The sequence below is a fragment of the Medicago truncatula genome, chromosome 1 (assembly GCF_003473485.1).
Source record: "Medicago truncatula cultivar Jemalong A17 chromosome 1, MtrunA17r5.0-ANR, whole genome shotgun sequence".
Lineage (NCBI taxonomy): Eukaryota > Viridiplantae > Streptophyta > Magnoliopsida > Fabales > Fabaceae > Medicago > Medicago truncatula.
Window position 1 is genome coordinate 15,010,164 of NC_053042.1, and position 122,000 is coordinate 15,132,163.

A 122,000-nucleotide genomic window follows, 5' to 3' on the forward strand; every position below is an offset into this window, starting at 1 on the left:
CTAAAAATTAAATTCTTATTTTTTTTAATGACACCAACATTCTTTATTATAGAAAAAGTTGTTTAAGTGTATAATTGAGATAATGAAAAAGTAAATATAGATATACTCATTTAGTTTGTTACACTTTTTAAAGGATAAATGAAAAAAAATCTGGACATATATATACTTATATCGTGTTTGTTACACTTTTATTTTAATATTTGAATTTACTCTTATCTATTTAACAAGTGCCCCGTTAGTTTTGTTTTACTGTCAAAAAAAGTGTAACTCTTAAGGATTTTAAGAGTAAGTATTTTTTTTCTTAAAAACAAAAAGAGTAACGGATTTTATTTATTTTTTTTGAGGGAAAAGAGTAACGGATTTTTCAAATTTTAGTTTTGATCGATTAGTATTAATAATGATACCGAATTTGTAACTATTGTTTTTTCTTGTAAAAAAAGAATGTAACTATTTTTTTCTTTTAGGGGAATGTAATTTTGTTTTGTGAAGGAAGAGTAAAAGTAAAATAATATAATAGATATTACAAAGACCAATTTAAAAATGAATAGATTTTACATGGAGTTAAGAGACTAAAACAAAACAAAGATTAATACAAAAGATTATATATTTACATATATTTACACCAAGATTATATATTTCTCACCAAATAAACTCTTGTTTTTATTTTTGACAATTTCAAAATGTAAATGTGTCTTTCTAGCACATCCATTAGTCCAATTTTGCCCATTCCAGTCTTGTTTGTATCTTGGTTCAAACCCTTCCAAACTGCTACAAATCGGCCACCCTTTGGAATTCCAAATGGACCGGCCACCCTTTAGTTGCCGGTGAAAGTCTTTGATTTTGGGGTGGTCGGTTTAGCAGGGAAAAATTTAGTAAGGGAAAATGCTGTGAATGTCGTGTGAAAGATTTAAGTGTCTCTTTTGTTCATATTATGATTAACACATGATTTTGCTTGAAATCATTTGTTCTTGAAATCAGTTTCAAACCCATGACTTGCATGCTGCCATGCATGTAATTTTTCCTGTGAATTCTAATTGTTTGATAACATATTGATGTACTTCACAGTTCAGAAAATCACTTTGCATTATGAACTTCATTACTTAACTAATTCCCAACAGTACACTATAGTGAATATGTTTCAAGTTATCTGTTCATAAAATGTATCAAATTATCATCAATTTAATATAGTATAAATTAATATATCACAACAAATCATTTTAATCTCATTTACTTCCATGTTGTTTTTCCAATCAAGCCTACATCATTATCAACAATCAACAGAAAAGAAATTTACTTAATTAGTCCTATAATATGTAACCAAAGACACATCAAGTATCTGGAGCTAGACTTAACATAGATACATTACTAACATTGTTACATGCAAAAATACATATATCACGAAGAAATCACCAAGGCATCAAATCCATAAGCAAGCATTAGCAATTTATGGAAATTGGAAATCTCCACCACTAGCTTCTCCATCAGTAGCCTTGGGTGGGCTAATGGAAACCCAAAGCAAAGAAAGGATGATTGCAATGAGACCTGACCACACAAATACAATGGTGGGAGTCTTCCCTCTCCTTCCCATCAATCCTTTTGCAAATGGATACAAATGTGCAAGAACCCAAAAGCTAAAGAATGCTCCTCCTATAAACTTACTCCATTGTGGATTCGCGCTATAAATGGTTCTAGAAAATGCAACCACAATGGCAATCACATTTACCATTGCGATAACAATTGGTGGAATCATTAGGGAGCTCCATTTGACTATATACAAATCTGCGAAAATGTCATCGTCATCCTCTCCTCCTGATTTAGATGTCAAAGTAAAAGAAATCTCAATTCCAGCAATCACTTTAAGGAGTCCTTGTATGACAGCAGCCAGATGAGCACTAGTGCCGGATATGAGCCAAAATTGTTCATTCCTCCACCACTGCTCTAACTCTATGCCAGACCATTTAACCTCAAGAATGGCAAGCCCCACCAAGCACACGGTCATGGTGAGCAAGTAGATTAAAAAGGCGATACTTAGGGTTTGCACAATAAAATATCCGGAAAACAATGAGAGTGCTGGGAGGAAGCAATACACAATGAGGAGGATGGAGGTGAAGGGGTAGACACCAACATTGAGGTAAGCGAGACGTTGTAAAAGTTTTAGGCGCTTACTAGCGAGGAATGCATTGTTCTTGGAGAAGAAAATCTCAACAGAACCTGTGGCCCATCTTAGCACCTGGTGTAGTCGATCAGTAAGATTAATTGGTGCAGATCCACGAAATGCATCTCGCTTGGTTACACAATATACAGAACGCCATCCACGATTGTGCATGCGGTACCCTGTAACCACATCCTCTGTCACTGACCCATAAATCCATCCCACTCTTTCTCCCCATTCTGTCTTGTCTTCATACCTACATGAAATAAATATATTTTTAATTAATTATGTAATAAAATTAAATAAGTTAAATGTTGTCTTTTCATATATAATATTGTATATAAGTACAAAAATATTTTTTATGACTTATATGTTTGTGTTTGACAAAGTATACATACCAACAAGAAATGACAGACACAGATTCTGCTACTGTAGGAGCATCGAGTGGTTCACGAGGTTTCCTAAGAACACCTCCTGGACGTCCATACCTGACGTTAGGATGATCTGCAAGAGGGCGACCTTGGAACTCAGCGACTGGTATGCTATCAGCCAACATGGATGAATTACCAAATCGCTTGGGCAACAAGTTTGAATCTAAATCTTGATCAAACTCACTGGCATTCAAGGCCGGTGTAGTTTCACAGACTTCATCCGTACATTCATGTTTAGGATCTTTTGTGTCCCAATCACCTGAGGGAGGGTCAAATCCATACAATGCAAACCGCCTAAACATGCATCCGGTTCCCACATAAAATGGACCTTGAAGACCATCGAGGGCTCTCATGTTTCCGTCAAAGAATACAGTGTTGTGATTGGCATAGCGATCCGAGGGATCAATACCTTCAAATCTTTGGGGGAACTGAATATAGCATATGTCTTCGCCACCTTTGTCCAGCATGAAGCACATACCTTCACGTACTGCCTTACAATTATAGATATAGTGATCACAATCAAGATTGAGAATGAATGGTCCATTTGACAAGATTGCAGATGCTCGAACTAGTGCATTCATGGCACCAGCTTTCTTGTTGTGATCATAACCTGGCCTCTTCTCTCGAGATACATATACTAACATCGGCAAACGTGTATCTACCTCAGAGAAATCTATGATCTTGTCGTCTTCACTTCCCATTAACGGATCAGGGCTGGGCGGCTTCAACATCACCTATTTATATACATGCATGCATTTAAATTATGAAATATATGTGAAACATAAGTTAAAGTTCAGGATTGAATTTATTCTTAGATATATAATATATGAGTAAATACCTGAAGTATTCCGGCATGGTCACCTTTAGCATGTTCGCTAGAAGAAGAACCCCAAGTGCCGGGCCAATGGGTGCCATCAGCCATCCAAGTGGCCTTCAATACTTTAACAGGCTCCAAAGGGTCAGCCCCAGTCTCCTTCAAATGCTTCATCATCTTCATTTCCTCTCTTGCATTAAATGCATCAGATCTTCTCCTAATAGAATCAGGAAGGCCATTTATGCGCACTTTGAACTCATCGTACTCCCTTTTCACCCTTCTTCTGTCCTTCACGAAATCCAGTTTACTCTTGTTCTTGGTTGGATCGATTTTTAACGCAAAGTAAGAATCAGGATTCCTTGGCTCAATATTGTGTTTGCGACAAAAGGGAACCCATAAATCAGCAAAACTTGCGGCCTCAGCCATCGCTTCAAAACTCAAGAGAGCTCCTCCATCATCTGAAACATAACAAGCGAGTTTCTCCACAGGGTAATCAACTGCTAATATGGAAAGAATGGTATTGGCAGTTACAAGAGGCGGCTCCTTTTCAGGATCAGCAGTTGACACAAAGAGGTCACAACCAGGCAGATCAGATCTCCCTGTGGGATTTTCTGGGGATGGAGCATCAAATTTCTCATAAAGGACGGCAAGGTCAGTGCTACGGTTAACCGGTGAAATCTTTGGAATTTGGTCAAGTATCCATGAAAAGCCGAACCATATCTCACAAGTAATTGACATGAGCCATAACCATATTGCATCTTCATTTGGATTGGTCACTCTCCAATGTAAAAAGAAGCACATCACTACCAAGCGAATAGCAATAAGAGCCCTGTCAATAAAATATATATGCACAATCAGGTCCAAGTATAATATATAGTTATATCAATTATAATATATGTGCACAATCCTATAATAATTATACGTAGTTATATACAATTACATATATATTTCTTAGCATATTTTATTCATAAAATATTATACATTACATTTACTAACCTATATGGAGTTATGATGCCATTTGGAATTGGTGTTCTTCTACACAAAGGCTTCCAAGGTTTCTCGGAACCATCAAATACTCCTTCATTTAGACCAGCCTCATCATCTGAATCATCTGGAGGCCAATAAGCATTGCCAACTCCATAGGTACCTTTGGTCTCAAACAACCATTTATTGTGATCAAATTCTCCATTTTGATTTCTTTTGGAACCGTTTGGTCCTTGTAATTGCAATGCTCCATTTGAATAATCCTGGCCATCGTTCTCGTATTCTCCTACTTTGAATGGCTCCTTACATCCGGGACACGTGCCGGTTTCTTTCTGCGCATCTATAAAACAATCTCTACAAATCTTGTACCTGATAAAATTGGTATTATTTTGTAATCTTGTTAGTTTCATTGCACAAGTCATAATAATATTTGCAAGATATGAATGCAAATTATCAATTTCCACACACTCACACATATCTATTAAAAAGTTGAAATAACGACTGGAATTTAGAAATGGATAAATTCAAATTTCATTTCTGATTTTGTCGCACGTCGTTATTTGAACTTAATGCAAAACTTTAACATATGTATACATACCTACACTCACATGGAGTGACATCTTTTCCTCTTTCATCTCTCATAACCTTCCCATCACAAATTGAACAAGAAGATCCTTTAGCCCCTGCCATTTGAGGATGAGTTACTTCAGAATCAATAACCTTGTCCATTAGATGAGCTCTTGTTACACTATTGAATCCTCCGGTAAATAAAGAATTGGAAACATATTGTTCTTCAGCTTTCATTGCAACAGAAGTACCATCCATTGGTTGGTTATCAGGAGTGGGAGGAATATGAACAGTATAATTCATATAATCACCTGATACATCTGAAGACATTTCAATGTCTTCTTTTGACAAACTAACATATCTCCCACTAGATGTTCTTCTTGCAAATTTTATACTTGGTTTTTCGCCGCTAGCATTTCGCGATTTCTTTGAAGGTTGGTTTGTCAATGAATCCATTTCTTTCAATTTATATTGCTAGCTACACTTGTATAATTTGATTTATTTCCTAAGAGTTAAGAAAACCACTGCTATATGATTTGATACATGCATACAATTTCATGCATGTAGCTATATCATAAGAAGAAATACAATATGTTCCTCAATTTACCATCATTGGAACAATTAGACCCTACACAAAGTCATATTTGATACAAATCTACACCTATATAATTTGAATAAAATTTGAAAACCCACCATTTTCCCCCATTGTGTATCTACAAGGAAGACCAAGAATCAAGGTTCAAATTATTCATAGGAAGAAAACAAAAGCGGTTAGAGAAAAAAGAAATTTGATTGAAGATGAAAGAGATTTTGTTTAGAAAACAAATTACTACCAAAGTAGAAGATGGATTTATGGTGAGAGACCAAGTCATTCCCATATTGCTACTTTCATGGTTCTCATTTCCCTCCTTCAAAAAAAAATGGTTCTCATTTCCTTGTTTTTAGGAGTTGTTATAAACATAATCCTGCATCTCCTAAAAAAAACAAGCATAATCTTACATCTACTTTTAGAGTTTTTTTTTTTAAAGATTCTACTTCTGGAGTTAAAGTTCTAATGATGTTTTTTTTTTAAAAAAAAAAATTCAAGAAATTTCATACTAATGAAAGATTTACAAAATTGTTCAGGTAATTCAATTGGTAAGAACATTGCATTATATATGTAGGTAAAAATTCTCCACTTAATTTCTTTAAAGATAAAATTCTAGCCACTAGATTACTTAATAAAAAAATTATTTACAATTATTTTTGCTAAAAAAACATTTCAAATTTTCTAATTTTTAAACATTTTTTAGCCCATAATTATTTATTTAAAGATTGATTTTAATGTAGATAACATGTTTTCACGTTATCATCCGATATGAAATATATAATGTAAGAAATTTATCTTTGGACCGACAAAATATATAGCCTCAAAGGGCGACCAATAAACTATAAACTTGCGATCACCTATCAGATAAGAATAATCAACTCGCCATTGATTTTAAAATTCATATATTAAAAAACATCATGGGATTGATGGTTTTATCATAATGTTTAATCCATTACATTCTCTATCTATTTCTCTATTCTATAATGAAATTTTTCCAAGGACAATGCATTCAATTGGTATTTCTTGTTTCCTCTTATAAATTAGTAGACGATGGATTGAAATGTAAAGACATCATAAAGATAAATGACTAGGAATTGTAACGACATAAAATAAAAGACAAGAATGTAAAGTGCAGAAAAATAAAGAACAAAACTTAAACAAAAAAAATAAGAACTTTGATTTCCACTTTGTAGTAAGATTACAAGTGTGAAAGATGTTCCTTTACCTCATAAATGAGGTCTATTTATAACCTATAGCCTCACACAATGCATTGAAAACGAGTTACAAGCTAATAACTAAAGAATTCTAAGAGTTTGTAACAGTTATTTTTGATTGCAGAGAGTGCAAGGTCGTTCTTGGATAGCGCACGGTCATGCTTGCCTTCAAATCTATTGAACTTTTGCAAACTATGAAGGGCGCACTTTCGTGCTAGGTAGGCACATGGACCATGCTCAACTTTCGACAATTTTACCTCAAATTTCTTTAAACAGGGTGCACAGCCGTGTACTATATAGGCGCATGGGTCGGGCTCATTTTCTAGTCTTGAAGGCCAAAGTTTATTTTTTTTTAATAGGGGGTCAAAATCGCAACATTTTAAAACTTAGGGGGTGAAAAACGCAGTTTAGCCTTATAAAAATGGGCTTGAAGATTAATTCATTAGACTTCTAATATTAATTGTACGATCAATACTTATAAGACAAGATATTTCAATTTTTTACCTGGGAATATAACATTTTGCATTATGAGATATTGATTTGCATTAAGCCAACAAGTTATCATATACAGATCATCCCGTAATTTACAATTTGAAGTTTGGTTTATAAGGCTAATATTTTCTAGGCTTAAATATGGAAATGGTCCCTGCAAATATCTGGCACTTTGGTTTTAGTCCATATAAAAATATTTTTTTAGTTTTAGTCCCTGCAAATATAGAATATTTGGTTTTGATCCTTGGTATTTTGTTTTAATCCTTGTAAAATCATTTCATATTGAAATTGGTCCCTATAATATTCATTTTAGTCCTCATTTTGAGGGACTAAAATCAAATATTCTAAATATTACAAGGACCAAATCCAATATGAATCAATTTTACAAGGACTAAAACAAAATAACAAGGACCAAAACCAATTTTTTTATATTTGCAGGGACTAAAACTAAAAAAAAAATTATAGGGATTAAAACCAAAATGTCAGATATTTGCAGGGACTATTTTCATATTTAAGCCTATTTTCTATATAAGCATTTTTTGGATGTGTTGTGTGTGATTCAGTTGCTCCAATACAATGCGCTTAGAGGAGTTGTAAAAGAATATGGAGAAATATATTTAATATGAATCTCCATCGATCTATTATAAAGTATATTGAGTTAATAATTGGAGACATATTTATAGCCCAGTAGGCTGATTATCAATTGATGAATTTATTTTCCTAATATTATGGGGAAGGATAAACAATCGAATATGTTAAACATAAATTTAAATGAATAATTTGAAATAAATTTTTATTATCTAACCATGATCCTCATATAAATTAATATGAACCAGACGTTAAAAACATTATTTCATTTGCAAAGTTAAGCAAAATAAATATTTTAAAATGCTCATATCAAAATAGAAGTTCGTGTTAGACAATCTAATATTGCAAATGAATCTCAAATTTGTCTGAAGTGTGGTAGAGCAGTCGGTTCCACATACAAAAATCCTTGAAAATGATCTCAAAAGAAAGATGACCCATGCGAGGATATGAAAATTTCAAAAGAGAACTTATACATAATTTATCTTTCAGTTCCAGCAGAACTAATTAGGTACCTGAAACTTACGAATTATAAAGAGATCTCGATAAACTATGTCATGAATGAAATGCCATGGAACCAGAAAGAAAAAAAGTAAACGTTGGTGATGTTTTTATATAAAATATAGCTCTATATGTCAAAAATGATAACGAGGATCATGAATATGAGTCTATTAAGGATTATAGACAATACAATGATTGATTTAATAGATGCATTTTATGCAAAATTAAACTAGCTTTGCAAAGCAAGTGATTTTTGGACCAATAGTCCATGCATCTGAATATGTAAAAATAAAATAAGAATTATGAATTATTTATATATAAAGTTGGGCTTATTGTTCAAGAGTATTGGTGAAAACCTACAATTAATTTCGAAGGGGCGTATTCACCTGAAGTGAATTCAAGTACATTATTATACCTGATTAAGTCTAGCACCACTTGAAAGCCGAAATCTATCTATATATGAAGTACATGTTACAATATACTTATATGACTCGCTTGATACTTTTATATAAGATTCCCCAAAAGAATTATTTTATCGAGGCATACAATTCATATTCTTGATGAGATTACTTAATAACTTAAAATATATAAACATATTGAATAATATTCTTAGTGAATATTTTCTAGAAGAGATATAAAAATGATATAATTTTTCCATTTTGAAATAAACCTAAGAACTTCTGAAGAGTTTTTGAAAGATAAAATATGTTGGAATGATAAATATTTATTTGAGATTACAAGTTGAGTATTTGAAGAATAACAATCTTTTAAATCATGAAACTTATATAGCAAAGTGCTATGCTGGTTATATATGGGAAAATCTCATTTGTTGTACACTTCAATGGTTATAACGTCACTAAATGTAGACAATTATTATCCGAGAACTTGAGTAAATAATGAAAAACTAATTGGTCTTGAAGTACCATATTTTAGTTCGATTGACGGAAAATAATATAACTTGATAATTATTCATGTTATCATATATATTGGTCCCCTCGGATTAGTCGATTCTTGGATCGGATACCGAGTTTTCAAAAAAAATAAATATATATATATATATATATATATATATATATTATTTATATTAGATATGCAGGTTATTTGTTTGTTCTTCAACATTAATGTGTTTGATTGAGTTCTATTATTGAACAAAAAAAAAGAAAGTTGTGGTTTGTCTTCAAGAAGAATGAATGCAACAATCATTTATGAATATAATATTAAGTGCATTCCTCATTTGAAAGGATGGTACATTAAGGGAGATGGAACAAAAGAATATTTTTCAAAGTTCTTTTTCTCATATGATCTTGAGAAGAGTGGTGATCTAAACATTCAACAATTTTGTTCGTGTGGTAATCATGAATACCTTTTACAAAGTAACTTCCAAGTAAAAAAATTTAGCAACTAGTATGAAAGATTGATCTTATCATTTATGAATATAATATTATGTGCATTGCTCATTTGAAAGGATGGTACATTAAGGGAGATGGAACAAAAGAATATTTTTCAAAGTTCTTTTTCTCATATGATCTTGAGAAGAGTGGTGATCTAAACATTCAACAATTTTGTTCGTGTGGTAATCATGAATATCTTTTACAAAGTAACTTCCAAGTAAATTTTTTGAGCAACTAGTATGAAAGATTGATCTTATCATTTATGATTATAATATTATGCGCATTGCTCATTTGAAAGGATCGTACATTAAGGGAGATGGAACAAAATAATATTTTTCAAAGTTCTTTTTCTCATATGATCTTGAGAAGAGTGGTGATCTAAACATTCAACAATTTTGTTCGTGTGGTAATCATGAATACCTTTTACAAAGTAACTTCCATGTAAAAATTTTGAGCAACTAGTATGAAAGATTGATCTTATCATTTATGAATATAATACTATGTGAATTGCTCATTTGAAAGGATGGTACATTAAGGGAGATGGAACAAAAGAATATTTTTCAAAGTCTTTTTTCTCATATGATCTTGAGAAGAGTGGTGATCTAAACATTCAACAATTTTGTTCTTGTGGTAATATGAATACCTTTTACAAAGTAACTTTCAAGTAAATTTTTTTAGCAACTAGTTTGAAAGATTGATCTTATCATTTATGAATGTAATATTATGTGCATTGCTCATTAGAAATGATGGTACATTAAGGGAGATGGAAAAAAAAATATTTTTCAAAGTTCTTTTTCTCATATGATCTTGAGAAGAGTGGTGATCTAAACATTCAACAATTTCGTTTGTGTGGTAATCATGAATACCTTTTATAAAGTAACTTTTAAGTAAATTTTTTGAGCAACTAGTATGAAAGAATGATCTTCATCCTCTCATAAATGGTTGTTTATTTGAGGGGGGGAAAATAAATGAATGTCACTTTTAGTCTTCATCCTCCGTGTCATAAAATGAGTATCACTTTAACAAAAAGAAAATTGTTTTAAAATGAATGTCACTTTTAAAATTGTTTTAAAGCGGCCACATTGGATTGACCCGCCTATCTTTGATGAATTGGTTAAGTATTGGGCGTCTAAGGAGTTCAAGGAAAAATCCAACAAATCAAAGAAGAACCGGACGTCGGAAAAGGGAGGATGCATTCACACTGGTGGTTGCTTAAGCAACGGAGAACACGCTGAGCGTATGGTAAAAATAATATACTTTTATTTATTTTTTCATATCATTTAAATTTGATTGTTTTAAATCAATACTGCTAAATTTATGCAATTGCCCATAAAATTTAATGTTTAATTTATTCATAATTTTATTTCTTGTGACAGATAGGCTAGGAGGTTACGTCGGGATCCGTTTATTAACGAGCTTCACGACGAAACGCACAAAAATAAGTTCGGCCAATACTGTGATGAGCGTGCTAGGAGAGTGCAGGTAATCTTTGATAATTATATGTCACATTTTAGGCCTTAATGTTATTATTCTGCACATGAAATGTTTATGTGTCGCGAGTGCAAGAGCAAATTTGCTTTTTCTTGTTTCACCTGATTAGACTGCTACATGAATATTCAAAGAGCATTCTGCAATGAATATTCATAGAGCATTCAAAGATCAAATTTGCAAGAGTAAAAGAGCATTATGATTACTCTGTTGCTTGTAATGAGAACATGTGGTCTGATTTTGTTGTAAAAGCATTCCGATTATGTAGGCTGCAATCTTTGACTGCATTAATTTGTTTTTATAGGCTAATTGTATAGAATTAATTAGCATAGTTGGCAGAGAATTCTGATTACATGGAATTAATTTGTTTTCTGCATCAGTACACTCTTTGGGCAGAGAAACTACATATGCTCCTGCAATATAAATAGGTATAAGATAAGAGTTATCAAATAGTAAACATGCTTCCATTAATTAATGGAGATTTCACATTCCTCCCTTTTCTTGTCTTGAATTTTCTTTTGAGCAGGGTTTGCATTGGACAAGTTAATTAATGGAGATTCCATTACAGACCTCTTTGTCTTGCTTTATTGTTGATGATGATACTGCTAGTTATTGTTTAATGTTGGTTTACTAGACTATAAAGCATAAACTAGGTGTGAATGATGCATACGCATTGAATACTCTTCAGTTGTGTCCTTAAATATTTTGTTATTATTTGAACAGGAGGAGTATGACCGGCAGCTTGCTGAGGCTATTTCTCAAGGGTCTACTATTGATCACTCTTTGACCTTCAACACTTGGAAAAAAGTTGTTGGCGACAAGAAGAAAGGAAAGCTCTATGGTCTTGGAAACTTAGCCGCTAACTACCGGAAGGATAGTGTTGCATCAACCCTCAGACTAACCCTCAATCATGGTGAAGGATCCTCCCAGCAGCATGAGCTGACACCAGAGATGCGGGAGCTTATTCATAGATTGACACAAGAGCAGTTCACGCAGCAGATGGCAAGTCAAGCGACCCTTGTGGCAGATTTGCTTAACCTCCAAAGATCATACGAGGAGCAGCTGGCTCAGCTTAGGCAAGCACAGGCTCAAGATCCCTCCCACTAGAGCGCCGGTTTTAAGTCCCAATGTTGAGCCTTATCCCGTAGATGAGGAGGATGATGTGGATGATGTTGATGATTGATGTTTTAAGTCCTTTATGATATATTCTCTTATGGCTTTATCTATATAATTTCTAGGTCTGTAATACTTGGGGAAGTTTCTTATACTTCCTGACACAATTTCTACCTATCTGATTGGTGTGTAGTATTTGGTACAATTTTAATTTCAATGCTGCTAGACAATATTTTATATGTGCTATTACTTTAATTTGCTTTGTTAACTACTTTTAAATTGTTTTATAAAATTATTTTAATTGCCAATAATTTTTATTATTAAAACAATTTCTAAAAAAAGAAATAAAAAAACAATTTAAAAACGTTTATTTTAATTATTAAATTTTAATATTTTGATTATTTTAACAAATAAAAAACGTTTTCTATTTTAATAGTCGTACACAACTTGCCAGGGGTTAACCCCTGGTAAAGCGCCTGACATGTTTCTGAGAAGAACTGACACGGTCTGCAAAGGACTGCATTGACCAAGAAAAGTCTGCACTCTATTAGACACAATTTGCCAGGGGTTAAGCCAGGGCCTTTGCCAGGAGCTCATTTGTCGGGAGCTAAAGCCCTGACATGTTCATTTGCGATGGACATATTTGCTGGTGAATCTGCTCCTGGCAAACGTACATTTGCCAAGGATTTCTGAATTTTGCCAGGGCTTCCGCCCCTGGCAAAATGCAACATTTCTTGTAACCCTTCAATTAATATTACACACAACTCCAAAAGTATTACTTTTCTTTATTGAAAAAGAAATCAATAATTAATAAGAATAATTTGGTAAAACAACAATTCTTTCTTTTAATCCATGCATTTCATAATATGTGTGTAAAAATCTTAAACGATATTTATTTTAAAATGAATGGAGTATATGATTTAAATAATTTTTTAAGGATATTTAAATCAATTTTGAAAACTACAATTTGTTCAAAAACACATGATTGTTGATATTATTTGGCTATTAAAACACAGAAGTTATATGTATAAGAAAAAGTCTTTTTTAAATAAATTAAAATTTAAAATTCACACGAACATAATAAAAAAGCTAACTGAACAAAACAAAGTGTAAAAAAAACCTGAACAAAAAAATTCATGATATGAAATAACTCTTTAAAAAAATGATATGAAATAATTGAATTTAAAAATCTATTTTTCCTTTTTTTTCTTCTTTCATATATGCATGTATATTTGCACGAAATATATATATATATAACACTCCTAAAAATCAGGAAATGAGAACCATGAAAGCAACATTGTAGGAAAGGACTTTGTTTATGACCATAAATCTAACAAACTTTGTTTCATTGTCAACCAAAGTTCTTTAATCTAACAGTTTTTGTTCTCCTACCAAGAACAAATTTAGCCATTGTTCTTATTCTTCATGGAATGTAAGAAAATGATGGGTTTTCAAATTGGATTTGGATAGGGTCTAACTGATTCCACAATGGTAATTTAAGAAATCTATATAAATCATATTTCTTCCACATGCATAACATTTGATTCATGCTTGTAGATTTTCTTTTTTGATAAGCCAAAGGTATCCCCAGCTCTAAGCTAGAAACTAATTCTTCGAAGTACGAATATCCATTTAAGGGTGTAGATTTAGCAATATAAATTGAAAGAAATGGCTTCATCAACGAACCAACCGTCAAAGAAATCTTCTTTGCGTAATACTGGAGGATCGGAACAAGGAGGCGGGAAGCCAGGTATAAAATTTGCAAGAAGAACATCAAGTGGAAGATATGTTAATTTGTCAAAAGAAGACATTGAAATGTCTACAGATGTAGCAGGAGATTATATGAATTATACCGTTCATATTCCTCCCACTCCTGATAACCAACCAATGGATGGTAATTCTGTTGCAATGAAAGCTGAAGAACAATATGTTTCCAATTCTTTGTTTACCGGAGGATTCAATAGTGTAACAAGAGCTCATCTAATGGATAGAGTGATTGATTCTGAGGTGACTCATCCTCAAATGGCAGGGGCTAAAGGATCTAAATGTTCAATTTGTGCTGGAAATATTATGAAGGATGAGAGGGGACATGATGTGACTCCATGTGAGTGTAGGTATGCATGTATATATGTGTGTCGAAATTGATATTTTTTATTCTTTTCTTTCAAATATCATTATTAGAAAAGTTGCAAAAGCTACAAAAATTTAGAGACAAAAAATTGTCAAATTCGTCTCTAATTTTATCGTTAAAGGTTAGAGACGTCAAATTTGATGATCAATTTTACTGTCTCAAAATTTTTCGTTAATTCAAATTTTATAATAGTATATATTATTGTGACAATAAAAACTAACTAGAATATATAATAATACCAATTTATCAGGTACAAGATTTGCAGAGATTGTTTTATAGATGCCCAAAGCGATACTGGCATGTGTCCCGGTTGTAGAGAGCCTTACAAAGTAGGAGAATACGAGGATGATAACCAAGATTATGACACTGCAGCACTACCATTACTGGCTCCACCTGGTTCCAAAAACAATATGTCAGTTATGAAGAGAAATCAAAATGGAGAATTTGATCACAATAAATGGTTGTTTGAGACCAAAGGTACCTATGGAGTTGGCAATGCATATTGGCCTCCAGACGATGAAAATGGAGGTGATGGTATGCATCAAGGAGTATTTGATTCTTCTGAGAAGCCTTGGAAGCCTTTGTGCCGAAAAAGATCAGTTCCAAATGGCATCATAAGTCCATATAGGTTGGTTATTATATATGCAATATGTAAATGTTGTATATAACTAAAAATAATTACTATAGGATTAAATGTATATCTTAGCGATTTAGTTATAATTGCATCTGATTGTGCCTATATTTCATTAATTTGCAGGTTGCTTATTGGTGTTCGCTTAGTAGTAATGTGCTTCTTTTTACATTGGAGAGTGACACATCCAAATAAAGAGGCAGTATGGTTGTGGGTTATGTCAATTACTTGTGAGATATGGTTCGGCTTTTCATGGATACTTGACCAAATTCCAAAGCTTTCTCCAGTTAATCGTAGCACTGACCTAGACGTCCTTCATGAGAAATTCCACGTTGTAACCCCGACAAATCCCACAGCAAGATCTGATCTGCCTGGTTGTGACCTCTTTGTGTCGACGGCTGATCCTGATAAAGAGCCGCCTCTTGTAACTGCCAATACCATTCTTTCCATATTAGCAGTTGATTATCCAGTGGAGAAGCTCGCTTGTTATGTTTCAGATGATGGAGGTGCTCTTTTAACATTCGAGGCCATGGCTGAGGCTGCAAGTTTTGCTGATTTATGGGTTCCCTTTTGTCGCAAACACAATATTGAGCCAAGGAATCCTGATTCTTACTTTGCCTCAAATGTCGATCCAACTAAGAACAAGAGCAGATTAGATTTTGTGAAGGATAGAAGAAGGGTGAAGAGGGAGTATGATGAGTTCAAGGTGCGTATAAATGGCCTTCCGGAGTCAATTAGGAGAAGATCTGATGCATTTAACGCAAGGGAGGAAATGAAGAAGATGAAGCAATTCAAGGAGAGTGGGGCTGATCCTTCTAAGCCTATCAAGGTAATAAAGGCTACCTGGATGGCTGATGGCACCCATTGGCCTGGTACGTGGGCTTCTTCTTCTAGCGAACATGCTAAAGGTGACCATTCTGGAATACTTCAGGTATTTTCTTGTGTATTATATCTAAGAATAAATTTGATCATAAACTTACACTTACATTTCATGTGTACGGGGGTGTGCGCGCAAGTGTATATATTATATATCTTAATTTAACTATATGCGTGTATATGAGTAGGTGATGCTAAAGCCTCCAAGTCCTGATCCATTAACGCGAAGTGCAAACAACAACATCATTGATTTCAGTGACGTAGATACACGTTTGCCGATGTTGGTTTATGTATCTCGAGAGAAGAGGCCAGGTTATGATCATAACAAGAAAGCCGGTGCCATGAATGCACTTGTTCGAGCATCTGCAGTCCTATCAAATGGGCCATTCATTCTCAATCTTGATTGTGATCACTATATCTATAATTGCAAGGCAGTAAAAGAAGGAATGTGTTTCATGATGGACAAAGGTGGCGAAGACATATGCTATATTCAGTTCCCTCAAAGATTTGAAGGTATTGATCCCTCAGATCGCTATGCCAATCACAACACCGTGTTCTTTGACGGGAACATGAGAGCCCTTGATGGTCTCCAAGGTCCATTTTATGTGGGAACCGGGTGCATGTTCAGGAGATTTGCATTGTACGGATTTGACCCTCCCACGGGTGATTGGAAAATGACAAAAGCTAAAAAGAAATTTTTCAAAAAAAGGAAAAAATCCAAAAAACGTTCTGCCGAAGAAGATTCTGAGACAACAATGGAATTGAATACTAAAAGGAGTAGTGAGTTTGATTATTATCTAGATGTAGACTTGCTTCCTAAACGCTTCGGTAATTCAGTCGAGTTGGCTAAGAGCATACCTTTGGCTGAGATCCACGGTCGCCCTCTTGCCGATCATCTTTCCATAAAGTATGGACGGGAACCAGGTTTGCTGACATCTCCTCGTGACCCACTCGAAGCTAGTACTGTAGCTGAAGCTGTCTCTGTGATTTCTTGTTGGTGCGTATCTAGCCCAACACGCCCACGTTTAAACAAAATAGAACATATACATAATGCATTTAAATAAAACAATATAAATTTCTTGCTAACTTTCCTATTTTATTAATTATCTAAAGTTACATAATTTTATTAGATCTTATTAAAGATACATCATATTACATGTAGGTACGAAGAGAAGACAGAATGGGGAGACAGAGTGGGATGGATTTATGGATCAGTGACAGAGGACGTCGTTACAGGTTACCGCATGCACAACCGTGGATGGCGTTCTGTATATTGCGTGACCAAGCGAGATGCATTTCGCGGATCAGCACCAATTAACCTTACTGATCGACTACACCAGGTGCTAAGATGGGCCACAGGTTCTGTTGAGATTTTCTTCTCCAAGAACAATGCATTCCTCGCCAGTAAGCGCCTAAAACTTTTACAGCGTCTTGCATACCTCAATGTTGGAATCTACCCCTTCACCTCCCTCTTCCTCATTGTGTATTGCTTTCTCCCGGCACTCTCATTGTTCACTGGATATTTTATTGTGCAAACCCTCAGTGTTGCCTTTTTAATCTACTTGCTCCTCATGACCGTGTGCTTGGTGGCGCTTGCAATTCTCGAGGTTAAGTGGTCCGGTGTAGAGTTGGAGCAATGGTGGAGAAATGAACAGTTTTGGCTCATTTCTGGCACTAGTGCTCATTTGGCAGCTGTGATACAAGGACTGCTAAAAGTTATAGCAGGCATTGAGATTTCTTTTACTTTGACAACCAAATCAGGAGGAGAAGATGATGATGATATTTATGCAGATTTGTATATTGTCAAATGGACCTCTCTAATGATTCCTCCAATTGTCATTGCTATGGTAAATGTGATTGCCATTGGGGTTGCGTTTTCTAGAACAATTTATAGTGCAGTTCCACAATGGAGTAAGTTTATAGGAGGAGCATTCTTTAGTTTTTGGGTTCTTGCACATTTGTATCCATTTGCAAAAGGATTGATGGGAAGGAGAGGGAAGACACCCACCATTGTATATGTGTGGTCAGGTCTCATTGCAATTACACTTTCTTTGCTTTGGATTGCCATTAGCCCGGCCGAGGGTGGTACTGAAAAAAGTGCTAGCGGAAATTTCCAATTTCCATGAAATGATAATGCTTGCTTATGCGTTGATGCATTGGTTATTTCATCGTAATATAGGTTTGTCTTTAACACGACCCCCTTTAATGGGATACGACTTCATTATTGTTGATGTACAGGTCTGTTTGTAACTATATATAGTAATATGTCTTTGTAAATCTAGCTCTATACATATGATCATTGGTTGCATATTGTAATAGGACTTGGCTAATATACATAGTAAATTATTTGTATAAGCTAGAACAACTTATACTTATGGACATGGTTGAGCTATTCTCAAACAAGTTATGCTAAAGATTTAGCAAAACCAGTTCAAAGTATACAATGAAACATGTGCAGTATATTAGCCTACTGTTAACAATACATTAGAATGAATAACAAATCCATCCTAATTATTTTGCAATATGGTCCCCAGTATGTGCTATGTTTTTTTCAAGGTGTATAATTTGTCATTCAACTAGCTTGCAATATAAAATATGTACGAGAAAGAAAAAAATTGACAGGAAAATGGAAGATGTTAATAAGAGATTTACCCGTACTCATAATTCTTGGTTAGAGGAAAACTGTTGCAGCGACACTTCTGATTGAAGGCGTGTCTCCGTATCCGACATATGTCGTGTCCGACACAAGCATGACACTGTCACTTGTGATTATATTAAATCATGTCATTTTCTAAATAAAAAAATGACGTCGATATGTCTGTATCAGTGTCGTAACTTCATGATAATATTATTGTGACGCAAGAAGTGTTTCAATCTATGAGGAATAAAAGAGGTCCAAAAGGTTGGATGTCAAAAGATTGGCCTTTAGAAAATTTATGGTAGGCTTAATTGGGGATTTGTATAAAAAAACTCTTGAGGACATTGACTTTTTTTGGTACGGAGTTGTATCTCAAGTCTTAAAATTTGTATATTGTGGAAAATTTGTATATTGTGGAAAGGTGAGGTGAAGTCATTCAATCATATACTCTTTTTTAGCATCATTTGAGAGCTATTTTCTAGTCTTTTTAGCAAGATATAAATTGTTTTGGCCGAGTTTATGTAAATAATTCAAGAATTTTGCTCTCCCCCAGCACAAAACACTCACGCCCTGCAGCCATGCCTAAATTACCTTTGCGTTAGTTAAATCACGCAACGTGACTTAACTAACGCACGTTGTATTTTATGCGTGACTTAAGTCACGCTGCGTGAGTTAACAACTCACGCTGAGTTATTATTGTACTCCAATGCATTTCCTGCAAAAAAAAGCAACCCAAGTATAAAGAAGTTGGTCACTTTGGTGGCAACCAAAACCATTTTCTCTACCCTTTTTATATCAACACGTGCAATCCAAGATAGTGTGGGTTTTAACAGGTGGTGTTGAAAAGTGGCAGATTATGAGATTTGTGAATGATATTTGTTAAAGTTAAGAATCTTTAGATATCCCTTTAATTGTACAACTTTTTAGATTGATTGTATAACTCCTAGAGTATTCAACTTTCTAGGCTGGTGCTTACTAAATAAGTATTTAGTGTATTTATTGTAAAGCCATTATAAATACAAGCTGTGTGATCTCATTATAGACACACATAGAGTTTACACATACTTCACATATTTTACAATATCAACTAAAACATGCATCAAACTCCAAAAATCAAAAGGCACGTGTAAAAGGCAAAAACTTTCTTCTACAAGCGACAACCTACATTAATATAGTTTTGACTTTTAATGCCTTATAACAATCTCCTACAATGCTAACGTAAAACATTACCAAAGGTTCCTTAAAAAAACATTACCTAAGGATGAGTCTTCAGGCTTAACATAATTATAATCCAACAAAACTTACACAATTATAATCCAATAAACAGAGCTCACCAAGATTATAGCATAAGTGGTACCAAAAGACATGTGTTAGGTGGTACAAAAGACTAGCGTGAGTTAACTCACGCTGGGTTTATAACCTGCGTGAGTTAACTCATACTGCGTGACTTAACTAACGCGAGGGTAATTTAGGCAAGACTGTAGGGTGTAAGTGTTTTGTGCTGGGGGAGAGCAGAATTCATAATTCAATGGATGCACATGGGAAAGTAATCCGAAGCACAAGGCCTTCAGCCATATTGAATCCTCCAAACTAGACAACTATGCGGTTGTGTTAAACTTTTTATAAGAATAATTAAGTGATTTCTTGAGGCATAGTCACTACGGACGTTTCAATGAGGAAAAATAGGACAAAAGATGATGAATTAAGAAAAAAGATAAGGTACTACCTCATGTAAGATGCGTGCTAGCTGGCCCATTCTTGGGCAAGAATAAGGAGCTCTATGGAGTCGGACCTCCAATTGATGGAGGCCTCAAATATTTGTAGGGATAATGGTATAATTGTTGGGGTGTAAGATAGAAAAAAAACACTTTTACCTACATACAAAATTTGTCAATAAATGTCATTTTTTTGTAGGTAAAAGTATGGAAGACAACAATTTTGTCGTCAATTATTCATTATCCATATGTAAGTGTCTAATTGTCTGTAGGTAAAAGTCATGTTCGAGCATATGTTCATATATTTAACTACAATTTAATTATTTATCTCTATAAGCGGGGTTGAATATTTTTTTTCAATTCTTTTTAAATGAAAATTGTCAAAATTACAACTGGACCTCTAAATTGTCGGGAACGACCATGCGTGCTAGCAGATGCGCATCGCGCAGCCATGAAGAAGGATCATATGTGCAACTATTGGACAACATGTGATGTGTGCATTGAGATGCACATCACGCGACATGGAACATAATTGAAGTTGTTCAGTCACTACCTCATGTGTATTGCGCGCAAGGCTGTGCACGTCTGAACATATTGTAATTTGCTCGGCTGTAAATATATAGGTTCTGCCTCACTTGAAAAACACGCTATGATAAGGAGAAACAAGAGAAATCGCAATTCAAGAAGGCTGCCAACAATCGGACGCATACCAGATGCGAGGAATCGACCATCAGTGATCCTAATTCATTTACTTTAACCAAATAAGTAATTAAAGTTCTTCCAAGCTATTTTATGCAATTTGTTGTTTGCGTTGTTTTGTTTGTGATGTTCTGGATAAAAAGTGTGTAGAGATTTTTTGTGCGGAGATTCTGAATAAATTAAATAGCAAAATTAATTAATTAAGTAATTTGACACAAAATAAATATATTATTTTTCATATTATAGAAATATGTATATGCTGGTTGCGGGGTTAGACAATATAGTGTTTTTACCTGCGTCTGTACCCATTTAAATTTGCGGGTAATTACTTTAATCCAAACCCAAACCTATAAAAGTAGGATTTTACCCTACCTGTTGTGGGTATTTTTGCGGATACCTAGATTCAATTGTCATCCGCAAGTAAGCATTTATATAAATTGATATAATAACAAGTAAGTTAATTGAGAGAGGTTAATATGATATTATCAACCTAAACTATTTTGAAGTTTTAAAACAATGATAAACTATTTTTTTTTTTTTGAAGGATGTGATAAACTATTATTGTTACTCATTATATATTTAAAGATCGAAAATGATTATTTGCATATTTTTTAATTAAAAAAAGAAAGATATATTACACATTAAAAAAAATATATATATAAAAAAGGAGGCGAATGAATCGAAAGATTAAACGCTGCAGTTACTAGAGCGAAGAAGAAGAAGAAGAGGATTAAGGTTTGAACCTTCTTTCTTCTTCACATAAACATTCTCAATTTCATTTCCCTCCAAACTATATCCAATGGCTTTCACTTCATCTTCTCTCACTTCTCCCTTCCTCTCTCTCCCTAACAAAACCCCATCCCTAACCCATTTCCAATCTCATCCACCCTTATCATTCCCTAAACTCCACCCAAAACTTTCAATCTCAACCGTCGCTTCAGCATCATCATCCAAAAACTCTTCCAACAATACTAACCCTAATAATCAATCTAAAGAAGAAATTATTGAAGTTGAAGTTGAAGAAGAACTTCCATGGATTCAAGAAAAGGCTCTTGACCTTGTTGAATTCACCGGTTCAGTTACACAGGCAATTCCTGGTCCCAGAGTGGGTCCCACTTCATTGCCGTGGATTCTCGCTGTTCCTCTTGGTTATTTAGGTCTTACGTTCGTTATTGCGTTTGTTAAAACTGTTAAGAAGTTTACTTCTCCCAAAGCGCAGCGCCGAAAATTGGTTAGTTTTATTGTTCTTATTACTTTTGTTGATTGTGATAGCACTCGCACACTTCTGATGGAAGACGTGTCCGGTATCATAATGATGTGACACTGACACATGAGATTATATTCAATTCTTTAATTTCTTTTTAAATTACTACGGTGTCCATGTGTCAGTGCTTTGTAGATTGTGATTAAAGGAATGTGTAATGTTTTGTTTGTTTCTTTGTTGCAGGTTGGTAAAAATGCAATGCTGTGCAAGTCGGTGGATGAGTTGTTGCAAAGAGGAAGAGATGAAATTAAGGTTGATGATCTCAAAGCTATTGAGAATAAGGTGAGGTGTATAATTTAACAAATATTTTGTTTAAACAACAATACACTATGAGGGGTAACCTTGGCGCAACCGGTAAAGTTGTTGTCATGTGACTGAAAGGTCACGAGTTCAAGTCCTGGAAACAGCCTCTTGTGTAAATAACAAGGTAAGGTTGCGTACAATACACCAAATGGTGGGATCCCTTCCCGGACCCTGCATATGCGGGAGCTTTAGTGCACCGGGTTACCCTTTTAAACAACGATACACTATGGTCAATGTTTTAAATTTCTGGTTATGCTGTTGTGTAGTAGACCTCTAAATTGTGGTTTCAGACTGCAATATAGAACTATTTGCCTCGCAAAATATTTTTGAAAAATCTTAGTTAAATGTGGCCCTGAACTGTGTTCACTTTGTAGTCGCAGCGACAAAAAACCCTTAATTTTGCAGGTTTATATTGTAGTCACAGACCTTTTTAAACTTTGAATATGGCATATGGTTGTTGTTTGTTGTTTAATGATGTATGGCTCCTCATTTTGTTTTGGGGGTTATTGATCACTTGTTAAATTTGTGACTAATAATTGTAGTGATTAATCATTCCACTAAAATACCATAAATACAGAACTGGTATTGAATAAAATTACCATCATCAATTCATCTTACAGAACTGGTATTGAATAAAATTACCATCATCAATTCATCGTTTGTAGTCAAGTCTGATTCTCATATATTGCATCTTTTGCCTGTCTAACCTTCGGTGAAATTCTTGTTGTTAATGTGTAGATTTTTTGTTTTCTAATCATATGTTTTTCAGTTCAACGGTTTCTTTAGTGCAATTGAGTAGATAATTATGTAGTCACCTTTGTGGCTTATTAGTAATATAGGTATAGTTATCATGCCATCTGTCTAGATAAAAAAAATAGTTCTTAGCTTTCTTTTTATGGGCTGGGGAAAATCTCATTGAAAATTATGTTTCTGTATGCTAGCTTACTATACTTCTGTCTTCCTGTGCAAATGTGGCCATCTGATTTTAAGTAACAACTGCAAATTCATATCCAGACAGGTTTTGGTTTGGAAGAAATTTTGCGCAAATATATCCGATATGCTCTGAATGAGAAACCATTCAACCCTGATGTTGTAGCTGATTTAATTCAATTAAGGAGAGCTTCTTCGTTAAGTGACTCACAAGCTGCTGAGATTCTAAATGAAATTTCACGAAGAATTGTGCGAGACAAAGGTAATGTCTTATTAATACTGGACACAGTTTTCATTTGTGGAATCCTTGTGCGTGGAAGTTTATTTTGGCTTAGGCTGTGTAGAAAAGTATTCTGATGCGACAAAGGTTTAATATCTGGGTCCATGATGTCAAATTCAAATGGTCTTGTTTTTTTATAAAATTGGGACATATAGCTTCAAACTTATGACTCTACAAGTTACCCAAACAATTCACCACCACTACTCCACTAGCCCACCCAACCTTAATGGTTCAAATCAAATGGTTTTAAAATGCAGGAAATTCAATGAAAAGTCCTATTCATTAGTACCTTCGAGGGAAAAGTAGTTCCTTTGAGTAACATTAAAGGGTCTTGGTCATTTATGCCATTTTTTGGTTATGTTACCTGTCAAGCATGTCAAATAGATCTCCAAACACTTAGGGCCTGTTTGATTTATTTTTTTAAAAACTGTTTTGTAGTTTTTAAAACTTTAAAACTTGTTTGGATGTATGATTTTGTAAAACTGTTTTTAAAAACTATTTTCCATTTTGCTGTTTTTAAAAGTAAAAAACCAAAACAGCAAATATGGGTTTTGCTTTTCAGTTTCTGAAACTCCAAAATTAGAAAAACACGGAGAATTTGCCATTTTCTCATTAATGGCAAAAATGTAATATAAATCAACCTTGACTTTTCTAAAAAATACACAGGATTGGCAAACAAGTTTTTTAGTTTTTCATCTTTAAAACAATTTTTAAATCTAAGATTGCCAAACAGATTTTTTTAATTCTTTTTTTTCTTGAAAATAGTTTTTAAAAATTGATTTGCAAGAGTATTTAAAAACTAAAAAGCAAAACTAAATCAAACAGGCCCTTATTCATCACTTTTGATTGGCCATTGGATTTTAGATGATAAATCAAACTGAATTTGTTTGTTTGTTTTTGATATACAAGGTTGGCTTGGTGGTTGGGGTGGAGGAATTAAGAAGTGGAGTGATTAGGAGGGAGAGGGTTCAATCCCCCCACCCCGTTGTAATGCTACTAACTATACTAACATATGCCATTAAAATAAAACAGAATTTGTTTGGTACCATCTAAGTGAAACAATTTAGTCAAGCATGCCACCTTGCCAAATTCCAAGGCTATTGATGCTGAAAAACCATGCAACTGAACCCCTTCCCCCACTTTGAGAAAAGCCTCTGCTAGATCCGTAGTGGTAAAAGAACAAGATATATAAATAATGTAGGCATATTTTGTTAGTGATTCAACCACCAGCAGAGTTGTATCTTTACCATTTTGGTAACCTGTGAAAGAAATCCATTAAGATCCCACAATATGTTGGTGGAATTGCTAAAGGCTGTAGAATCCCTGCAAGGATAGACTCTGATATATATTTATCGGACCAATGTCACAGGCTGCCTTAAACTATCGAATGTCATGTTTCATCCCTTCCCAGTAAATCAACCCATACATCCTTATGTTTGTAGGTTTGGGAAAAATTGAATAACCACCAATAGTGGCAGTAATAATGAATTTGGATAAAATAGCAGTGGAGAAAAAATGAATTTGGATAAAATAGGAGGGATTTTTAGTCGAATTTGTCGGTACTATGGTGTGCTATTAATAATATGCGTGAAATTGTAACTATGTATGAACAATAATGTTTCTCAATTGGTAGCATATTTGGGTTGTATACTCTGGTTTACCATTACTATTAAGCTGTTTCATAGCTAACACGCATGTAAATAATAGCAAGTTACATGTAAATCAAAAAGGACCGATACAGAATCACGGAACATGAGAAACTAATTCAGTCCATGAAATCATTTTTTTTCTGCTGATATCTAGTTAAATGCAGAAGTTCGGACATTATTACTTCTATTCTCTGACATAAATTTTATTTCAATGATATTTAGGGCCTATTGTAATGAATAAATCAGGTTATACTGAAAAGGGTTTCAAGAGAAAACTAGCTGTTCAGGCCCTCTTTGGAAAGGTCTTCTATCTATCTGAGGTAGGTCGCCTTAAAAAGTTTATTTAACATAATTCTTTTTGTCTTTCATTCTGTATACAATGTCAGTAATTATGTGTAGTGCTCAGAACCACCTGATATGATAATCTTAACTGTGGTTTCCGGATTTGCTCAACAATTATTATGGGCCAATAATACTGAAATTGTTTTAGGGAGATGTGGAAAGCCTGATAATATACCATACCACCAGTCCTATGGCTTTAATATCTTGAATCCATCATACAAAATGAAGAGAAAATAGGGAGAGATGTAAACCATAGAGTTCAAGTAAGGTGAATGAAAACATAATAATACTTCAGTGTAATTTGTTATACAAAAAGACCACACACAAGCTTAACATTAATCGTTTACTGCACAATTATAAGACCTATACTGCTGTGAGAGATTTAATGCTAACCAGTAGAGTCACAAGGCAGAGCCCTATGTTAGTCAAATAGGCACCCACCGGTTTCTTAGTGAAACTCATCAAGGTGAGGTGGGCTAGCTTCTCTGTTGTCAATAGCGGCCGCTACCGGCGCTATTGCGGCGCGGAGTGGCCAAAACTGACAAAAAGCAATGCAGCGCTACAAAGCGGAGCGTTTGGAGAAAGCGGGCGAAACGGGTGCTATTGGTGGAGCGGAGCGGGTCAATAGAAGGTCAAAGCGGGCACAATTTTGGTTATGCGTAAAATACTGGAATGCCCTTCACTTAAAACTATTTGGAGGGTTAATTTAGTAATTTTCGAAACCCTAAAATCACTCTTCTCCCATCAGAAGCAACACACAGCCGCAAAACACAACCTCTTCATTGTACGTACAACAACACAAAAGCAAGCTCTTCATCTCTTCAGCCGTAAAGGCAACCTCTTCATCACTTCATTTTTGTTCTCCTCTCTTCATTTCTGAAACAGGTTCGTTCATGCTTCATCTTAATCATCTTTTTTTTTATCTGCGTTAATTTCTGTTTAGAAACACACCTTCTCTGTTTCTGTTTCTCTTTCACAAATATTTTTCTAATTCCTTTCCAGAAATTGTTTTCCCTTTCAGAAAGGGAGTTTTGTTATTCTGTAATTCTGTTTTGTAATTCATAAAGGGTGTTTTGTTTTGTAATTCAGAGAGGGTGTTTTGTTATGTTGATCTTTGTTCTGTTCCAATTCAATAGGAAATAGCTTTGGCAAGTAGTTCTCGACCATCATCATCCTATGTTGTTGATTCCAGTGCTCAATTTGTTGCTTCCTCTGTTGAGCTATTCAAACCATCCTTTCCTGACATAGGATGGAAATATAACAGTTTAAGGAACAAGATTAATACGAAGAAAGCCACATGTGATTATTGTTTGATAGAGTCTAAGGGTAGAATTTCTAGGGCCAAACAACATCAAATGGGAGTAACAGGAAATGTTGGAGCTTACAAAAAGACACCGGAGGAGGTGAAACTACTCATGAAGAAAGTAGATTGGCAAAGGTGAAATCTGTTTCATGAGGTTCATGAAGATGATGATGAGACAGCACTACTTCAAGAAATATCAAAGATGGGTAAATGGGAAAAGGCCAAAAACTGAAGTGGGGAGTATTCCGGCTGCCAAGAAAGGTACTGTAAAAGGCCCATCGGATATATTGTTGTACAAAAGTCTTAAGGAAACATTGGATAAAGGAAAGCAAACAAATATCGAAGATGATTTTAGTAAGAAAGCAAGAGAAATGGCTAACCAATATATAGCTCGCTTTTTTTTTTTTTTTTTACCTAAATTGAATTTCGTTCAACGTTGCAAAATCAACAAGTTTCAAATTGATAGTTGAAGCAATTGGTCAATATGGTCCTAATTGGTCAATATTGACCAACTGCTTCAACCATAAATTTGAAACTTTTTGATTTTGCAACGTTGAACGCAATTCCATTTAGGTAAAAAAGCGAGCTATATATTGGTTAGCCGTTTCTCTTGTTTTCTTACTAAAACCATCTTTCATATTTGTTTGCTTTCCTTTTCCCAATGTAACCTCAGGACTTTTGTAGAACAATATATCCAATGGACCTTTTGTAGTACCCTGCTTGGCAGCCGGAATACTCCCCACTTCAGTCCTTGGCCTTTTCCCATTTACCGTCCTTGATATTTCTTGAAGTAGTGCTGTCTCATCATCATCTTCATGAACCTCACATGAAACAGATTTCACCTTTGCCAATCTACTTTCTTCATGAGCAGTTAAAATCAATTTCACCTCCTCCGGTGTCTTTTTGCAAGCTCTACCATTTCCTGTTACTTCCATTTGATGTTGTTTGGCCCTAGAAATTCCACCATTAGACTCTATCAAACAATAATCACATGTGATTTTCTTCGTATTAGACTTGTCCCTTAAACTATTATATTTCCATCCTATGTCAGGAAGGGATGATTTAAATAGCTCAACAAATTGAGCATTGGAATCAACAGCATTAGATGATGATGGTTGTGAACTACTTGCCAGATCTATTTCATATTGAATTGGAACAAAAAAGAGATCAACATATAGTCACAGAAACAGAGATCAACAAAACTCCCTTCCTGAAAGGGAATTAGAAAAATATTTGTGAAAGAGAAACAAAGAGGGTGTGTTTCTAAACAGAGATTGAACGCAAAAAAAAAAAGATGAAGTATGAACGAACCTGTTTCAGAAATGAAGAGGTTGCTTTTGCGGAGAGAACAGAGATGAAGAGCTTGCTTTTGTGTTGTTGCACGTACGATGAAGAGGTTCACTAGATCAGGTTACCTTAGGATCATACCATCCTTTCATAGACAACAAATCTATATATAAAAGGGATGAGCTTTGTAAGAGTTGGGCGAGATGCATTTGAGAAGGCCACAAGACGAAATACAATTGGGAATGATTTTTGGTGAGAAATTTCGGATAGCACCTATTATGGAAAACAAGGTAGAGTATCCCGTCTTTGGTGGTTTGGACATGTTGGAAATTCTGCCTTAAATACAGTCCACCCCTAGCCGCCTAATGGTGGCGTTTGGGTTGCCTTCATTGCAGCCTCCAACACCTTCATTGTGTTGGGTGTAAGGGTGTGAATTTTGTCGAGCAATGTCTTGATATATGGCTTAAGTAGTGCTTATAAAGCTTGGGCTGGCCTCACCTTACAAATTTGTTTTTTAGGCCCAATTCATGTTTCAAGAGGACATGTGCGAAGAAGACCTGTAGAGGTGACAATGAAGATGGTAGATAAGATAAAAAAATAATTCAATTGTTAGTGATAGTTATAGGGATTGACCACGTAAAGATATGGTTCAAATCACCAAGAACTATTTGGATTTAAATGATGTCATTAGACATGATTCGTAATAGGACATGATGATGTCTTTTGATCCATATAGCTCATGCCACTTAAAAGGTAAAGGTTATGGTTGTTGCAATGTTTGTTTTGGGAAAATGCTCAAAAGATCACACTTTGTTCTGGATAGGAGGAGTTCTATCTTCTGGTTTTAGGAAGAAGCCTTTTTGTTAACTCTTCGGTACATGTATTAACCTTTTACATTAATAATTTAGTTGCTTGCTGCTCTGAAATTTTCTGATTCTTTATATTTTTTTTAGGCAAAAGGTCGATGTCTATTCTTGTTATTTTGTCTGTTATGTTTTATTGTATGAGTTGATTATAATTTCTACCGTTATTCTGATTCCAGCTGCCAGAGTTCTGTTCAAAAGATAGCTCCTTAGTTGTCAAGGAAATATTCGGGGTTACAGAGTACGCTCTCTATTCTTGGTTTTTATTGTTGTTCTGCTTCATACTAGTTAAATTGACTGGGAAAAAAGTGAGAAGAATCAACGCTTAACATTTTACTTCTAACTATTGCTTCCTCTCTTTGAAGTTTCTTAAAGAACTTGATATCTCTCTCAGCATTCACACATAAATATAGATCTCGTTAAAGATAGACAGAAGATACTATGAATGTACAGCATGCTAGAAATCCATTTGAACTTTTTTCTCAATAGTACTGTCTCTGGTCAGAATACTAAAGTAGCATGCTCAGATAGAAATGTTTCTTTGTTTTCTTTTTCCTCAGCGATGATGCTGAGCAACTCAGAATACACACAACTTCTGAAGCTGGCAACCTAGATTCGCTTGAGAAGATGGCTGATATTTCAGATTCAGAAGATTCTAGTGAGGCTTCATGATGCTTGGTGCAAGTATAGACTGTTTTGAATTCAAAAAGGTTAAGGAAGTGCTTCTTCAAACAATCTTCGCATGACTTGGTGCTGCAAATTCGACATTACCATCATCTCGAATCCAAAACATGGAAGTAAAACAATCCCAATGTGTAGCGCATGGTTTTTTCTTCATTTCTTTATGGTATAACTTGCGTACTTCAGCTTTCTCTTGGATTAAATTTTGTTCTTGACATTTTCATTAGTGTCCCATAGGCCAGTCTTTAACAGCATTGATGTTACTGTGGAGAAATTGAATTTACATGTGCTGTAGAGACAAATTTTGGTATAGTTATAGAAGGATATTATGTGTTCGTTTCGTTTGGCATATCACGTACATAATAGGAGGCATTTTCTCCCCATTTTATATTCAATTTTTATGTTTGGGCAGTGATTTGGCTATCTCAGTTTCTTTTGGAAACAACTTTGCCCACCCTCCACATTTTCAAAAATCTCTGAAAGGCAAGACAAAACTATATTTTTGTTCGAAAGTACACATTGGAAAGTTACATACTAGAACCGATTTGCGGGCTTCTGGGTTGATGACTAAACCATTCTTTCAAGGGTTATTTATGATTTTGGCCATTGTAAAAAAAAACAAATTAAAAATAGGCTTTCTCCCTAAGACCATCTACAATGGTGGGTGCTTCACCTATTTAGCACCACATTAAAGAGGCACTCCTATTGTGGAGAATAATATATGGGTGGCTATGGAAGCTCCCTATCTCTCTTTCATTTAAATGAGTTTCATTTAATAAATCTAATAAAATAAATAAATGTTGTTAAAGTGTAATGATATAAAATTATTTGTGGGACCTATTTAATAATTTATTTTGAGGTGCTGGATTGGAGAAAAATGGTGTTTATTAAGTATTATCAGTAAGTGATGTGGACATATGAAATAAATGTAAACAAAAATTTCAATACAGAAATTTCAATAGACACTCTTTACTTCAATATTCTTGAAATCAAAAGGCTTATACAAAACAAAAAATAAATACAAACTTGTTCAGGTAGATTTTTTAAAGGGTTAATAGGTCTTTACCCCCTGTAATATAGGACACTTTTGGTTTTGCCCCCTGTAAATTTTTTTTTTTAGATTCCGTCCTTGTAAAATGAAGATTCTTCAAGATTGCCCTCTGAGCCCTGTGACTCAGCAGAATCTATGATGTGGCGCCTACATGGCTTTTTCTTTTTATTTTTTATTTTTTTTTGCTTGCCACGTGTAAAACGTCATTTTTATTTAAAAAACCAAAAATCATATTTTAAAAAATCTGAAAATTAATTTCCAAAATTTTAAAAAATCTGAAAAAATTCAAACTATTTTTTTAAATCGAAAAAAAATTAAATTTTTTTTCCAAAAATTAAAAAACATTTAGATTTTTTTTTCTGAAATAGAAAATTGTCTTATCTTTTTCGAAATAAAAATGTTTTTTTAATTTTTTCTACAAAGAATGAAAATTCTGGAAAATATTTTAATTTTTAAAAATTTGGATATAAATGTTTTTAAATTCCAACTATTTAATCTGAAAAAAAAATTGATTTTATTTAAATTTTTAAAATCTTAACTTCAGATATTTTCGAAAATTTTAAATTTAGAAAAAATTCTGATTTGTTTTTGAAATTTTTTATAAAATTCAGTTTTTTTTTAAAAAAATACTTCCTAATTTCAGAAAAAAAAATGATTTTTTTTAAATAAAAAATAAATTCGTAAAAATTCAGGAATTTTTTTCTAAATGCTAACTTAATATATTTCCCATCAATGACAGGAAAATCCATATGGTATACCGTTTCCATTCTCGAACTTAATATATTTCCAAATTTTCCAAAAAAATTATCCTAAATTTAAAAAACAATCCGAATTAAATTAAAATGATTCAATTTGGAAAAAAAAAAGTATTATCTAATTTTTTTGAATTTGTAAAAAATATTTGAATTTTTTTCTAATTATTTAATTTCAAAAAAGAATTTATAAAATTTCTGGATAAAGATTTTGAAATATAAAATATTTTTTTTATTTTAAAAATTAAATTAAAAAAATCTGAATGTTTTTTCTGATTTTAACAAAAATCCGGAACTTAATTTTTTTTAAAAATCTGAATTTTTAAATTTTTTTCGATTTTTTAAAAAGAATTAGGAAGTATTTTAAAAAAAATCTGGAACTTTATTTTTAAAAAAAAAATTCAATTTTTTAAATTTTTGAAAAAAAATTTCTATTTTTTTTCTGATTTTTAAATTATTTTTCGTTTTTTAAAAAAAAATAGATTTTTTTTATTTTTTTTAAATTTAAATGACATGTAAATTATTTTTTACACTTGGCATCCAAAAAAAAATGTCATGTAGGTGCCATATCATAGATTCTGCTGAGTCACGGGGCTCAGGGGGCAATCTTGAAGAATCTTCATTTTACAAGGACGGAATCTAAAAAAAAAAATTTACAGGAGGCAAAACCAAAAGTGCCCTATATTACAGGGGAGTAAAGACCTATTAACCCTTTTTTAAATAAAGACGAATTATATAGAATCTAACACTTGTACACCATTCTAAGAAAATTTTGTAAATAAATTACATAAGTTATCATTATCATTTAAGCCAAAACTATTGCAAGATTATTGTTGATACATACAAAGATAAATAAAAATAAAAAGAGACTTCAATTGACGTCAACACATCCCCTATTGGCCCAATCATAAAATAAATATGGTTTAATTACAGTTTTAGTCTCCGTATTTCCACTTATTTACGAAATTAATTCTCCTATTTTAAAATCATTAAATTTTGGTACCTCTGTCTTGTTTTGTGCCCTTAAAAAAATGACGATTTGACATTTTAAGAGGAAATGACACAATATCAAATTAATGAAATTACAATTTAAGTTTCACCATTTTATTAGTAGTTTTATTTTAAAATAGAAAAATTAATTTGATAAATGAGTGAAAACAAAACAGTGGTATCAAAATTGTAATTTAAATAAATAAAAAAGAAATTGAAGTGATGAACTAACGTTGTTTGTTGGTGTTGAGTACAGACACCTCTGACTAAGATGTCTTTACTGTCGCAAATTGGATTTGCACAATTCACTCCACCACCTTCTACTTCCTACACACGTTTGCACCACAAACCTTGTTCTTCTTCAATGTCTTCTTCTTCTTGGACACCATTGGAGGATAGTGGTAATAAAAAATCAAAGAAAGTATGGATATGGACAAAGAACAAGCAGGTTATGACTGCAGCTGTTGAAAGAGGATGGAATACTTTCATTTTCCCATCTAACCTTCCTCATCTTGCCAATGATTGGTCATGTATTTTACATACACTCTCTCTCTCTCTAACCTTTTTCATTATTTTTCAAATCAAATTGTTTTATTATTAGTATAACAAAGTGAATCACTAATTTAGGAGGGGAGGAACAATCTGGTTATGAAATTAACCAAATTCTTAAATGGTTTGTGAAATTGAAAGTCTTCAATTACATTAGTCTTGGTCATGTATAGCAATTTGATTACTCCGAACCATACTTTATTTAATTTTTTCGTAAACAAATTGAAGAAAATTTTATTCGAATTGCCCTGTTGTTTTTCATTTTAATCTTTTTTTAGTACAACTTTGTTCCAATGTGTTTGAATGAAATTAAAAAAGGTAGGTATTTTGGTGATAGAAAAATGTCTGGTTTAATTTGTTGATTATACATGATTGGAAATAAGCGAAAAGGAAATGTTTTGCACATTTAGGTTTTTAGTGATGATCAAAATGGAGTTTGAGTTATGTCGGTGGTTTTGAATTTTGGCTGAGTTCATTAAAATAAAAGTGGACAAGTACATTTTTAATGATTTCTATATTTTGATATTAATTTATTACAGAATTATAATTTTATGATATTTGGAATTTTGGCCATGACGGAGTACAGCCATTGCAGTCATCTGTCCTCTTTTTGCTAGTGAGAAGGAGATTTTGGATGCACAAAATAAAAAGGTAGCAACAATTTTCGACGTTTCGACACCGGAGGAACTAGAACGACTTAGACCTGAGGATGAGCAAGCAGAAAACATTGTAGTTAATTTACTAGATTGGCAGGTATATTTCAGACTGCTGTGTGAATCATTTAGAGTCGTTTCTAGTATGAAGAATTGTCTCATATAGTCTGTACGGTGGACCAATGCTTGAAAGTCGTTTGAAACTCTAATAATGTGCCGCGTTTCGTAATTAAAGTTTCTGATATTATTTGTACTTACAACTGAAACATCAACCCAATCAGTGCAGGTTCGGCTAATAACAAGGAAAATGAATATCAGTGCCTCAAAACTTACCTTATATTAGTTTTTCTTGTTTTTGTTGAATCAACATTAATCAAGTCATTTTCTCACCCGTAAGGATGTGGTGGACCCTGGACTTCTACTTAAAAGTGGTGAGGTCGGTATTCGTCAAAGTTTTGAGTAATTTTCAAGTATTGGTCCACCGTACCACATGTGACACTTCCCCACCCCAGCATTTGCCACCGAGTAGATAATGGCACACCTGTCATCCATTGATTATTCTGTGTCTAGATAATGAATTATGCTATTTAATATGATATAAATTGCATGAATGTTGTAATAAAATAAATTGCATGAATGTTTGAGAATCGTGAAAAATTCTTTTGAAATTTAATGATTATCTCAAAGTCAAGAATTTCTTTTCATACTGTTATGCATAGTTTATTATTACGAATTTTCTGAGGGAAGACGAGACCAACTTACTTTCTACTTGAAGAAATGTGGTTATTTATATTTGCTGGAAAAAAAAAACTTGTTCCATTTTCAATTTCAATAATGTATAAAATGTTAACTTTCTTTGTACACAATTGCTCACTCAGGTAATTCCTGCAGAAAATATAATTGCTGCATTCCAAAACAGCCAAAAGACTGTGTTTGCCATCTCTGATAATGCATCCGAAGCTCAGACATTTCTTGAGGTATATAAATATGAGTAGGGGTGTAACAGGTTGGTTTGGTTAAATTTTGTCTCAGTTTTAACTCTCCTTACAGTAGCAACCTTTGAATTTTATAGGCACTTGAGCATGGTTTAGATGGCATAGTTTTGAAAGTAGAAGATGTTGAGCCTATGCTTGAGCTAAAGGTAATTCGCCCTCCATCTGAAGCTTCTTGAATGTTGAGGCTCGACATCTTACTTTCAGTTTTAAATCTTTTAGGAATATTTCGACCGAAGAACAGAAGAAAGCAATGTATTGAACTTGACCAAAGCCACTGTGACACAAATTCAAGTGGCTGGAATGGGGGATCGTGTTTGTGTCGATCTCTGCAGTCTTATGAGACCTGGTGAAGGACTTCTCGTAAGTATTCATTTTTATGGTCGTTGTTTAATCTAGCAAAGCTGCCATTCTTAACGGTCAAAATCTTTCTTTAGGTTGGATCCTTTGCTAGAGGATTATTTCTTGTTCATTCGGAATGCTTGGAGTCAAATTACATTGCAAGCAGACCTTTTCGGGTGAATGCGGTAAGTCGTGCCTTCAGTTCTCTGGCTCAAACTTAAAAAAACTTATTCAAGAAAAAGTGTTTGTGTTGATGAGTGTAGTTGTCATCTTCAATATGACTTATTTGAGCTTATCTACTTACATAGCACCTATGATATGTTCATAAGTTGTTTTCAGCTTATTTCCATAAAGTCTCCAAGATAGCTTATGAAAATAGCTTATAGCTTATATATGTAAACAGTGTAACTTTATTTTATCTTTTGTTATAGAGATAGTTTATGTACAAGTCCTTATATGATAAGCGCTTAATTAATCTGTTTAACCAAACTAGTCCTTCATGGCTCAGATTTTTAGTTTAGTCCACTCTCTCTACTTCCTTGGAAGATGAATGTTTGATGTTATGGAATTTCTGCCAAGATAAACTCTATGATGAATCCTTTTCACCAGTTACTTGTAATAACAGGGACCAGTTCACGCCTACATTGCTGTTCCAGGCGGTAGAACATCCTACCTGTCAGAATTAAAATCAGGAAAAGAAGTGATTGTGGTCGATCAACAGGGTCGGCAAAGAATTGCAATTGTTGGCCGTGTAAAGATCGAAAGTAGACCACTAATCCTTGTAGAGGCAAAGGTTTGTGTATGCATTAATTATTGGAAAATATTTGAAATGTTAATGGAGAAGTTGAATCCACAATCCCTTATCTATCTAACCCTTATGTTCCTCCCTTCAAAAATCAAACTTCCTTATCACTCTCATTAGTGGAAAAGTTGATTGGAAAAATATTTCCTTACAATTTTTTACACCATTTATGAATTTGTTGTGCTACATGCTACTTTATAAAAAAAAAAATCTTAAAACTGTCAACAGCTCGACTATATACTCTGTGAGATTAGAAGGTCTCTTGAGGCATTTTAAAAAACATTTAAAAACAAGATGTCTAGACATGTTTTTTAATATAAGATGTTTTAGAACTACCTAAATTTTTAAAAAATGGTTCTTCAGAAAATCACTCAATGGCCAATAGGGGTGTAACTTTTTATGTTAAGAACTGATTTAAAACAAATCGTAACTTATTTCAAAACTAGCTAGTTACAAAATAACCTGAATCTGTATCACTTGTTTTTCTTGCAAAGTTCTAAAATAGTGCGAGATATGCCAAACAAACCCTTGTAGTTTTTCATATTTAACACTTGTAGTGAAACCAAGACCCTATATTGTAGTATTTCAGGGTATCACATCTTAATCTTTTACTTCAAAACTAACTGCCATATAAATTAAACGTATGCATTGGTACCATGAGTTTCTCAGTATGAAAAAGCCTTGAGGATTGTATATTCAGATTGAATTTTCAACGTGAATCTTTCATTTATTGTTGTCCTTATTTTGAAAATATACAGCCTTAATCATCAACATCTGGTTGATCTACCCTAGCTTTGAAAGTTTAGAATATTCGACAATCATTGTGAGTGAATTTGAAATTTGAAACATTGTTTGTCTTATCAATTGGTCTGAAGTTTTATTTTGGAAACACAATTCGTGCTTTCTTGATTACAAATGTCTTCATGGTTATAAAACTTCTTCAATATAGACTAACATTAGAATAAGGGGCCAGTTAATCTTAAAAATAGGATCTTATGAAGAGCAACACATTTATTTCAATTCATACTATGGATTTCAATTTCTAATATTTCTGTTTTCTGTTACCAATGCTAAACTTTGATTTAGTCATACTAATTGTCATTTCAGACAGACTCAGACAATCAAACAATCAGCATACTTTTGCAGAATGCAGAAACAGTTGCTTTAGTTTGTCCCGTACAAGGTAATTCAATTAATTTCTTTATTTTCTGTTAATTTCTTCAATTTCACCAAGTGTTGTCTGTTTCCCTATTCAGGAAATAAACTGTTAAAAACGGCTTTTCCAGTGACATCACTGAAAGTTGGAGATGAAGTTCTATTGAGAGTACAAGGAGGGGCTCGACATACTGGAATAGAGATTCAAGAATTTATAGTTGAGAAATGAAAAAGTAGTAATAAATAATAATGTATATTCAAATTGTAATTTTCATTCAATCTTTTGTGTACTGATCTTCTCCTTTGCAACTTTGATGCTAGAGTGGTTTACGAGTTTTTCGCTAAAGGAAAGGAGCAGCTTATATTTGTGTACTGATCTTCTCCTTTGCAACTTTGCATTATTTTCATTTCAATTTTGTATGTTTTTATTTAGCATCTCCTTCTTTTAGGAATTGTGTAAAGTCCACTTGGCAAAGGATGCTTTGCCTTAGGTAAATAAGTTTCTTGATATGTATGTAAACAGATATAATGGAGTTGGTAGAGAAGAATTCCAAATTTTTCTTAATCTTTTTCTTCTGGAGTTTGAACCCTATTCAGAAAGAATCACAATACTAATATTGGTGCTTTCATTAAGAAAATTAACTTCCTAGAAAGGGTTACCTATGAAGAGTTCTTAGTGGTGGTGGATTTTGACCAGAAAAGCTGAGTGAAATTTTGTGGAGTGAAAGTGATCGTGGACATTGGCATTTGAACGTGGTGCACTGTTAGGAGTCCCATCTCGAAGATTCTTATCTAACATGTGAAACTTATAATAAGTGTAGAGATTCTCTCACCTTCTTTTGGTCAAGGAGATTCTCTAATCATATTCATATTTTCTCAAATCAAACAATAATTAGATTTTCAAGATAGTTATTTCATGCACTCAAAAACAAGAATTAAAAGACATAACAGAAAACCAATTAAGAAACTGAAACACTTCATAGCATTGAGTTCGTATGAAAAAAGTTTAAAAATGTGTCCTATGATCCATAATTTACACATATTAGCTCATAAACGAAGAGAGAATCCACTCTTTAACTTTCAAATGAGAAACTCAAATTTTAAATATTTCAATTCATGATGATACACGAAGGAAGTGACCTCATTTATAGCAATCTTAGAGGTCAGATTGTAGTTGAAATAGTAATAATGATTAATAATACATCAATGAAAAGATACAAATATTATTAATAATAATTAAATAATACAAGTTTTTAAGGAGCAAAAGAAACAAAAACATGGAACATGATGATTTCACATATCATCAATGAATTCACCCTTGATTAGAACACTCTCAAACACAACACAACAACTCCAACAACTACTCTCACAATGCACTACCTTAACCCACCTTCAACAAACCCACACTTTCATCCTAAAACACGCTCTCTTCCAAAACGACATCAACCTCTCCCGTTTCATTCACAAAACCGCTTCCCTCAATTACCCATCCTACTCCTACTCAATCTTCACCTTCAATCACAACCGTCCATTTCCCATCTTCGTCTACAACAACATCATCTACGCACTTTACTCATCAAACGCTAAACTCGCTGTTTCGATATTCCGCTCCGTTCGACGTCTCGGACTCTCGTTTGATTCTTACTCTTTGCCTTATGTTTTGAAATCTGTTGTTTGTTTAAATGATTTTGGTTTGGGGAAACAAATTCATTGTGTTGGTGTTGTTACTGGTTTGGATAAGAATGTTAGTGTTTGTAGTTCGTTGATTCAAATGTATTCTTGTTATGATGTTTGTTCTGCAAGGAAGCTGTTTGATGAGTTTGGAGGAAATGGTTGTGTTTTGAATGCTATGATTGTTGCTTATGTTAAAGTTGGTGATGTTTCTAATGCAAGGAAGCTGTTTGATTCTATGCTTGAAAGAGATAAGGATGTTTTTTCGTGGACCGCCATGATTTCGGGTTACACGCAGGTAATGTTTTAAGGGAATAGGAAATGGATTTCGTATAGTTGGGATATTTTGCATTCACGCAACCGGTTCATTCGACTGGAATGGCCGACCACTCATGTGTTGACTTTGTGAATGCAGAGTCTCCTGACTACATGGAATTCATATTGCAACATATTTTGTGGACCCAGATTTCTTATTGTCGGGAAAACTACACAGTCGTACCGTCAAGGAGTCTTGACCGTTAGATGATTATAAGATGACATGTATTTTGACTTTTAAGATACATTTGGAATTTGAAATGTCTGATTTTTATCTAACGGCGGGTGAGATCCTCAACCGTGTGAGTGCATGACTAGATAGAAACTAAATCTTGAACTGTCTTAAACTAATGTGTGAAGAAGAGTTTAATGGATATACACTAGCAGTCTAAATTAGTTTTATACTAGCATCAAGTTATTTTCATGGCATTCACTTAATTTAAAATTTAAAATACAGTTACAGAAGTGAGGTGGTGTGGTAAAAGAGTGAATTTTTATTGGATGTCAAACATTGAATTGAATCATATATTCAGTTTTGTACTGTTCTAATATGTTTACCAAATGTCTATGCAGGCTCATAATCCGAATGAGGCAATTAAGCTCTTCCGTAGAATGCAGCTTGAGAATGTGAAGCCAGATGAAATTGCCATTTTGGCTGTGCTATCTGCGTGTGCTGATTTGGGTGCTCTACACTTGGGAGAGTGGATTCACAACTACATTGAAAAACACAAATTGAGCAAGATTGTTCCTCTTTACAACTCACTCATAGACATGTATGCCAAATCAGGAAACATAAGGAAAGCACTAGAATTGTTTGAGAATATGAAGCATAAAACAATTATAACATGGACAACAATGATCGCCGGGCTTGCTTTACATGGTCTAGGAAAGGAAGCCCTTCGTGTATTTTCCTGCATGGAGAAAGAGGATCGAGTCAAGCCAAATGAAGTCACTTTTATCGCTATCCTTTCTGCTTGTAGCCATGTTGGGTTGGTTGAACTAGGCCGCGATTATTTCACATCTATGAGGTCTAGATATGGAATTGAACCTAAAATTGAGCATTATGGCTGCATGATTGATTTGCTTGGGCGTGCTGGTCATCTTCAAGAAGCAAAAGAAATGGTTTTGCGGATGCCCTTTGAAGCAAATGCAGCTATATGGGGATCACTTCTTGCTGCCTCTACTAGGTGCGGTGATGCTGAGCTAGCCGAGGAAGCTTTGCGTCATCTCACAGTGTTGGAGCCTGGCCATTGCGGAAATTATTCACTCTTGTCCAATACCTATGCTTCACTTGGTAGATGGAATGAATCCCGGATGGTAAGGAAGGTTATGCAGGATGCAGGTGTGGAAAAGGTCCCGGGTGTCAGTTTTATTGAGGTGAACAACATAGTATATGAATTCATTGCTGGAGACAAATTAAGCATCTACTTTGTTGACATATATGATGTCTTGCACAGCTTAGACGGGCAAATAAAGATAGAGATCCACTAGATATTTATGGGATTTAGTTTACGTTGAGATATTGAAAAGTTGCAACTATTTTGTTTTATCTTCACTATTTATTGTATTGATTAATCTTCCCTATTAATTGGGGATTAACTAGGAGACCCCTGCCTATATAAATGTACATTCTCCCCCTCATAATATAAAATAGTAAACATGTTTTCAGTCTTGAGAGTTTCCTTGCTTGTTTTCGGGGAATTCGAAGTCACCTGACCAGCTCATGAAGTGCACATATTGAATTTGCTTTTAAGATTTGAGTTTTCGTGTTTAAGATAGGCGGATTCATCTGATATTTGATTTAAGGGTTCCGATTAGTGTGACTGTGTGGATTCCTTACTAGAGTTTTGTAATACCATTTTGTCCCCTTACATATCCCAGCTCTTCATTTTTTTTTAGGCAAATATTTTTATAAATAAAAGTAAAATGATACAGAGACTGGGGGGACATTAGACTTGACCCAGGTACAACCAAAACGGGGATACAACGAGATAAAACAGACCATGCGATCAACCCTAGTCAACCCTAACAAAACAAACACTCACACACGGACGCAATCTAGCAAACCCGCGTACGGGCGCGAAATCAGATTACAAAAAAAAGATGTGGAGTGAACATTCGTAAGAATCAAAAAAGGGTTTAAAGTAGGCGAATGGATCGACCGTCAACACGGTAACAAATCCACGTACCAGACCCCCCTGAACAAAGCAGCAGGCATAGGAGCTCTTTCGAGCAAAACATTTCGAGATCAATCACAGGAACTGAGACGGAAAATAAGACAGCACTGATGCGGAGGTAGGCCTGACGACTTGAGACCTGCAGATATCATCATACTTGAAACAACATCAGAGAATCAAGCACAAGACCACCAACTCAACCAGTTTCAGACGTGTTTGAACCCAGATCAAGGGATGAGTTCAACACGTTAGTTACCAACAGCCCTTTCGGGTTTATAGAACCAAACCCCTTCCGGGTTTTCGAAACAAATCACCACAAAACAGTCCACGTCTGATACCACCCACAATCTCCGATCAGAAACAACAAAAAACAAAAAAACAATAAAAAACAGAAAAGCCACCGCCGCTACACCACGAGCAAGAACCGACGCAACACCAACAGAGAGCAAACTAACCGCAAGCATACCCAAAACCACAACTGAACGTGGACACTGACCGCCGATCTGGATGTAGCAAACCACCACCATATCTTGCACAGAGAAAACGAACAGAGAGGAAGGAACGCTCAAGGAGAGCTTGACGGCGGCACACCAAACAGACAGCGACGGCGGCGCAAAACACCTCAAAAAACGAGATCTCGTCGTGACATCCCAGCTCTTTTTAGAAAGCTGAATTTGTTGATTTCTTGAATATACCTGAAAATATACATCTCTCCATATCCTGATACTGGCACTGGCATTTCCATAACTGTATGTATCAGGTATTAATTTGTGGCCTTTTATCATCACACAACTTTATTCTAATATTATTGTTTTTATCGTGTATTACAGTTTACAAGATTTTCTGTGACTTTTGCAAGTAGTTACGTGACCCTCAAGTAACCCCTAACACACATGCATATTGCAATTTTGAAAATAAACTTCTTTTAGCTCTTGACCCTCCCACTTCCGCATTTGACATGTCTTGTATTATAAACTTCTTTTACCATTGAATGTAAGGCACTTACAGCAAAATCACACATAAATGAAAATCAAAAGCAATCCATCAATCCTCAAGATCATGAAGACATAGGGTATCTCAAACCTGCTTTATTTTCTTTACTATTGCTTGAACTTTTTCTGCCTTAGTAACACCTTTTGAACTACCTACTAATGAAAGTGGAACTAAAGGCGACATAACAGGTGCTCCTCAGATGTTTTATTGAGAAACTTGGTATGGTAGAACTTGAAATTCCCTGAAATATAATTATGCCACTAATAAAATACAAAACATGAAATTAAGATATTTTCAGTAGCAAAATAAATCTTTGCAGATCGATATATAATAATTTTAACACAACCTCAGTGTGCCCCAAGACTGAGATTTGGTTAGCTGGAAGATAAATTTGAACAAGAAAACGGTATGATCATTTAGTCCAAGAAAACAGGTTGACACAGCCTACAATGGAAATCTAATCTAAGCAAATCCAAAATGGCAACTAATTAGAATTCATTTTCTGTTTTCACTTTCGATTACAAAACTTTCACCTTATTTTCGATTTGTTTCATGTCTTCAAAGATTTGTACATGAAACGGAGAGTAAATAGAACAGTGGTTAAACTAATTGGTTTATTGTGATCCATACCGCACAACTGGAAACGAACTCAAAAAGATCAAATCAGTTTTGGCATACATGAGAATATAATATATCATCCATTCTAACTAAACCTAAGCACCAAACTTCTAAACCAACCAGTGTTGTCAATCGCAGATCGCGGAAAACAACAGTTTATTCGACAGCATTTTGTACTAAATTGCATACCATAGAAAATGGCAATTTGTTCAAATTCATCTATACTTTAGTGCCACAATTTGACAACATTTTGTAATTAAAAATAAAACTAACATACTAACATTTGTCATTCAAAAACCGAAACACGATTTTACCTGATAAAAAGGCCTCGAGAGACTTGGCATGCCTGTTGACCATTGCTCCTGACTAGAAACCTAATAAAAATATTGATATGACAACAGTAAAACAAAATTAACCTTGTGAAAGAGAAGTATGAGAGCAATAAGTTACAAGGTTTGTAGCTGAATGATTGGAAGGCTCCACTGCCTTATGAATGCGACGAAGAAATGGTGGAATAAGATGCCTCTACCACGGCTCCATAATTGTGTTCTTTCTTCGTAAAAACACTGCTAAGACTCTTGACCGATCTAATCTCGGAATAGTGATGATTGAATTTTTCAAAAAGAAAACTAGGCTGTTGTTTCTGTTCTAAAAGGAAGCATAAATATCATATGGTAAGTTTAGTTACCTTTGGAATAGGAGGAGGAACAAAAAAGGAAAACCATCATTCCAATCAACAGTGTGTGAGAAGGAATTGTATCAAACAGACCAGGAAGGCTTGTTGGTGGATCTATTTTACTATAAATATCAGATTCATTATCTTTTCTATATATGATTTCTCATTGTTGTATGCACGCCTACGATGGATTGGTAACAAATTTCTTACTTACTTTGGACATGCATACAGGTGAGTCCAGTTTTACTTCGTTTATGAGAGAGTTAGACGCAAATATTACTCATTTTTATTTAGGGGATCTCATTAGGCTGTCACTTGTCTCTTAAAAATGGACAATAAATAGAGTAACCTTGAGCAAGATATATTAAATTAACTGCAACCTGATACATGTTCATTTGCAGCTTGATCTAATCATGTTATGTTCTCTACTTAGGTTTATTTTCAACTGGAGAATTTAATTTAAGCCGCGCTGCCAAGCGTCCATAGCACTGCATGTACATTTTGGAGGTTGAAAATGATTAAAACTATAATCGTAAAATTGACAATCTTTTTTTATGAATTGGTTCGATGTTTGATTTGAGTAAAAACCAGTCTATACTTTTGATTAGTAAAAGACTATTAATAACTAATTAACTAGTGAAAATGTATGATTTATGCAGTAATTGATTAGTGAAAGACAGCGTTTTACTAATTGACCATATAAAACATTTTGGTAGCACTTGATTTATCCAGTAAAGACTATACGGTGAAGATCAAAACAACAATATATAGCAAGGAGATGAGATAAAAAGGTAAATTTCGTCTTCTTCAAAAACAAAAAAAAACGGGGGGGGGGGGGGGGGGGGGGGAAGTTCGTGTGAATGTGATAAAGTTGAGGCAACGAGGTAACGTAAAATTACTTCTGTCTCTATCAAGTTCAAGCTTAGTTTTTGGGTTATTGTTGATTCTACAACTATAGCCTTCAATAGGTTTGCTGATTTCAATCATACACTACACTATGTATTCTGGTTCACTGAATCAAGTCGATGACTATAAGACATGCCATTATTGTAGGAAGTAGGAATAAAACAAAGCTGATAAATGAGAATAATACCGATCATGGTTAAGTACAAAATTTTATTATTTGCAACAAGGAGCAACAAAATTCTAATACATAATCTAGGCATTTGGAACTAGTCTCGGTATGAAACCTTGGTCTGCATATTTCTCAACAATTTCAACATGATGCACAACAATCTATTGCACAAAAATATGCCATAAACATAAATCAAACCATGAAACTTGCAATTAAATAAGGCTCATGCAACTGCAGCACTTGAGTTTTGACGGCTAGATTTGTTTTTTCGGCCCCTACGGATAGATTTGTTTTTTTGGCCCCTAACAGGTGTGGTCTCGTTTTGATGGCTTAGATTTGCTTTTGTTTTGTCCCAAACACGAGTGGTCTTGTGATGGCTAGATTTGTTTTTTCGGTCCCAAACAGGAGTGGTCTCGTTTTGACTGCTAGATTTATTTTTTCGTCCCCAAACAGGAGTGGTCTCAATAAGCTGGTGTGGCACAAGTCTTCCCTCCTTCTTAGTTAGCTTCTTAAAGTTGTGAACCTTCAGCCTAGCAATTTGTGCCTCTTCTTCAGGGGTAATCTCTCTTAGTACAACAGTTAGCCTACATTCTGGTCTGTGCATGATTCCAGATCTTCCTTTGCCATGGATGGAAACTCTCTTCTTAAAATCTCCCTTTCCCACAAATGCTTCAGCTGTAAGAAACATGAATGCTGCATCATCAGTAAAGAGAAAACAAGGAAACGGAACAACTTCATCACTAACAATTTAAAGCATAAAAAATATTACCAACAATTAGGCGATCAGCATTCAACCCATGATTGTGAGAAGCATTTGCTCGGGCTGAATGAATAACCTGTAATTTGAATAAAACTTTAAATAATGCTTTCAATTTTGTTTTTCCTATAAAGAGTAATAGAAGATCTTCAATTGAAATCAAAAAGGCCTCAAATGAAATCTAAAACAATAAAATATATATGGCGGTATATATTGCAATTCCTTAAAACTAACACAGTCCCAACTCGAAGTCAAAAACAAAAAGGAAAAGGGCTAGGAGTGGAAAAAGGATGAGTAAAAACCAATGCCCCAGAAGACCTTAGAAAGCAATTCAAATACATAGCTTTTACTGTCTTGCAAATTAAGTGACAGAACAATAACTAGTGTTGGTACCTGATATACAGTTTTTGAAGCCCGCTTTACTAACACTTGCAACTGCAGCAAAGCATCTTTAACAAGCATACCACGAACCAAAGCAGCAACCAAGTTGACCTTCTTTGGACTCTGAAATACAGTTTTGAAAAATGAACATAAATTAAACCCTTGAAACATAAACCATAAATTTTGAGTTTCCAGAGTAATCAAGATCTACAAGGGAGGCATTTCAGAAGCTAGAAAAGCGAGAAGAGGGAACTGCAGAGAAGGGAATTGGGAATGGGAGAGAAATAGAGGGAATAATGTGAGTGGATATGGCCATTGTGAAGAAGAGAAAGAGAGAGGGGTGAGTGCTAGGATTATATCTATTCTTATTTCTTTCTTCGTTGTATCTCATCTTCATCTCCATTCCTATATTCACAATGATGGTATCAGGTTGAATTAGAGACAGATTTGAAGAAGAATATAAGTTTGCAATTTCCATAAATTATGTATTTAACCTCTGTAACAGTCCCAGGTAACAAATCATACTATAGTTAATTATATTTAATATAATATATTTAATATACAATTTTATCATTCTTTACCTAATTGAATAATTAAATCTTGTTCTAATTTCAAATTTGAATCAAATTTAATCTAATCCTAATTTAATTTTTAATTAAATCTTATCTATTTCTTAAATCAATCATCACAAATCAAATCTAAACTAATGATATTAACAAATAATAGTAAATGGTAGAATTTTGACCAAAACTTCAAGCTAAATATTTGTCATGATAAAAGTCAACAGAGGTTTTCATTTGACAAAAGCGGAAAAACGAGCAAGCTGATGTCCGTCTGCACGCTAGTGTAATTTTAAAGTTAAAGATTGCATAAAGTGGAAACTATTTCTCCATCTAAAACATTAAATGATGATATAATTTCTTTACATTTTACCTATTTATTATATGAAAACCAGGTTTTCATTAATCCACATTTTAGTGATAAATTAAAATCTTTCCATATAAAATACATTCCATTATCAATTTTTCAGGACTAAAATTTATATACTGATGTTTAAAATCTATCAAATATGCCCATAGTGTAAAATTGAATGTAAAGCACTTGCCTCCAATCATGCATACAAGAAAACCAAAATAATCCATCTAGAGCATGAAGAGATAAGGCATTTCAAACCTGCTTTATTTTCTTTAAAATTGCTTGAACTTTATCTGCTTTCTTATTTTGTTCTTGACCTTGTGAACTACCGAATGATGAAACTGGAACTAAAGGCGATGAAATAGGTGCTTCCTCAGATGAATTTTTTAGCAACTGGGTAGAGCTTGAAATTCCCTGAAATAGAATAACACAAATAATAAAATACAAAACATGCAATTAAGAAGACATTTTCAGTAGCAAAATAAATTTTAACAGAGATATAATAACACTAACACAGGCTCAGTGTGACCTAAGATTGTGATTTGGTTAGTTGGAAGATAAACTTGAACAAACTTGTCTATGTAATTCTGAAATAAAAGTAAGATCGTGAAGTCCAAGAAAACAGGTTGACACAGTATAGAATGAAGCAAGAAGAAAAGTATCGGTATTATTCTCATTTATCAGTTTTGTTTTGTTCCTACAATAATAGCATGTCTAGTCCAAAACAGCAACTCCTCCCTTAGAAGTGAATGAGCTAAGCACTAAAAAGAAGCCAACAACCTTAATGTTCCCAAAAACAATTTAACAAACAATGAAACGCCTTGAAAAATCCAAGCATTCCTCTCCAAGACTCCAACCAGATCCACCACAAAACAGCAAGGAAGCTCAGCTCCAAATAATCTTAACCTATTTTACTTGTTCAAACCTTTTAACCCTATGTCCGGAAGGCTCAAGAGACAACCCAAATACAATCCACAAAGTGCTTACTAAAGAAACCAGTGAAATTCTTCAACCTATGAGCATGAAAGATCAACATATTCTAGGAGAGATTGTAAGTATTAGCTTCCTTAGGCCACACTGATAAAGAAAGAACACTCTTAATGGGCAAATGTTCACTAAATTGCATGGGGAAACCCTCAGCACAAATGCACAATCAATTTTAAATGCACAAGATTCATAATTTAATATTCACATCGACCGAAATAAATAAGGAAAACTCAATCATTGGGAACAAAAGCTGTTAGGTACTGGGTTTGGGCATAAGTCCCAAAAAACGTGTTAAATAGGAGAGATGGTTATATTTTATGATGTGGCTAGTTTGTTAGAGAAGAATGGGAGTTATATAAAGGATAGGGATAGCAAGAGAGAGGGATTGATCATTATTCAGATAAAAGCCTTATGGTTTAGGCGGAGAGAGAAATATTTCTTCTTTGAGGAGCTTTTGCTCTGGGGTAACAAGGGTTATCTTCTGATATACATCTATTTTCAATTCAATAATACAGTTGTTTCTTTTCTGTGAATTCAAATTCCTATCAAAAGCACTTCCACTTTTTGTAATAGTGTCAGTAAGAATCTCACTTAATCTATAGGAGATAACTTTAGAGCCCATTTACTTTGAGAAAACATTTTCCATTTTCACTTTTTACAAAATATCACCTTTTTTCAAACATACAGGAAACACCGACAGAAAACAGAACACAATTTCTCAAAGTAAACAGGCCCTTAGTGAATAATTTGTTAAGAAACTTGTTAAGACTGGTTAAAATTAATTGGGTTACTAGTAGTAGATAAATCACAGCTGGAACAAACATGGTAACATCAAATCAATTTTGGTATACATGAGAATATAAGATGCCCTCCCTTCCAACTAAACCAATGCCCCAAACTTGTAAACTAATCAGTGTTGAAAATCATGGGTCGCAGAAAGTAGCAGTTTGTTCAAAATCCACTATGCTGGAACACTACATTGTTATTATATCCGCTATTTGAAAACATCTTCTACTAAATAGCGTATCGCTGAACAATGGCAATTTGTTCAAATTCATCTATGCTATAGCAACTATTTGACAACACTGGAACTAATACATCAATGATGATGGTGCAATTGAAACACAAATTTACCTGATATTGAAAACGATGATCAAAAGGCCTTGAGATACTTGGCACACCTATTGACCATTGCCTCTGTAACTGACCTACAATACCAAAAAAAAGGTCTTTCCTCATAAACCCTTACAAACTTGAATAACTCGTGACTAGAAAACTATAAAAAAATATCAAAATGGGAACAGAAACAGTTTTAACCTTGTGAAAGAGAAGAGCGAGAGTGATAAAGTGCAAGGTTTGTAGCCGAATGATTGGCAGGCTCCAGTCCCTTATGAATGCGACGAAGAATAGGGAAAATATGCCTCTGCCACTGCACCATGATTGTTTTCTTTCTTCTGTAAAAAAAAAAAAAAGCCCTGCAAATTTTAAGAGCTTCTTCACCCACCCCATGATTGATAAAAACCATATCCCTCCAGATTTATCAACCAGGACCCAAAAAAATCTCATTTTTACGAATTTACTCCAAAAAAAAAAAAAAAGTGTTTAGGGTGCAATTTGGAGTGTGTGATGCAATGAAGTATTGTCACTTGAGTTGTACAGAACTCAATATTAGGATTGAGAGAAATTGGCATTGATAAAAAGGAGGTGAATAAATGAGTGAGTTCAGTGGAACATTTCATCAAACACTTTGTGTGCTTGTGTGGAGAAACTTAAATAACGTTAAATCAAATGAGAGAAAAAGAAAGAAGATGAATCTTACTTACTCTGCGTTGGTTTTGTGTTGTTAATGTGATCTCTAATTAGCGTTTGTACTCTTTTATCAAAAGCTTTACTTCCTTTCTCTCCCACAGCTATTCGGCGCTACTTTCTCAGTCAAGTGGAGAACCCACTCTCACCTTCGATCCCAACTTCACTATTTCACCCAATATGTATAAAAAAAAATTCATTTTATAATTGTTTTTTTAAATTGTAAATTTTTTTTCTTACATCAAAATAAAACAACAAAAATATAATTGTTTTTTTAAATTTGTTCTTTTTTAATTGTAACTTTTTTTTTTTTTTTACATTAAAACAACAAAAATAGCACAATGTAAAATTAGTTCTTGACTAAAAAATTAACTTATTTAGTCATACAAAATTAAACAAGCGGTATCCACTTTTTAACATACACATGTTTAAAGATTCAAAACTGATTGACTAAATTGTCTTGATTTGATCTTAAAGAGTGAGTGTATGTTTTTTTTGTGGTATTCGGGATTCAAACCTCAGACTTTGCATATATTATGCATTGTCCTTACAGATAAGCTCACGGGGACGAGTGAGTGTATGTTTGGTTCAACTTTTAAAGGGGACAAAATTGATTATGGAGATGTAAAATTGATTTTGACATAATTGATTTTTTTACAAGTAGAATTAATTTTGCATTTATAATTGATTCTTTTGAGGTTAGAATTTGTAGTTTTTGATCCTATAATCGATTTTTACAAGTAATTTTAAAATTCAACTCACTTTTACATCAATGTATCGACTTTTAATCCATACAAAATTAAACACAAATCACTTTATTACTTTCAACACACTTTTAGTCATAATCAATTCACTTAAAATTAATTCTTGTCACCGCAAAATCAAACATACACTAAATATGATTACTTTCTTTATCAAATACTAATTTCACCCCTACACATTTTGTCGAAGACCAAAATGGGTATTCAATTTTACTATTATATAGTACTATAATGCAGATTAGCACTGACGTGGTCGTTAGTGTTCGCTTTTTCTGCATGTCAATTTTTTATCTCTAATTTATTCGTAGAATAAAGAAGGAAAAATATGTTCATAAGTTTTAACTCAATTGACAAAAAATATCAAAATGCTAAGTTGAATGTCATGATGCGGTTTGAACTCCGACTCCTCCAATTATTTGTAAAGTTTTCAATGGTTGTTGTCATTTCATCGTAAATAAAATACTCTAAACTAAGGTTAAAATCAAAATAAAATATGGTTATATCAAAAGTTTGTATCTTCTTTATATATAACATGTATAGAAAATTCATTTATTTCATCGAATAGAAAATGACAAAATTATGAATAAAATGGTTTAATTGATGAATAAAATTGGAAGAGAAAAAACTATACTAAAAACTGGTATCTCTTTATACATAAGTGTAGATAATATAAAATATTATATTTTCAGATTATTAAATTAATTTTTTTTTTGAGAGGAATGATATTAAACTAGATGATACCCATAAAGGTTTCTTTTGACAAATCCATAAAGTTGTTATATTGTATTATTATTATTATTATTATTATTATTATTATTATTATTATTATTATTATTATTATTATTATTATTAGTATTAGTATTATTATTACTATTATTATTATTTTTTGACAGGATATTGTATTATTATTTTTTGCTAATGATATATTGTATGTTTTATAGAATATTGGATGGAGAGGACTTTATTGGAGATAGCAGGGGCGGTTGATACTTCATTGCTCATTGATCAAGTTACCAAGAACTGCCTGTTTGGTCGCTATGTCAGAATACTAGTTGATTTGGACCTTTCAAAAGATATTTTTTATGAAGTTATGGTGGAAAGAGAGGGGTTTGCGTTCCCAATTGCTATTGAATATGAAGACCTTCTTGATTTTTGCACACACTGCAAGAGTATTGGCCACAATGTTAGTTCTTGCCGTTGGTTACATCTGAGGAAAGAGGACAAGCAAGCAGAAAGTTGATAATGGAAAGAAACCAAGGAACTCCCAAAAACAACGAAATGAATGGAAACCAAAAGATAACCCTGATGGTGTTGGATCCTCGGTTGCCTTTGAAGCTCACAATCCCAAGTAAATTCAACAGAAGAAACTAGAGATTGTTGAAATAGACCATGAAGAGGAGGAAGTAATTATGGACAAGGTACCACAAGCAAAAGAGCTCACGGTCCCCATCATTGAGACACAAGAAACCGAAACTAGTACAAGCACCAATGACAAGGAGGTTATAGTTGTTGATACAAAAATTCATGAAGAGAAACAGACAGGTGATTCCCCACAAATTGCTGCACTTTCTAGCACATCATTCAGTATGCCTCTTCATAATGTTTCAGATGATATAGTCCGCTCTCCGGTTGTTCGAAACGACATGGTACCTATTCTAACCTTGGCATATGATTTTCCGAATGTTCAAAATATTATGCCAAGGGAAGATGACCCGGCAGATCCAGTGTTACAAAAAGAGATGGAGTTGCTGAAAGATTCTTTGCAAAATGCTTCATCGGCAGAGGTCCCGTTTACTCCATATTTATCAAAGTCGCAAAAGAAGAAGGCGGCAAAGGCAACATATGCAACCCGCTCTCAGGGTCCTTTACCTAATTCCAAATGAAGATTATTGACTGGAATATTTGGGTGGAAAGTGATTCATCTGCGGCTGTTCTTGCTTTCAAGGACACAGATCTCATACCTTTCCATCTTCGGAACCGTTGGCTGGCTCCCTCGGACATGACTTGTCTGACATTGCTTGGGTTGACAGATTACCTCCTCTGTTGGCTTTCGACTTCTCTAGGGATAGAAATGGCTTGCCTAATTACCGTAAAAAATATTTATTAACAAATTAAAAAGTAAACATTATAGATTCATCATAACTAATCATGAATTTACTCACTTTACTCTATTCTTTTTAGAGGATTTAAATACAAGAAATATAATACTTCCAGTGTTGTGTACTCCTTCCGTCATATTTATAAGAAACATTTACCTTTTTTGATTCATTGTATAAATGGTGTATTTGGCTTATATTGAGGAACTTTTTTTTTTTTTTTTAAGCCATTGAGGGACTTTGCTACTGATTAAAAATTATATTTTTATTAAAATAATTCATAAATTGTTTTTATAAAAGTTTTAAGAATATACATTTTTTTACAATCTAAAAATATATTTTTTTGACGAGTCAAAATGGAATATAAAAAATTAATTTTATCTTAAAATATCCATCTAATAGCATATTAGAACATATAAAAAATGTTTTTTTAAGGAGAACATATAAAAAATAACTCTTTACTCACTCGTATTCTCAAAGCTAAATATTTCCCTCGTCGGGACTTCTTGGATGCACCTCTTGATCATAATCCAAGCTACATATGGAGGAGTCTTTGGAGTACTCAATCTCTGCTTACCTTGGGTCATAGATGGAAAATTGGAGATGGTTCAAAAATAAATGTATGGTCTATGCCATGGATTCGAAGCCTCCCCTCCAACAAACCCTCTACTCATCCGCCCCCCCATCTTGAAGAGCTTACAGTCAGTCAACTCTTGAATCCAGACTCCCTCTCATGGAATTACACGCTGGTCCAATCTATTCTTAATCCACAAGATGCTGATGCCGTAACTTCTATTCCCTTACATGTCCGCTTAATGGAAGACACTTGTTTGTGGAATGCTTCGTATGACGGAAAGTATACAGTAAAGTCAGCCTACCGCATATGCGTATATCTCCTCCATTCAACCACAAATGCAATAAATCACTATCCATGGATGAACCTGTGGAAACTTAAGATTCCACATCGCGTCTGCTCATTCCTTTGACGTCTTGCTCACCAATGCTTGCCTACACGCACAAATCTCAACACGAGAGGCATTCCATGTGACGATTCGTGTGTTATGTGTGAATCACTAGCTGAAATTCACATGCACCTTTTCTTTGTTTGTTCCAAGGCTATGGAATGTTGGGATCATATTGGGATGGGAAATCAAATTCGTGAGCTGCTCCAACAAGCTAATGATTTCACTTCTATGTTGTTTGATTTTCTTAACAGGTTATCTCTATACCAACAACAAACAGCCGCCATGTTATGTTGGAGTTTGTGGAAGAGACGAAACACAAAACTTTGGGAGGATTCAGACACAACTTCGTCCTTCACCGTCTCGCCAGCAAAAAACACCCTTCACGAATGGAGTTGTATGCAAAGAATAAAACCCCATGTCCCGAATGTGGAGTACCCTACCTTTTGGACAACACCACCAGATGGTGTGATCAAATGTAATGTAGACGTTGCAATATTCCACAATAACACGGTAGGATACGGAATGTGTTTCCGAAAATCTGTGGGCCACTTCTTGATGGGGAAATCTGCACACCTTCACTTCTCAGTATCAGTACTAGAAGCAGAAGCTATTGCATTGCTTGCAGCAATCAACACGGCTATTTCACTTGGTTACCACAATGTTCTGTTTGAAACAGACAGCAAGTCGCTTGCAGATGCCATAAACTCTTCTTCACCCTTCCACAACGAGCTTGGGGACCTGCTAGTTCAGTGTAGGGGCCTTGTAACGCACCGTTTCACTAATGTAAAAAAAAAAAAAAAAAAAAAAAAATTAAAATAATAGTAATTAAATGAAATAGATGTAGACAAAACATGGAAGCTACTAGATTTTTCCCACACACCCTTTTCTCATTCTCTTTCCCGTATTCCTCTTTCCTCTTTGTTCTTTCATGTCACCACTTCTTCCTCTTCCAAATTTTCTACTTTTTCCTTCAAATCATCAATTTTCTTCCTCAAATCGAACACCCAAAATAAATATTATGCATCTAAGCAAGCTATTTCATAGCACAAGCTCTATTTGGTAGAATTTTGGGATATGAGTTTGTGCCTTGGGAAAGAAGAGGAATACCCATATAGTGAAAGTTGTTCATTGAGACTTCTTCGAGGTATATTTATCAACTTACAACTCAATTAGTGCATATTTAGACATGATTAGTTGTTAGAAATTAATTTTTGAGATTAGATTAGATTGTTTGGGGAATTTGTGGTTAACTATAGTTAGAGAAGTAGTAGAATGAGTTTCTAATTCATGAGAGAATATTATTGATGTTCAGATATGACGCCAGACGCTTCACATGCTTCTTCAGGAGTGGTTAGAGCGCAAACATAGTTGATTCGTCGTAACTGTGAGTTGATGACGATCATTATCACTTATTTTAATTATCGCTATTATTGATATTTTGGTGATTTTATAAGTTAAAGTATTTCTCAAAATGGGAAGCACACCCTTTGAACATTTTTTTTTTTTATCGTTGAAATTGATGTTTAAGGTCATGAATATTATTATGGTCTCTGTTTTGAACTTGTCTATGATTTATTGAGCAAATGTTTTGCAATCGAGATTTAGTTACATCTACTATGATGTGAGTTTTGAGATATGGAGAAATACGGTTTTGAGAAATATGTTATTGGTTTGAAAATTATTTTGGTACTATTATACACACTGGATTTGAGTTTTTGATTGACCTATGTCTTATGATTTATGAAGTGGTGGATTTAAGAATTGAAATTTATTTCAGGTATCTTGGCACTAGTTTTCAATGTTGTAAAGCATGGTTTAAAGTATGCGCTTTTGAAAGGAATTGAAATTAATATGTACGCGATTTGGATTTGGATTTACTTATGATGATAAATAGTAGATTTTCGATTGAGTTTGATGAACGTATATTGACATGAGTTTCGTTATGTTCCGAAATATGGTTTTAGACATGTGTTTTAAGAATGGTGTTTTGAAAATTACGGTTATAATGACGACGACCTAGGTGCACCTAGTATGTGATTTCAATTAGGTAGAATTACCCCGTTAGATGGAGCCGCCCCTATGGAAAGGCCGCCATTAGGAGGAGAGGGCTATCAATGAGAGGTAAACTCCTAATTGAAAATGTTTTACACTTTGTTTTGAGTCGAGAGAAAAGAGCTATCCGTTAGATGGAGCCGCCCCATGGAAAGGCCACCATTAGGAGGAGAGGGCTATCAACGAGATGGAGCTAGTTCTCGATTCACCCATTTGATTATTTTCACCAAAGTTAGATTTCTATACTTTATTTAAAGTTGATTATTTTGGTATTATGAAATTGAATATGATTTTATATTTTCTTTGAAGTGATTATTTTGATTCCATTTCATTAAGCCCGATTTTTATATTCTATTTGGATTTGACTATCTCGATTCCTTTTCATTATAATCGATTTATATATTTTCTTTAAAGTTGTGGATTTGGTTTCACTTCTTGACGACATTGAAATTTTGATATAGTCTTATTTGGTTTGATAAAATTAGAAAGTTTTATGAATTTTCATGGTACACTTGATTGTGAATTTATTATATTTTTATACAGTTACTAGCCTTGTAAGTTAAAAATTAGATTTGAAAAAAAAAATAATCGTGCCCTTGTGTGTTTCCCTTCTAGTTGGTGGTGGTTGTTGTCTCCTCACTAAGTCTTTGTGACTTACCCCTTCTTCTTACATTTTTTCAGATTCAAAGTCAAGTGCGTAGAAAGCTTGTAGCAGAGTTAAAGATATATCAATGTCATTCTTTTGGTAGGTCTCCTATGTGTATGAACTGAATGGTCGATGTATCCGCAGCTATTGGTAGTCTAGAAATATTTTGTTTTGAATTGTATAAACATCTAGTTATGTCACTTTGAGATTCTGCTGATAATACAAGTATATAGACAGAATTCATATCTTGGATAGTATTAAAAAATTCAAAGGACACTCTGTCGAAATTTCATTGAATATCATTTTAAGTGAAAGTCAATTTGAAAATTATTTAAATTATAGTTTGTCAAGTGTTGTCATTAGGCTTGCCGGACTAGGATGTTCTAGTTCGTGCGCCGGTCACGATTGTGAATTTTTGGGTCGTGACAAAGTTGGTATCAGAGCTCGGTTGTAGGTCCTAATAGCTGCAGACATAGAACGAAAATAGATTCTTGCTAGTAAATTGTGAACCGCGGCACCATTTACTTGCAAAAATCTATTTGGATTCTATGGTAGTGTCATTTGTTGTCCAATCTTATTATCTCTTTTGGTCTTTGAATTGTTTTATTTTGTTTGTTGTCTCGTCCTATTTTTGGTCAATTTTCTTTCATTCGATGAGGGTGTCACCCAATTCTATTATCACCACTAGAAGGGAAATTAGTTTCTTATGGGTTTACTGCCCAACCTTAAGACCTTAGTCAAAGAGTTCGTGTTTCGGTCCGTACTCGTGGTCAACGTAAATCAAGTGATGGAGAATTTGCGTTCACGTCGACGAACGTGGCTTGACTATAGGAGTAGCTAGTGTCAAAGTGCCAATAGGAAGATGAGGAGCGTAACATGTATTGCAACAACTTCTTGGGGTTTGTTGGTGGGAAGAAGCATGATAATCTAAGACAAACAGATTTTGATGGTGGACAAAAAGTTAATTTGTGTGAGCAGAAGACGACAAGTCAATATAGAAGGATTAAGATTGCTCTAGAAATATTCATGAAATTTAAACCCTTACCTTTCTAATTTTATTGTGCTTGAGGATACACAAAGAGTCATTGTGGTCTAGAGAGGTTACGAAGAGCATTAGGATGCTCAAAGCTAAGAGTGGTGGAGTTGACATCATTTAAGTTGGAAGGTGTATTATATGACAGGTTAGATACACTTTAACACGTGAAGCAAGAAGGTTCATTCCGTTGGAATAAAGTGAGACAACTTGATCGTCTATGACTCGTTTTTTTTTAGAAAGTATTAGAGATGGATTGTAACGAACGGAGATTATATCAATTTTAGAGTACACAACTTGCGTGACAGAACTTCAAAGCGCAATCACCACCCTATCATAGAAGAGATGTGTTTCAAGTGGTTCACTAAATGATTAAGGGAATACTCAATTGGATCATATATATAATCCACTTTCTGTTAGAGTATTTTTGGTTCTGCAATATTTGGTTCCACTCTGGAAATTGTTTCAAAGATAGTAAATTGTGCTTTTAATATGGTCAAGTAGGTAAAAATAAAATAAAATAAGGGGATCGTTCTTGGCAGCTACGACACATCCATTAGCTAGTCTTGTATGAACACCGATAGCTTTAGTATAGATTTTGATAGGATTTGAGTATGAATTAGTTGTCTGTTCGGTAAGCCACCTTGGCCTATTATAACTAGGTAGTGAAAGTTGAGATATTGGGTAATCACTTTTATCCTTTTGAGGAAAATCTGGTTAGGTATCATATCATTTAACCTGAAGTTTAGGATCTAACAAGTCATTGCAAAGAGGTTGTCAAGAATAATTGGTTTTGATTATGGATATTAAAAGTGAACATATATCAAAGACAACTTTTCGCACATGCTACGAGCATTGTAAAATTCTGGTTATACCTTTAAGACTTACTAATGCTCCAACGTCTTTTAGGGATTTGATGAATTGGATTTTTTCAACCTTTCTTAGACCTATGGGTGATATTGTTAGTGATGACATTCTTTTGTATTCCAAGAGTAATGAAAGACATGATCTAAGCTATCCTACACATGAGTGAATATGGCAACATCAATTTTGCTCTTAAGATTTTAAGCATTATCTATATGAAAGGACTTTCTTAGATTTATAACAATCACAAAGGTCTTAGTATAACTTAAATTTAAAAGAAATAAGGTGGATGAAGTCTTGTAAATTTGATCGTAAAGACTTGTGTCACCAGGGAAAGTCAAATGTTGTTGTAAATGTTTTGAGTAGGAAGTACATGGGCAGGCTTACTCATTTAGACAAAAATGAAGGGACCTATAATTAAAGGGTTACAAAAAAAAAAAAAAAAAAACTTGTTTGAAGTGATATTCAATTTTAGCTTAATCATTTAATGGCATCATTGTTCATGTGTAAATTTGTTTTACCATAGTTTACAATATCAGGGAGACTCAATTAAGATTTAGCCTAGGTAAATTGGATCGATAATGGGAGGAATAGTAAAGTTACAAATTTCTTAGTTAATTTCGATGGTGTTTTTGTGGTTAAAGTTTTGATTGTGTATTACAAATGTTGGTGATTTATGGAGAAAAAAATATTAGAGGAGTTTCATCATTCTTGTTATACCATCCATTTAGGTTCTAATAAGATGTACCAAGATTTACGAGAATTATACTGGTGAGAAGGCATGAAGAATAATGTAGCATATTTTGTATTTAGGGGCTTGTTGTGCCAAAAGGTAAATTTTGAGCACCAAAAGTTGGCAAGTTTAATTCAACCTTTTAAAATACTTAAATGAAAGTGGGAAGGTATTGTGATGGATTTCATTACAGGGTTACCACCAACACAAAGAAAGTTAGACTTGGTGTGGGTGAGTATATAGTGGTTGACCAAGTCTGCACATTTCTTACTTGTGAAGATTCTTTATATTGCATTTCAAAATGCTAAGACTTGTTTAAAGGGGAACATTTCTTACAATGGTCTATCGGTCTCTACTATCTATGATAGCAAGGCTTAGTTTACTGCTCTATTTTGGAAGTCTTTCAAATTTGAATTGGAAGCCCATTTGAATCTCAGTACAACCTTCATCCTAAGAATGATTCTTAATTAGTGAAAGTTATACACATCTTAGAGGATATGCTTCGTACTTTTGTTCTTGAACTTCGAGGAATTTAGGATCGATATTTATCTAAGGTGGAAATTTGGATATAACAATAGTCACCAATATAGTGTTTAGATGTTACCCTTGGGAGCTTTGTATTGTAGGCAGTGTAATCCTTATATAGGTAGGTTAGAAGCTTGAGAAAAATTGATTCAAGATGTTATTTCAAAGGTGAAATTGATCAAAGATCATTAAGTAATAACTTAAAGCACACAAAGGACTTAGGTTGACAAGAGATGCTTCCTTTTTATTCAAAGTTTGAGAACATTTATTTTTACGAGTACATTAGTAGAAGGAGTTTGCGATGTAGTAGAACGACAAGATAAGACCAAAGTTCTTTGGGACGTTTAAGGTTGTAGCTTACAGTTGGGTACTTCCACTGGTTCTCTCAACAGTTAGTCCGGTCTTTCATATTTTTGTCTTTGAAAGTACCTTTATGACCCTTCTTATGTGATTAGTCAAGAAGATGTGCAATTGGACGAGAATTCGTCATACACGGAGCATCCGGTAACTATTACAGATAAGCAAGTGAGATGTTTATGATCAAAGGATATCATTTAAGTAAAGATTCTATGACAAGGATTATCCGACGAAGTAATAACATAGAACACAGATAATTCATGTGCACACTTATTTGAAAAATCGAGCTTATTAGTTTAAATTCGAGGACGAATTTTCTTAAGGGAGGAAGAATGTAACGCACCGTTTCACTAATGTAAAAAAAAAATAATAAAAAAAAAAAAAAAAAATTAAAATAATAGTAATTAAATGAAATAGATGTAGACAAAACATGGAAGCTACTAGATTTTTCCCACACACCCTTTTCTCATTCTCTTTCCCGTATTCCTCTTTCCTCTTTGTTCTTTCATGTCACCACTTCTTCCTCTTCCAAATTTTCTACTTTTTCCTTCAAATCATCAATTTTCTTCCTCAAATCGAACACCCAAAATAAATATTATGCATCTAAGCAAGCTATTTCATAGCACAAGCTCTATTTGGTAGAATTTTGGGATATGAGTTTGTGCCTTGGGAAAGAAGAGGAATACCCATATAGTGAAAGTTGTTCATTGAGACTTCTTCGAGGTATATTTATCAACTTACAACTCAATTAGTGCATATTTAGACATGATTAGTTGTTAGAAATTAATTTTTGAGATTAGATTAGATTGTTTGGGGAATTTGTGGTTAACTATAGTTAGAGAAGTAGTAGAATGAGTTTCTAATTCATGAGAGAATATTATTGATGTTCAGATATGACGCCAGACGCTTCACATGCTTCTTCAGGAGTGGTTAGAGCGCAAACATAGTTGATTCGTCGTAACTGTGAGTTGATGACGATCATTATCACTTATTTTAATTATCGCTATTATTGATATTTTGGTGATTTTATAAGTTAAAGTATTTCTCAAAATGGGAAGCACACCCTTTGAACATTTTTTTTTTTTATCGTTGAAATTGATGTTTAAGGTCATGAATATTATTATGGTCTCTGTTTTGAACTTGTCTATGATTTATTGAGCAAATGTTTTGCAATCGAGATTTAGTTACATCTACTATGATGTGAGTTTTGAGATATGGAGAAATACGGTTTTGAGAAATATGTTATTGGTTTGAAAATTATTTTGGTACTATTATACACACTGGATTTGAGTTTTTGATTGACCTATGTCTTATGATTTATGAAGTGGTGGATTTAAGAATTGAAATTTATTTCAGGTATCTTGGCACTAGTTTTCAATGTTGTAAAGCATGGTTTAAAGTATGCGCTTTTGAAAGGAATTGAAATTAATATGTACGCGATTTGGATTTGGATTTACTTATGATGATAAATAGTAGATTTTCGATTGAGTTTGATGAACGTATATTGACATGAGTTTCGTTATGTTCCGAAATATGGTTTTAGACATGTGTTTTAAGAATGGTGTTTTGAAAATTACGGTTATAATGACGACGACCTAGGTGCACCTAGTATGTGATTTCAATTAGGTAGAATTACCCCGTTAGATGGAGCCGCCCCTATGGAAAGGCCGCCATTAGGAGGAGAGGGCTATCAATGAGAGGTAAACTCCTAATTGAAAATGTTTTACACTTTGTTTTGAGTCGAGAGAAAAGAGCTATCCGTTAGATGGAGCCGCCCCATGGAAAGGCCACCATTAGGAGGAGAGGGCTATCAACGAGATGGAGCTAGTTCTCGATTCACCCATTTGATTATTTTCACCAAAGTTAGATTTCTATACTTTATTTAAAGTTGATTATTTTGGTATTATGAAATTGAATATGATTTTATATTTTCTTTGAAGTGATTATTTTGATTCCATTTCATTAAGCCCGATTTTTATATTCTATTTGGATTTGACTATCTCGATTCCTTTTCATTATAATCGATTTATATATTTTCTTTAAAGTTGTGGATTTGGTTTCACTTCTTGACGACATTGAAATTTTGATATAGTCTTATTTGGTTTGATAAAATTAGAAAGTTTTATGAATTTTCATGGTACACTTGATTGTGAATTTATTATATTTTTATACAGTTACTAGCCTTGTAAGTTAAAAATTAGATTTGAAAAAAAAAATAATCGTGCCCTTGTGTGTTTCCCTTCTAGTTGGTGGTGGTTGTTGTCTCCTCACTAAGTCTTTGTGACTTACCCCTTCTTCTTACATTTTTTCAGATTCAAAGTCAAGTGCGTAGAAAGCTTGTAGCAGAGTTAAAGATATATCAATGTCATTCTTTTGGTAGGTCTCCTATGTGTATGAACTGAATGGTCGATGTATCCGCAGCTATTGATAGTCTAGAAATATTTTGTTTTGAATTGTATAAACATCTAGTTATGTCACTTTGAGATTCTGCTGATAATACAAGTATATAGACAGAATTCATATCTTGGATAGTATTAAAAAATTCAAAGGACACTCTGTCGAAATTTCATTGAATATCATTTTAAGTGAAAGTCAATTTGAAAATTATTTAAATTATAGTTTGTCAAGTGTTGTCATTAGGCTTGCCGGACTAGGATGTTCTAGTTCGTGCGCCGGTCACGATTGTGAATTTTTGGGTCGTGACAGGCCTCTTGGCTACTTTCGACTTTGTAGTGTCGTTCATTCGGAGGCAAGCAAATAAGGTTGCACATAGCATAGCTAGAGCATTATCTCATCCTAGCCCCCATATCTTTTATATTATACCACATGATGTGTACTCTATAATTATTAATGAAATGCATTAATTCTGTTTTGCTAAAAAAAAAAAATGTTCTCTAGTTTCAAATTTGAAAGTCAATCACTTTCTCATATTACACTTGTACGGTCACAAAATCAAATATAATCGCTTAAACACACCAAATATTAATTCTACGTTCAATTCTTACAAAATTAATTTTACATTTTTCTTTTTTGTGAATGTGTTAAGTCTTGTGCGCATAATTTTATCGATGGCTTGTGCAAATTCGGAATTTTTTTATTACATGCTTTGTGCAAAACTTATCATCTTGACGAAGCAGTCGTGTTAGTCAAGAAAATTTAAAGACCAAGGCATTCAACCGAAGTTGTACACATATAAATGTTTATTGATGATTTGGTGCAATGGTGGAAGACTTACAGATGCATAACAAGTTTTTTCAAGAACTTTTTGATTAAAGGATACAATCTAAATGTCATAAAGTACACAATTATGATCAGTGTGTTATGTAAAGAGGGTTTGTTTGAAGAAGCGTTTGTTTTGCTGTCAAAAATGGAAGATACAACTCGCTCCCAGTGTCGTAACTTATGAAATAATTCTGCATTCTCTTTTTCAAAGAGGTGAAAATGATAAAGCAGAAAAAAAAATTGGTGAAATGATTGCCAGAGTTCTTCTTAAATCTATTTAAGATGCTTTCTAGATACATCTTGTTTTAGATTTTAATGGCAACCATCGAGTCTCTTTTTCTTTTGATAGTTATACACAACTTAGAAGATGTACCATGTAGTGAGATCACTATGATTTTAGCTTTGATTAAAGCCATTTACTTTTAGGTTCAATTTGATAGTGTAACTATAAAAGTGGTTGATTTTTCATGTCTTTGAAATAATTATTTCTTTTTCTTCCCATTGTTTTGTTATTCTGCTTCATCAACTTTAAAAGATTTATCAGGCTGCGGTTATATTTATTATTTCAAATAATTGATCATGTTGAAACATCTTAGCTCCATATCAGATTTCATTTCTATTGTTATTGAATTTCTCTGCTTTGTTATGAAATTTTGTGTATTGACGACATCCAAGGAGCTGGCTATGCAATGGCCTCATTGTTGCCGATCACAATTCATGTATCAACGTCCAATATTGACTTACAAGTCTTGCCGTTTTAGCCATCAATCTTCCTTTGGTAATTCAACATTTTGGAGAGAAAAAGAGGCCGTGAATATTGGCGGATAGAAAAATCCTCCTTACTCAATTTTGTATCCCCTCCAATATTGGGTCGATTTTGAGGGGGAGATAATATGGGTTTAAAGGATTATACATGTGCTTGGAAATTGCGGTGTTGGCAACACATGCGTACAATGAGAAATAGTCCCACATCGAGCAGTCAAGAAAACAACTGAGAAGATGTCTGATATAAGAGCAGCAGCTGGTCCTTCATTGAAATCATACCTTTCTCGGCCTTTTGGCTAAGATCAAGTGTAGTATCTGTTCTTATCAGTTTAATATCTGATATGTGGACCAATGGTCCACACGATATTAAATTACTTTTTTGAGGGGGAGAAGCCATTTTAGTAGCTTGCTACTAGGCTTCTCGAGTGTTTCCAATGCGTTGCACTATAGCATTGGCGTGGCGCACCCCACCAATTCAAGTTCAAATATTTTATTTTGGTTAGTACTTGACCTGTGTTCATTTCATTAGCTGCTAATGAAATTTGGGAAAATTTTTACAGAGTTATTTGACAGTTCCAAAAAATTTTAAAAAATTGAAAAATATCTTTAATTTAAAAAAAAAAAAAACTTGTTTTACAGAATAATCATTTTTGATTCTCCAAATTAGAAGCCCTTTTATTTCCATTAGAAGCCCAATTGTTCTCCAATATCCGCGTAAAAAACTAGTAGCATGAACAAAATTTCCTTGATCATCTCGAATACATATGTCAGTACCAACCTTGTTGTGAAGCTCCAATAAGGCTGCATACACATTGCATTTGTAGCGTCCTAGATGAGGTTTTATCCACGACAGAATTTGCAGCAGTCCTTGGACGCATTACTGTTTAAGTGCCGGACCAATTAGTGAGTAGAGTAGCACCATGTGCACTCACAGTAGCAGATGCCTCTACTTCATTATACCAAATTTTGTTTTTCCATTATATCCTGATTAAAATTCTGCAACATGCAGGAAAAAATTTCTGTTCCAGTCCGAGAGTGTGAAGTGAAGCATGCTGCTGAATAAAAATTCCAAAGACCAGCTCTACGCCAACAAAGCTCACTGTTATGACATTGAAAAAACACATAATCAATATCTTCGATACCATTTTCGAATAAGGCACAGTTCGGAAGGTAAACTAGCTGTCAATGTAACAAAAATCAACAAGGGAAAAAAAGCTAATGGCAATAGCTTTCCTTAAAATATATGATCATATATCAGTAGTCACTAAAGAATGAACTAGCTTCCCTTATTCACTGAGTTGCCTCTTTGTTCTCCAAGTAATCAGTTTCCTTATATAGGCTATGGCTTTGGTTTCAAAATTATAACTGCACACAAAGAATCTTGTTTTGGTTTTCCAAAGTGATGAGTTAAAGGACAGAGACAACTTGACAATGTGGTAAGAATGATTGACCTTTCATGTAATAAGCTGTTTGGAGATAAATTTTCTCCTGCAATTTTCAGGCTATTTGCTAAGCACATTTTGATCTTGACGAGAAACCATATGTCTAGATAGAAACCATAAGACATGGGAAGCATAAAATTGTTAGAATCCCTTAAAATTCAAAGCGAGCATACCTTTCCAAGTCATGAACTTGGACTCTTGGAGGCATGCTTATTTTCAATTTCTTGTACCACTTATAAGATCTGATCCATGCAACGTTATTAGTCATAAAGGTGAAGACTTATAACCACTATAAAACTAAATAAACAACACTGAAGTTGCGACTTATTTATAGCATACCATATGAATCAAATAAATTTAAGCATCATCTTAACTAACAAGTAATTGCTGTTAGCAACCAATCAAACAAATATAACCCAAATCCTCTTCACAAAGCCAAGCCAATATGAACTACATGCTATGTAGGGATTATTAGGCAGGAAAGGATTATGCTAATGAAATGGACACAACACCCATGTGCCAGATTTAAACCAGAATAAAAATTTAACTTGAATTGGTGGGGTGAGCCAAGCCAATGCTATAGTGCAACATATTGGCGACACACGAGAGGACTCGTAGCAAGCTACTGAAGTGGCCTCTCCCCCTCAAAAAAGTAATTTAATATCGTGTGAACCATTGGTCCACATATCAGATATTAAACTGATAAGAACAGATACTACACTTGATCTTAGCCAAAAGGCCGAGAAAGGTATGAGTTGAAAGATGGACAAGCTGCTGCTTTTATATTAGACATTTTCTCAGTTGCTTTCTTGACTGCTCGATGTGGGACTATTTCTCATTGTACGCATGTGTTGCCAACAAAGAGCAATTACCAAGCAGAGGATATTGCCAACATAGAGGCCACTAAAGCATTTCACCAATTCATCCATTACAACATGCATCAGCTAGAAACAATCAATGATAATGGTAGTGGTCATAGTGGTCATTAATGCATAAGTAAAACTAAAGTTGAGGAATTAAAGATTATCGATAGAACAACAAACAGCTTCGAAAGAGAAAAGAATAATAATCGCAAACAATAGACTAAAGACGTCTAGTAACGAAGTTTGGCCAAGTATCAAACCAAACAACTAAGATCCTTGGAATTTGGAAAGGAGAGGGACTGAGTGATTTCTCTTTTTTCTCACAATTCCGATATTTGTTGGTTCTCTTTCTGATCTGTACATGATGCAACATGCAACTATCCTCATCTATCTGCTATGTTTATCAAAGTGACTTGAAGGTTAATGTTTAATTCACATTAATATTATATATAAATGTATTTTAATTAATGTCCTTTTATTTTAATATTATAATGTAAATTATGAACAGGCACTAAATAATGCATAGTTTGCATATTAGAGTAGAGACATATGATGGTCTGAATATGGAATTTGAGGTTTGAAAGTGAAAGGGAAAACTGTGTGCAGGAATCAAAGTTTTTTTTTATTGTCTTGGTGCATTCACTACGCCCATTAAGCTAATCAACATTAGTCCCACTTTAAAACAATTTCATTGATTTAATCAAACCGCATTCATAAGCAAAATGATCTATTTATTTTTTTATGATAAATAGCATATAGCATTTGATTATAGAATATCGTGAATACACATAAGAATATCATTGAAAATGCAGAAGCTAGCTAAAAATAAGGCCGCCCTTGCTAACACATGAGCAACGTCATTGACTTTTCTCCTTATAAGCTCAATCATAGATTTTACAACGGACAAGATTATATCTTCGGGCTCGGTAACATCACTAAGATCCGACACCTCTAGACTCTTACTGTGGAATTGATCAACCACGCACTTTGAATCCACATTCTCAAGCTGCAAAATCTTTTATATGTCAATAATTGGGGTTAACTTGCTGCTGCGAACTTCTGCCCAGTGTTGCAGCAGTCCTTTGACGCCTTACTGTTTGAGAGCACATGCAGACACAGTAGCAGATGTCTCTACATTATACCAAATCTTGTTGTTCCTTTGTTTCCAAATGCTCGATATAAAAACTGCAAAATTGGCAATTTGTTCTCGATTAAAATTCTGCAACATGCAGAGTTTTGTTTTGTTTCGGATTAGATTTGAAAACCACTATACTACCAACTCATAACCATTTTGTAACCAATAAGTAACGTTGACAGTTATTAAGTTACATAGTAAGAAATTCCTTGCACAAAAAGTTATTGTAACTAGTTTCAAATTTAATACTTTCTAGCTGATAACTCACTTATACTTCAACAATATTAGTTCAAACAAAATCTTTATAGCAAGAGCTTCAGTAGCTAATAAACTGGGGGTTAGGTTTCAACTTTCAATCAATGTTATTGTAGTGATTTACTACAATCAATATATTCTATAAAAGGAACAAATATGGCAATGCATGAAGCTCCTAAGTATACACCTTTTGTTCTAATTTTTTTTACTATACACTATATGTCAGGAATCACTTGCCTCGTTCAATCCCATCGATAATTATTTGGTCGCTTGTGGTTCATCTCATAACATAAAATTTGAGGGTCGAACTTTCATACCTGACATTGAATTAGAACATTCCAACCTTCAAATAATAGCCTTTCACAATTCATCTCGACTCTTCTTTGAAACGGCATCATCGTATACATTCAAAATTCAACAACAAGGGAGACATTGGATCCGTCTCTATTTTCATCTTTTTCCCGGTTCCACCCCCAACATGACCATTGCTACAATAACAGTAAGTAATCGCTGATAGTTTCGTACTTCTCAATAACATCACTTTCATGAACTATATTAGCTCTCTTTTGATGGAGTATGCAATCAAAGAATGAGTGCTTTTAGGTCACTGTTTAAAATACGAAAGTAATGAGTTTGTTCGAAAAAGTGGTGTACTTATTACATTGACAAAAGTAACATCTTATATTTCTAGGATAACATTTGTGTAATAATTTTTTTAATTAATATATTCATAACACTTGTTAGCAAGACTCTGATTTTATAATTGCCTCGTGATATTTCAATTACATTACATGAAATTTCAAAATGTCAAGCGCTTAACACTAAGATAAGTGATCTCAGTGTTTTAGGATCGTTGGAAGAAAATGCACCGTTGAGAGAGGTTAGTTAGAATCCATGAAGAGATATAGACGTCCAATAAAGGGGTCGTACCTACGAACACTCCAATGCCTGAGTAAAGTGTAATGCATGATGAGGTTTATATTCTTGCCTACGTTGGTTGGTGTAAACAAGGAGAAAGATAAAGTTGGGATGAATTATAAAAAATGACTTTAATAGTCATGCATTTATTTGCAAAAATGATTATTTTGTAAAACAACGATTTTTTTTTTTTAATTAAAGTTATATTTTTCAATTTTTTTTTTAATTTTTGGAATTGTCAAATAACCTTTTCAAAAATTTCCCAAATTTCATTAGAAACTAATGAAATGAACACAGGCCAGCCAGCTATGCTAAGCACAGTAGCAAGGGGTCCTGATACCAACAAAAATAAAAAATTTGAGCTTGGATTGGTGGGGTGCGCCAAGCCAATGCTATAGTGCAACACACTGGCAACACTCGAGAAGCCTTGCTACTAAAAATGGCTTCTCCCCCTAGAAAAAGTAATTTAATATCATGTGAACCATTGGTCCACGTATCAGATATTAAACTAATAAGAACAGATACTACACTTGATCTTAGCCAAAAGGCCGAGAAAGGTATGAGTTACAACATGAGATCCTGCTGCTTTTATATCTGACATGTTCTCAGTTGTTTTCTTGACTCCTCGATGTGGGACATTTTTATCATTGAATGCATATGTTACAAAGCCCACCAAAGAGCAACTACCAAGCTATATGCCAACATAGAGCACACTAAATCCTTTCAGCAATTCATCCATTAGACCATTAATATGCAGATTAAGATATTGTCGATTTGAACAATAATATGCAGATTAAATCCTGCAAAACAGTGCACAAAACTTGAAGCAAACATTTTTTTAAAACTCGGTGTCCGACCCAACAACCGAGTAATTAGCCGGGTCCAATCCCACCATCCACTTGCAGAGGCCCCATTTAAAGTCAGAACAAAACTCTGTATAGATATCATAGATCATCCAATATGAACATCATAGATTGGTATAGGCACCATTTGATCAGTATGACATATTTGGTAAATATAGAGGAGCACAAAAACTAGAACTTATTTGCTAGCAGCTTTAATATGCTCATAGGTTATATTATCCAATCCTAGAATTAAGGTAATAGTGGAATCTGATTTCATATGATGCAAACTCATATCAATATATGAATTCCATAAATGCCATAGTAGAACAATGTAAGGAAATATCTCCTTTAACACACTCATATCATTGCAAAGTTATTTGAAGATTAATCTCTGATTCACATTAATCTTGTAGATATTAGACAGTTGTTAATTATTTTTTATTTTAATACTGCATAGTTTTCATGTTAGAGTAGAGACATATGCACATAGAAAGCAAGTCAATTAGGATTGCATTTTAGGTTTCAAAGTGAAAGGGAAAACTATGCGCTGGAGTCAGATTTTTGTATGCTCTTAGTGTATTTACACTGTGCCTTTTAAGCTGGTCAACATTAGTCTCACTTTAACACAATTTCATTAATTTAATCAAACCGAATTCACAAGCTAAATGATCTTTTTTTTTATTTTATTTTTTTATGATAAAAAGCTTATAGCATTTCATCAATTAGAATATGATGAATACAAGCAGGATCAATGGAAATGTGGAAGGCCGCCCTTGCTAACACTTATGAGCAACCCTTTTGACTTGTATCCTAATAAACTCATCTTTAATTTTTACAACGGACAAGAATATCTCTACGGTCTCGGATAATATCACTTAGATCCGACACCCCTAGACTTTTACTGTGGAATTTATCAACCACGCACTTTGAATCCAATTGAACTCAAGCCGCAATTCGTCAATCCATTTGTAGCATCCTATATAAGGTTTTGTCCACGACAGAATTTGCAGCAGTCCTTGGACGCCTTACAGTTTAAGTGCCGGACCAATTAGTGAGTAAAGTAGCAGCATGTGCACTCACAGTAGCAGGCACCACTACTTCATTATACCCAAATATTGTAGTTCCTTTATTTCCTGATTAAAATTCTGCAACACGCAGACAAAAAATTATGCTCCAGTCCGAGAGTGCGAAGTATGCTGTTGAATGAAATTTCGAAGACCAGCTCTACGCCAACAAAGCTCACTGTTATCTTCGATACCATTTTCGCATAAGGCACAATTCGGAAGGTAAAATAGTTGTCAATGTAACAAAAATACAATGAAGTTTAGACATAAATCAACATGGGAAAAAAACCTAATGGCAATAGCTTGATATACTAATACATAACTTAAGAAAAACTAGCTTAAAATATATGATCATATATCAGTATGCAGTAGTCACTAAAGAATGAACTGGCTTGCCTTATTCACTGACTTGTTTCTTTGTTCTCCAAGAAATCAGTATTCACATATGGCTTTGGTTTCAGAATGACAACTACACACAAAGAATCTTGTCTTGGTTTTCCAAAGGTCACGAGTTATAGGACAGTGATAACCTGACAATGTGGTAAGAATGATTGACCTTTCATGTAATAAGCTGTATGGAGCTAAATATCACACTTCACTTTCCCGGCTATCTGATATGCACATTTTGATCTTGTCAAGAAACCATATGTCTAGATAGAAACCATGAGACATGGGAAGCTTAAAATTGTTACAATCCCTTGAAATTGAAAGTGAGCATACCTTTCCAAGTCATGAACTTGGAGGCATGTTTATTTTCAATTTCTTGACCACTTGTAAGATCTGATGCAAGTAAAGTTACTCAACACTGAAGTTGCAACTTATTTATAGCATACCATATGAATCAAATAAATTTAAGCATCATATTAACAAAGGTAATAGCAACCAATCAAACAAATATTACATTTCATATAACTCAAAGCCTCTTCACAAAGCCAAGCCAATACGAACTACATACCATATAGCGATTATTTGGCAGGAAAGGATTATGTTAATGATATGAACACGGTAACCATGTGCCAGATATGAACCAGAATAAAAATTTAAAACTTGAATTGGTGGGGTGCACCAGACCAATGCTATAGTGCAACACATTGGCGACACACAAGAGGATTAGTAGCAAGCTACTAAAGTTGCCTCTCCCCCTCAAAAAAGTAATTTAATATCGTGTGAACCATTGGTCCACATATCAGATATTAAACTGATAAGAACAGATACTACACTTGATCTTAGCCAAAAGGCCGAGAAAGGTATGAGTTGAAAGATGGGCTCGTTGCTGCTTTTATATCAGACATGTTCTCAGTTGCTTTCTTGACTACTCGATGTGGGACTATTTCTCATTGTACGCATGTGTTGCCAACAAAGAGCAATTACCAAGCAGAGGTTATGCCAACATACAGCCCACTAAAGCATTTCACCAATTCATCCATTAGAACTTGCATCACCTAGAAACAATCAATGGTAATGGTAATGGTCATTAAAGCATAAGTAAAACTACACACCAATCCTTAATTTGTTCAGTAACTTTCATTAGGCCAGCTTAAGCATCTTGAAGTTCTTGTCTTGGTTTTGGTTTCAAATATGACAACTACACACAGAGATCAGTCTTGTCTTGGTTCCCAAAGGTGATGTGATGAGTTATAACTACTATTAAACCAAATACACAACACTGAAGTTGCAAACTTATTTATAGCATACCATGTGAAACATCCTCTTCAACTCCTGAACCATAGACAAAGAATTGCTCCATCGGATTAGTCGGTCCTTAGGCTGGAAACATGGTAAACATCCTCTTCAACTCCTGAACACAACCCCCCGTCAATGGCATCCTATCATATACAACACAATTTGGAGAAACAATCTGATAATCTCCCGCCAAACTAAGGAAACTAAATAACCCACCTAATGTCTTAGGGATTTCCTACTTCTACTTCGACTTTAGACAAATTCACTAATATCCCATCTCTATCAGTAATCACATATCTCAAGAATTGAAATTCACTAAAACATATTATAAATATATTTACTCGAAAAACTTTTAGAAAACTATGCTTTGTTGAATTAAGAAACTATATTGACTCTAATTTTTTTTCAATAAATACAATTATGATACCACTAAAATGACCAACTTTAACAAATGAGTTGTTGAATTAGGAGGCTATGGTTAACAACATCTTCAATTTCATCCGTAAATCCACTTCCTACACTGGAGTGAATAGAAGAATCCTCATTCTCATTCGAAACATGTGATGCCAACTCAAGATGGAGAGCCTCTTCTAGTTGACATAATACATACCCCATCGGTGGTCTGTTCTCCCGACGCTCCTCCAAGCACTTCCATGCCAACTCTAAAACCTTGTTTAGAGAATCCATATTCACTTTGCCAATCAAATATGGGTCCATCATTTCATGAAAGGTACCCTTTTTATCGCAACTTAATGCCCACATTGCCAAATTCATCTGTTGCGTTGGAAGGGCATCATCTAAAGCAGGTTTTCCACATATAACTTCAATCAACACCACTCCAAAAGAGAAAACATCTGATTTCTTAGTTAGAAACTTAGTCCTAAAATATTCTGGATCAACGTAGCCAAAACTACCCTTTACATTAGTTGTAACGTGACTCTTATCAAGAATAGGACCCTTTTTCGATATGCCAAAATCAGCAACTTTTGGTACAAGATTTTCGTCCAAGAGAATGTTTGTTGTCTTTATGTCACGGTGAATTATGCTTTCTTTAGCTCCAGTGTGAAGATATAAAAGTCCCTTTGCAGCCCCTAAGCATATCATTAGGCGTTGCTTCCAAGATAGAGGAACAAAGTCTCTCCCATATAGATGACTGCTGAGAGATCCATTTGCCATGTAATTGTACACAAGAATCAGTTCTGAGTCTTCGTTACAACAACCTACAAGTGAGACAAGGTTTGAATGACTAAGACCAGACAACAACTCAATCTCGTTGTGGAATTCATCGAGACCTTGTCTAGATTCAGGATTTGCTACTTTGATAGCTACTACTTCTCCATTTTCAAGCGTTCCTTTATACACTTTTCCAAATCCTCCTTTTCCAATTATTAGCTCAGCGTCAAAACAATTTGTTGCTTGTTGCATCTCAAGTAAAGTAAAATGTCTCGGAAGCTCAAAATTAGTTACCGATTTCTTCTTCCTCCTGCAAGCTTTCAAGTAATAAAATGATAGTCCACCAAATACTAAAAATGCCAAAACACACACACTGCAACCGGTTAAAATGATGATCAACCAAATCCCTAGTTTTCTACTTCTTTGCAAACTTATTTTTGGTGAATGCGGAACACTAGAAGGAAGACTTTGAAAAGAAGAAAACTCATTCAAGCCACTTACGTTGTTGCTAATCTTCAATATCTCAACACCATTCATGATTGCATTTAACGTTTCATTCATTGCATCATGATTAATACTCACACTCACTTTCATAGTGTTTCCTGAGGCGTGCGAGATGAAGTCGTAGTAATATGGCACAGCATGTCCCTTGGCTTTTGATGAAAGAGTGAGATTTCTAACAGCAAATGCTTCATTTATAAATAAATTGAAAGCCATATTGTTGTTTAGTGAATTGCTAATGATGTCACAGAAATGAACCCGAACAAAATACATGAAGTTCGGATCTACAATGAAGTGCCAACTTAAATCGGATCGCTGTGACTGTGATGCAATTTTGAAGGTTCTGGCTGTAGCATAAACCAATGGTGGACCAAAAATAGAGTACTTTATTGTAGCAGGGTTAGTAGAAACAACAAGATCAGAACTAGTGGAGCTGTTTATGGGGTGGTAGAAGTAATATCCGTCATTCTCCCAAGTCCTTCCAAGGTTGTCACTCAAAGATGCACCACCAATACTGACTCTGGACACCGTTTCAACGATAGATTTTGAGAAATGTTCAAAAAAGCCTGATGGATTTAGAGTTACTACTATTTGGTCAGGGAAGAGGTCATCTGGTATAGAGATAACTTCGATGGCATTAATAAAGCCGAGTGAATTGTTTTGAGGGACGAAAGTAAGTGATAACTTGTCTGATGTAATGTTGATTGACTACTCCTTCATCAAATGAGAGCTATTATAGTTCGTGAAATTGAAATTATTGAGAAGCACGATACTATCAGCGGTTACTGTTATTGTGGCAAAGGTCGTGTTAGGGTTGGAATCAGGAAGAGGGTGAAAATAGAGACGGATCCAATGTCTCCCTTGTTGTTGAATTTTGAATGTATATGATGACGTTTCAAAGAAGAGTCGAGCTGAGTTATAGAGTGGTGAAAGGGTATTGTTGAGTTTCGAGGTAACAGACAAAGATTTGTTGGCTATTATTTGAAGATTTGAATGTTCGAATTCAATATCAGGTGTGAAAGTTCGACCATGAAATGTGATATTATGGGATGAACCACAAGCGACCAAATAATTATCAATGGGATTGAACGAGGCAAGTGATTCCTGACATATAGTGTATAGTAAAAGAATTAGAACAAAATGTGTATACTTAGGAACTTCTGGCATTGCCATATTTGTTCCTTTTATAGAATATTTTGATCGAAAGTTGAAACCTAACTCCCAAGTCTACTGAAGCTCTTGTTATATACACTTTGTTTGAACAATTCCTGAAGCTCTGAAGGCATATTAAAGAGTAGTTTATCATGGTAGTAAAGCACTAAAGAGGATGATTCTAAATTGTGATTGAGCCTGAGATTACTATAGTATAATAATTTATTTAAACCACAATTTCCATGTATTTGGAAGATTTGAAAACCAATGCAAACAAAACATTATTATACTATGTACACGTTATATATCTCATTATTTTTTCTTATTTAATTGTGGTTAGTCTTATTGTGACTTTAAACCCCATTTGCAAGTATTTCCAAGATTTGAAAACCTATGCAAACAAAATATATATACACACACACGTTAGTCTTATTTTGACTTTTCTCATTACTAACAGTATAATATATTAAACCCCAACTTTCAAGTATTTGGAAGATTGCTTATGTGAAACAGACATTTTATTTTTTTAAGGGTTAATTAAATTTTTAATCCCTATAAATATTTACAATTTTGTTTTTAGTCCCTACAAAATAAAATTACACTATTTAGTCCTTATAAAATTTTCCATCATCATTTTTAGTCCCTATAAAATTTTCCATCAGCACTTTTGGTCCCTGTAAAAAATTTCCATCAACAATTTTGATCCCTAAAATGCTTAAGGAAAATGTCGCAGGGACTAAAAATTGCGATTTTATTTTGTAGGGACTAAAAACAAAACTGTGTATATTTATAGGGACTAAAAACTTAATTAACCATTTTTTTAATAAAAAAAATTCACAAAATTAGCTAGAAATTGTGTCTGTATTTAGGAAGCATCTTACATAGTTTTAAGCAGAATTCTGGCAATCATTTCACATTATTTTTTCCTTTCTTTTTCTGCTTTATCATTCTCACCTCTTTCCAAAAGAGTGTGTAGAATTATTTCATAAGTTAAGACAGCAAGACAAATGCTTCTTCAAGTTCAAACAAACCCTCTTTATATAATCTACCATGTACTTTATAACATTTTGATTGTATCCTTTAAATCCTCGGATTAGACGATCCTTAGACCGGATACAAGGATTAAAAAAAACATTTGCTTAAAGTTTTCTGCACTGTTTTGAAGGATTTAATCGTCATATTATTGTTTAAATCGGCAATATTTTAATCTACATATTAATTATCTATTGGATGAATTGTTGAAATGATTTAGTGGGCTCTATGTTGACATATACACTGCTTGGTAATTTCTCTTTTGTTGGCCTAGTAGGAACACATGCGTACAATGGGAAATAGTCCCACATCGAGCAGTCAAGAAAGCAACGGAGAAATGTCTGATATAAAAGCAGCACCTAGCCAATCTTCCAACTCATACCTTTCTCGGCCTTTTGGCTAAGATCAAGTGTAGTATCTGTTCTTATCAGTTTAATATCTGATATGTGGACCAATGGTTCACATGATATTAAATTACTTTTTTGAGGGGGAGAAGCCATATTAGTAGCTTGCTACTAGGCTTCTTGAGTGTTGCCAATGCGTTGCACTACAGCATTGGCTTGGCGCACCCGACCAATCTGAGTCTAAATTTTTTTTTTGGTTGGCGTCTTGTGAATCAGAACTTTGCTGCTAAAGCTTAGCATAGCTGGCTTGGGTCATTTCATTAGCTGCTAATGAAATTTTGAAAAAGTTATTTGACATTTCCAAAAAAATTAAAAATTGAAATATTTAATTTTAATTTGATAAAACGTTGTTTTACAAAATAATTGTATTTGGAAAGCAAAAATGTTGGGGTCCATGGACAAACTTGAAGCTCTTTGCGTATGAGCACTTATTATGTATTTGGTCACACACGTAAGAAAAAATTCCTCATACGTGCGATCTAAATATTAGTGAAATCATACTTTCGTGCACACAACCCTGTACCACGCATGCAAACGAAGGGGAATCTAGTTTTGTGTATTATCTTGGATTGAATCAATCTCCATTCTCTTCGGTCTAAATCTGAACCCTCTTCATCTTCATTCTTGAGAAATCAAAGATTCATCTATTGTTCATATTTAACCTTTGATCAGTAAAATCATTTATAACCCAAACACATTATTCATTTATCAACATCAATCTCAAGATTTTATCCACTTTTGTTATCTTTTGTCATTAGCATTCTACACATTTTGATTTTGGACAAGAAAACCAATTTTTCCTTTCTTCAAAAGTAATAAATGCATGTCAATTAAAGTCATTTTGCAAATCATCCCAACTTTCTCTCTCTCCTTGTTTACACCAACCAAGGTAGGCAAGAATATAAACCTCCTCAAGCATTACGCTTACTCAGGCATTGGAGTGTTCGTAGGTACAACCCCTTTATCGGACGGCTATCTCTTCATGAATTCGAACTAAAACCTCCCTCAATGGTGTATTTTCTTCCAACGATCCTAAAACATTGTGAGATCATTTATCTTAGTGTTGAGTCTGTTCATTTTAATTTACATCATAGTATTTAAATAAAAACTAATTAACACCTGTCTAATATCTACAAGACTAATGTGAATCAGACATTAATCTTCAAGTGACTTTGATTTGATATGAGTTTGTTAAAGGAGGTACTACCTTACATTGTTCTACTATGACATTTGTTTATGGAATTCATACTGATCAAATGGTTGAAGGTTGAATAATTCAATCGTGTGTATACTAATCTATAATGTTCAGATCGGATGATCTATGATGTCCATAAAGAGCATTGCAGCTCTGACTTTAAATGGGGACTCCGCAAGTAATGTTTCAGAGATTAGATTCCTCGAAGTAGAGAGTCCTTGGACTGGATATTGGGTTTAAAATAAAACATTTGCTTAAAGTTTTCTTCACTGTTTTGAATGATTGAATCATCATATTATTGTTTAAATCGGCAATATTTTAATCTACATATTAATGATCTATTGGATGAATTGCAGAAATGATTTAGTAGGCTCTATGTTGGCATATAGTGGTAATTTCTCTTTTGTTGGCCTAGTAGGAACACATGCGTACAATGGGAAATAGTCCCACATCGAGCAGTCAAGAAAGCAACGGAGAAATGTCTGATATAAAAGCAGCACCTAGCCCATTTTTCAACTTATACCTTTCTCGGCCTTTTGGCTAAGATCAAGTGTAGTATCTGTTCTTATCAGTTTAATATCTGATATGTGGACCAATGGTTCACACGATATTAAATTACTTTTTTGAGGGGGAGAAGCCATTTTAGTAGCTTGCTACTAGGCTTCTCGGGTGTCAACAATGTATTGCACTATAGCATTGGTTTGGCACACCCCTCAATCTAAGCTCTAAATTTTTTATTTTGGTTGGTACCTTGTGTATTAGGACCATGCAACTGAACTTATAGCTGTCCTCTGTTCCTTTCATTGGCTGCTAATGAAATTTTTGAAAAAATTTAAAAGTTATCTGACAGTTCCAAAAAAATTAAAATTATAACTTTAATTTGAAGATAAAACGATGTTTTACAAAATAATTGTTTTTGGAAAGCAAAAATGTTAAGGTCTATGGACAAACTTTAGCTTTTGAAGATTTTTTGTTCTTGGATTTGTTTTAATGGAAGCTCTTTGCATACGAGCACTTTTTATGTATTGGTCACACACGTAAGAAAAGATTCCTCTTACGCGTGATCAAAATATTAGTGAAATCGTACTTTCGTGCACATGACCTTGTACCCACGCATGCAAACGAAGGGGAATCAAGTTTTGTGTATCATCTTAGATTTAATCAATCTCCATTCTCTTCGGTCTAAATCTGAACCCTCTTTATCTTCATTCCTGAGAAATCAAGGATTCGACTATTGTTCATATTTAGCCTTTGATTAGTAAAATCATTTATAATCCAAACACATTATTCATTCATCAACATCAATCTCAAGATTTTATCCTCTTTTGTTATCTTTTGAACTCTCATTATCACGCATCAACTTTGTTTGTTCATCTTAGTCTTAGAGATGAAATTTTAGACCGACATAAGGCCAATACTACTTCCTTCTATTGGGGTATATTTAACAATATAATTCTTGTATTTTTTTTATTCTTTCAAAATTGGTCATTTGTATATTTAACAATATAAAAAGAAAATGCATCTTATGCATTTTCTTTTTACAAATCCTTTTTTTTCCGAGTAGCCCAATAGCTTGACTCACTCTATAAGCGTGAGGAGATTGAGAATCCGATGTTAGAACCATAACCTTTACATATTAATGTTTATGGTACAGTTACAAATGTTAATAAGCATACTTAATTACTTATAATGTGTAAGCTTTACTAAAAAAAAAATGTGTAAGCTTTACTCATGCATTTGAATCATGAGAATTAAACAATATCTGTTGGTGCTATTTTATTTTATTTTTAACAAAGGGGGTAAATTGGCCAAAGCGAAACTAAAAACCACTATTGAAGCTAATCGCAGCTATTAGAGGAGCAATTAAGAAATCAACAATACATTCCATAATTTGAAAAGAACGAACCTATCTAAGGTCATGCTTAGTCGCTAAGTCTGCCACCAGATTAGCTTTCATTGAATATTGTATTTAGATGCATCTATGCTGCACTTCATGGTTAGCTAATGAGTGAATACAATCGGCAAGAGATTAACCAAAGTGACCCTTAGCACAGCCATCTTTCAGTAGAGAATGACATTTTCTACAATGATGTTTATATAACCTCTCTAACAGGCCATCTGCATAGCATGGTAGATTGCAGACAATGTGCAATTACTTGCTTCTTAAAATGATGCTTAAATTTCTGTTTCATATGGTATGCATAAATAAGGTTGCAACGTCAGTGTTGTGTATTTGGTTTTATAGTAGTTATAACTCATCACCTTTTGGAACCAAGACAAGACTGATCTCTGTGTGTAGTTGTCGTCTTTTGAAACCAAAGCCATATATAAATATTTGAAAGGATCGGTAGAGCTGTTGTTACTGAGGCCAAGAAATTCAAGATGCTTAAGCTGGCCTAATGAAAGTTACTGAACAAATTAAGTTGGATGGGAGTTGAACTGAGATTAGAGAATCATGAAAGGATCATGAGTTTCTTTAATGACCGCTACAATCACCATTGATTGTTTCTAGCTGATGCAAGTTCTAATGGATGAATTGGTGAAATGCTTTAGTGGGCTCTTTGTTGGCAATACATACGTACAATGAGAAATAGTCCCACATCGAGCAGTCAAGAAAGCAACTGAGAAGATGTCTGTTATAAAAGCGGCAGCTAGTCCATATTTCAACTCATACCTTTCTCGGCCTTTTGGCTAAGATCAAGTGTAGTATCTGTTCTTATCAGTTTAATATCTGATATGTGGACCAATGGTTCACACGATATTAAATTACTTTTTTGAGGGGGAGAGGCAACTTTAGTAGCTTGCTACTAGTCCTCTCGTGTGTCACCAATGTGTTGCACTATAGCATTGGCTTGGTGCACCCCACCAATCCAAAGTTAAATTTTTATTCTGGTTCATATCTGGCACATGGTTACCGTTTCCATTTCATTAACTGGATTAAATGGCACATGGTTCGTATTGGCTTGGCTTTGTGAAGAAGCATTGGGTTATGTGAAATGAATTATTTGTGCAAAACTCGTCATCTTGAAAATTTGAAGACCAATGCATTCAACCGAATAATATGTTTATTGGTGGTTGGTGCTGATAGAATATTTGTTAGAATATTCTTGTAATTATGTTATTTAGTCAACACTTTCCTAATCTATTTTCCTAGAATTAATCAAATCATTGATGTATAGATATTAGGCTTCCTAATTGGTCGTACATGACAATTGTATTTATAATTGATATTGATGAATGGAAAAGGACAGCGAAAACAATTGCTTTCAGGTGCAACAGTGGAAGACTTAAGGAAGCATAACAAGTTTTTTCAAGAACTTTTGATTAAAGGATACAACCTAAATGTCATAAAGTACACAGTAGATTATATAAAGAGGGTTTGTTTGAACTTGAAGAAGCATTTGCCTTGCTGTCTTAACTTATGAAATAACCGGTTGCAGTGTGTCTGTTTTTGCGTTTTTAGCATTTAGTGGACTATCATTTTATTACTTGAAAGCTCGCAGGAGGAAGAAGAAATCCGTAACTAATTTTGAGCTTCCGAGACATTTTACTTTACTTGAGAAGCAACAAGCAACGAATTGTTTTGACACCGAGCTAATAATTGGAAAAGGAGGATTTGGCAAAGTGTATAAAGAAACACTTGAAAATGGAAAAGTAGTAGCTATCAAAGTAGCAAATCCTGAATCTAGACAAGGTCTCGGTGAATTCCACAACGAGATTGAGTTTTTGTCTGGTCTTCGTCATTCAAACCTTGTCACTCTTGTAGGTTGTTGTAACCAAGACTCGGAACTGATTCTTGTGTACAATTACATGGCAAATGGATCTCTCAGCAGTTATCTATATGGGAGAGACTTTGTTCCTCTATCTTGGAAGCAACGCCTAATGATATGCTTAGGGGCGCAAAGGGACTTTTATATCTTCACACTGGAGCTAAACAAAGCATAATTCACCGTGATGTGAAGACAGCAAACATTCTCTTGGACGAAAATCTTGTGCCAAAAGTTGCTGATTTTGGCATATCGAAAAAGGGTCCAATTCTTGATAAGAGTCACGTTACAACGAATGTAAAGGGTAGTTTTGGCTATGTTGATCCTGAATATTTTAGGACTACATTTCTAACTAAGAAATCAGATGTTTTCTCTTTTGGAGTGGTGTTGATTGAAGTTATATGTGGAAAACCTGCTTTAGATGATGCCCTTCCAACGCAACAGATGAATTTGGCAATGTGGGCATTAAGTTGCGATAAAAAGGGTACCTTTCATGAAATGATGGACCCATTTTTGATTGGCAAAGTGAATATGGATTCTCTAAACAAGGTTTTAGAGTTGGCTTGGAAGTGCTTGGAGGAGCGTCCGGAGAACAGACCATCAATGGGGTATGTGTTATGTCAACTAGAAGAGGCTCTCCATCTTGAGTTGGCATCACATGTTTCGAATGAGAATGAGGATTCTTCTATTCGCTCCAGTGTATGAAGTGGATTTATGGATGAAATTGAAGATGTTGTTTGAAACCATAGCCTCCTAATTTAACAACTCATTTGTTAAAGTTGGTTATTTTAGTGGTATCATAATTGTATTTATTGAAAAAAAAAATAGAGTCAATGTAGTTTCTTAATTCAACAAACCATAGTTTTCTAAAAAAATTCAAGTAAATCTATTTATAATATGTTTTAGTGAATTTCAATTCTTGGGACATGTGATTACTGATGGTGAATTTGTCTAAAGTCAAAGCAGAAGTAGGAAATCCCTAAGACATTTGTTGGGTTATTTAGTTTCCTTAGTTTGGCGGGAGATTATCAGAGGTTTCAAAAGTGTTTGTCCAAGAGAGGAATTACGCTACCAATGACGTAGAGTTGGCTGCAATTCTTTTTCTTTAAAGATTTGGAAGCATGATCTATATTGTGTCAAGTTCACGGTGTTTAACGATCATAAGAGTTTGAAGCATATAATAATAAAGGGAGTGCTGAGATTTGGTGACAAGATATGTGATCATGAGGAAGGTGAGACTAAAAGGAACACAAATTTAACTTGTGAATTCGCTTAATAGGCACAGTTAAGTACACTAAGAACATACAAAAATCTGACTCTAGCACATAGTTTTCACTTTCACTTTGAAACCTCAAATTCTATGTGCATATGTCTCTACTCTAATATGCAAGCTATGCATTATTTACTACTTAGAGTATGTTCATATTAATTTACATCATAGTATTCAAATAAAAAAACAATAATTAACAATTGCCTTATATATACCAAATTAATGTGAATCAAAGATTAATCTTCAAGTCACTTTGATATGATATGAGTTTGCTAAAGGAGGTACTTGCTTACCCTCAATTCTAGGGTTGGATAATAATAACCTATGAGCATATTAATTAAAGCTGCTAGCAACAAGTTTTAAAATTTATGCAACTTTTACTTTCTTTGTATTAGCGTTTAAACCATCCCTTTTAAGTTCTAGTTTTGTGCTACTCAGTTTTTTGAATGTGTAAAAGACATCATTTGGTTTTCAAATATTTCATACTGGTCAAATGGTGCATATACTGATCTATGATGTTCATATTGAATCAATCTCCATTCTCTTCGGTCTAAATCTGAACCCTCTTCATCTGCATTCTTGAGAAATCAAAGATTCATCTATTGTTCATCTTTAACCTTTGATTAGTAAAATCATTTATAACCCAAACACATTATTCATTTATCAACATCAATCTCAAGATTTTATCCACTTTTGTCATTAGCATTCTACACATTTTGATTTTGGACAAGAAAACCACTTTTTCCTTTCTTCAAAAGTAATAAATGCATGTCTATTAAAGTCATTTTGCAAATCAGCCCAACTTTCTCTCTCTCCTTGTTTACACCAACCAAGGTAGGCAAGAATATAAACCTCCTCAAGCATTGGAGTGTTCGTAGGTACAACCCCTTTAATGGACGGCTATGTCTTCATGGATTCGAACTAAAACCTCCCTCAACGGTGTATTTCCTTCCAACGATCCTAAAACACTGAGATCATTTATCTTAGTGTTGAGTGCTTGACATTTTGAAATTTCAAGTAATGTAATTGAAATTTCATGAGGCAATTATAAAATCAGAGTCTTGCCAACAAGTTATATTAATTAAACAAATTATCACGGAAATGATATCCTAGAAATATAAGATGTTACTTTTGTCAATGTAATAAGTACACCACTTTTTTTAACAAACTTATTACTTTCGTATTTTAAACAGTGACCTAAAAGCACTAATTCGTTGGTTGCATACTCCTTCATCAAATGAGAGCTGATATAGTTCATGAAAGTGATGTTATTGAGAAGCACGAAACTATCAGCGATATATTACTGCTATTGTGGCAATGGTCATGTTGGGGCTGGAATCAAGAAAAAGTTGAAAATAGAGACGAATCCAATATCTCTCTTGTTGTTGAATTAAGAATGTATATGATGATGCCGTTTCAAAGAAGAGTCAAGATGAGTGGTGATTGGTGAAAGGCTATTATTTGAAGGTTGGAATGTTCGAATTCAATGTCAGGTATGAAAGTTCGACCCTGAAATGTGATATTATAAGATGAACCACAAGTGACCAAATAATTATCGATGGGATTGAATGAGGCAAATGATTCCTGGCATGCGGAGTATAGTAAAAGAATTAGAACAAAAGGTGTATACTTAGGAACTTGATGCATTGCCATATTTGTTCCATATTTATTAGCTACCGAAGCTCTTTCTATATAGATTTTGTTTGAAGTTTGAATTAGTATTGTTGAAGTATAAGTGCGTTATCAGCTAGAATGTATTAAATTTGAAACTAGTTACAATAACTTCTTGTGCAAGTAATTTCTTACTATGTAACTTAATAACGCTACAAATGCAATGTGAATGCAGCCTTTTCGGAGCTTCACAACAAGTTTTGGCATTTGTTATCGTGGTTTTTGGGTGCCAAGCCATTAATTGGACTTGAACCTTTTGACCGTTGATATCTCTCTTTTTTCTTGGGAAGGGTAAAAGGAGAAAAACCCTTGATTTTCCGAATTCGGGGGTCGTTTTCGCTAAGGGAAGGTGTTAGGCACCCGGAGCGATTATGGTACTCCATAAGAACCGTTCTCCTAAGTTTATTTCTACGCTTTATTTTTATTGCCTACTTGTAAAAAAATGAAGGTGTGATTAGTGAAGAATGGGGGTGAGAAGAAGTAGAATTTGATTTTATTTCGGCTTGGAGGGGTTAAAGTCCCTTGCCTACGTACCGTTTTACGGGATCAAAACCGGCGTAGTTCTTGCTAAAAAGACTTGTTGTTTTTTTTTGTTTCAATTGTTTGATTTTAAATTTTGAAAATGATTTTGAAGAAGGGGATTGAGAGGCTTCATGAGCATTAGAGTATGAAAAAAGTGGGGGTTTGTTTAGTGATTTTGCAAAAAAGTCTAAATGATTAGATTTATTTGAGAATTTTATTAAGAAAATAAAAGGTGAAAAATTGTTGGAGTTTTGACTCCATTTTTTTATGAAAAATATTTGAAGCGAATTTGTTTGCATATTTTTTGGAAAAAATTGGATTTTCTCTAAGTGTTTAAACCTAAGCATTCATCTAACCATGCAATCCTAGCCATACATCTACACATGCAATCCTAGGCATACATCTAGGGTGAGCGTGTGCGTGCCGGTGCGCCATAGTGTCCATAGTCCATATTACAAAAATTGCCTAAATACATTCTATGGCCTCTTTGCCAAGCTACAAACCAATGATAACAAATTACATCACCGAATGAATTAAAATTTGCAAAAATAAATGCTAAGCTAAAGAAAGTGGAGGAGATAGTGAAATGCTATGAGTGAAGTCACATGAGGAACAAAATGTTAGTGAAACAAGGAAAAATATAATGGGAATGATGAAAAATGCACCAAATGAATATGCAATAAAAAGGGGTAAAAACATGAGAATTTATCAAGCACAATGTGTAGCAAATGGCCTATAATGCAAGAACAAGCACGAACCAAATGAAAACAGTGGCACAATCATTGGATTATCATCACATCTATCATGAAAATGCATTCTAATTAGCCATGCTATGCACCAAAATTCTTAGGACAAGAATCAACCTAAAAAGCATGAAAAAGCTAACTAGAGAAGTAAATCGAACAAGAGACCTATGCACATATTTTTACCAGTTATTTGCAAGCAAAATATCATTAAAAATCATCAAGAAAGTGGTAAAAACATGTAGTAATTTTTTGGAATTTATGGTAAAAAATCAGAGCAATCAGAGGTGCAGACAGTATGCAAGAATGGTGTTAAAAGCAGAAAAACAAAGAAACGCAATAAGAACTAAGCCCAAACCTAAAGCCCAACACACAAAACTCAGATTGCACAGGAGACGTTGGATTGATCCAGGGTAAGAAACCCTAGATCCAACGGCCAGGAATGAAGGAGGTTGGACCGGTCCTGAACCGGTCCGGTTCACTGGCTTATAAAAGCAGGCGCGCCGGTTTTAATTCATTTTTCACTCTTCTTTCTCTCTCTACTCTTACGTGCTCTCTCTCTAAACTCTTCTCTCTCTCTCACCTTCACCGGTTTCTGGCTATGTCGCCGGAGAAGATGAAGGTGACCGGAAACTTCATCTTCTCCGATGAACCTTCTAGGGTTCCGGCGAAGAAATTTCCAGAATTTCAAGATTCTTACATCTTTTAAATCGTCTTCTTCTCCTGGTTACGTTTCTGGTACTTGTTTTCACATGCAAGGTCTAGATCCTTATGGATCTAGATTTGAACTGACGGTTTTGATTTTTTTAGGTTTTGGAAATTCTGGATCTGTTTGTTTTTTCCTTCACTGATTCATGCTTTTTCAAAGAAAATGATGTTGAAGTTGTTTACCTGTGATTTCGATTGGAATTTTTGACGACGACTTTCTTCGGAAAACTTCAAATGTCTTTCTCTGTTGATCTCACTGCTTTGAATCCGAAAATAAATCGGAGCTTGATTTCACTGATTCTTCGTGCTTTTAGCCGGAAACTTCATCTTCTTTCTCTGCTTCTTTCTCGCTGATTCTTCTTCGTGATCGGTGCTGGAGTTTGCTGCTTCTGCAGCGAATTCGTACCTTGAATTGCGGAGAAGATGATTCGATGATGATGATTCCTTAGGAATCTCTGAGAATCAATGGAAAATCCAATGATTTTTGATGATTTTTGGTTGAATCTGAAACGGTTAGGGTTTGTGATTGTTCTGTGTTCTTGAGAATTTTTGATCTTTTGATCCTAACAGAAAGGAGAGAGAAAGCTTGATTGTGTTTGTTGAGTTGGCGTGTGATTAATGGCTTTGTGTGGCACTGTGCACCTTTTATAGCTGACATGTGTGATCTTGGACCAGTGAGGGGGTGACATCTGGATTTGTATGAAGATGGCACGGCCTTGGACTTGGAATGAATTTAGGACCTTTCTGCAAAAACAAAAACTTAAGGACTAAACTGCAATTAACCAAAAAGGACTGAAATGTAAAAAAATAAAAAGAATTCTGGACTGAAAAGCAATTTTGGACTTCTTGGAGGACCAAAATGCAAAATAAAAAAAAAATTGGAATAAAATTGGTAACCTGACAAAACGTAAAGTGAAACCTAAAATAAAATCAACAAAAGGACTAAAATGAACCAGCTACAAAAATGAGGTATTTTAAAATACCTCTCTGCCGAAATTTTGACAGGAAAAGACCAAAATGCCCCTAGGGACTAAACTGACCCAAATTGACTCAGATGCGATTTTGAAATGATTTTTAACAAAGAATCAACGATGATTTGTACAGACAAGTTGAAGAGACTTAGAGACAAATACAGGGACAAAAACGGGTTCCACTGCAGGAAATGACCAAAATACCCTTTTGTATGATTTTTGGAATAAAGTGCAAGAAAAGTAACGCGACATTTCAGAGAGTTCTTAAATGACTTGTAATGCAAGAAAAGACAGACAGAGGCAGTAAAATATGTTTTAAAAAGAGAGTAAAGATTCAAAGAAAAATAACAGAGAATTGACAACATCAATGTTAAAAAAGAAATTTAACGAGTATTTTTAGGTCCAAAATCAGGGTATAACAGCTGCCCCTATTTAAGTTTCTTTGTCTGGAGGGTCAAGAGACGGAGTCTTTGGCTTGACGGGACGAAGATACTTAAATATTAACATTTGCACTGTGTTTGGACGTAAAAATACGCTTGCACGTTTTCAAATATCATGAATGCCATGCAACATTTGGATTATGAGTGCGAGACAAACGAAAGCTGGAATTAACAAAAGATGTCGTATCCTTTGCGGGATTGGTAGACATTGGTAAGTTAACAGATAACAGGGTAGATAGGAGACTAGGAACAAATTGACGGGTACAAGCTGCTCTTGGATTGAGCTGGGCACTCGACCGGGGATAAAAGCAGACAAACAGGTGCGAGTTGTTCTTGGATCCGAACTGGTCACTCGACCGGAGACATAGAAAAGGTAGACAGGTACGAGCTGTTCTTGATTTGAACTAGTCACTCGACTGAAAGCAAGGCAAATAGACAGGTGCGAGCTTGTTCTTGGATGCGAACTGGTTACTCCACCGGAGACAAAGACAAATAGACAGGCGCAAGCTGCTCTTGGATTGAGCTAGCCACTTGACCGAACAGAAACAGATAGACGGGTACAAGCTGTTCTTGGACTTGAACTAGCCACTTGACCAAAATCATAGACACCTAGACAGGTACGAGCTGTTCTGGGATTCGAACTGGTAACTCGACCGATAACATCGAAAAGTAAACGGGTACAAGTCGTTCTTGGATGCGAACTGGTAACTTGACCAAACAGAAACATATTGACAGGTACAAGCTGCTCTTGGATTGAGCTGGGCACTCGACCGATAACATAAGCAAATTGATAGGTACAAGCTGTTCTTGGACTTGAACTAGCCACTTGACCAAACAGAAACATATTCACTGGGGATCTTTTTTGACAAAATATAGATTGAGATTGACTTGACGTCGATTTGATTTGAAAGGTAGGAATTGACCGATATTATTGGCTCACAAGGTTTTGACAGAGAACCCGACATGAGTATTGAGTTGAGACTGATGTTGACATTGGAAATGCAATATGCATGGATGATATAACAGTTTCATTAAATGCATGGGCACGTAATATGCATGATTATGCATGTATGAATGCTTGTAATGCATGGCTGTTGGCAGTTTGTAGACACAGTTTCGCAGAGACAGACAAGACATTGGAGTATTGGGCACGTAGTGGCTCGTGCTATATTACACATTCTTGGAAATCCTCTTTGGAGATGACGTCGTTGGGAGACGTGTCGGAACCATGGCTGAGAGCAGGTAGCTATGCAACTTGCTGGGGATAGAATCTCGGGAGACTCTACTGGGAATACTGCCGGATGTATCGTGGACGTCGCATCTGTGGTCAATGCTTTTTGCATGTTATTTTTTCAATTTTCATTCATTTTGATTTTTTTAGGTTTTGGAAATTCTGGATCTGTTTGTTTTTTCCTTCACTGATTCATGCTTTTTCAAAGAAAATGATGTTGAAGTTGTTTACCTGTGATTTCGATTGGAATTTTTGACGACGACTTTCTTCGGAAAACTTCAAATGTCTTTCTCTGTTGATCTCACTGCTTTGAATCCGAAAATAAATCGGAGCTTGATTTCACTAATTCTTCGTGCTTTTAGCCGGAAACTTCATCTTCTTTCTCTGCTTCTTTCTCGCTGATTCTTCTTCGTGATCGGTGCTGGAGTTTGCTGCTTCTGCAGCGAATTCGTACCTTGAATTGCGGAGAAGATGATTCGATGATGATGATTCCTTAGGAATCTCTGAGAATCAATGGAAAATCCAATGATTTTTGATGATTTTTGGTTGAATCTGAAACGGTTAGGGTTTGTGATTGTTCTGTGTTCTTGAGAATTTTTGATCTTTTGATCCTAACAGAAAGGAGAGAGAAAGCTTGATTGTGTTTGTTGAGTTGGCGTGTGATTAATGGCTTTGTGTGGCACTGTGCACCTTTTATAGCTGACATGTGTGATCTTGGACCAGTGAGGGGGTGACATCTGGATTTGTATGAAGATGGCACGGCCTTGGACTTGGAATGAATTTAGGACCTTTCTGCAAAAACAAAAACTTAAGGACTAAACTGCAATTAACCAAAAAGGACTGAAATGTAAAAAAATAAAAAGAATTCTGGACTGAAAAGCAATTTTGGACTTCTTGGAGGACCAAAATGCAAAATAAAAAAAAAATTGGAATAAAATTGGTAACCTGACAAAACGTAAAGTGAAACCTAAAATAAAATCAACAAAAGGACTAAAATGAACCAGCTACAAAAATGAGGTATTTTAAAATACCTCTCTGCCGAAATTTTGACAGGAAAAGACCAAAATGCCCCTAGGGACTAAACTGACCCAAATTGACTCAGATGCGATTTTGAAATGATTTTTAACAAAGAATCAACGATGATTTGTACAGACAAGTTGAAGAGACTTAGAGACAAATACAGGGACAAAAACGGGTTCCACTGCAGGAAATGACCAAAATACCCTTTTGTATGATTTTTGGAATAAAGTGCAAGAAAAGTAACGCGACATTTCAGAGAGTTCTTAAATGACTTGTAATGCAAGAAAAGACAGACAGAGGCAGTAAAATATGTTTTAAAAAGAGAGTAAAGATTCAGAGAAAAATAACAGAGAATTGACAACATCAATGTTAAAAAAGAAATTTAACGAGTATTTTTAGGTCCAAAATCAGGGTATAACAGCTGCCCCTATTTAAGTTTCTTTGTCTGGAGGGTCAAGAGACGGAGTCTTTGGCTTGACGGGACGAAGATACTTAAATATTAACATTTGCACTGTGTTTGGACGTAAAAATACGCTTGCACGTTTTCAAATATCATGAATGCCATGCAACATTTGGATTATGAGTGCGAGACAAACGAAAGCTGGAATTAACAAAAGATGTCGTATCCTTTGCGGGATTGGTAGACATTGGTAAGTTAACAGATAACAGGGTAGATAGGAGACTAGGAACAAATTGACGGGTACAAGCTGCTCTTGGATTGAGCTGGGCACTCGACCGGGGATAAAAGCAGACAAACAGGTGCGAGTTGTTCTTGGATCCGAACTGGTCACTCGACCGGAGACATAGAAAAGGTAGACAGGTACGAGCTGTTCTTGATTTGAACTAGTCACTCGACTGAAAGCAAGGCAAATAGACAGGTGCGAGCTTGTTCTTGGATGCGAACTGGTTACTCCACCGGAGACAAAGACAAATAGACAGGCGCAAGCTGCTCTTGGATTGAGCTAGCCACTTGACCGAACAGAAACAGATAGACGGGTACAAGCTGTTCTTGGACTTGAACTAGCCACTTGACCAAAATCATAGACACCTAGACAGGTACGAGCTGTTCTGGGATTCGAACTGGTAACTCGACCGATAACATCGAAAAGTAAACGGGTACAAGTCGTTCTTGGATGCGAACTGGTAACTTGACCAAACAGAAACATATTGACAGGTACAAGCTGCTCTTGGATTGAGCTGGGCACTCGACCGATAACATAAGCAAATTGATAGGTACAAGCTGTTCTTGGACTTGAACTAGCCACTTGACCAAACAGAAACATATTCACTGGGGATCTTTTTTGACAAAATATAGATTGAGATTGACTTGACGTCGATTTGATTTGAAAGGTAGGAATTGACCGATATTATTGGCTCACAAGGTTTTGACAGAGAACCCGACATGAGTATTGAGTTGAGACTGATGTTGACATTGGAAATGCAATATGCATGGATGATATAACAGTTTCATTAAATGCATGGGCACGTAATATGCATGATTATGCATGTATGAATGCTTGTAATGCATGGCTGTTGGCAGTTTGTAGACACAGTTTCGCAGAGACAGACAAGACATTGGAGTATTGGGCACGTAGTGGCTCGTGCTATATTACACATTCTTGGAAATCCTCTTTGGAGATGACGTCGTTGGGAGACGTGTCGGAACCATGGCTGAGAGCAGGTAGCTATGCAACTTGCTGGGGATAGAATCTCGGGAGACTCTACTGGGAATAATGCCGGATGTATCGTGGACGTCGCATCTGTGGTCAATGCTTTTTGCATGTTATTTTTTCAATTTTCATTCATTTTGATTTTTTTAGGTTTTGGAAATTCTGGATCTGTTTGTTTTTTCCTTCACTGATTCATGCTTTTTCAAAGAAAATGATGTTGAAGTTGTTTACCTGTGATTTCGATTGGAATTTTTGACGACGACTTTCTTCGGAAAACTTCAAATGTCTTTCTCTGTTGATCTCACTGCTTTGAATCCGAAAATAAATCGGAGCTTGATTTCACTAATTCTTCGTGCTTTTAGCCGGAAACTTCATCTTCTTTCTCTGCTTCTTTCTCGCTGATTCTTCTTCGTGATCGGTGCTGGAGTTTGCTGCTTCTGCAGCGAATTCGTACCTTGAATTGCGGAGAAGATGATTCGATGATGATGATTCCTTAGGAATCTCTGAGAATCAATGGAAAATCCAATGATTTTTGATGATTTTTGGTTGAATCTGAAACGGTTAGGGTTTGTGATTGTTCTGTGTTCTTGAGAATTTTTGATCTTTTGATCCTAACAGAAAGGAGAGAGAAAGCTTGATTGTGTTTGTTGAGTTGGCGTGTGATTAATGGCTTTGTGTGGCACTGTGCACCTTTTATAGCTGACATGTGTGATCTTGGACCAGTGAGGGGGTGACATCTGGATTTGTATGAAGATGGCACGGCCTTGGACTTGGAATGAATTTAGGACCTTTCTGCAAAAACAAAAACTTAAGGACTAAACTGCAATTAACCAAAAAGGACTGAAATGTAAAAAAATAAAAAGAATTCTGGACTGAAAAGCAATTTTGGACTTCTTGGAGGACCAAAATGCAAAATAAAAAAAAAAATTGGAATAAAATTGGTAACCTGACAAAACGTAAAGTGAAACCTAAAATAAAATCAACAAAAGGACTAAAATGAACCAGCTACAAAAATGAGGTATTTTAAAATACCTCTCTGCCGAAATTTTGACAGGAAAAGACCAAAATGCCCCTAGGGACTAAACTGACCCAAATTGACTCAGATGCGATTTTGAAATGATTTTTAACAAAGAATCAACGATGATTTGTACAGACAAGTTGAAGAGACTTAGAGACAAATACAGGGACAAAAACGGGTTCCACTGCAGGAAATGACCAAAATACCCTTTTGTATGATTTTTGGAATAAAGTGCAAGAAAAGTAACGCGACATTTCAGAGAGTTCTTAAATGACTTGTAATGCAAGAAAAGACAGACAGAGGCAGTAAAATATGTTTTAAAAAGAGAGTAAAGATTCAGAGAAAAATAACAGAGAATTGACAACATCAATGTTAAAAAAGAAATTTAACGAGTATTTTTAGGTCCAAAATCAGGGTATAACAGCTGCCCCTATTTAAGTTTCTTTGTCTGGAGGGTCAAGAGACGGAGTCTTTGGCTTGACGGGACGAAGATACTTAAATATTAACATTTGCACTGTGTTTGGACGTAAAAATACGCTTGCACGTTTTCAAATATCATGAATGCCATGCAACATTTGGATTATGAGTGCGAGACAAACGAAAGCTGGAATTAACAAAAGATGTCGTATCCTTTGCGGGATTGGTAGACATTGGTAAGTTAACAGATAACAGGGTAGATAGGAGACTAGGAACAAATTGACGGGTACAAGCTGCTCTTGGATTGAGCTGGGCACTCGACCGGGGATAAAAGCAGACAAACAGGTGCGAGTTGTTCTTGGATCCGAACTGGTCACTCGACCGGAGACATAGAAAAGGTAGACAGGTACGAGCTGTTCTTGATTTGAACTAGTCACTCGACTGAAAGCAAGGCAAATAGACAGGTGCGAGCTTGTTCTTGGATGCGAACTGGTTACTCCACCGGAGACAAAGACAAATAGACAGGCGCAAGCTGCTCTTGGATTGAGCTAGCCACTTGACCGAACAGAAACAGATAGACGGGTACAAGCTGTTCTTGGACTTGAACTAGCCACTTGACCAAAATCATAGACACCTAGACAGGTACGAGCTGTTCTGGGATTCGAACTGGTAACTCGACCGATAACATCGAAAAGTAAACGGGTACAAGTCGTTCTTGGATGCGAACTGGTAACTTGACCAAACAGAAACATATTGACAGGTACAAGCTGCTCTTGGATTGAGCTGGGCACTCGACCGATAACATAAGCAAATTGATAGGTACAAGCTGTTCTTGGACTTGAACTAGCCACTTGACCAAACAGAAACATATTCACTGGGGATCTTTTTTGACAAAATATAGATTGAGATTGACTTGACGTCGATTTGATTTGAAAGGTAGGAATTGACCGATATTATTGGCTCACAAGGTTTTGACAGAGAACCCGACATGAGTATTGAGTTGAGACTGATGTTGACATTGGAAATGCAATATGCATGGATGATATAACAGTTTCATTAAATGCATGGGCACGTAATATGCATGATTATGCATGTATGAATGCTTGTAATGCATGGCTGTTGGCAGTTTGTAGACACAGTTTCGCAGAGACAGACAAGACATTGGAGTATTGGGCACGTAGTGGCTCGTGCTATATTACACATTCTTGGAAATCCTCTTTGGAGATGACGTCGTTGGGAGACGTGTCGGAACCATGGCTGAGAGCAGGTAGCTATGCAACTTGCTGGGGATAGAATCTCGGGAGACTCTACTGGGAATAATGCCGGATGTATCGTGGACGTCGCATCTGTGGTCAATGCTTTTTGCATGTTATTTTTTCAATTTTCATTCATTTTGATTTTTTTAGGTTTTGGAAATTCTGGATCTGTTTGTTTTTTCCTTCACTGATTCATGCTTTTTCAAAGAAAATGATGTTGAAGTTGTTTACCTGTGATTTCGATTGGAATTTTTGACGACGACTTTCTTCGGAAAACTTCAAATGTCTTTCTCTGTTGATCTCACTGCTTTGAATCCGAAAATAAATCGGAGCTTGATTTCACTAATTCTTCGTGCTTTTAGCCGGAAACTTCATCTTCTTTCTCTGCTTCTTTCTCGCTGATTCTTCTTCGTGATCGGTGCTGGAGTTTGCTGCTTCTGCAGCGAATTCGTACCTTGAATTGCGGAGAAGATGATTCGATGATGATGATTCCTTAGGAATCTCTGAGAATCAATGGAAAATCCAATGATTTTTGATGATTTTTGGTTGAATCTGAAACGGTTAGGGTTTGTGATTGTTCTGTGTTCTTGAGAATTTTTGATCTTTTGATCCTAACAGAAAGGAGAGAGAAAGCTTGATTGTGTTTGTTGAGTTGGCGTGTGATTAATGGCTTTGTGTGGCACTGTGCACCTTTTATAGCTGACATGTGTGATCTTGGACCAGTGAGGGGGTGACATCTGGATTTGTATGAAGATGGCACGGCCTTGGACTTGGAATGAATTTAGGACCTTTCTGCAAAAACAAAAACTTAAGGACTAAACTGCAATTAACCAAAAAGGACTGAAATGTAAAAAAATAAAAAGAATTCTGGACTGAAAAGCAATTTTGGACTTCTTGGAGGACCAAAATGCAAAATAAAAAAAAAAATTGGAATAAAATTGGTAACCTGACAAAACGTAAAGTGAAACCTAAAATAAAATCAACAAAAGGACTAAAATGAACCAGCTACAAAAATGAGGTATTTTAAAATACCTCTCTGCCGAAATTTTGACAGGAAAAGACCAAAATGCCCCTAGGGACTAAACTGACCCAAATTGACTCGGATGCGATTTTGAAATGATTTTTAACAAAGAATCAACGATGATTTGTACAGACAAGTTGAAGAGACTTAGAGACAAATACAGGGACAAAAACGGGTTCCACTGCAGGAAATGACCAAAATACCCTTTTGTATGATTTTTGGAATAAAGTGCAAGAAAAGTAACGCGACATTTCAGAGAGTTCTTAAATGACTTGTAATGCAAGAAAAGACAGACAGAGGCAGTAAAATATGTTTTAAAAAGAGAGTAAAGATTCAGAGAAAAATAACAGAGAATTGACAACATCAATGTTAAAAAAGAAATTTAACGAGTATTTTTAGGTCCAAAATCAGGGTATAACAGCTGCCCCTATTTAAGTTTCTTTGTCTGGAGGGTCAAGAGACGGAGTCTTTGGCTTGACGGGACGAAGATACTTAAATATTAACATTTGCACTGTGTTTGGACGTAAAAATACGCTTGCACGTTTTCAAATATCATGAATGCCATGCAACATTTGGATTATGAGTGCGAGACAAACGAAAGCTGGAATTAACAAAAGATGTCGTATCCTTTGCGGGATTGGTAGACATTGGTAAGTTAACAGATAACAGGGTAGATAGGAGACTAGGAACAAATTGACGGGTACAAGCTGCTCTTGGATTGAGCTGGGCACTCGACCGGGGATAAAAGCAGACAAACAGGTGCGAGTTGTTCTTGGATCCGAACTGGTCACTCGACCGGAGACATAGAAAAGGTAGACAGGTACGAGCTGTTCTTGATTTGAACTAGTCACTCGACTGAAAGCAAGGCAAATAGACAGGTGCGAGCTTGTTCTTGGATGCGAACTGGTTACTCCACCGGAGACAAAGACAAATAGACAGGCGCAAGCTGCTCTTGGATTGAGCTAGCCACTTGACCGAACAGAAACAGATAGACGGGTACAAGCTGTTCTTGGACTTGAACTAGCCACTTGACCAAAATCATAGACACCTAGACAGGTACGAGCTGTTCTGGGATTCGAACTGGTAACTCGACCGATAACATCGAAAAGTAAACGGGTACAAGTCGTTCTTGGATGCGAACTGGTAACTTGACCAAACAGAAACATATTGACAGGTACAAGCTGCTCTTGGATTGAGCTGGGCACTCGACCGATAACATAAGCAAATTGATAGGTACAAGCTGTTCTTGGACTTGAACTAGCCACTTGACCAAACAGAAACATATTCACTGGGGATCTTTTTTGACAAAATATAGATTGAGATTGACTTGACGTCGATTTGATTTGAAAGGTAGGAATTGACCGATATTATTGGCTCACAAGGTTTTGACAGAGAACCCGACATGAGTATTGAGTTGAGACTGATGTTGACATTGGAAATGCAATATGCATGGATGATATAACAGTTTCATTAAATGCATGGGCACGTAATATGCATGATTATGCATGTATGAATGCTTGTAATGCATGGCTGTTGGCAGTTTGTAGACACAGTTTCGCAGAGACAGACAAGACATTGGAGTATTGGGCACGTAGTGGCTCGTGCTATATTACACATTCTTGGAAATCCTCTTTGGAGATGACGTCGTTGGGAGACGTGTCGGAACCATGGCTGAGAGCAGGTAGCTATGCAACTTGCTGGGGATAGAATCTCGGGAGACTCTACTGGGAATAATGCCGGATGTATCGTGGACGTCGCATCTGTGGTCAATGCTTTTTGCATGTTATTTTTTCAATTTTCATTCATTTTGATTTTTTTAGGTTTTGGAAATTCTGGATCTGTTTGTTTTTTCCTTCACTGATTCATGCTTTTTCAAAGAAAATGATGTTGAAGTTGTTTACCTGTGATTTCGATTGGAATTTTTGACGACGACTTTCTTCGGAAAACTTCAAATGTCTTTCTCTGTTGATCTCACTGCTTTGAATCCGAAAATAAATCGGAGCTTGATTTCACTAATTCTTCGTGCTTTTAGCCGGAAACTTCATCTTCTTTCTCTGCTTCTTTCTCGCTGATTCTTCTTCGTGATCGGTGCTGGAGTTTGCTGCTTCTGCAGCGAATTCGTACCTTGAATTGCGGAGAAGATGATTCGATGATGATGATTCCTTAGGAATCTCTGAGAATCAATGGAAAATCCAATGATTTTTGGTTGAATCTGAAACGGTTAGGGTTTGTGATTGTTCTGTGTTCTTGAGAATTTTTGATCTTTTGATCCTAACAGAAAGGAGAGAGAAAGCTTGATTGTGTTTGTTGAGTTGGCGTGTGATTAATGGCTTTGTGTGGCACTGTGCACCTTTTATAGCTGACATGTGTGATCTTGGACCAGTGAGGGGGTGACATCTGGATTTGTATGAAGATGGCACGGCCTTGGACTTGGAATGAATTTAGGACCTTTCTGCAAAAACAAAAACTTAAGGACTAAACTGCAATTAACCAAAAAGGACTGAAATGTAAAAAAATAAAAAGAATTCTGGACTGAAAAGCAATTTTGGACTTCTTGGAGGACCAAAATGCAAAATAAAAAATAAAATTGGAATAAAATTGGTAACCTGACAAAACGTAAAGTGAAACCTAAAATAAAATCAACAAAAGGACTAAAATGAACCAGCTACAAAAATGAGGTATTTTAAAATACCTCTCTGCCGAAATTTTGACAGGAAAAGACCAAAATGCCCCTAGGGACTAAACTGACCCAAATTGACTCGGATGCGATTTTGAAATGATTTTTAACAAAGAATCAACGATGATTTGTACAGACAAGTTGAAGAGACTTAGAGACAAATACAGGGACAAAAACGGGTTCCACTGCAGGAAATGACCAAAATACCCTTTTGTATGATTTTTGGAATAAAGTGCAAGAAAAGTAACGCGACATTTCAGAGAGTTCTTAAATGACTTGTAATGCAAGAAAAGACAGACAGAGGCAGTAAAATATGTTTTAAAAAGAGAGTAAAGATTCAGAGAAAAATAACAGAGAATTGACAACATCAATGTTAAAAAAGAAATTTAACGAGTATTTTTAGGTCCAAAATCAGGGTATAACAGCTGCCCCTATTTAAGTTTCTTTGTCTGGAGGGTCAAGAGACGGAGTCTTTGGCTTGACGGGACGAAGATACTTAAATATTAACATTTGCACTGTGTTTGGACGTAAAAATACGCTTGCACGTTTTCAAATATCATGAATGCCATGCAACATTTGGATTATGAGTGCGAGACAAACGAAAGCTGGAATTAACAAAAGATGTCGTATCCTTTGCGGGATTGGTAGACATTGGTAAGTTAACAGATAACAGGGTAGATAGGAGACTAGGAACAAATTGACGGGTACAAGCTGCTCTTGGATTGAGCTGGGCACTCGACCGGGGATAAAAGCAGACAAACAGGTGCGAGTTGTTCTTGGATCCGAACTGGTCACTCGACCGGAGACATAGAAAAGGTAGACAGGTACGAGCTGTTCTTGATTTGAACTAGTCACTCGACTGAAAGCAAGGCAAATAGACAGGTGCGAGCTTGTTCTTGGATGCGAACTGGTTACTCCACCGGAGACAAAGACAAATAGACAGGCGCAAGCTGCTCTTGGATTGAGCTAGCCACTTGACCGAACAGAAACATATAGACGGGTACAAGCTGTTCTTGGACTTGAACTAGCCACTTGACCAAAATCATAGACACCTAGACAGGTACGAGCTGTTCTGGGATTCGAACTGGTAACTCGACCGATAACATCGAAAAGTAAACGGGTACAAGTCGTTCTTGGATGCGAACTGGTAACTTGACCAAGCAGAAACATATTGACAGGTACAAGCTGCTCTTGGATTGACATATGTATTTGAGATTATCAAGGAAGTTTTGCTCTAGCTAATGACAATCAAATGTATTAACGCATTGCAGCTTGAGAATGTGGATTTTGAATTGGATTCAAAGTGTGCGGTTGATAAACTCCACAGTAAGAGTCTAGGGGTGTCGGATCATAGTGATATTATCCAAGACTGATGATATAATCTAGTCCGTTGTAAAAATCATAGTGATACAATTAGAAATAGTCTCACATCTAGAGTAAAGAAAAAGAAATTTGAGAACAAGTTAGACATAAAAGCAGCACCAACACATCGTTCAACTCAACACTAGTTTGGATGAGCCGTGAGATTGATAGAATCAAGGCGAGTCGTTATGATTTTGTCAAAAACTACACTTTGTAGCTTCACATAATCTTGTTGCTCACCTTGCTTGACGATCTCACAGATGATCCAAACACACATCAATACCTTTCTGTCTCTTGGCTAAGTTTAATATTTGATATGTGGACCAATAGTCCACACGATATTAAATTAAATTTTTTAGGGGAAAAAGTCACTTTAGTAGATTTCTTTTGGGGTTGGCCTTCTCGTGTGTTGTGTCGCCAATATGTTACAAATCAGCATTGGCATGGTGCAAACCACAAATCCAAGTTTTAATTTTTATATTTTGGTTCCTATCTTGCATACGGGTACCGTGATGTAGGGCATTGCATAATCCCTTCCAAAATTTAAATCCTTACTTATTAATCCTCTATTAAATCTTTGATTCTTTTGGTTCTTACATAGGTTTGACAAACTGATCCTGGAGATGCCAGATGTAGATATAAATGTGCCAGTCAACAATCAGAAAAGGAATGTGTGTTGGTGTAGTTTGGTTGAATTCAAATTAGTTCAGTTGTGGTTTTTTGACCTTCAACGATTACGGTCCTGCTTTGATATTCTTTTGTTATTTTATTCGGTGTAATGTCTTCTTACTCATCAGCATGTCTTCCAGGCTGCAGCAGCAAGTTATGTTTGCATTATTGTTTTGCTTTCGAGTTTAAATTCTTTAGATTCAAAACTATATCGTAAGTGTATAGCTAGATAATTATAAAGAGTTTTTCTAACGTCTACAATCTTGCACACAATAAGGGTCATTAATTTCCAACTAAAAAAAAAAAGGAAAATCAACAAAACTTATTATGTGCAAGGTTTCACACGTTAGCCAGACCTATTATACATCGAAAATTACACATGTAAATAACAAAGATGGATGTATGACTTAATTGTATATGGTTGCAATGAATAATAGTTACGTTTGTAATATTTATTTCAGCATAGGAATAGAATCAAAGTGTTATTTTATCATTGTTTTTCATGCTGTTTGTATGTCCAGCCTATTTATTATAAAAGAGCCATAAATATGATGTTTTTTGTTGTTGAAAGAATTGGAATATAATGTTGTCTGTGGTAAAATTTGCTTAAAAAAATATTCTAAAACACTACTCCTATGATAAAAAGTAAAAATAAAAAATGAATCTATTTTGAATATTTTCACACGTGATTCATTCATACTATGCATTAAGTAATTAGCACACACCGGCCACAAAATTCGTTGGTAAATTAACATCAGAAATGAGAACAATTGACCACACTTGAAAATTGAAGTTACAGTCATTTAAGAGAGTTAGGAGTTGAGATCAGCTTCAACACAATAATGTTCTATATAAAGCCATAACTAGCTGCTCAATTTCTTATCCATACCCTCCCTTGAAAAACAAACCTTTTCTTTTTATTGATCTTATTATATATTTCTGTGAACATTTTGAACTATGGACGGCAAAGGAAATAATAGCAATGTTGGTGGTGCAGCAGCAAACAATCCCAAAGACAATGTTGGTACTACTACTAAAGGTGATACAATGAAAGCTCCTGGTGGAGATGGATCAAACATTTCAAGGGAGCAATTTGAGAAAAGTCCTAAGGGCTATTTTGCTGATTTGCATGCTGCTCAGAAGGATAACAATAAGAATTAGCTAGCTAGTTAATTTCTTTTTCTAATAATGTTCTTGCTATGGTATTATATGTTCTGTAGAATATATATTGTCATGTGATAAGGAAGGAATAAGAATTAATCTCTATATTTGCTTGCTCATCTATAATAATGCCCTTTTCTTTGTTGGTCTCTCTTCTATTTTTGTTTTGTCTCATAAACTATTAATCTTTATGTTCAATTGATACTTTGCATGCAAGTAAAGTTTCTAACTAAGAAATCAGATGTTTTCTCTTATGGAGTGGTGTTGATTGAAGTTATATGTGGAAAACCTGCTTTAGATGATGCCCTTCCAACGCAACAGATGAATTTGGCATTGTGGGCATTAAGTTGCGATAAAAAGGGTACCTTTCATGAAATGATGGACCCATATTTGATTGGCAAAGTGAATATGGATTCTCTAAACAAGGTTTTAGAGTTGGCATGGAAGTGCTTGGAGGAGCGTCGGGAGAACAGACCACCGATGGGGTATGTATTATGTCAACTAGAAGAGGCTCTCCATCTTGAGTTGGCATCACATGTTTCGAATGAGAATGAGGATTCTTCTATTCACTCCAGTGTAGGAAGTGGATTTACGGATGAAATTGAAGATGTTGTTTGAAACCATAGCCTCCTAATTTAACAACTCATTTGTTAAAGTTGGTCATTTTAGTGGTATCATAATTGTATTTATTGAAAAAAATTTAGAGTCAATATAGTTTCTTAATTCAACAAAGCATAGTTTTCTAAAAGTTTTTTGAGTAAATCTATTTATAATATGTTTTAGTGAATTTCAATTCTTGAGGTATGTGATTACTGATAGAGATGGGATATTAGTGAATTTGTCTAAAGTGGAAGCAGAAGTAGGAAATCCCTAAGACATTAGGTGGGATGTATTTCCTTAGTTTGGCGGGAGATTATCAGAGTTTTCAAGAGTGTTTCTCCAAATTGTCTTGTATTTCCTTATGTTTCTCATTCTTTCATTGATAATTTATTGGTTTAGTACGTAACTCATTCCCTCACTAGAGTTGAATTATAAATTGGATTCTAAACATGTAATCTTTGTGATAATTATTTGTGCCGCTTTTGAAAAATATGAGCAAAATTAGCTTGAGATACTTCTTGGTCAATTTTTTTTTAAATAGAATAGGATAAAATATCTAGTTCCGTGTAAAATTTCATTTCTATTGTGGTTGAATGTCTCTGCTTGGTTATGTAATTTTGTGTATTGACATCCAAGGAATTGGGCTGTGTAATGGTCTCATTGTTGCTGATCTTACAGTTATATATGTAATGGCATAACCTCTGCTTGGTAATTGCTCTTTGTTGGCAACACATGCATACAATGAGAAATAGTCCCACATCGAGCAGTCAAGAAAGAAACTGAGAACGTTTCTGATATAAAAGCAGCACCGAGCCCATCTTTCAACTCATACCTTTCTCGGCCTTTTGGCTAAGATCAAGTGTAGTATCTGTTCTTATCAGTTTAATATCTGATATGTGGACCAATGGTTCACACGATATTAAATTACTTTTTTGAGGGGGAGAGGCAACTTTAGTAGCTTGCTACTAATCCTCTTGTGTGTTGACTATGTGTTGCACTATAACATTGGTCTGGCGCACCCCACCAATTCAAGTTTAAATTTTTATTCTGGTTCATATCTGGCACATGGTTACCGTGTTAAAATCATTAACATAATCCTTTCCTGCCAAATAATCGCTATATGGTACGTAGTTCGTATTGGCTTGGCTTTGTGAAATGGCTTTGAGTTATATGAAATGTAATATTTGTTTGATTGGTTATTATTACCTTTGTTAATATGATGCTTAAATTTATTTGATTCATATGGTATGCTATAAATAAGTTGCAACTTCAGTGTTGAGTAACTTTACTTGCATCAGATCTTACAAGTGGTCAAGAAATTGAAAATAAGCATGCCTCCAAGTTCATGACTTGGAAAGGTATGCTCACTTTCAATTTCAAGGGATTGTAACAATTTTAAGCTTCCCATGTCTCTTGGTTTCTATCTAGACATATGGTTTCTTGACAAGATCAAAATGTGCATATCAGATAGCCTGGAAAGTGAAGTGTGATATTTAGCTCCATACAGCTTATTACATGAAAGGTCAATCATTCTTACCACATTGTCAGGTTGTCACTGTCCTATAACTCGTGACTTTTGGAAAACCAAGACAAGATTCTTTGTGTGTAGTTGTCATTCTGAAACCAAAGCCATATATGAATACCGATTTCTTGGAGAACAAAGAAACAACTCACAGTGAATAAGGAAAGCTAGTTCATTCTTTAGTGACTACTGATATATGATCATATATTTTAAGCTAGTTTTTCTTAATTTATGTATTAGTATTACAATAGTCCAGTTGAATAAGGCAAGCTATTGCCATTAGGTTTTTTTTCTTGTTGATTTATGTCAAAACTTCATTATATTTTTGTTACATTGACAGCTAGTTTACCTTCCGAACTGTGCCTTATGCAAAAATGGTCTTTGAAATTTCATTCAACAACATATTGAACAGAGTTTTAATCAGCAAATAAAGGAACAACAAAATTTGGTATAATGAAGTAGAGGTGCCTGCTACTGTGAGTGCACATGCTGCTACTCTACTCACTAATTGGTCCGGCACTTAAACTGCCAGGCATCCAAGGACTGCTGCAAATTCTGTCGTGGACAAAACCTCATATAGAATGCTACAAATGGATTGACGAATTGCGGCTTGAGTTGAATTGGATTCAAAGTGCGTGGTTGATAAATTCTAAGTGATATTATCCGAGACCGTAGAGATAATCTTGTCCGTTGTAAAAATTAAGATTGAGTTTATTAGGAGACAAGTCAAAAGGGTTGCTCATAAGTGTTAGCAAGGGCGGCCTTCCACATTTCCATCGATCCTACTTGTATTCATCATATTCTAATTAATGAAATGCTATAAGCTTTTTATCACAAAAAAAAAAAAAAAAAAGATCATTTAGCTTGTGAAATCGGTTTGATTAAATTAATGAAATTGTGTTAATCAGCACGCCCATCATATGACTATATGTCACAAAAACATTACATCAATATTTCAAATATTAAGGATATCACAGCTAATATATAACTATATTTAATGAAGATATATAGAAATAATCACAGCTACAATTATGCTAAAGGCAAGAATACACATATCAAACACTTCTATCAAATGCACCTTTTGGCGACTTTGACCTTCAAGCCATGTTTCATGCGAAGAATATTTTGACTTTTACCAGGTCAAAATAACATTCCTCGATTTCTTCACCGCTGCTGAACTTGCTTTGTTCTTCACTTTTGGAATATGTACTCATAAGTTTTATAAGAATCGGTCGAGATTTTCGTGGGCTACCTTGAATTTCTTCTCTTATCTAATATTGAGCCATTTTTGCTGCTTCCATAAACAACATGGAATAAAGTGCCTGTACAATATCACTTCCTCCATCACAGGGAGAGATTTTAGATAAGAAATTTCTCTAAGCTCACTAAACTTGTTTGGAAAACAATTTGGATCAAATCCAAATACAATGGTGAAGATGCTGTCAAAAGTGAACCTATTCAAGACATCTTGTAAATCCACCTGAGCACCTACTTCTGATACATGATTAAGAAATGGTAGTAAGCAATTTTCCAACCTCTTCTGAATGGTTTGTTGGAAGAAGTTCTTGAAGCTTTTCTTTTTGATAATTAAATGAAACATTATCCTATTTGATGATCCTATTTGATGAATTGCTGAAATGATTTAGTGGGATCTTTGTTGGCATATACTCTGCTTGGTAATTGCTCTTTGTTGGTAACGCATGTGTGCAATGAGAAATAGTCCCACATCGAGCAGTCAAGAAAGCAATTGAGAAAATGTCAGATATAAAAGCACTAGTGAGCCCATCTTTCAACTCATACCTTTCTCGGCCTTTTGGCTAAGATCAAGTGTAGTATCTGTTCTTATCAGTTTAATATCTGATATGTGGACCAATGGTTCACACGATATTAAATTACTTTTTTGAGGGGGAGAGGTCACTTTAGTAGCTTGCTATTAGGCTTCTCTTGTGTCGTCAATGTGTTGCACTACAGCATTGGCCTGGCGCACCCCACCAATTCAAGTTATTAATTTTTTGTAGTATATTTTTGTTGCTATCTTGTGCATATGTTTCATTAGTTGCTAACGAAATTTTTGTAGTATATTTTTGGAAAGCAATATTTATAGGGCCAATGGACCAACTTTATCTTTTGAAGACTTTTGTCATTAGATTTGTTTTAGTGGAAACTCTTTGAACACAAGCACTTTTTGTGGTCGTACATACGAGAAAATATTTCACGTATGCACAATGTTGTCATCAAAAATATCATTGTGGAATCCAATTTTGTTGATTATCTTAGATTGATCATTCTCCGTTCTCTTCAATGTCAATTTGAACCCTCTCTAAAATCCTCACACAACAACATTTTCATCTTATGAAAACGCCAGAAAAGTGTTGTGTAATATGAAAAAACCGTTTCCGTAGGATACCAGAACGTTTTTCTGGTCGTGGTAGACTGAGGCGTTGTCTTAGCTTTCAAAGACGGTTTTTTCCATAAACGGCAACGACAGAGATAAAAGCGTAGTCTTAGGTACACTTTTAAAAACGGTTTTAAAATTTCACAACGTCAACGGTTTTAAGCCGTCACGATTCAAAATCCGTTGCAATTGGCTCAAATTAAGAACGGTCTTTTGGGCTTTATCCCAACGGTTTTAGATTGATGTTATTCCTGAAAGCGTTCTCTTAGACCCAATGGTAAATATTTGTTGTAAGCTACTGCAACGCTTCTTCACCGTTGTGAATAAATTTCTAATTTTTTAAAAATTGCATTGCGTTAATCATTATATTTTCACTTACTCTATAAATGTAAAATAGTAAAACTTTATTACTTGACTTCAGTTAAATATTATACATGCAAAATTCAAATATGATTCTAAATTTAAAATTACATACCAAATACTTGTCAATAATATATCATATCATTCATATAGGTATCCAAAATAACATTCTTCACGATAAAGTACTCAAATATTTAATGTATACTTTTACGTCAAAATGTCAATTATCATTTTCACAATCTAAACAACACTTAAACATCAACATATGTCTTCATCTCTTGTACTTCAAAATCTCGAAATTCTTCATCGATATCATCATTAACCATTCCTCTACAAAATAAAAGAAATATGTTCAATAAGCAATTAAACAATTAAACTGTATATGTCAAACAATGAGGTAGTAATTTCAAAGCCACTCCCTTCCAAAGAGACACAACAATAGAGTATACTAAACTATTATATTTCAAACATTTGTTATCCTTCTTTTCATATGATAATATTAAACTAGTAGGTCCTCAATCAAGATCCTAGGCCACCTACATAGAATATTTCTCTACTCTAAGACTAACACAAAACTCATATTGCATCACAAACCGCTCCACAACACACGTTGTTAAGTTTCACATTTTACAAAATATTATAACATACCTATTGAACCATCAACATAACTATATTGTCCTCCATACTATGCAACAGTGGAGATATGAGCCTTATAACCACCAATAAAAGCATCTTGAAAATTAATAGTAGAAGTACTCATTGGTCCAGCCTCCAATTTCCTTTTTCAGAACTCATACTTCTGCAAACGACTTGTCAACTACAACAGACCATAGACACTTCTAGAGAAAAAAAAATTAATCTTCTTATATTAGAGAGTTTTTTACATTGTTGCAATTATCCAAAAGGTAGAAGCAGACCATATAGTTTTGTTGATCTACACAACAATATCCAAAAAAATATCAACTCTAATAGTGCCAAAAGTGGATGCATGAGCCCTATAACCACTAATATTATGTGACTATCTTAACTTTATAACATACATGTAACTATTTGAATTTAAAGACATTAAATGCAACCAACAATGCTGATATCACAACATCAAAAGTATGTAATCCTATAACAAAGTAATTGAAACTTTACCTAGAGTGATTTTCTAAATTTGTGTATTGTTATAAACCATAGGCCTTGCTCCAACTTATTAGTATGTAGGTTCTAATCAGATAGTAGTTGCTTTTAATTTATTTGTTCAATGATTCAAATATATTAAAGTTCTTATAACTAAGAGTAAGCACACACAAATTATAAATCACTACGTCCAAACTAATTCTTATACTTAGAAGATAAGGGAAAGTGATGAGCAGCCTTGGTCAGTAAACACACATATGTGGGACTCAGATACCAAAAATAAAAGGCAATGAAAATACCCAAAAATCACCTGAAGAGCAATAATCGTGTAAATGAGAGTCTGAATAATGATGATTCTAAACTGAACAACGACAGTAAGAAAAGAGCAGCAAGAAGAGAAATAAAATAGCCTCAAACAAGATCGAAACTCACTGTCACTTTCGTGCAAAGAAGAAAGAGCACCAAGCAGAGATTTGGGGTTTATGAGTATTGAACAAGATGCTACAAGAATAAGACCAACAAAAGTGAGAAAATAGATTAGGGAAAGGGGTTCTGAAATTTCTCATCTCTACACTTCATCACCATACAAATTTTTCACTGAAATTGAGGATAAATTTAGGGTTATTGAGACTGCAAAACATAAACACACATATGTGGGACTAAAAGATACCTTTCAACCTTGGTTTTTCCAACACAACTGCATATATGGCTCTTTCTTTTTCAAGGGAGTCTAGTGACACAGAAACGATGACAACCTGTAAATAAAAGAACCAAGTGGAAATATTATTTAAATTGATCTAATAGGAGAATCATTCACAACTTAAGAAAAAACTTCTCATTGGTTGAGTTGTGAGTCTCGTCCAACCAACAACTTTCTCTTCAAACAAACATAAATCAAATTTTTAAGGACCATGACTACTTTCCCAGTAAGATAATGCTAATAGTTAAACCTTTATGATGAAAGGAAATCTCATCATTTCAGCACTCTCTTTAATATAACTATAATATAACAACAAGGAGTATCTAGATACACGCAAGAAAGTAAACAAAAAAAAGCATCACCATCTTTAATATAATTATAACAACAAGGAGTATCCGGATACACGCAAGGAAGTACAAAAAAACCACCAAAGCAGAGCTAGAAAAAACCATAATAAAAGAGGACTTCAAACACAACCAAAAACAAAACGCTAAACTTGCTCTATAACGAATAAAACCAAACCCAAATCTGTTAGAAGCCAACACCATACATATACATCAAAAAAACATAAACACACATAAACAACACAAAACTATAACTCCACTCCAAAATCAGAAATAGAAACAGCCACCAGACCACAAAAAAACCTCCAAAAACACCACTCTAAATATTAGATTCTTCACCAACAAGAGAAAAATTATTTAAAAAATAGTCCACTACACAAGCACCACTCTCAAATATATAAAGCACGAAAAAAGTTCGAACCTAGCATAATTATTTTCTATAAAGAAAAATCTATTAAGGACAATAAAAACAAGAAGGAAAAACAACAATTTTTCTGTCACTACAACATCACTTTTCATATAAATAAAAATAAAAATAAAATTTGTGATGAATCAAAAAGATAAAAAAAACCATAGAAATAAAATAGAAATAGAAAAGAGAGGGATTAAGATAATTACCCTTCAGTGTAATCATATTTCAGAAAGTGCTTCCATTCACCTAATTAGAAGAAAAATAAATGAATTTAGTATCAATTAATCATAACCCTAGAATTTAAAATGGTATAAAAAATGCCCAAACTTTATGACTCACCACCGATTCCAATGAAGAAACAAAAGAATTAGAAAAGGGTTCTTGTGAGTTTCGATTGGAGAAGGATAAGAGGATTCTGTGAGAGTTCGTGAGTGTTCTCAGATTAAGGGTTGTCGGTGAATATTTTCAGACGTGCGAACAGTAGCCAAAAAGAGCAAATAGCCAAAATGAAACTAAAAGCACCTAATTGGCACCTAAAATCAGCCCCAAAGGAAAGGAACACAGCTACACCTACAGAAGTAGACATGCCACTAATAAGCCCGCCTGCACTATCACCACATCAACTGCACTCACAGACTAAAAACATGCTAAGTCCACAACCGGCCCCCCAAAAAACCCTGAAACAGTCCTCTGCACGCCCACTGCTGGCAACACCTAAACCCACCCGTTACAAATTACTTGAAAATGCCTTTCATCTAATACAACTCTAACTCTTATATTACATCACACCAATATTTGAGTACAAATTACATTCTTAGTACTCATTGAAAATATAAAAAAAAAAAAAAAACATTGTGCCTTAGTCCCATATGATATAACTCTAAAATAAATCACAAAAAAATCATGCATCAAGTGTAAACTATAGCTATCAACACAGGTTATATCCAACTGCTCACTAAAAGCTTATATTAATTAAAAATAAAGAAACCCATCAACTAAACACTAACCAGAGCTTAATATTATACATGAAAAAAAGGATTGAATTAACAGTGGAGTACCTAATACTAAATTTTCAGGAAAAATCAAAACTGACTAATGAACAATGAAGGTGTTAGAGACTGCAAAAAAAAAAAAAAAAAAAAGGATTGAATTAACAATGGAGTTCCTAATACTAAATTTTCAGGAAAAATCAAAATTGACTAATGAACAATGAAGGTGTTAGAGACTGCAATTAAGGGAACCCATATTCCGCAATTAGACGGCTAGAAGCAGACCGCGATGAAGGCGAAATTTACAACAATAGCATTATTTTTAACAACAACAAAATGCAGAAATTGTTACCTCGATGCTATGTTTACAATTACTTAGCTCTAGGATTAATCCTCATTAACATAATTTCTCTCACTAGACTCCTATAAACTACTAGTCAGATAATACAACATTATCATCACTTATTGTACTTACATCACATCACTTACAATATCAGAATTTTCATATAAATTTTCCCAAGAGAATTTTGAGTTCCATACAAAACTTCCATATCAAAAACTTATACTAGCATGTTAAAAATACTCATAGAAATAGAAGCATTAACAGTTAAACCAAGGTAATTGTTAATGACTCATTGCATCTGTTTTCATCCAAATTATCAAACAAGTGATGTGCATAAAACATAATCTTTTGTTTTGCTCCAAAATGAAACAAACTTAGAACCAAAAATAATTAAATACACACTCATACAAATTCTTTTTTCACCATTTAAGTAATTAGACTAAAGACCCAATTCAACCCCTCACAATTTTCTCACGGCCTAGTTAGTCCCCACAAAAAATAATCCTCAAACCAGTTCTCACATTTTCATAACGCAGACAAATTAGTCTCTCCGTCAACTATTATAATGCACTAGATACTAAATTGGGTCTTTACCCGGATTAATTATTATTAGAATTTTTCTACCCACACCCCAAAAATTCACTGATACACCCAAAATTAATTTTTTTTTCTCTTCATAATAATGAAACTGCCCTTCTTCATCTAATTTGTCAAGAAACTGTTTCTCATCCTTCAGTCTAATCTGCTTATTTTTAGCAATGTTATAGTGTTATATAGACTAAGTTAGAGACTGTTAAAGGAGTACTGACATTCTTAAAGAGTGGCATTATCGAGCAATCCAAATTAAATGGAAGTTGAACAATAATAGAGCAAGATAATCAAGATATGCAGAACCCCAAACACAGAATCAAACTCAGAATCGAACATAATCAAAAATTGAACTCAAAATTTAACATAACTGAACCCAAAGGAAAAATCAAACATAATCGAACCTAGCCAGAAAACCACAGTTTTCCTACTCGAATTAAAAGAGGTGTGCTTGAAAAAGACTTACAGTACTAAGATCGGGAAGAACACGTAAACACGAACACGAGTAACAGAATTGAGAATTTTCGAATGGGGTTCAGCATGGTTGAAGCTATTGAGATTTTCGAATGGATTTTGAGGTTCCAATGGATTGAAGGATTCTGAGTTTTGAAGGTTCGCAAAACTGTTCGGAATGGGTTGAAAAGGTTGAGGTTTTGAGGTTTGAATAGCTTCTGCGATTCCTTTTATTGGTTTTTCACTTTTTCTTAATTAATGGAATTTGTTTTTTTATTTTGATAATTCACTTTTTCTTAATTAATGAAGTTTGTTTATTTTTTTGACAAAAGAGTTTTTTTTTAAGAGGAAATTGTTTGTTTTTTCCAAAGGGATGTTGGGTATTTTTTAACGAAAATTAACTTTCATAAACAATAGCGCTAGTTATTTGTTTTTTAGAACGATATTTCTTTTTGTTACACTAAGATTTTTTGTTATAGTTTAAAAAAACGGTATTTAACAAAGGTGTTGTTACTCATACTTTTATTAAAAATAATTAAAAATTATACCAGAACAGTTAATACATGTTGACGAAAGTAATAAATAAAAATCCGTTCTCGTTTCTTATACCACAACGCTTTCGAGTTGTTATAAAAAAATTTAAAAAATATCCTACCCTAATACAACAAAATTAGAAAATCGTTGTGCATCGGACTCTACCAGGACGGTTTTTTTACTTTCCAAAATTTAGGCGTTGTCGTAGGGCCAAAATGTTGTAGTGTCACTTTTTTCTCTTCATCTTCATCCTTGTGCTATCAAAGATTCATTTATTGTTCCTCTTTAACCTTTGATTTGTGAAATCATATATAACCCAAACACATCATTCATCCATCAACATCAATCTAAAGGAAGCTTTGCTCTAGCTAACGACAATCAAATGTATTAACGAATTGCAGCCTGAGAAGGTGGATTTTGAATTGGATTCAAAGTGTGTAGTTGATAAATTCCACAATAAACGTCTAGGGTTGTCCGATCTTAGTTACATTATCCAAGATTATTGATATAATCTAATGTAGAGTTTCTTAGGAGACAAGACAATGAGGTTGGTCATGTGTTAGTGAAAACGGCCTTACTTTTAGCTAGTCTCCGCATTTTCATCAATATTCCTACTTCTATTTGCGATATTCTAATTAATGAAATGCTATAAGCTTTTCATTGTGAAAATAAAATAAAATCATTTAGCTTGTTAATGCGGTTTGAACTATAAATAATCATATACTATTAGTCAATTCAGTTTAAATCTAAAATGTAAATGCAATGATTCAACTAAATTAATTAAGTTGAACAACAATTTTTATTTGGACCTTTTAGCAGAATTTATATCTCTGTTGGGGGGATCAGCCACTAAATATACACATGAAATGAATTTCTTAACTTGCAGCAAAAACATATGTTAAAGAACTTTTAGGCCAAATGAATTTAATAAACAATGATGGTTAAGAAAACAAGTTTTAAATATGGTTGAAGCTTAAATGATCCAATGGGTGCCTATACTAATCTATGATGTTCATGTTGAATGAATAACAGCATTTGCTTTAAATTTTCTGCACTGTTCTATTGGATTTAATCTGCATTTTAATTATTCTAGTGGATGAATTGGTGAAATACGTTGGTGGGCTCTATGTTGCGTATGCTCTGCTTGGAAATTGCTCTTTGTTGGCAACACATGCGTACAATGAGAAATAGTCCCACATTGAGCAGTCACGAAAATAACTGAGAAGATGTCTGATATAAAAGCAGCACCGAGTTCATCTTTCAACTCATACCTTTCTCGGCCTTTTGGCTAAGATCAAGTGTAGTATCTGTTCTTATCAGTTTAATATCTGATATGTGGACCAATGGTTCACACGATATTAAATTACTTTTTTGAGGGGGAGAGGCAACTTTAGTAGCTTGCTACTAATCCTCTCGTGTGTCGCCAATGTGTTGCACTATAGCATTGGCTTGGTGCACCCCACCAATTCAAGTTTTCAATTATTATTTTTGATGGTTCGTATCTTTGCTCGTTACCTTGCTATTGAGTTTTGCTTTGCTGAAATTTAGGAAAAAAAAATTAAGTACTTGTATATGTTATAGTTTCAACTTTCAACGGAAAAATTTGTAAGTTGTATCTGTTTTTCAAAATATTTTTGGAAAGCAAAAATGTTGGTCCATGGACAAACTTTAACTTTTGAAGACTTTTTATTATGGGATTTGTTTTAAAGGAATCTCTTTGCGTTGTGCAATTTTCATGTTTTGATCACACGCAAAAGAAAAGATTACAATGAAGTAAAATTAAGCACTTATTTCATCGTGATAATCATTTTATTTTAATCTTAGACAAACCGACAATGAAGTAAAATTAAGCACTTTTTTACAAGGTATTGTTGACAAATTTTGCGGTCCTTTAAGTTAGTTTTTTTTTTTTTTTTGACAAAATAAAATATATTCATTCATTCAAATTGATAAAGTACATAGATATAATGCAAATTCGCTAAAAACAAAAAGGATGAATCTGTGAACAGGCTCACATCCATGTTAATAGCATAAAACGCAAAGTACAATTGCCTACACATGACTATATTTAAATCTCCGAAATAACCATTTCTCCGGATCTGCAACGTGGATGACGCCAATGTCATTGATTGGATCTGCACTGGATCGAATCTGATCTGACAATCTGAACCGATCAAATATCTGAGAGAAACAAGAAAAACAAACAACGTCGCACAAAGACGACGAAATCACAAAAATAAAAAACAAAATAGATGTGAAAATCACTTATTTCAATAAAAGGGAAAAAGAAAAACGAGTTAGAGGGTGAATTTAAGTCAAAAATTGACCCTAAATCACCCCTCTTTGGTGGATGAAGGAGAAGAAACTAGAGTTTTGGTGACGGCTCACAAGAGAGAAAGGGAAAAGAGAAAACGTATTTTTAATCACGAATACGCTTAAAGCAACATTTATTTGTGAGTGACGAATTTGATAAGTAAATTATTTGCAAGAACCATTCGAGCATATTCATGTTTTGGTCAATTCTATTGTGCACAAGTGAAACAAGTTAGTTGTTTATAACAAGTTAATTATTTCAAAAATAATAAATGGTCATTAAGTTGTGAAATATAACACCATTACCCTTTTACCCAACTCTATTAACAATTGATCTCATGGCTGTTACAGATTTTGGTGGCAAGTTCAAATTCATTGCTTTCAAAACTAGGTTTCATGTGATTATCCCATTTTTGTTTGAAACAAAATTAATTAATTAGTTGATTGAAAATGTTGTTGATGAAATCATTATTTGTTAGATTAGGTTTGAATTTAGAAAGATGAAGAAAATGTGCAGAAAAGTGTGTCAATAAATACCCTCTGAACCTACCCCTCTAGAATTAAATGATCAAATACACTTTTAAAACAGAGTTTGATGGGGAAAAGGGGTAACCACGCAGCCGTTTTATGACTTAAAAATCAATTTGTTGGAAACAAAACTGAAAAGGCTAACTTGCTAAAAACATATGCTTAAAAGACCGTAAGATGTACTTGGCATAAAATAAACTAAAAAACATATCTACATAAGACTTCAATTTTCTTCTTCTACTTCCACTCACATATATATTTATAAATAAAAATTCAGTTTCATACAACCATGAAATTCAAAGGAATGAAATTCAAAGGAATAAGCGACTTGTTTTCAAGTCAATGTGATTTATGAAATTACAGATTACTCATGAGAGTCTGAAACATGGCAACATTATGATGTTTGCCATATATTCCAAACAATTAATTTGACACTCCAACATAAAATCATCTATATAATATGAATAATCACGTTCAATGGAAAAAAAGAAAAGAAAGGAAAAACTTGACGAACAACAGAACTGGCTTCGTTTAAAGGACTAATATATTAAGAAGCTCGTGTCAGAAATCAGCCAACACACCAAAAAGATCGCCATTGGCGTAATCATTGTCGACCAAGCTGACCAAGAAGTAGCTGCTGCCAACCTGCAACATGATTACAAAGAATTATCAAAACTCTGAAGCCTCTACAGCCAAAAACAAAATACAAAACTGACATGAAATATATGGGGTTGTTTGATTCAATGTTTCAAAAATTGAACCAAATGGTTCAATTGATTAACCATGAACTGGAACTCTCTATGGTTCAGTTAGTTGAACAGTTGGATCATGGTTTCATCACTGTTCAAACAGTTTAAAGAAGTTGAACCATGACTCAAAGGTCTAGCCGATTCAATCTACGGTTGAATTTTAAAAAAAATGGTTGTCTTAGTTTTTTAAAACAAGTATCATATGGTTTGTCTTTTTTGTTTTAAAACCAATAAAATAAGAAACGATTTTACAAAAACAAGTTGATCAAACACGTTTTTCATATTTTCATTTTTTAAAAACTGAAAAACAGATTTGATGAAGTGAATCGATCGGCCCTCTGGGAATCAAACAGATCCTATATTATTTATAAGAAAGTTATGTTCAAGCTTTAAAGGATTTGTTGGTCTAAAAACTAACCTCTTCAACCAATTTCCTGGATGCATCAGCCTCAGGGTACAAGCTCGCCCATCCTCTTGACCAAATTTCAAAAGCTTCATCCTTCCACACATTAAAGCTGACAGGATCTACAATGGTTGGTTGTATTATTTCCTTAGCTGGGAAGACCCCCCATGTCACAGCATTGACATCGGTTTGGCCTACATTAGATTTCCAGATCCCTTCTTTATTAACAGCCATATAAGTTAGGAATGGTCTATCCTTGGATTTCTCAATAAGTGCATCCAGCTTTTCCTTGGAGCAGAAGAACTCTAAGTACGCCTTCTGGTAAATATAACCACCAGGTCCACCCCAGCCTAGTAAATATGTCAAGAAAGAAAAAAAAAGAGTTAGTCTAGCTCATGTTACCGGATTCAATAATACGGATGACATCAATACCCTCAATATTTCACTAGACATTATAATCAGGAATTGTCATAATTTTATTCAGAAAAAATCATGCATGGACACAGAACATTTTTCCACCCACCTACAATAGGAGAATCTGACTTTTCCCCATTGACTGCGGGCTGACTATTGATGGTGAGGAAGCCCTTTGTGTTGATCTTCTCCAGGTGCTCATTTATGATCTTTGTCTCTGGCTGAAGACCATCAAGTTCTGACCAAGGATTGGTTCTCAACTTTCCCAGGCAAAACAATCTGAATCTCTGATATGTAACAATGAAACAAAATTTAGTTGATCTTGAACTGTTGGTAAGAATGCTACATAGCAACATACCAACTACAGTAATTCTACCTCATAAATATCTTCAATGCTTTTCAAGGGAACTGCCCATTCTTCAATAAGCTTCTTGTCCTTTGCACGTGGTCGCATGAACTGCACATTGTAAAGAAATTTATATCAACAGTGAAAGAAAATAAAACTGCAACATCAAAATATTAAAATCATGAAGTGTCATCTGCACCTGATAGTCAGTTAATGCACCATATGACGGGTTACCGGAATCACTCCAACGCCCATGTGGGTATTGTTCCCATCCTATGGTCCTTGATATGTAGCTTTTTGGGCGATTTGCCCTACAATTGTTGGATAGAAATGTGAGAAATGCTTCAAACAAATGCAAACATGCCTCTTATAAAGTAACAAAATAACTGCAACAATAGTATACCAAAAGATTGGCCGAACATCTTCTTTCACACGGAAAACATTTGTCGGGCGTCTCCAAGGTAAGGATCTAGAAATTTTGGATTCTTCAATTAAGCCCAGGCTCTGCAAGCAATAAAATCAATATCCACTTGAGTAAAGTCTGGCCAAAATAATATGAAGAAAAAAATGTTACATATACAGTTATTCAAATGCTTTCACACCCATCAGCTCGAGCATTTGGGATATAACACTAGATTAGAATCTCTATAACTACGTGGGATGGAGTTTGATCCTTGTTTCATCCATATTATAAAAAATTGCATTTCTGCACAAGGTAAGTGTATGTGTGCATTGCAGGAAGGGGGCGTTTTAGATATAAAACCAGTCATGTGCTTTAAACAAACAGTTCAATCTTAAATAAAAATTGGTTAATGACAATGACAAACTGACAATTGACAATTGACAATATGCAATAACACAAGCTAGAGGTTGCATGAATTGGGAGAAAACCGTTAGAATCGCCAATGCAGATTTCTCCATATTTAGCGTGTAAAGATGCACTGTCTTAATTCCATGAGCCATAATCTTTTTGCACATTTCAGTTCCCAGGTGTATTCCATATGCCTTGACAGCTTCTTCATTGTCCTTGATAGGCTCTAAAGCAGCCATTATCTCAGCAGGTATCTAGATTCGTTAAAAAATGAAACAATATATTACAATTAGTAATTACAATCCATTACATTGACTAAGAAAATGCACGAGTAAAAAGAAAACATAAAACAAATGTTTAACTATTAAGTGACTTTTCATGCCTTCTTTGGGGAACCCATGATCCCTGAGATAATAGAATATTTTGAAAACTTAATGCTCGAAGATCTATCTAACATTTTTTTGCTTACCTTTGTTTTACAGAAACCAGTCATGCGGATAAAGCCCTTGTAATTGTTAATGGGCATAATTCCAGGCACAATAGGACAAGTTATCCCAATTTGGCGACAATCATTCACAAACTTGAGGAATATATCAGTGTCATAAAATAACTGGGTGACAATCAAATCTGCTCCAGCATCAACCTATAAAAGGAACATAAGCTCAGAAAAGGATGCCAAAAATAAGACAGAAAGATGAACAAAAATTCCCTGCAATACCCCCTTGGCTGCAGCTCACCCCTGCCTCTTTAGTTTTGCATTTTCATTTTTTTTTTAAAAAGGAAGAAACTAGACTTTTATTCATAATAAATAAATGCAACTTTTCTGATTTATCTTTTTCTTATCTTACATGTTTAAGCATGCTAGTCATAGATTTAAACAATTCCCAAAAATTCTATTCTAGAACTGCTAAAAAATATATATAACTTTTGATCAATAAAAAGGGTGCATTCTGACCTTGCTCTTCAAGTAAGCAAGATCACTTTGATAACCTTCCGCTGTAGCCAACCCATCAGCTCCTATAACATCCGGATGTGCCTCTGAAGAGAAAGACAATATTTATGAGAGCAAATGATGGTGAGAAGAGGAGCAGAAAACCACGAAGAGGAAAGTGATAATAAAGTTGAAAAATGATAACATCAGCAACAAACCTGGATAACCAGCAATTGTTATGCCAAAGTAGTCACCATATTTGCTTCTGATATGTTGAACCTACAAAAGCATCAGCATCCACAAAATCAAGACTCAAGATCAGAAAAGTATGTCAAATTTTATGAACTAAGCTTTAGGTTTTATCATCAGTAAGAAAGGAATGCAATGGTCCATAACTTATGCATTGGAAAGTGCTGTCTATATATTTGAAACTATGGTTTGTAAAAGGTGTTTCTTTGCATTTTTGGGTTTTTTATTAGTTTCTATGTTGGGAGCAATAATATTTGAAAATATCCAATGCATAAAGAATCTTCCGAGTACGAAAAAAATAGCATCATATTTTCAGAAGTCATCTGCCAAGATGGATCAGGCAGTGTTATATTGAAAGTATGTCTGTTTACAACTGAGGAGCTTTTCTTATTGAAGAGTTCCATGAAAATACTTTCTCAGAAAATAGCTTAAACAAAAATCTATTTACTGAACTCATGCTATTCTCCACAAAATAAATTGAGTCCAATAAATAAAGTTGAGCATAAGTTAAGGCCTGAAATCACACAATAATCCGCAGCCATCCATGGCAAAAATAGAAATGTTATAACAGTAACTGATACACAAATTATTCAAAAAAAACTTAAAACTACAAGTGAAAGAGTGTTTCAACTAGGAATGATTCTTAAATCTTATCACAGTGCCTAAAGGAACAATCGCTTGAAACATCAAGACAGATTAAGTGCAGATTTGGGTGACCATTTCACAGACCTGATTTTAAATTAACTATATTTTACAAAATTGATTCAGTTAAAATTGAAATTTAAGTAAAGTCATAAATATTTGGATGTTTTTCATTCTAGAAACAACTTTTCTGTAAAAGATGTACTAATTTTACAACCTACCAAAAAAATATAAGTTTAAAGGCAAAATCAATTCAGTTACAAATATCTAAGTATACTAAATCCCTTTTCATATCTCGACAATGCATCTAAAACCACACTAAAAACAATAACAAAAAACAGTAAAAGACATTTAAACAATACTAATATGATTTCAATATATATTATCTCAAAAATCAAAATCATGAATAATTAACAAGAATTGCTATAGAGTTAAAACCAACCATACCAAATCACGCGCGCAAGCAAACCCTCCTTCAGTCTGAACAAACTTCTCCTGTCCATGAGGCGGATCACCTCTAAGCGCAAGCACATTCTGAATCCCATTACTCTTAATCGTCTCCAAAGCATGATCGATCTTATCGACCGGCATATTAGTACAAGTAAGATGCATCATAGTCTCCACACAAATAATATTCTGCATCTTATTCGCAATCTCTAAAGTCAGATCAGCAGTTGTTCCTCCAGCTCCCCATGTAATATCGCAAAATGACGGATTGTGAGCAACCATTCGGTCCATTCTTTCGAATAGATTGTCCACTCCATCTTCGGTTTTCGGTGGAAAAAACTCGAATGAAAATACTACTTTGTTTGGATCTGCATTAGCTGATCGAATTTTGTCTATCACCTTCATTTTCTTCTCTTTTTGTTTACTTACTTACTTAATAATTCTCCTGAATCAAGTAACCGACAAAATAAAAACCAAAACCAAAATCAAAATCAAAAACTAATTAATTGATAAATTAATCAATGATTAGATCATGTAGATCTTACAATTAACTAAGTAATTTGATTAGCAAAATTGTAAGTTTCTGAAATGGTAATTTTGTTTTAGCTTACAGATCTACGAAGAAAAACTGTTAAAGTAAATTAAGCAGAAAATTGATAGTGTTGTAGATCAGGTATAAGAAGATTAGAAAGAGTAAATTAATGGTAAATGCAAGGATTAATGAGGATTAACGAGAATGATAATTGGATTTGATTATAGTGAGAACGAAACAGAGGGAGAGAAAGAGGTGTGGAAATGAATTGTACCTTATGGTTACGGAGGAAGGTGAGGGCAGAGCGCGGAATGAGAGGAAGTGTTAGTTGGTTATTTATAGATAGATCTGTGTGACTGAGGATTGGTGTAGTTGGTGGGACTGACTTACCGGCTACTATACTACTATTTTATCCTTACATTCAAAATTTTCATGTCATATGTTGTCATCATATTTACATTTTTTTTTGTATCATTATTATATACTATTTTTGTGGACTCAAGATCACTTTGTTGAAATCCTTAAAAAAAAAAAAAATACTTTGATGGGATCTAAATAAATCTCTTTTAGCTTAATCAAAAGATTTTGAGCTTGAAACTAAACATGTGAATGTAGTGGTGTTAAAAACTTATGGAATAATTTTGGTTTCTATTGTGGTCTCATTCAATTCGAATGATTAGTGTTTACAATTGCATGCAGATGATACCTGGTTATTAACCAAAGAAAATTATATTAGTTCATGCATATGAATGATAATATGACTTGTGAAAAGTGTCCATGATGGTAATATGTTGTTTTTCGAGTTCATAAAAGTACCTTTAATAAATCGAAATCACCACTAAAGATATTACATGATTGTGTCACAACCAGGTCGTTTTCTTTACTACGTTTTGTGGCACTATCTGAGTTTGTACAAGGTAGACTAACAACCGTGACCGCCTCCAGGATAAAACAACACAGATCACATGTTCGATTATGTATTGTACTATAAGTAATCGTTCGAGAAATAACACCGTCAAATATGGTTTAATCGATCGTTCGATTAAACCACTCTATATGGTACGAAGACCACTCGAAACCGATGGGACAGAAGGAGTAGAAGAAAAGAATAACGACTCGTCAACACAAGTCGAAAAAGGTAGAAGAGAGGAAAAGCACATGAAGCATCAACTGTGAATTTCAAGGTGAAGAGAATTTCAAGGAGAAGAATAAGTGAGGTGAGTTCTCCTTTTATATCGAGAGTTCGTAACAAAAACGGAGTAAATTAAGGATTAAGTTAGCTTAATCTTTAAAACAATCCGCGTTTGTTTTCGTGTGTGGATATATCTGGAACCTTCCGGATACTCTATTGGATTGGACTCTAACATATTTTTTTTTTACAAATAAGCACGTTCATATTTAATGATTAAATTAACAAAAAAAATTAATTTAACATTTTCAAGTGACAAAAAAAATAATTAACCCAGGCCCGGCCTAACGACGGCGGCGCCGCGCGTGTGAAAAATATATATATTTTCTAAGCGCTCACCCGTTCCCAAAAGTGGGTACCCCAATGGCACATCTTTGTAGGTCACCCCCCACTTATATAAACACTTACCAGGTAGTATGACTCTCAAATGTGGGACCTTTATAAGTCATACAAACATTAGCTCTTACCAAGGTGTTTATTCTTTCCAACTTTTCCACATTATCTTGCTAGTGTTCCAACAATATATGGTAAACATGCACGGCAAGATCGTAAGTAGAACTATGTGGGTAGTCGTAAAGAAATTTGATGTGTTAGGGCATGAGTTTGAACTTAAAATTCTTCACTTTTTTATGCAAATAGTGTGATTCTTACCACTAGATTTTTTGAACAAAAAAATGATAACACAGGCGTTGCAGATATGGGTAAGAGTACAGGTAATTATTGTAATAAACTCAAGTTCAACTCATTTAGTTAATAGTCTTAGTTTTTAACCAGAGTTCAATTCATTTGATTCATGAACCAAGTTCAACGAGATAATTGTTGAATCAAGTTCGGAACTATGTTCTCGAGTTGTTTGGTTCATGTCAATCTTACTCAAAGCTTGTTCCGGAACAACATAAAGCCCAACAAAACGATCCAAAAAAGCCAAGACCAACATCTCACACGAAGAAGCACCACAAAAGTGCACGCTAAGCCATGTGCGCGTCATCGCACATGAGCACGCTATGTTCAATCGTGATTGTTCATATCATCTTTAACAGACTCCTGGATTGACGCCGCAAAACCGGGAAACAGTTAAGGCTCTCCATGACTATATAAGTGTGGCTCAGCGTCACGCCCATGTACACTTCCCATTTTCACCCATCTTCCACGCTTTCCACCTCTTTCAAACACTACTTTAGTGTAGGAGTGTTAATGTGCATGCATACATCATTCTCCTCCTTTGACGAAGCTTGC

At 34.5% G+C, this 122,000-nt stretch overlaps 9 protein-coding genes, 4 long non-coding RNA genes, 10 other non-coding genes and 1 pseudogene across 34 annotated transcripts; 16 read left to right on the forward strand and 8 right to left on the reverse strand.

The window, feature by feature from the left end:
* Nucleotides 1–1,226: 1,226 nt before the first annotated feature.
* Nucleotides 1,227–5,567, reverse strand: LOC25482857 (cellulose synthase-like protein D4). Its single transcript, XM_013611461.3, has 5 exons — nucleotides 4,980–5,567; nucleotides 4,394–4,750; nucleotides 3,422–4,226; nucleotides 2,551–3,317; nucleotides 1,227–2,408 (listed from the first exon to the last, which is right to left on the reverse strand). The coding sequence occupies exons 1-5, from the start codon at nucleotides 5,402–5,404 to the stop codon at nucleotides 1,445–1,447; spliced, it is 3,318 nt and encodes a 1,105-aa protein (XP_013466915.1). The 5' UTR covers nucleotides 5,405–5,567; the 3' UTR covers nucleotides 1,227–1,444.
* Nucleotides 5,568–13,876: 8,309 nt separating this feature from the next.
* On the forward strand, nucleotides 13,877–18,085 carry LOC11433892 (cellulose synthase-like protein D4). Of its 2 annotated transcripts, none has more exons than XM_003589756.3 (5): nucleotides 13,877–14,435; nucleotides 14,703–15,080; nucleotides 15,210–16,014; nucleotides 16,148–16,956; nucleotides 17,122–18,085. In XM_003589756.3, exons 1-5 carry the CDS (start codon nucleotides 13,990–13,992, stop codon nucleotides 18,083–18,085), a joined length of 3,402 nt encoding a protein of 1,133 aa, XP_003589804.2. In that variant the 5' UTR covers nucleotides 13,877–13,989. The 2 variants fall into 2 exon arrangements, with proteins under 2 accessions (XP_003589804.2, XP_024630851.1); XM_024775083.1 differs by having other exon boundaries at nucleotides 14,209–14,377; nucleotides 14,981–15,080.
* Nucleotides 18,086–21,688: 3,603 nt separating this feature from the next.
* Nucleotides 21,689–30,308, forward strand: LOC11419833 (uncharacterized). Its single transcript, XM_013611462.3, is given in 7 exon segments — nucleotides 21,689–22,242; nucleotides 22,459–22,557; nucleotides 23,593–23,770; nucleotides 25,660–25,757; nucleotides 29,412–29,473; nucleotides 29,793–29,814; nucleotides 29,816–30,308. Coding segments are annotated over 7 exon segments (921 nt in total). The 5' UTR covers nucleotides 21,689–21,810; the 3' UTR covers nucleotides 29,846–30,308.
* Nucleotides 25,764–28,948, forward strand: LOC120580563 (uncharacterized). Its single transcript, XR_005646288.1, has 2 exons — nucleotides 25,764–26,664; nucleotides 28,261–28,948. It is a non-coding gene; the product is annotated as an uncharacterized lncRNA (long non-coding RNA).
* Nucleotides 30,309–32,916: 2,608 nt separating the features above from the next.
* Nucleotides 32,917–37,571, forward strand: LOC11419834 (3-dehydroquinate synthase homolog). 3 transcript variants are annotated; one of them, XM_024785187.2, is made up of 10 exons: nucleotides 32,917–33,236; nucleotides 33,842–34,008; nucleotides 34,787–34,885; nucleotides 34,981–35,049; nucleotides 35,123–35,263; nucleotides 35,338–35,427; nucleotides 35,868–36,035; nucleotides 37,152–37,227; nucleotides 37,301–37,432; nucleotides 37,509–37,571. In XM_024785187.2, the coding sequence occupies exons 1-9, from the start codon at nucleotides 32,978–32,980 to the stop codon at nucleotides 37,426–37,428; spliced, it is 1,197 nt and encodes a 398-aa protein (XP_024640955.1). In that variant the 5' UTR covers nucleotides 32,917–32,977; the 3' UTR covers nucleotides 37,429–37,432; nucleotides 37,509–37,571. The 3 variants fall into 3 exon arrangements, with proteins under 3 accessions (XP_024640955.1, XP_003589825.2, XP_024640911.1); XM_003589777.4 differs by having other exon boundaries at nucleotides 37,521–37,571; XM_024785143.2 differs by having other exon boundaries at nucleotides 37,301–37,571.
* Nucleotides 37,572–38,441: 870 nt separating this feature from the next.
* On the forward strand, nucleotides 38,442–40,862 carry LOC11421190 (pentatricopeptide repeat-containing protein At5g56310). Its single transcript, XM_003589778.4, has 2 exons — nucleotides 38,442–39,168; nucleotides 39,759–40,862. Exons 1-2 carry the CDS (start codon nucleotides 38,506–38,508, stop codon nucleotides 40,674–40,676), a joined length of 1,581 nt encoding a protein of 526 aa, XP_003589826.1. The 5' UTR covers nucleotides 38,442–38,505; the 3' UTR covers nucleotides 40,677–40,862.
* A 3,851-nt stretch (nucleotides 40,863–44,713) lies between these two features.
* LOC11418865 (uncharacterized) lies at nucleotides 44,714–49,748 on the reverse strand. 3 transcript variants are annotated; one of them, XM_024785273.2, is made up of 7 exons: nucleotides 49,588–49,748; nucleotides 49,082–49,239; nucleotides 48,899–48,972; nucleotides 47,036–47,191; nucleotides 45,875–45,985; nucleotides 45,494–45,560; nucleotides 44,714–45,399 (listed from the first exon to the last, which is right to left on the reverse strand). In XM_024785273.2, exons 2-7 carry the CDS (start codon nucleotides 49,200–49,202, stop codon nucleotides 44,948–44,950), a joined length of 981 nt encoding a protein of 326 aa, XP_024641041.1. In that variant the 5' UTR covers nucleotides 49,203–49,239; nucleotides 49,588–49,748; the 3' UTR covers nucleotides 44,714–44,947. The 3 variants fall into 3 exon arrangements, with proteins under 3 accessions (XP_024641041.1, XP_003589828.1, XP_024641002.1); XM_003589780.4 differs by having other exon boundaries at nucleotides 49,082–49,218; nucleotides 49,584–49,747; XM_024785234.2 differs by having other exon boundaries at nucleotides 49,082–49,218; nucleotides 49,588–49,746.
* A 4,484-nt stretch (nucleotides 49,749–54,232) lies between these two features.
* LOC112419220 (uncharacterized) lies at nucleotides 54,233–56,404 on the forward strand. Its single transcript, XR_003009379.2, has 3 exons — nucleotides 54,233–54,536; nucleotides 54,705–54,776; nucleotides 56,126–56,404. It is a non-coding gene; the product is annotated as an uncharacterized lncRNA (long non-coding RNA).
* Nucleotides 56,405–60,017: 3,613 nt separating this feature from the next.
* On the forward strand, nucleotides 60,018–62,187 carry LOC120580567 (uncharacterized). Its single transcript, XR_005646298.1, has 3 exons — nucleotides 60,018–60,325; nucleotides 60,494–60,565; nucleotides 61,915–62,187. It is a non-coding gene; the product is annotated as an uncharacterized lncRNA (long non-coding RNA).
* Nucleotides 62,188–63,864: 1,677 nt separating this feature from the next.
* Nucleotides 63,865–64,060, forward strand: LOC112418805 (U2 spliceosomal RNA). Its single transcript, XR_003008885.1, has one exon. It is a non-coding gene; the product is annotated as a U2 spliceosomal RNA (small nuclear RNA).
* Nucleotides 64,061–65,587: 1,527 nt separating this feature from the next.
* Nucleotides 65,588–65,783, reverse strand: LOC112418830 (U2 spliceosomal RNA). Its single transcript, XR_003008910.1, has one exon. It is a non-coding gene; the product is annotated as a U2 spliceosomal RNA (small nuclear RNA).
* A 2,790-nt stretch (nucleotides 65,784–68,573) lies between these two features.
* On the reverse strand, nucleotides 68,574–68,763 carry LOC112418834 (U2 spliceosomal RNA). Its single transcript, XR_003008914.1, has one exon. It is a non-coding gene; the product is annotated as a U2 spliceosomal RNA (small nuclear RNA).
* Nucleotides 68,764–71,166: 2,403 nt separating this feature from the next.
* Nucleotides 71,167–71,362, reverse strand: LOC112418832 (U2 spliceosomal RNA). Its single transcript, XR_003008912.1, has one exon. It is a non-coding gene; the product is annotated as a U2 spliceosomal RNA (small nuclear RNA).
* Nucleotides 71,363–72,196: 834 nt separating this feature from the next.
* Nucleotides 72,197–74,650, reverse strand: LOC25482861 (receptor-like protein kinase THESEUS 1). The gene has a single exon (XM_024784340.2). The coding sequence runs from the start codon at nucleotides 73,739–73,741 to the stop codon at nucleotides 72,239–72,241; it is 1,503 nt and encodes a 500-aa protein (XP_024640108.2). The 5' UTR covers nucleotides 73,742–74,650; the 3' UTR covers nucleotides 72,197–72,238.
* Nucleotides 74,651–76,030: 1,380 nt separating this feature from the next.
* On the forward strand, nucleotides 76,031–76,226 carry LOC112418823 (U2 spliceosomal RNA). The gene has a single exon (XR_003008903.1). It is a non-coding gene; the product is annotated as a U2 spliceosomal RNA (small nuclear RNA).
* Nucleotides 76,227–77,770: 1,544 nt separating this feature from the next.
* LOC112418783 (U2 spliceosomal RNA) lies at nucleotides 77,771–77,966 on the forward strand. The gene has a single exon (XR_003008867.2). It is a non-coding gene; the product is annotated as a U2 spliceosomal RNA (small nuclear RNA).
* A 1,955-nt stretch (nucleotides 77,967–79,921) lies between these two features.
* On the forward strand, nucleotides 79,922–80,117 carry LOC112418828 (U2 spliceosomal RNA). The gene has a single exon (XR_003008908.1). It is a non-coding gene; the product is annotated as a U2 spliceosomal RNA (small nuclear RNA).
* Nucleotides 80,118–80,456: 339 nt separating this feature from the next.
* On the forward strand, nucleotides 80,457–81,723 carry LOC11423628 (receptor-like protein kinase THESEUS 1; annotated as a pseudogene).
* Nucleotides 81,724–101,055: 19,332 nt separating this feature from the next.
* Nucleotides 101,056–101,463, forward strand: LOC11429287 (receptor-like protein kinase THESEUS 1). The gene has a single exon (XM_003589791.1). The coding sequence runs from the start codon at nucleotides 101,056–101,058 to the stop codon at nucleotides 101,461–101,463; it is 408 nt and encodes a 135-aa protein (XP_003589839.1).
* An 810-nt stretch (nucleotides 101,464–102,273) lies between these two features.
* On the forward strand, nucleotides 102,274–102,469 carry LOC112418829 (U2 spliceosomal RNA). The gene has a single exon (XR_003008909.1). It is a non-coding gene; the product is annotated as a U2 spliceosomal RNA (small nuclear RNA).
* A 2,294-nt stretch (nucleotides 102,470–104,763) lies between these two features.
* LOC112418825 (U2 spliceosomal RNA) lies at nucleotides 104,764–104,959 on the forward strand. Its single transcript, XR_003008905.1, has one exon. It is a non-coding gene; the product is annotated as a U2 spliceosomal RNA (small nuclear RNA).
* Nucleotides 104,960–105,804: 845 nt separating this feature from the next.
* Nucleotides 105,805–110,924, reverse strand: LOC11429284 (uncharacterized). Of its 7 annotated transcripts, none has more exons than XR_005646303.1 (7): nucleotides 110,690–110,922; nucleotides 108,643–108,873; nucleotides 108,510–108,549; nucleotides 107,518–107,602; nucleotides 107,280–107,348; nucleotides 106,371–107,157; nucleotides 105,823–106,052 (listed from the first exon to the last, which is right to left on the reverse strand). It is a non-coding gene; the product is annotated as an uncharacterized lncRNA (long non-coding RNA). The 7 variants fall into 7 exon arrangements; XR_005646304.1 differs by having other exon boundaries at nucleotides 106,371–106,656; nucleotides 107,158–107,348; nucleotides 110,690–110,919; XR_005646306.1 differs by having other exon boundaries at nucleotides 106,371–106,561; nucleotides 107,158–107,348; nucleotides 110,690–110,918.
* A 1,553-nt stretch (nucleotides 110,925–112,477) lies between these two features.
* Nucleotides 112,478–112,673, forward strand: LOC112418833 (U2 spliceosomal RNA). The gene has a single exon (XR_003008913.2). It is a non-coding gene; the product is annotated as a U2 spliceosomal RNA (small nuclear RNA).
* Nucleotides 112,674–114,267: 1,594 nt separating this feature from the next.
* LOC25482865 (methylenetetrahydrofolate reductase 2) lies at nucleotides 114,268–120,001 on the reverse strand. The gene is made up of 12 exons (XM_013611473.3): nucleotides 119,850–120,001; nucleotides 119,044–119,488; nucleotides 117,924–117,984; nucleotides 117,730–117,812; nucleotides 117,244–117,417; nucleotides 116,855–117,028; nucleotides 116,367–116,467; nucleotides 116,163–116,274; nucleotides 115,994–116,074; nucleotides 115,727–115,904; nucleotides 115,219–115,553; nucleotides 114,268–114,696 (listed from the first exon to the last, which is right to left on the reverse strand). The coding sequence occupies exons 2-12, from the start codon at nucleotides 119,446–119,448 to the stop codon at nucleotides 114,613–114,615; spliced, it is 1,788 nt and encodes a 595-aa protein (XP_013466927.1). The 5' UTR covers nucleotides 119,449–119,488; nucleotides 119,850–120,001; the 3' UTR covers nucleotides 114,268–114,612.
* Nucleotides 120,002–122,000: the final 1,999 nt, after the last annotated feature.

Bases quoted from the DNA above. Each gene is read 5' to 3' on its own strand.
- LOC25482857 (XM_013611461.3), bottom strand. From the start codon at position 5,404: ATGGATTCATTGACAAACCAACCTTCAAAGAAATCGCGAAATGCTAGC. The intron at 4,227-4,393 runs GTTAGTAAATGT...TTTTATTGACAG, and splicing joins GGCATCATAACTCCATATAG to GGCTCTTATTGCTATTCGCT. The intron at 2,409-2,550 runs GTATGTATACTT...TATTTCATGTAG, and splicing joins GTGTCTGTCATTTCTTGTTG to GTATGAAGACAAGACAGAAT.
- LOC11433892 (XM_003589756.3), top strand. From the start codon at position 13,990: ATGGCTTCATCAACGAACCAACCGTCAAAGAAATCTTCTTTGCGTAAT. The intron at 14,436-14,702 runs GTATGCATGTAT...CCAATTTATCAG, and splicing joins GTGACTCCATGTGAGTGTAG to GTACAAGATTTGCAGAGATT. The intron at 16,957-17,121 runs GTGCGTATCTAG...TATTACATGTAG, and splicing joins GTCTCTGTGATTTCTTGTTG to GTACGAAGAGAAGACAGAAT.
- LOC11419834 (XM_024785143.2), top strand. From the start codon at position 32,978: ATGTCTTTACTGTCGCAAATTGGATTTGCACAATTCACTCCACCACCT. The intron at 35,428-35,867 runs GTAAGTCGTGCC...TTGTAATAACAG, and splicing joins GACCTTTTCGGGTGAATGCG to GGACCAGTTCACGCCTACAT. The intron at 37,228-37,300 runs GTAATTCAATTA...TTCCCTATTCAG, and splicing joins TTTAGTTTGTCCCGTACAAG to GAAATAAACTGTTAAAAACG.
- LOC11421190 (XM_003589778.4), top strand. From the start codon at position 38,506: ATGAATTCACCCTTGATTAGAACACTCTCAAACACAACACAACAACTC. The intron at 39,169-39,758 runs GTAATGTTTTAA...ATGTCTATGCAG, and splicing joins TGATTTCGGGTTACACGCAG to GCTCATAATCCGAATGAGGC.
- LOC11418865 (XM_024785273.2), bottom strand. From the start codon at position 49,202: ATGGTGCAGTGGCAGAGGCATATTTTCCCTATTCTTCGTCGCATTCAT. The intron at 45,986-47,035 runs GTTTGAAATGCC...ACTGTATTTCAG, and splicing joins TTTTAAAGAAAATAAAGCAG to AGTCCAAAGAAGGTCAACTT. The intron at 45,561-45,874 runs GTACCAACACTA...TTCAAATTACAG, and splicing joins CTTCAAAAACTGTATATCAG to GTTATTCATTCAGCCCGAGC.
- LOC25482861 (XM_024784340.2), bottom strand. From the start codon at position 73,741: ATGTATTTTGTTCGGGTTCATTTCTGTGACATCATTAGCAATTCACTA.
- LOC11429287 (XM_003589791.1), top strand. From the start codon at position 101,056: ATGCAAGTAAAGTTTCTAACTAAGAAATCAGATGTTTTCTCTTATGGA.
- LOC25482865 (XM_013611473.3), bottom strand. From the start codon at position 119,448: ATGAAGGTGATAGACAAAATTCGATCAGCTAATGCAGATCCAAACAAA. The intron at 117,029-117,243 runs GTAAGCAAAAAA...TAACGAATCTAG, and splicing joins CTGGTTTCTGTAAAACAAAG to ATACCTGCTGAGATAATGGC. The intron at 116,275-116,366 runs GTATACTATTGT...CAACAATTGTAG, and splicing joins GATGTTCGGCCAATCTTTTG to GGCAAATCGCCCAAAAAGCT.